General features: G+C 45.1%; 2 protein-coding genes and 2 long non-coding RNA genes across 5 annotated transcripts; 2 read left to right on the top strand and 2 right to left on the bottom strand.

Moving 5' to 3' along the window:
- Positions 1 to 25,977: 25,977 nt before the first annotated feature.
- On the bottom strand, positions 25,978 to 34,914 carry glod5 (glyoxalase domain containing 5). The gene is made up of 4 exons (XM_078546239.1): positions 34,810 to 34,914; positions 31,065 to 31,208; positions 27,752 to 27,907; positions 25,978 to 26,847 (listed from the first exon to the last, which is right to left on the bottom strand). The coding sequence occupies exons 1-4, from the start codon at positions 34,867 to 34,869 to the stop codon at positions 26,719 to 26,721; spliced, it is 489 nt and encodes a 162-aa protein (XP_078402365.1). The 5' UTR covers positions 34,870 to 34,914; the 3' UTR covers positions 25,978 to 26,718.
- Positions 34,915 to 61,406: 26,492 nt separating this feature from the next.
- LOC144683739 (uncharacterized) lies at positions 61,407 to 69,487 on the bottom strand. Of its 2 annotated transcripts, none has more exons than XR_013577328.1 (3): positions 69,185 to 69,487; positions 68,055 to 68,194; positions 61,407 to 64,137 (listed from the first exon to the last, which is right to left on the bottom strand). It is a non-coding gene; the product is annotated as an uncharacterized LOC144683739 (long non-coding RNA). The 2 variants fall into 2 exon arrangements; XR_013577327.1 differs by lacking the exon at positions 69,185 to 69,487 and adding an exon at positions 68,453 to 68,574.
- Positions 66,417 to 69,862, top strand: LOC144683738 (putative alpha-ketoglutarate-dependent hypophosphite dioxygenase). Its single transcript, XM_078547072.1, has 6 exons — positions 66,417 to 66,668; positions 66,870 to 67,086; positions 67,192 to 67,283; positions 68,057 to 68,196; positions 68,300 to 68,404; positions 69,496 to 69,862. Exons 1-6 carry the CDS (start codon positions 66,428 to 66,430, stop codon positions 69,601 to 69,603), a joined length of 903 nt encoding a protein of 300 aa, XP_078403198.1. The 5' UTR covers positions 66,417 to 66,427; the 3' UTR covers positions 69,604 to 69,862.
- Positions 69,863 to 86,653: 16,791 nt separating this feature from the next.
- Positions 86,654 to 134,664, top strand: LOC144683301 (uncharacterized). The gene is made up of 3 exons (XR_013577229.1): positions 86,654 to 86,843; positions 132,371 to 132,548; positions 133,127 to 134,664. It is a non-coding gene; the product is annotated as an uncharacterized LOC144683301 (long non-coding RNA).
- The last annotated feature ends 9,515 nt before the right edge of the window (positions 134,665 to 144,179 follow it).

Genomic DNA, 144,179 nt, shown 5'->3' with positions numbered 1-144,179 from the left:
CCAGGGTTCCTTGACAGTTTGAAATCCAGCCAGGTAAGCCGGTTGCAGTTTTGGGGTATGCTCTTTATATCCTCTGGGGCCTGCCGTCCCCATGTGGTCCTGGTCTGTGGAATCTGCGAAGGTTCTTCAGTTGGGTGGAGGGTGCGGTTGTGGGTGATCGATCTTCGTGGAGGGCTGCAGTTGTGGCCTTGTTGTCTTCGGTTGAGCCTGCCACCCCGTGCCCCTCGCAGTGATGTTGCCTGCGGGCCTGCAAAACCTCCAGATCTCCTCCCTCCGCTTGGCTCAGCTACCTCTCCCTCCTTAAACTCTGCTTCAACCGCTCCAAAACTGCTCACCCTCCAAAAACTGCTCACCCTCGTAACTGGTGGCTTGGTTGTATTGTTTTTTGAATTTCTTATCTGAATACAAATCAAGGTTAGTTCTTTGTCTGATTTTGGTGGGCTTCTTCAGGTGATTGTTGTCTTGTTGTTTTAATGGGCTTGCATGATGTTTATCATTGTCTTCCTGCCCCCGAAACTATTATTGAACTGAAAGCCACTGTATATGTGGAGTATTGATAGGTTCGCATAATTGCATTAATTGCTGCCTTCCTGCCTTAGTGGTTAGTAGCGATTATTTATGCAAGATTTTGATGTGCTTTAGTTTCGTGTAAGATGAAATCTTTCTCTGGGTTGATTGTTTTAAAGGGAAGAATGCGTATTCTGTCTCCTCTCATTGTCTGATTTCAGGCAACAATCTACACTGCACTCAACAAGCCCGGGCATGTCCAGTCCCAGGCCTTCATGGGCCTAGCCTCCTGTCTGCAGGGTTCTACACTTAACTCAGCAGTTGGGTCCTCTGCCATAAAAGTCCAAAAGTCATATCTTTGTTGAGGATATGAAAAATGTGGGAATTTTGAGAACCCTTCACAGGCCTGCCCGATGTGCCCTCAGGATGACCCAAAAATCCTACATAAAAACAAAAAACTACTGCGGATGCTGGAAATCCAAAACAAAAACAGAATTACCTGGAAAAACTCAGCAGGTCTGGCAGCATCGGCGGAGAAGAAAAGAGTTGACGTTTCGAGTCCTCATGACCCTTCAGCAGACCTTCAGTTCTGCTGAAGGGTCATGAGGACCCGAAACGTCAACTCTTTTCTTCTCCGCCGATGCTGCCAGACCTGCTGAGTTTTTCCAGGTAATTCTGTTTTTGTTTTTGACCCAAAAATCCTGCCTATTATGTTAACTGATGTTAATAACAAAGGCTTGAAGAATGAGGAAACACTTGAGTTTTTATTTATTTGTTAAACTCCTGTTATCTGTTATATGTAAAGTAGGGACACAAATCATTAACCCGAAATAATACCTTTAAGACAGGGAAATGCTATGTCAGTTTAGAATGATGTCCTGGAAATTAATCTAATTTTAATATCTGTTATTGTCTGTGACACATGCATTCAAATTTACACCATGATTAGTTATTCCCCCTTTATTTATTTTTATTAAATATAAATTATAAACTACCACAGTATAGTAAACATTGAGTGATGTATCTCTTCTCAATACTCAAATAGGTGGAGATAATGATCTTTGACCCTCCTTTACAAATGACAGGAGTCTAACAGAGAAACCGAAAAACCAGCAGAGAAAAACCCAAGTGTTTCCTCATTCTTCAAGCCTCTGTAATCGGCATCAATTAAACTCAGGGGTTTCCTGAAACTGAAGATGGTTGATGAGAAGGAAACAGCTCCCAAGTCGGGAGCCAAGAAAGCCGGGAAGAAGTGGCGAAGGTCGAGGAAGGAGAGTTATTCCATCTACATCTACAAAGTGATGAAGCAGGTTCAACCCAACACCGGCATCTCCTCCGAGGCCATGAGCATCATGAGCTCCTTCGTGAAAGATGCTGTCGAGTGCATCGCGGGTGAGGCTTCCCACCTGGCCCATTACAACAAGCGCAGCACCATCAGCTCCCGGGAGATCCAGACCGCCGTGCGGCTGCTACTGCCCGGGGAACTGGCCAAGCACGCCGTGTCCGCAAGGACTGAGGCGGCGACCGAGAACACCAACTCCAAGCAAAACTCCAGAACGAACTGAGAGACATCCAAGACTTGTAACTTTCCAATGTGACAACAGCTCCAGACATTGGAACTATTTTCAGAAAGCATTGAAAACAATGGTGAAGTGGGCAGAGGAGACATGCCATCTAACCAAAGCTGATTCACTTTCACTGCTAAACAGTTCGTGCCAAGCAGCTGAACTGGTTTAACTTGCTGCTTGTGGGAGTGTGGAAAATCTCAGTCAAAATCAAGTAAACAATGGAGTTTAACGCACAATTTTAAAGCTAGAGGGAGATGTACTGCCAGCTGAGTTATATCTGACACACGTACAATATCGTTATAGTTTCATGCAGATAAAGTTAAAATGGAGCAATCCAGTCATTCTGATTACCAAGCGACAGTGATGTAATAGCAAATCAAATAATTAAAAGACAATTTATTAAAAAAGCCCCAAATTTGACAGCGGTGAATATTAAGCATGTAGTTGTGATTGTCCTCATCAGTAAAATTCTCCATTCCTGGCAACATCCTCGTAAATCTCTTTTGGATCACCTCTGGTAAGATGCACTGGCATCCATAGCCATGATGGCAGCAGTCTTAGCCTGCATGGTACCAAGATGGGCTACCGTGGCACAGCATAGATCTCGTGACTTCAGTCTGTGCTTCCACTGCAGCATTCAGACATTGGGAGGCTTCAGCCTGTGCTGCAATGGAAGCTGAGTCTCAGCCATCAGACTCTGCAAGGTCAGCTCTGCAAATGCTCACATGGAGTTGGCCAACACACTCACACTGGAAAGCATGGGCTGCTAGCTCTGCATAAAATCTGGTGTCAGGCTGGAGACTACATTTCCATGCTCCCTGACTGTGACAACAGGCTGTCTGGAGATCTGACAATGCTGAAAGCATTGCGGTACACATGGCTTCAGTCTTTTCCTGTTAACCACCTTATTGAAGTCCTCATCTAAATCCTTTGCAGCACAATTCCTGTACAACGTGCCTTCTGGGTGTTGGCACCCACTTTATTCCTTTTCCCTACGCTGGATCCAGCTCATCTGTGCCTGCTGACTCACCAACCAGGACTTTGTCTACAGTGCGCTATTCCTGATGTTGTCACCAGAACTGTGTTCCACTTTCTCTTAACCTCTTTTTGCCATTACCCACGCGATTATGATTACATTTCTAAGTGTCAGCAGCATGCATGCAAACCAGGTTTGATTTAGCAGCAAGGAAAGCTTTTCATTGGAGAAACCTGTCATCAAACAATGCTACATTCACGGATGGCCTATTAAAGAGCCTTCTGGTAAAACAGGAATGCTGTGCCACAATTTTCCTGCCCAACTCTATTTCCATTAACTTAAGACTTGAGAGCAGAAAGGTGATACAGGTTTTTTCCAAAATTAAATTTCATCTGTAAATGTTTCACATTACATTGGTTTCACTTCATTCATATCTACATCATCATTGTTTGTTGAGACTAGCTTAGTCAGAGAGGTCAAAGTATTGACACTGCTACTATAGCAGTGCAGCAGTGTGTACCATCTAAAAGATGCACTGCAGGAATTCAGCAAGGCTCCTTAGACAGCACCTTCCAAACCCACGACCACTACCATCTAGAAGGACAAGGGCAGAAGATAGATGGGAACACTACCACCTGGAAATTCCCCTCCAAGTCACTCACCATCCTTACTTGAAATTATATTGCTGTTCCTTCACTGTTGCTGGGTCAAATTCCTGGAACTCCCTTCTTAACAGCACTGTGGGTGTATCTACACCATACAGACTGCAGCAGTTCAAGAAGGAAGCTCACCACCGCCTTCTCAAGGGCAACTAGTGGTGGGCAATAAATGCTGGCCCAGCCAGCAATGCTCATATCCCGTGAATGTATAAAAAAATACTCATATCTCCTGGTTGGCACACATTGATGATTACAGTGGACTTAGGGAATTTCCTTTATTGTGGAAGAAACAATGTTGTGTTTTTGCATGTTGAATGTTATTATTGAATTTCCAGTGTTGTACTCACCTCTCTGTGGAACGTATAGGCTCAGCTCTTTCAATTGCGAAGGACATCACCTGAGAGAAATTTCAGGTGAATTTTCTGCCGGCCAATACCTGAGATGGACCCACATTTGGACAGTCCTGATACCATCCTTTAGTCTCTCATTTTCTTACCTTGACTGACTATCCCCACCAGCTGCCCCCTCTACCAGCACACCTAGTACACCAGCACCTTCCCACTTCATTCCTCCATGTCCCCGACCCAAGCTCTGTACTCCCCTGGATCCCTCTGCCACTCCTCCATGCCTCCAACCCCACCCTCTATCCTCCCTGGATCCATTTTTCCACTCATCCATGTCCCCATCCCTACTTCACATTCTCCCCTCACCACTGACTCTCCTTTGCTGGTCTCCATGTAAGAGTCCATTCTCCTTCTCCCCTCCCTTTTGCCATAGAGTCAAACAGGGAAAACCATTGGCCTAACACACTGCACAAATATAACAAGTGAACACCAGCTTTGAACGATCATGAACAGAGTGCCTTTGAGATTCTCTTACACTGCTGATTTTAACTTGAATGTGGGATAATTAAAAACAAGTATTACCCTATTCATGGCTTGCAAATGTATTACAAGTAGGAACCCGCCACAGGCTGGCATAATGTTCGCCACGCGCAAACACACACCTGCCTTTATCTCTGTATTTCAACCCACCGTCTGCAAGTCCAAATTCCCTATCACACCGAATTAAGTCGCCCTGCATGTCACATTTCCTGCTGTTATGGGCTTCATAAAATCATGTTGAGATCCCACCTCTATACTTCCCACTAAAACTTGTGCACTGCAAGTATCTGAGCTGCTGGCTCTGAGTGTTGATGTCTCTTCCTCATCAGTCTGTTCATGTGCCCTTCAGCCTCCTGCACCCCTACCTGGCCAGGTTGTAGTTCGTGGGTATCTGAAAGCATAAAGACTGAAGGTCAGGGTTGGGGTGCGGAAAGGGGAGGAAGCGACGGTGCAAGGTGCAGATTGTAAATCGTAGCTGATTGTGGGATGAGGGGTAGTGGGATTTGAAGAGATGAATGAGATAAGAACATATCATCATTCTCGATGGTTTCAGCCCCACCACTGACCATTGCCTCAGTGGCAAAGGCTCTAGTTATTTTGTTATTTCCAGCATCGTCTCCTCCATGGTGGTCAGCACATGCAGCCGTGCCCGGAACACTGCTTCCGATCCCCCCTCTCCCCCAATGCCACATACACATTACACCATGGGCAGAATTTTGCCCATGTTGGGCGGGCATGGTGGGGGTGGGCACAGAGCTGCCTCGGGGAGATGAAGAGTTGTAAAGGTTTGAAATAAAGAGTTTAAAAATGTAATAGGACATTTCCCCTCATGTGAATCTGTCATATGAGCAGGGTCCAGTTACAGATGAAACATGATATATTTTATTTTATTTTTATTTGACGTTGGGAACCTCATTCCGCCTGTGGATGAGGTTTCCAAAAAAATGGAAAGGCCGCTTGGACTTTTCGCCTGACTACCAATGGAAAGGTTGGACAGGGAGCGAAAAATTTAAGTTAGTTAATACTTTAATAGCCTTAATAGGACTTCTAATTGTCGGCAGGTGCGCTGCCAATTCCCCCACGCAGCCACCAACCAAACTATCACGCGACTGAGTGTTGACGCTCGGATGCTCGCCCGACTCCATCGCACGTCATTTCACGCTCGACCGGGTCAGGCGCATGCCCGCCCGCCAAGGTGAAAATTCTACCCCATGTGTGCAGGTGCACAGGTAAAGTATATTGAGTCGACCTTTAATTAATAATCAATACATGGATATGTTTGGATGGTTGTAAATTTAGCTGAGTTTAAATAGCCTCATAAAATACCTCTATTGTCTGCAGTTGTTGTCACATTGGAAAGGTATGAGCTCTTGAGGCAATACAGAAAACCTGGAGGGCAGAATTTTATGTCCCCGCAGGCAGGCACACGCCCGATCCAATCGCGTGTAAAATGGTGAACCCTCCTACGTCGATATTTCAATTAAGAGGCCAATTAACGCCATTAAAATGTTAATTAATTAAGAGAGATTTTTCACTGCCTGTCCAACCTTACAGGGTTGGCGGGCCGGCAAATTTGCCAGACGGCCTTTGCGTTTTTGAGGAAATTTCATCCACTGGTGGGATGAGGTTTCCGACATTAATTTGAAAAAATAATAATGTTTTGACATAATTTTTACTATGTTTATGTGCATGTGAGTGAGTCCTATGTTGCTACATTTTATGCAGAATTTCCAAATTTTTATTTTTGATTTTAAAGTCCTTCAGCTCCCTAAGCTAGCTCTCAGCCTTCAGGGAGTTTCCATTGCGCGCTCCCGCGCACCTGCACAGACTTCAGCGCTCGCCCTCCTCCCGCCGCCACCCAAGTCGTGTTGAGCCTTTCAGAATGCGTTTCACACTGGCTGGCCATCGATTGGCCAACCAGCGTGACTTCGTAGTCAGGGGCCTGCAACCCACCCACCCCAAACCATGCATCTGCTGCTGAATAGCCACTGTTGCCCTCTATTACAGGCCACTTTATTCTGCAAGGGAGAATGAAATATGACTGTCAAAGTGATTCAATGTGTTTGGGTGATGTGGCTGTCATAGTTGAAATGCTGAATATGCAAACTCAGATGTGAATGTGATAATTGCAACAGTGCTATGCATGTGAAGGAGAGGTGAGGTTATGAATGTGAAGGATGAGTTGTGGCTGACAGAGATTGTTAGCAGGTGAATGAAAGGGTTGTGATTGCTAAAGTAATGTTTGAGGTTAGTGGTGCAGTTGATGGGATATGGCATGTGGAAGATACATTCATTGACCTTGACCACTTACATGAGATCATTAAACTTCTTTTTCCATTGCATCCAAATCATCATGCCACCTCCAGCATTTACGTAGGGTAGGCAAACTTTAAGTGGTTCTGATCTCAGCAAGAGGTAGCAGCAGCGATGCTACAGCTGGTCTCAGTGGCTGAGGGGATTCATTGCTAGGCTGCATGCCACAATCATTGCAATTAGCAGGCAGCACAAGGTTTGCACACCATTTGCATCGATTTGAATGGTTGTGGATTAATTGCACATCAAGTTCCCTACACCTGATCTCGGAGGCTATCTAATTTAGCATCCCCAGCCCCAATCCCCTCCCCATCCCAGTATCTTTAGACGAGGAAAGGAGGGCAGAAAAAACAAAACAAATTAATAAATTCAGAACTTTTGCTGTTGATTCCCAATGAATTTATCCGTGGTTTCCTGTTTGCTGGTCATGACCTTTTTTCTGGACTGTATTTTTCTAAAACCCTCATTTCTTTTCATGTGGTTTGCTGTCTTTTCTTATTCCATTTTTAGAATTTAATATTAACACAGATGGCGGAACAAATGATACCCATATAGTTAGAAAAAACAGCTCATGATATATGAAAGCTTTAAATAGTCTTTCCTCGCTACTCTCCTGGTATCATCTCACACTGTGGGTGTGGTTCTAGACATGCCAGTTGCCTTTCAGTATTTTATGCAAATGATTAAGCTTCATACGTAGAATAAGTTTTGGAAGGGTAATAGCTCAGAAGGGTATCACAGTCAAACCTATCCCTTCTTACTAATGTCCACATAATTGCCCTTCACAGAGGTCGTTTTGAGGCATCAGCGAGATAAAGCCAGAGCGATACATAAGGGGAAATTCATGGGTCAATTAATAAAGTATTAACAAAACTGAAATTCCTAAGCGTGGTTCAGGTTAAACGACTTGCAGGGAATACACAGTTGATTAAATTAATATCTAACCATAAGTGATCTTTTGTACTTTGGAGGAAGTATTATTTTACCATTGTTATAAAATACATTGGTGACTTTCCAAGCGGAAAAAGGAAGGCAAAATAGAGGTGTCGATAACCAGTTCTAACATTTGTGCTTTCATGGAGAGATAATTACTTATACAACTCATAGCAGGTTAAAACCTCAGTAGTGTGAGGCACAGACACAGGGTGGAGAAAATGGAAGTTTTTAATTAAAGGTTATTTGGCCCCAGCAAAGCTAACCTTTAATCTTAATTTCAACTTCACTTTTTCATCATATCAATTAATTCTTGCTTTTTATCTAACTTCATTAGATCCAATTAAATGTAATTGTATCTTGAACCTATTTGTAAGATCTAATTGAATGTAATTTTGTAACTTATTTCATCCATACATTTTGCAAGGCCCCACCCGTGGGTTTGGATCAGAAGATCAGGCATCCAACCTTGTCCAAATTTTTTCCTTTAAACCTGCCACCACTTTGATTTATTATTCTTAGCTGCTGTTGCCTTTGACATCGCACCATGCAAAGAACAGAGAATGGGCATTCGTTTGGGAGTCCTGATGACGCTGCAGAACTGAGATGAGCAAAAGCAGTATGAGGTGGCAATAATAAATGCAGAAGCAGAAACCTCTGAGGCCTTTGGGGGACAACCTTTCATTACAAACCAGTTCACATGCACCTAGACATTTCCTATAGGAAATTTATCTGCACACCATTTACAAAGAAGGCAAGCCATCTGCTGCAGGATTCCATCAACATCTGAAAGAGAGGTAACAATAAAGTTTACCATAGAACGAAGCGTTCAATCTGCTGAATTCTTCCAAACCACACCGGTACAACATCTGTCAGTTTGAGTATCTACTGTACACAAATATTTCAAGCAGGTAATAATCACTATGTTTGCAACTGGCCTCCTCTGTGGAAAGGAGACATCAGCTTAACACAAAGCATAGCATTCACTGGGTAGCAGGATTCTCTTAACTGCAAAGCATTGTTCACGGTACTTATGTTATCCTTCACCATGAACAGAAAGGATTTCCACACAATCATTATGCAGATGGCTAAGTGAAAATTATTTCTGCTAATGAGCAGAAATAACCCTGCAAGTCAGTTATGCCCTGGTTAAGCCATTTTTACACTAGAAAGTTATGCTATCGCTGAAAGATGCAACTGCATGCAAGTTTCCTGGAGTAAGTCAATTTAAATATTCTTTGTACAACTTTGTTCTAACTTGACTGGAGAAACTGAATTTCTGCTGCTGCCCCCACACATCTTCCCTCCTCCAACCCCAGGGAAACTCTGCAACAATGGCGTAACTGTTTAGAAGCACTTTACAAACTCTCAGCAACAGTAGGACACAGTTGGCTTGTGTCACAGGGAGGCTGGACATCCCTTTCTGTGGAGATGTCAGTGGTATTGTCAGTACATTCCAGGGTTCTAAAAGAGGTACCTGCAGAGCTATCCCTAGATTCTAGATGCTCCCACTAGATTGGAAGTTAGCAAATGTAACAGTTATTCAAGAAAGGAGGTGGAGAGAAAATAGGGAACTAAGGCCAGTTAGCCTGACATCAGTCATTGGGAAAATGCTGGAATCTATTATTCTTCTTCTCCAGGTAGCATCCTTGATTCTTTGAGCATTGGTGAACCATGCTTATTGCTGTGATTTTGCTGTGAGGCATTGTGAGGAGACAGGCCCCAAGTCTACCACAGCTGGACTGGGGCTGAAGCCTGTGCTGATGGCATTAGTCTGACCCACATTCTAGTCATCTAACCAAATGAGCTAATGTGTACACCACCACCCTCCTCCCCCTCCGCACACCAGCCCCTCACCCCACCCCAAACTGCTCTTAAGGAAATTTTAACAATGCAATTAGAAAATCATAGTATAATCAGACAACGTCAACATTAGGAAAGGGAAATCATGTTTGACAAATCTATCAGGGTCTTTTGAGGATGTAACTAGCAGGGTAGTGTTATGGACCGTGATGTAAGGAGTGCACAGGTAATTCTAGCCCCACTTCTCCGCAGGTTCTAACAATAGCTTAAATGTTTTATTCACCCACAAAACTGGCTGAATGTTACCCTTTGATACTGTTAGTCCCAGCATAAAAAAATCTAACCAGGCTTCTTTCAGTAAAAACAAAAAAATTGATTTATTATCAAACAAACTACTTTTTAATAACAAGTTAGCAAACTGATTATCAAAGAAGTTATAATTTAGAAGTGTAATGATGTTCCCCTTTAAAAAAAAAAACAGACATTCGGACCCCCATACACTCACACACAAACACAAAGCAGGACAAAACAGATACATACTGCAGAGACTGGAGGATGGGAACATTTCTTTCAAAAGGATAAAATTCAAAGAGATCTTGATGCTGTTGATCTAACAGAATTCTGGTCACAATAGATCCGAAAGTTCCTTCAGATGGCGTTTTTGGTGAAACTGTCCTTGATGACTCCATTTTATCACAACTGCAGACTTTCAAAAAATGAGGTGAGTTATCCTGATGAGACATTTCTGAGGAAAGTTTAACTCAAAGGTGGGGCAGAGAGAGGGAAAGAAAGAGTCTTTTCCTTGCAGCCTGCTTCTAAGGCACACATATGGTAAACTGTTCAAATAATACTTCTCTTAGGCCAGGTGTTTTTAAGCAATCAACAAGAGTATTTAGCATGACAACAGCATTTCTTTGTCAACTTAGATTTACAAAGTATCTTTTTCCCCTCCAGGTGTTCCTGCTGGACATCTATCTTGACCTATGGTTTCTTGAAGAATAGCATAATCGCAGCCCCGAATTAATATTTTAACTTTTAAAAATAACTCAGCAAGAAGAATGTCCAAAATTTAATGTCCTTCAAAGTTTTTGAAAATGGGTTTCTCACAGTAAATAAAGAGGAACCAGTAGATGCAGTATACTTGGATTTCCAAAAGGCATTTCCGGGTCACACAAAAATACACAAGATAAAGAGTTGATGTAATATTTTAGCATAGGGAGATGATTGGTTTCTGGACATGAAGCAGAGATTAAGTTTTAATGGAGCATTTTCAAGTTGGTGGGCTGTGACTAGTGGAGCGCCACAGGGATCAGTTCTGGAGCTTCAGCTTTTTACAATCCATACTAATGACTTCGATGAAGGGACAGGAAACAGTGTATCTAAATTTGTTGATGACATAAAGCTACGGGAGAATGTAAGGTGTGAGCTGGACATGAAGAGGCTGTAAAGAGATATATACAGGCTAAGTGAGTGGGCAGTTAGGTGGCAGATAAAGCATAATGTGGAGAAATGTGAGGTTATTCACTTTGTTAGTAAGAATAGATCACAGAATCACAGTGCAGAAAAGCAGAATATTTTTTAAAAGGTCTGGAACTTGAAAGTGTTGATGTTCAGGGGGATTCAGGTATGCTCACACAACGAACACAGAAAGTTAGCATGGAGGTACAGCAAGCAATTTGGAAGGCAAATGGCATGTTGGCTTTTATTGCAAGGGGATTGGAGTACAATAACAAGGAAGCCTTCCTACAATTGTACAGAGCTTTGGTGAGACAACACTTGGAGTATTGTGAGCAATTTTGTCTCCAGATTTAAGGAAGAATATATTTGCTTTGGAGGCAGTACAGTGAAGGTCCACCAGATTAGTTCCTGGGATGAGGGGGTTGTCCTATGAAGAGAGGCTGAGTAAATTGTGTCTATGTTCTCCGGAGTTCAGGAGAATGAGAGGTAATCTCACTGAAACCTACAAGACTCTGAAGGGGGTTGGAAGGTTAGACATTGAGAGGTCGGTACCCCTGGCTGAGGAATCTAGAACATGGGGCACAGTCTCAGGAAAAGGGGCTGATCATTTAGGACTGAGATACAGAGGTATATCTTCACGCAGAGGGTTGTGAATCTTTGAAACTTTCTATCCCAGAGGGTTGTGGATTCTCCATCTTTGAGTATATTTAAGGCTGAGATGGACAGATTTTTGGTTTCTCAGGGAATCGAGGGATATTGGGAGCAGGCGGCAAAGTGGAGCGCAGGTTGAAGATCAGCCATGATCGGATTAAATGGCAGAGCAATTTTGAGGGACCAAATGGTCTACTCTTACTCCTATTGTTTATATTCTTATGTGGCTGTTCACTTGATTTCACTGAGCTTCCTCAGAGCGCACAGCCTCCTCTGAGGATTCCTTGGACTCCTCCTGCTTCAGTGCCTGTGACATGCTTCAATGACCTGTTGGAAATGAAAGTCATGACTTAGATCTGCTAAGGGAAAAGGATGAAAAGTCAATTATTGTGCAGATGATCACATTTCAGTTAGGGGTGACAGAAATTCAACATTCGTGATTGTGTGCGAAGTGAGATTGTGATTTCTAATTTTGAAACTGGGCTCTTCATTTTCACCGTGTTGGGTTGACTAGGGGGCCCTTTAAAAATGGCAGACGGGTCCTGATTTCATGATTCCTGATGCATTTCCTAGGCTGTGTGATTTTCAAGAGTGCCTTTGTAGAATGAGGGCTGGTTCTTGTCAAAAGCTCTCATCTAGCACTCCCGACTTGACCATCTCCATTGCAGAGATAGGCATGAACTACTCCGCCACAATTTTCATGGTGTTAGGCCAGGTTTTAAAGAGTTGTGGTTCATGGCCCCTTAGAAGAGTTGTGAACTCTAGTCTGCATGAGGGCACCTTTTAAAAGGTAAGTTCCAAAGGTCCTCCTCATGCCCCATATGCCAAGTTATGCCCCTACATACACTCCTCATGGGTCCTCATGCCCCATGCCAAGCTCTGCCCTTCCACTCATGCCCATGGCTCCTCATACCCCCTGTGCCAAGCTACGGCACTTCCATCCCCATTGATCCACTCTACACCTTCTAGAACTAATGAACCCTATAAAGTGGAATGTGTAAAAATAACTTGAAAGTAGCTATTCATTAAGAAGTTCCTCCTATTTAAAAAAAATAGTCTGAAGTACAAGCTAACAAAAGTGTTAATCATCCCAGTTCTTTGAAGTTTCAAAAACCACAAAACCTTGAAATTACTCAACCTGTGTAAACAAACATTGTGAAATTGACCACAGAGATCAGAAAACCTGAGTTGTCAATAAAGCAATGTTTCCTCTGGGGGGGCAGCTGTTCTCATATTCTAATAGCTGTCTGGCCAAGCATACATAATGAGACTCTGGGAAGGACACAGAGAGGCTGCAAAGAGATATAGACAGGTTAAGTGAGTGGGCAACAAGGTGGCAGGGAGATTATAATGTAGGGAAGTGTGAAGTTATTCACTTTGGTCAAAGCTGAATATTTTTAAAAATGTGACAAACTTGTGGGTGTTGAAGTTCAAAGAGACTTGGATATACTTGCACAAGGAATGCAGTAAGTTAGCTTGCACATGCAGCAAGAAATTATGAAGGCAAATGTCATGTTGGCCTTCCTGTTAAGAGGATTCGAGTACAGGAATAAAAAAGTTCTTCTACAGTTGTACAAGGTTTAGTGAGACTGCATCTGGAATACTGTGTGCAGTTTTGGTCTCCACATTTAAGAAAAGATATACTTGCGCTGGAGGCGATACAGTGAAAGTTCACCAAAATTGGTCCCTGGGATGAGGGGGTTGTCCTATAATGCGAGGCTGAGCAAATTGGATATATTTTCTCTGGAGTTTAGAAGAAAGAGAGGTGATCTCATTGAAACATACAAGATTCTGAAGGGGCTTGATGGGGTGGACACTGAGATTGTTTCCGTCGGTTGGGGAATCTAAAATGCGTGGGTAAAGTCTCAAGAAAAGGGGTCAATCATTTAGGACTGAGATGAGGAGAAATTATTTCACTCAAAGGGTGGTGAATCTTTGGAATTCTCTAACTCAGGGGGTAGTGGATGCTCCATCGTTAAATACATTTAAGGCTGAGGTAGACAGATTTTTGGTCAGTGAATCAAGGAATTTGGGGATTAGGCAGGAAATTGGAGTTGAAGTCTAAGATCAGCATGATCATTTGGAATGGCGAAGCAGGCTCCATGGGGAATATGATCTAATCCTGCTCCTTCTTCTTGTGTTCTTGTGTTCTTGAAAATTTTTTTCAATAGGAGAAGTTTCTCAATTAATGACTTTTTTCAAGGGTTTTTTTTTACACATGTCATTTTGCACTATAAGGTTAATTGGTTCTAGACAGTGTATAGTGCATTAACGGGGATGGAAATTGGTGCAGATCCTGCACCACACATCCCTCTTTCAATGCAACTATAAGTTCTCTCTCTCCTGCTTTTGACTCTGCTGCCATGCACTAATCATATCAACTTTGGCTCAGAGGGAGCTCTGCCAAGTGATCAATACCCTCAGCCAGCCAGTCCCTCAGCTCCATCCAGGTCCTCACCTCCAGCCAAGAGGATACCTCCTCCATTGAAGAGCTGGAAATAAGCAGCCTGGAAGATCCGTCACAGCGCTTTCCCACACCCTGCACCAAAGCAGGCTTGGGTTCACAATCTGGTGGTCACTGCATGGTCACATGTCCGCAGCAGGAGGACGCAGGTTCAGCTGAGCTCCCCAGCACTGAGAGGACTGCTGGAGAAGAGGCATCTGTGCGGTACAATTCAGATGACGAGCCTCTGGATTCGGCCTTCCCACTCATTGTGGAGAATCAGCAGAAGGTGGGGAAACATCACGCAGAGCTGCTGGAAGGCATCAACAGAGCAACACGCGAGTTGGAGGAGTGCGTCTGCCTGCTCTCTGATGAAGTGGTGCCCACATGTATGCGCACTGAGGTCTCAATGGGAAGGATGGTGGATGCCATGGAGGCCCTGGTCTAGCAGAACATGGAGATCGGGGGAGACCTGCACTCCATTACGGTAGCCATGGGAGAGTTCCTGCAGTGGCAACGCGAGAGGGAAACAGGGCACCTTGATGTACCGCTGAGTGCTCCTTCCCCATCAAGGGACCGGGGCCCTCAGGAACCCTCAAGGATGAGGGATGACAGCTGGACACCCCTAGGTCATCCATTCAGGAATCTCAGAGACTGTCCGCTCCCGTCGAGGCCCCTTTGCCTGTGACCCCCTGAACCTTGTCCTCTGTCACTGCAAAGGGAGCAGCTGGCCCATAGGAGAACAGCCAAAGCAAGCTGGGACCCCAAAGGCCTCAGCTCTCCAGAGGACACACGCCAAAGTCATCAGAGGAAACAGGGCCAACCATTGCACAGACTGTTCCCACCCCTGCTGCGAATGTCAGGGCAGCACCTAGAAGATGTGGTAGGCCTAGAAAAGTTAAGAATTTCTGATCATGTGGTTTCACGGGTATACACATTTTGCCACTTATAATCTTAAAATATATTCACTTTCACTGAATAATGCATTACTGTGTCTTTCAGCTTCATTTACAGGCTTTGCAAGTCCTTCCCCTGCATTCCCCCGTCTCCACCCCCACCCCACTAGCAGCTCAACTGCATGCAGCTAGACCATGAGTGGTTCTAGAGGGAGATGTGTGTGTGGGGCAGGGCCTTTCAGAGCCTCATGCAAGCACTCTCCCACATATGTGGAGCCATCCTCCATCACACTCATCTCGATGTTCCAAGCATTTTTAATGCTACCTCCTGAGAATTGCTCTCAGTTGTCTATCTGAGCTGACCTGTATCTCCGCCCACCCATTGACCGCACTCCCATGCAGCACCTGTTCCCGCCAACACAAAGTCACAGTTAGTAGCAGTGGCTCATTTGGTAGCACTCTTGTCTCTGAATCTAAGGGCGGAATTTTCTGAACCCACTGGCATCAGGCGTGATAGGTGGTGTGCGCAGAAAATATGGCGGGGCTTCACTTCACGACGGTGTGAAGGAGAGAGGAGGTGCTGCAAGACAGGGAGCCCGGGAGACAAGAAATGTTTTCATCACATCTGCGGTGGGTGTCTGGACTTTTGTTTGGTGGGGGTTGTGAAGACTGTTCGCTTTGTAAGGGGAGGAAGAACACTACTGAAGGGACTTGGAGAGAAGGGGTGCGTGCATGTGTCCTTTTAAAATCTTCCACCACCACCACCAACTTCTCGCCCCACCCGTATCCCAGTCCAGGTAGCAGGTGCTGCCTGGTGAACAGGAACGGGCCTGGCAAAGATATCGCCCTCCCTCTATGGGAAGAACAACTAGGCCCCCACCACCGTGCTCCACACCACCAAGTGACACCCACCCACCCTGCACCCATTACCCTTACCCCTTCTGTGCCTCCCTGTCCTTTTACCCTCTCTCTCTCCTCCCCTTCTGTCTTCACACACCATCAGGACGGAGAGGGTAATCCTTCTTTTCCCCCTTTCCCTCCTTTCTAAACGCTGTTGCTACCGCCGACAGAGCTTGGGGTGGGTGTGCCTCATCCCCCAGTGGCTGCCGCGAGGTCACTGGCTAGGCCCTCCGGGGCAGCTGTGGAGGCGGCGCTATCACCAGTGGCGGGGCCGCCAAGAAGGCCTATGTGGGAGTGACTGGTCTGCTTGGCCTCCGCTGCTTCCACGGCCCCGTCACCGTTCAGCCTCCTGACCAAGGCCATGGGAGTAAAGAGCGACATTCACCCCGAGATGACTGGAGAAACATGCGTGAAAGCTTTGGCCAGGGTTGTCGGCCCCTCAGCCTCACACGTGTACGGGAAGGCGGTGTTCTTCCTGAGGTCCGAGCAGGCGGTGCACCAGGCCCTGGTCAAGGGGCTCATCATAGGCGGGTCCTATCTGGCGGTGGATCCTCTTGAGGTCACCGTGAGATGCTTGTCTTATCCAGGTGAGCTCCGCCTCCCCCACCTTCAGCAACTGGGGGAGGTCAGGTCTGGGGTGGTGCTGATCCCGCTCGGCCTCAGGGAGCCCAGTCTCCGCCCGTGTACTCCTTCCGGTGCCAGGTCTTTGTTCGCCTGGCCTGGGAGGAGGGCACAGAGGGGCGATTTGATGTCACCTTTGAGGGGGCTGCCAACCATGTCTTCTGGTTGGCGGATGGCATGTAGTGCCAGGCCTGCAAGGAGGTGGGTCACATCTGAAAGAACTGCCCCACATCCAAGGCCACCAATGTCACTCAGGCGGCCGTGGCTGTCACTGCTGCTCCTCTCCACCATCACTCCATCTTCCTCCATGCATGAGCGAGTAATCACCCTCCAAGACAGGGTCCAGTCAGCCCTGGACCGGTGGTATTCTTTTCCTCTTGTGTTCTGGTCCGCTCGCGAAGCCCTAAAAGCCCCTGGGCTAGACCGGAACGCTAACAGGAGGGTCCACATGTTTCGCGCTGGGCTCCTGAAGGAGAGAACGGATTAAAATAGTCCTCTCCTTGCGCTTGCATTAGGTTATGGTAGTACATACTTCTGACAATGAAGACTACCATAGCCAGCCTCAACATCCACAGCAGCAGGGATGCACAGCGCAGGTTCCAGAACTTCTCAGTCCTCCGGGATGGGAAGTATGTGGTGTGTTTTCTGCAGGAACCCCATACCGCTCCGGGAGACAAAGCTACGTCTCTCCTGGAGTGGCGAGGGGGGGTCTACATGATTCACCCAGCCCCCGATTCTGGCAGGGTGGCTGTCTTGTTGGCCCCACATTTTCAGCCGGAGATCTTGGGGGTCAAGGAGCCGGTGCCAGGCCGGTTGCTGCACCTTACTGTGCACCTGGGGGGCGCGGCGCTTCACTTTGTGAATGTGTACACTCCCCTGGGCTTGCAGCAGCAAGCGAGCTTCTTTCAGGAAGTGTCCACTCGTCTCGGCTCCATCGACACAGGCGAGTGCATCGTCCTCGGAGGATTTCAACTGTACCCTCAGGGCCAGGGACCGTCATGGCGCCTAGCACCGCACGCTAGGTGTGAGTAAGTTGCGGGACCTGGTTGGGTCCTTCGACTTGGTGGACGTCTGGTGACATCTCCATCCTGACTCCAGCGTTTTCACCTTTGTGTCACCTGGAGTCGGAGTGTCCAGACTCGATCGCCTTTACGTTTCTAAGGCGTTCGTGTCCTGCCTTCCGTCAGCTTCTGTGCGGTGGTGCCGTGCGTGGACCACCGTCTGGTGTGGGCAGAGCTCACTCCATTCTGCGCTCGGACGGGGTCCGCGTACTGGCACTTTAACAACCTGTTGCTGGAGGACGAGCGGTTCCTGGATTCGTTTCATCGTTTCTGGGTGGCTGGAGAAGGAAGCGAGGAGGCTTCCCCTCCTTGAGGTTATGGTGGGACGCGTGCAAGGCTCATGTCTGCAGCTTCTGTCAGGAGTGCACGAGAGGGTCGACAAAGAGGCATAAATCCAGGGTTGAGGAGTTGGAGAAGGAGGTGCTCGACCTGGAGGCACGTCTCCGTCAGCCCGACGCAGACCCGGCCCTGCGGTTGGTGTACGATGAGAAGAAGGGCGCGCTGCGGGACCTGCAACTCGTCGGGTCCCGGGGCGCGTACGTGAGGTCACGGATCCGGTTCCTCACGGACCTGGACCGTGGCTTCCCCTTCTTCTACTCGCTGGAAAAAAGGCACGGGGTCCGTCAGCAGCTCCTTACGCTGCTGGCCGACGATGGATCCAAAGGGAATCAGGGCCATCGCCTGAGACTATTACACTGCCCTGTTCTCTCCGGATCCGTCCAGCGAGGATGCTCACAGAGTTTTGTGGGAGGACCTGCCACAGGTCGGCCTGGAGGGCGCCGGAAAGATTGACTCCCCTATAAATCTGGGGGAGCTGACTGGCGCCCTTGACAGCCTCTCCAGGGGCAAATCCCCAGGGCTGGATGGGCTGACCGTGGAGTTCTTCAGGGTGTTCTGGGGGATCCTGGGGAACAAGTACGCGGGGGTCCTGGGGGAGAGTATCGCGTCCGGGGAGATGCCCCTCTCGTGGCGCAGGGCCGTGATTGCCCTGCTGCCTAGGAAGGGGGATCTCCACCACCTTAAAAACTGGCGCCCAGTCTCCCTCCTCAGCATGGATTATAAAATCTTTGCCAGAGCAACGTCTTCCCACCTTGGCACCGAGCTGGACCACATGATCCACCCTGACCAGTCCTACGCCATCCCAGGCCATGCCATCTTCGATAATATCCATCTGGTCCAGGACATTATCCATTTTTCCCAGAGGATTAGTCTGTCGAGTGCCTTCCTGTCTCTGGACCAGGAGAAGGCGTTCGACAGGGTGGATCACAAATATTTATTTGGGTTCGGGACGCATTTCGCCGCCCAGATCCGACTTCTGTACGCTGCCGCAGAGTGTCTAGTTAAGGATAACGGGTCCCTGACGGCGCCCCTTCACTTTGGGAGGGGAGTGCATCAGGACTGCCCCCTGTCTGGCCAGTTGTATTCTATTTGCGTAGAGCCTTTCCTGCACCTCTTGCGGAGGAGGTTGTCGGGATTGGTTCTGCGTGGGCCGGGCATCGGGGTGGTCCTCTCGGCTTACACTGATGACGAGCTCCTCATGTTCACCGACCCGGCTGACCTGCGGAGGATGCGTGAGTGCCAGGAGGTCTACTCTGCTGTGTCCTCTGCCAGCATTAACTGGGACAAGTGTTCTGGACTCCTGGTCGGTCAGTGGCAGATGGATCCCCTTCCTGAGGAGTTCGGGCCTTTCACCTGGAGCAGGACCAGCCTCATCTACCTGGGGATTCACCTCTGCCCTGCTGAGGAATCCTGGCCGGTGAACTGGCAGGAGCTGAAGGCCAAAGTCACCACTCACCTGTGGCGCTGGACAGGACTGCTCCGAATGCTAACTTACCGGGGTCAAGTTCTGGTCATAAACCAGCTGATTGCTGCCATGTTGTGGTACCGGCTGGTCACTTTGACCCCTCTCCGGATTTTGTCACAAAGATCCAGAGGATGCTCGTTGATTTCTTCTGGGACAAAAGGCTGCACTGGGTCGCTGCTGAGGTTCTGAGTCTCCTGCTTAGGGAGGGCGGTCAGGCGCTGGTGTGCCTACGCACCCAGGTGGTGACTTTCCGTCTTCAGGCCCTGCAGCAATACCTTTACATCGAGCCCCCTCCGAGATGGTTGCCCTGGCGACGTATTTCTTCCGCCACGTGCACGGCCTGAATTATGACGTGCAGCTCCTGTTTATAGAGCTCAGGGGCCTCAGTGGCTCCTTGCAGGCATTGCCTGTCTTTTACCAGGACCTGATTAAAGTCTGGAACATGGTTGCCTCACAAAGCAGCTCTCCCCTGTCAGGGGTAGCGGCTATCGTCAGAGAGCTGCTCAGGAATCCGCCCCTCCGCTCCTTTCAGTGGCTGGCGGAGAGGGGGGCTGTGGCTGTTGGGGTGACCAGGATCAGGGACGTGCTGGGTGGCGGAGGATTGGGCTGGATGCTCCCACAGGAGTTGGCGTGTCGCGCGTCGATGGATTTCCGGCTCGTGCCAATGCCATTCAAGACCTTAGGACGGTCATGCTCGGCCCTGACATTATACTGGGCCTCGAGGTGGCGCAGGTACGCGGTGGTCTTCCGTCTGGGCGTTCTCCTGTTCCGATGGAATTCCATATTGGCCCCAAAACCTCCCTCGGGAGCCGGTGCCCAGCAACGTGAGTCGCCTCGTGGAAATGCTCTCCGTGCCCTTTAGCACGGTGCGGAGGGGTTTCCTGTATGGGCTGCCGCTGCACACCCTTCACTTCCTTGCCCTCGCCTACTGCTCGGACATGCCCTGGCGTGCCTTGTTGCCGTCTACCGATGGAGGTCCCTGTTGGGAGGCCCTCTACGGAGGTGTCCTCCCGCTTTCCATCGGGGACCTGGGATGGAGGGTGTTGCACGCAGCAGTCCCCTGCAACACAGAATGTGTCGGTTCACGGACTCCCAAGGCACCTGCATCTTTTGTGGCCTTGTGGAGTCCGTGGACCACGCTTATATAGGGTGTTGTAGGCTGCATTCCCTTTTCAGTTATTTACAAAACCTTTTACTGATGTTTTGTTTGCACTTCAGTCCCACGCTCCTGATCCACGGGCACCCGGTGCAGAGGGGGCCGGGAGGGAGGAGGACCTCCTTGTGAACCTGCTCCTGGGCCTGGCCAAATTGGCCATTAACAGCTCCAGGCAGCGGGCAATCGAGGGAGTTGTCCGACCCGACTGTCTGCCCCTCTTCCGCGGCTACGTTCGTGGCTGGGTGTCCCTGGAGAGGGAGCACGCGGTGTCTGCCGGCACCATTGAGGCCTTCCGTGCTCGGTGGGCACCGCAGGAACTGTAGTGATTTATTAACCCCCTTAATCACATTTTGGTTTAATGTTTGTAAGTTTCCTTTAAATTTTGTATTTGTTTTCGCAGTTTCCCTAATTTAAAGGGTTGCCTTTTCCTTTGTCCATAATTTTGTTAATTTAGTTTGCTTGGTTGACTCAAAAGAGTCACTTTTATCTAACTTTCCTAACCCTGCCTCTATGTCCTGGTGCTCCCCGGACATCCACAGCAGAGGTGGAGGCAGCCTGCTGACTGTGACTCCCTGGCTGTGCTGACTTTGGCGGGCGTCCTCTGGAGGGCCGAGACTTGGAGACAGGGCCTACTTTCAGGGTCCTGTTGTGTGGCAGCGGCATCGTCCTCGGCCTGTGAATCTGGATCTGCGGAGGTCACAGGAAGACAAGATTCGGATGGCCGATCACTTCCAGAGTCATCTGGATGGATGACCCCGGAGTGTGCACCTGCTGATCCTCCTCCCTACGGGTGTCTGAGGGCCCCTAGCTGACTCCATGAGCGGAAGGGATAGCTGGAGTGAGATCGAGCTGCCCAGCATCCCTCTCGCGTACACACTATTGGAGGCCAACTATGGTGTTAGCGATGGAGTTAAGCCCACGCAGTGATGCAGTGCTGGACCAAGGTCTCCATGGCAGCCGCCATCCTACCAATGTTGACCTCAGTGCGATGCAATGTCGGCATTATTGCCTCAGCCTTGCAATCTGAGGAGTGCAACGGACATCCTTTCCTGATGTTCCCGAGCTTACCTTTGCAGCACCAGCAACTGTGACATGACCGAGTCTGGATGCTCATCATCTGACTCAGACTCAGCAACGTTCTGGCCTCCAGCAGTCCTCTGAGTGCCGGGGACCTGGGGAGTCCCTGCCTCCGCCTGCTGTGGATCAGGAAATGCGATGTGCCTACCAGTATGTGATCCCATATCTATTCTAGAGCTAGGTCCCATCAAGGTGTGTGTCTCTGCGTTGGTGGAGGGTGTGGGTGAGCGCTGTGACGGAACTTCAAGGAGCGTGCCTTCAGATTCCTCTTCAGAGGTTTCTTCAGGACTTAATTGGAGGCCCTGGGTCATGGACTCTGTCAGCTGTTTGGCAGATGTGCCTGTGAAAGCAAGGGGAGATAATTAGTGCATGGCAGTGGCCTGTGAAGGAGGACACATCACTCACAGCATGGTTGTCTGATGGTTGTTGCACCGCTGGACTCTCACTTGGTAGAGCAGCGCCGACCTCACTGTCAGCACAGAAATGGTCCAGATCATCACCGGACGGCTGGATGGCTCTGTTTTCAAATTCTGACAGAACTTTGATTTCCAGCGCCCCTCCACCTGTCTGCGACCTTTCCCTCCTGTTGTGAGCTAGTTTGTCCTGCATGGATAGAGATGGAAGAGTGTATCAGGATGTCTGCCGGGCCAGGTGATAAGTATGCCTGGCCTGTGTGGGTGGTGAGTGGTCCATGGATAGGATGAGGACAATGACGGTGAGTGTGAAAGAGTGAATGGTGATGTCCCTTGCACAGGCAGTGAGTGAGGACCCTGTGGGTCTGTGATGGGTTTGTGAGTGTGTGAGTTGGGAGTGATGAAAAGAGTGACTTACCCTGGCAGAACAGAGATCATCATTCATTCTTTTGTGGCGCTGGATGGCTGTCCTCCTCTGCAGGGTGTTCACGCTGACTACCACTGCCACTGCCTCCCAAGCCGGGTTGGTGACATTGCTGCCCATCCTGCAGCCAGGGTGGAGGTAGAGCAAATCCCGCCAGGCCTCCATGTCATCCAGCAGTCACTCGAGGGACCCGTCGTTGAAGCGGGGGGCTGAAGTCTTTTTGCCTTTGCTGGCCATGTCTCCCAGGCAGCAGTGGTGAGCTGGTGGCGATGAGTGCTTTGCTGGTGGCTGCCTTTTAAAGATGGCGGCCGGTGTGATGCAATAGCAGGGTGATGGCGAGCAGGCGAATGAGATTCCACCCGCCATGGAATCGGCATTTTTCCCGAGAATGCATAGATAATGAGGCGGGCTTGGGAAGATATGGCGTGAAAACACACCATTTTCTTTGGTGGGTAGGACTCCATTTTACCTGCCCGCTACCGCACTTTGTGAAATTCTGGGAAAATTCTGCCCTAAAGCTTATGAGTTCAAGCCATGTTTGCCCTTATTCACGCATCAGGCCAAACATGGGCAAGGAAACCACCGCTGATTATCAGCTACTACCTTCCATCAGCTGATGAATAAGTATTCTTCCATGTTGAACACCAGCTACATATGTATTTGCTTTTCTTTCCCTCATCCAAAAAATGTTCAGGCCTAGTGGCTCATAGGTTGCTGTTCTTAAGCAGGTAACCCAGGGACTGAATACCTTTCCACAGTGATCGACTATTCTGTTCCAACAATTTTGTGAACATTTCAAGTTGCCAAACCAATCATCCTTACGGAAGATTCGTATTGTATCCAGTTGAACTGGATTCAAATCTCAGAAGCAAGAAACTGGTGTATTAACTTCTTGTGCCAGGCAAGTGCATTTATTGATTTTATGGCTAGATCATTCTTTTTAAATAGTACTTCATGATCATGTAAATCTTCAGAATATGATATACATTTCAGTTATATATTTATCAACCCTTTCAGTGCCTTGTTGAATAATTGTAAAAATCATTTTTTTATTGAAAGACATTTGCTCAACAAATATCAATTATTCAACTCCCAAAATTATCCAATTATATCATTTTGAAGGCACACACTGTACATTATGGGCAAAATTTTCCTTTCCCACCAGCAGTGGGAATCATGGCAGGCAGAAGCACTAGATTTGGCATGATGGAAAAAGACTTTTTTTCGTGCCGGCAGGAAATTAGTTTGGAATTTTGTTCTCCTGACTTTCATGGTGGGCCTAAAGGGCCTCGGGTTTCTCGCTGATCTATGTCGGGAATCACATTTGCATTAATTTGCATCTCATGAATATTCATTAAAGGCCAACTCACCAGATTTGTTACCCCTGCATATTAAGTGCCTCGCCAGCTGATTATTAGAACAGTCTATTTCCCAATGGTTTATAAATGGTGTGCACCTGGCAAGCTTCACTTCATCAATAGCTTCGAGGACTCTACTTCCGCTTACCTTTAATAGTGGTACTGTGAGATTTTGGTTGTTTGTACCTCAAGCTGCAGCAAGGCTGGGCAGGGGAGGCAGGTGTACAAGGGAAGTGGGGAGAGTGCCTGGGGAAGGGGGGAGTGTCTTGGAGGGTGAGGTCCTGGGGGGCGAATTCAGGATACTGGTGAGAAGAGGAAACAATCACAGTGAAGGGGGAGGAGCCAGGATGCAGTTGGGTGACAGGTCCAGGGTAAGAGTCTGGTAGGTGAAGTTCTCATCAGGTAAGTCATGAAGGGGAAAAAGACAGGTGGCTTGAATAACAGGACGGGGCATGGTCAGGGTAGGCATGGGGATGGTAATGGGGGTCAGCTCATAGCAGACGAAAGGCACGTGAAGATGGATTATTATAGAGTCCAGGGTAACAGGGGTAGGTTCAAGGGTGACAGAAGGGAGTGGAATGGTGATATTCAGTGAGTTTATGGTGATGGGTGGAAGTTGGTGGGTAACAGGGGAAGGGTAGAAGGTGGTGGAGTGTGTCTGAAAAGTTGCATGCACCATTTTCTCAAGGCTGTTCTTGAAAACACAGTTGCTCTGGACGTGTGAATCCTCAAGGTTGGAGGAGGGTCTTTTCGGGTGGATGGAGTTCAAGGTCAGCACAACTGAGTGACTAAAGGGCACCCTAATAATTGAGGCAACAGGATGTCTCGCCGGCGGTGTTTCGCCGGCGGTGCTCTTATCTAGAGATGAGCGAGAGGCAATGCCAGAGACACCTTCATATGTCCAGAGATGTGGTTCCTCACATCTGCAAGTTTCTCCAGTACGAACAGTAAGGACTCTGGAGGAGTAGTGTGGAGCTCCTGTCCTGCAGTGAGTGAATGTCTATTTGGGTGCCCTTTAAATATGGTGTGAGGACCTTCAACCCATGAGGTAATGGCAGGCAGGCAACCTCCTGTCTGCCCTGCCACAAAATTTGCCAAGCTCATTGCTGATGCATAATTAATGAGCTGAAAAGTGGTAGATTGCTTATGTTCACCTGCCCCGCTGTCCAACGGGCTGACCTTCCTGACTGCCACCCCGTGTAGTCCCCAGAATGGAAAACTCTGCCATATGTTTCAATGTGCTCAGCTCCCTTTCCTGTGCTACAGTACTGTAATGTTTATATTATTGTTATGACAGTACTATAAGTCATGAAAGCTGTATTTTAAAGGTTACCTTTTTTTAAAAAAGGGACTGATTCAAAATGGACTCTGAGGGAGTTACCTTCTCTTACAAATTTCAACTATTTTTCTCTAATCTCACAAGGAGACAAAAAAGATGCATTCTCAGACATGAAAGACATTCGGAGTTCAACGAATGCACAGCCAATGCAAATAGATGCCATTGACTTTGATGGTTCTGACGAAAAGCCACCACAGCAGGCGGGAGGAGGATTCAGGCTGTAATCATAATGATCATAATGCCTTATGTAGAAGGTGACATGACATTTGTGACAGGGTCACGGTTCCCCGGTTCCTTTAAAGAGAAATAAAGAACCTCCTCTCTCCCCACTATCTGGTTCTATCTTCAAGGGCAGGATTTTTCAGTCACCATGCGGGTGTGGGCCCAACACGCCAACGTGTAAAATGAGGTGCGATGACATTGGGCATGCGTCCCAACGTCATCGCGCTGTATCGCAATGTTTCGTTCGACGGGCACGCGCCAGAGTCGGCTCCGTGCCCGCCGATATGTAAACAGCCTATTAAGGCCATTAAGGAAGCAATTAAGCTAATTGTTAATGCTGCCCGTCCGACCTTAAGGTTGTCGGCAAAAAGGCCAAGCGGCCTTCACGTTTTTTAGGAAACCTCATCCATGAGCAGGATGAGGTTTCCTAAAGCTTATGTTAATTTAATTTAAAAAATTTCCTACATATAAAAACATGTCCCATCTCATGTGACACAGTCGCATGAGGGGACATGTTTAAGTAAATTTTTACTACATGTATTTAATATTTTCAGTAGATTCAATCTCCCTGAAGTAGCTCTGTGCCTCAGGGAGATTGAAGCGTTCTTTCGCGCACATGTGCATAAAAGCGCTGGCCCCGACTCTCTCTCCTCCTCCCCCACCTGCACAGGTAGCGCTGAGCACTACCGCTCACATCTTACGCCGAGCCCGCCCACCGCCTGAAAAATTCAGGCCCAAGTCTACTTGAGAAAACCAATCTCCTGCAGATCAACTATGGGAGCCATTGCAACTGCTGAGACATCTCTGCAATTTCCTTCACTTCAGACAATATAACAACGTGATTACAAAATAACAGGCCTGCATTGAAACACAGCCTGAGCACTATTACATTTTTATAAGTATTGTTATCTTCATCTATACCAGGTCTTGGTGTGTGTGAGAGAGTGAGTGAGGCATAGTTTACTTTAGTAACCTACAGGGCACAGGTGTAAAAAATAAACTAACCTCTTTTTTAAAAAGGACAAAAGGCTTGCTTGATGGGTTATTCCAAACTGACTTAATCACTCTGAGGGTAAAAAAACACACTTACATATACAAATATAAATGATCACAGACAAAGGTAACACCTTAAAATTGTGCGTGACACTAGTATCATACTCATTTTGTTAAATGTACAATTAACAGTTAGATCAGCTCATCTTTGTGGTTTTCATTCTCATATAGGTTTGGTCTCTGCTTGCTGATGTGTTCATTATTGGTCAGAATTGTAATTGGAAACTTCGATCAGATTATTGTCTGGATCTCTGAAGTAGACTGAAGTGATAGGACCCACTGCACCAGTTCGCTCAATAGGACCTGCTTCAATGTGAATGCCACAGACCTGTATACAAAATATCAAGAACCACTGGGAGTCATTGTCATCTACAAGAAAGCACAATAGAACAATGACAAACAGAAAATCTTCATTATCTAAGTTGCTCATTAAGTAAATTCATATCTCACTGCCTGTAAATTCATATTCAATTTGATACATGATGAGTAGAAGCGAGAATAGCGGAAGCACGGCAGAGTCCATGAAGGGCCGAAGGGCATCTTTCCATGCTGTAAAACTCTATGACTCCTGTACAACTACAACTACTGAAGCATTTCATCTTCATATGCCAGAAAAATCATAAAATTAAATCATGTTTTCCACAGCAAAATTTCATATCAGGAATAATATTAGGTAGGATACCTGCTTGCACTGGGTCTTTGAAACATTTCATTGCTATATGACAGTTATAATGAAAGATCTTGCAACATGTCCACATTGACAGTAAAATGGTGAACTTTTTACTGGTTATTCCTCCGATTAGGGTTTCCAACACACCAAATGAAATCAGCACAATACTTCAAATAGGTTAGGGTTATAGCTTTATTTCTGATGTTTGTTTTCCCACTAATGACAATTTACTGAAAATTTATTACTAACTAATGATGCTAGTTCATACAGGGCATACATAAACAAAAAGAAAAGACTTCTAACTTAAAAACAAAACCTTTGTTGTTTGGCTTACACTTTTAAAATCTCCATAGTGTCCACCAAAACATCACATTCAAGAACTCAAGCTCTTGAGCTGATGCATGGATTTTATGGTAAAGGGAACCTTATCCCAAAAACCTTCTCTGTACTTGTGATTATTTAAAACTTTACTCAAAATGTCTGAGAGATGCTCTAATCAGGCTCTCCTATCTCAAAACTTTTAAGTTTCCTTTGCACACAAATAAAATACTGTTTGACTAACCTTAAGATGTTCAATCACTTTACTGACTGGTGTTTTTGTAATCAAACACAGATCTATGGATCCTGCTGTAGGTTTGTGTGCTTTTGGCTCAAATTCCCTCCCGACTTCATGCAGATTGAATTTCTGATTCCCAAAGGAGAGTGCTTTGCGGTTGCCCTGTTTTAAGAGATTCATTACCATAAAAACATATTGACCAGCATTCTTGAAAAAACATTTTCCTTTTTTTCTCACAGCACAAGGTGTCCGCCTTGGCTCAACGATAGCACTCTTGCCTCTCATGGGTTCAAGTTCTACTCCAGAGGCATAAGCACATAGGAACGTAGGAAATAGGAGCAGGAGTAGGCCATTCAGCCCCTCGAGCCTGCTCCACTATTCAACTAGATCATGATCATCTAACTCAAGACCATTTTCCAGCACTATCCCTATATCCCTTGATATTTTTAATACCTAGAAATGTAGTGATCTCAGTGTTGAACACACTCATTGACTGATCTTCCACAGCCCTCTGGGATAGAGAATGCCAAAGATTCACCATCCTCTGAATGAAGAAATTCCTCCTCATCTCAGTCCTAAATGGCCTTCCCCTTATTGAGACTCTGTTCCCTGGTTCTAGACTTCCCAAACAGGGGAAACATCCTTCCTGCATTCACCCTGTTGAGCCCTGTAAGAATTTTGTATGTTTCAATGAGATCACCTCTCATTCTTCTGAACTCTAGAGAGTACATTCCCAGTCTCCTCAATCTCTCCTCATAGGACAATGCCACCATCCCAGGTTTCAGTCTGGTGAACCTTTGTTGCACTCTCTCTAGGGCAAGTATATACTTCCTTTGGCAAGGAGAGCAAAACTGTACACAATATTCCAAGTGCGGTCTCACCAAGGTTCTGTACAATTGCAGCAAGACTTCTTTACTCCAGTACTCGTATCCTCTTACAACAAAGGCCAACATACCATTTGCCTTCCTAATTGCTTGCTGCACCTGTTTGTTAGCTTTCAGTGACTCATGAACAAGGACACCCAGGTCCTTTTGGTTACCAACACTTCTCAATTTCTCACCGTTTAAGAAATACTCTGCATTTCTGTTTTTCTCACCAAAGTGAGAAACTTCACGTTTTTCCACATTATATTCCATCTGCCCTTTTTTGCCCACTCGCTTAGCCTGTCTAAATCTTCTGGAAGCATCTTTGCACCCTCCTCATAACACACGTTCTCATCTAGTTTTGTGTCATCAGCAAACTTGGAAGTATTACATTTGGTCCCCACATCCAAATGATTGATACAGATTGTGAATAGCTGGGGCCCAAACACTGATCCTTACAGTACCCCACTAGTCACAGCCTGCCAAGCTGAAAATGGCCCATTTATTCCTACTCCATGGGCAGAATGGGCGGGCCCGGCCCAACCTCCAGTGGGCGTGGAGCTGATCCCCGCCGGAGAAGCGGGCCCCGCCGCCATTTTACGCGGGCTGGCCAATTAAGGCCCACCCAGCGTGACTTCTGGTGGGAAGCGCTATGTGATTCCTGTGCAAACGGAGGAGGATTCCCCAAAAGCAAGAGTGCGCTCTTTCACGCATGCGCACGAAATAGCGCACATCTCCCTGAGGCAAAGTGCTGTTCAGGGAGATCGCTGACACTTCTAAAAATATGAAAAATAGAAAAAAAAAAATTCCCTAACATGTCCCCCTCATGTGACAATGTCACATGAGATGGGACATGTTCATAATTTACATAATAAGTCTAGTGGGTAAGGTTTCATGTTTTTCTATTGCCCGCCGGGGCTCCTGGCCTGCCCGCCAACCTTAAGGTTGGACGGGCAGGTCCTTTAATTGTATAATTGATCCTGTCAATGGCCTCAATTGACCATTGACAGGTTGGCGGGGCTGCAGCTGATTTTGCTGTGCCCCCGCCTTCCTGAAAATTTAAATGGGGCAGGATGACATCGGGGGTTCTGCCCGACATCATCCCGCGTCGGCGAGCAGGCCCCGCCCCTTGCTCGCCGACGGCAAAATTCTGCCCGTTTCTGTTCATTAACCAATTTTCAATCCATGCCAGTATATTATCCTCAATCCCATGTGTTCTAATTTTGCTTACAAACCTCGAGTGGAACCTTATTGGAAGCTTTCTGAAAATCCCAATGCACCACATCCTCTGGTTCCCCCTTATCTATTCTACTAGTTACATCCTCAAAAAACTCTAATAGGTTTGTCAAACATGATTTCCTTTTCATAAACCTATGTTGTTTCTGCCCAATCCTACTATTTCCTAAGTGTTGAGTTATCACACCCTTTATAATAGATTCCAGCATTTTTCCCTGCTACTGATGTCAGTCTAACAGCTCTGTCGTTCCCATTTTCTCTCTCTCCCCTTTCTTAAATAGTGGGGCTACATTTGCTACCATCCAACCTGCAGGAACCATTCCAAAATCTATAGAATTTTGGAAGAGGATCACCAATGCATCCGCTATCTCTACATCCACCTGTTTCAATACTCTGGGGTGTAGATCATCAGGTTCAGGGGATTTATCAATTTTCAATCCCATTAATTCTCCAGTACTACTTTTTTACTAATACAAAATACTTTCAGTGCCTTATTCTCAGTTCTTTGGTATTTCTGGGAGTTTTTTTGTGTCTGTGTTTACGGAGGAAAATACTAAGGCCTGGATTTTCATCACTGGGGGCATGGGGGGGGGGGGGAGGGGGGGGGGGGGGCGGTGGGGGTGGAGGTGGGAGGGGAGGGGGGAATGCAGGTGGGTAGCAGAAGTCAGAAAACTTCGCAGTTTGCCCCACCTGCCTTGGGAGAAAGTGCCCTCAAAGGCAGGGTCTTCATTGGCAGGGCACGGGCGCAGGCTGTAGTTGGGCCGGCCGATCCAGGAAAGAGGTCGGAGGCGCTCCGAGGATGCGGGCTGTTTAAAAGGCCACCTGGGTGGTGTGGGACTTCATCCCAGTTAAAATAAAAATAGAAAGGCCCTGCAGCCCTCATCCCTCATGGCCCCTCAACCCCCACACATTCCCCATGCCCCACCTATGCCACCTCATTTCCCCTACTCACCCCCTCTGGCCCATCATACCCCTTAAGCCAAGCTATGCTGTCCATCCACCCACCCTGCATAGCCAAGATTGTAGCAAAGAATCACCTAGCATGCGAAACATTTCCAAGATCGTGAGAGACAACTGGTGGAAGAGCCCCCCTAAATTTGGAAAATGTTTTCAATTCTGGATCTATTGGACCTTATTAAAAAAATCAAGACTTGTTGAGAGTCTAATACTTGCACAGACAGAAAGAAAAGAAACCAAGTGACCATGAAGTGTGATTTTACCTTGAAAGTGACAACTTCCATCCCTAAAGTTTGAGAGTAGAATGCCACAGTATCTTCAATGCTCTTTACTGTCAGAACAAGATGATCCAATCCTTTGATCTGGATTGGAGAGGTAGTGTTCTTCTGTCTGAACTGGATCAAACACTGCATAATATTTGAATATTAGAAAGAAATTAAGAAACTTGCTATGATAAAACTGTGCTCCAGTACACCATTTCTCACCTTAGATGTGGACGATAGATGGCCTGTACAGTAGCTCCAGTCAATTACTCTAAGCACCCTTGTGACAATGTATCTTGAAGAATTATTATATCTTCAGAATTCCTGTGTCCAAACTGTCAGTGAATGAAGTGGTGTACAGCAATAGATTGAATTATGAAGCAGGGAACCAAGGTTTGAATCCTAGCTTTGGATAACAGAAATCCATTTTAAACCTCACTATCCAGCAGTGAAACAAAGCTGCTATCAACTGGTTAAACACTTCAGTAAAAAGCTGCATTAACAGGTGTAGGGGGTGGGGGGTTAGGTTCACATGAAAAAATGTGATTTTATATCAAGGAAATGTGTCAAAGAAAATGTTAAAGAAGGTGAAAGAAACCATGGAATTAAAAATCTATTAGTCTAACATCTGTCGTCAGGAAATTATTGGAATTTATAATTGAAGACAGAATGATTGACCATTTAAAGGAACTTGAGCTGAATAGAGAAATCCAACATGGATTTGTAAAGGGCAGGTAATGCCCAACAAACCTGATTGCAAAAGAAAAAACAAGCAATTAAAGTTTAGAAAGGGGAATATCTATAGATGTTGTTTATATGGACCACCAGAAGACACTCAATAAGGTGCCACATAAGAAACTTAGCTAAAACTAAAGCTCATGGAATTGAAGGTAAACTATTGATCTGGCTAGGTGGTGTGTTGGGCTGCAGCAGACAGAGTTGGGATAATGGGTGTGCACTCGAATTGCATGGAAGTGGTGCCTGGCAAAGATCTGTACTGGGGCCTCACTATTCACTATATTTATGACTGATTTCGATAGCACACAGGGAGCCTTGCATCCATTTGCTGATGACATAAAGATTAATGGTATTGCACGTAGTGCAGATGGAAGCATAAATTACAAAGAGCCATTAATAAGACTAAATGAGTGAATAACATTGTGGCAGATGGATTTCAAGGCAAGTGAGGATAAGGTCACCCATCTTCAATCAAAAAAATATTGAGAATCTAGGAAAAGAGGACATAACTTTAAAATAAGAGCCAGGCCATTTAGGAGAGAAGAGGGAAACATTTTTTTCAGATAAAGCATGTTAGAATTGTGGAACTCCCTCACAAAAAGCAGCGGTTCAGTTATTAATTTTAAATCTGGGAGTAATAGATTTTTATTAGAAAAGGTTATAAAGCGATATGGAGCCAAGCCAGGTGGGATGGGGTTAAGATACAGATCAATCATGGTTTCATCACACGGTAGAAGAGGCTCAAGGGCCTGAATGATGTACTCCTGTATCTATATTGTTATTTCCCCTTGTTGGTGGCAGGGCTTTCAACTACAACAGATCTACTCTTTATCTATTTTGCCAATTACCCCTCTGTAAACCTCTCTACATCTTTAAAAGTCCTTTTCAAAGCCTACCTCTTCAACTAAGATAGTTATCACCTCACTTAATTCTCCAGCAACAGTTCTCCATCTAGTAATTTCTTTAAATGCCTTATTTTTTTATATTAAAGGCTATATATAAATATAGGTTTTTGATCAGCTTAGACCAAGAGCTCAGTAGCTCATGCTAATTAACGGAGCCATCAAATGAAGCCAAACATACTCTAATGGGTAAACTCCCTTGCAATAGAGATAGCTTTTTTTAAAGATGCGATTGAAGGAATATAGAAATTACAACACAACTTGAAGCTATTTGGCCTATGATGTCTGATCTAACTCTCAACTGAAACAATCTGCTCCATTCCAACTTCACAGCTCCTTCCACAAATCCTTTTCAAATAATGATCCAATTCCATTACAAATTGCATTAGTCTTTTCTTCAACAACTATCTAGGAGAAACAATTTCATCCTCAAATAACTAAATGTGTACATTGCAAGCTAATTTCCTGCTTTAGAATCATAGGATACAGCACAGTGTCCTAGGCCCAACCTTCTCCAGCTGCTTCATCAACGACCTTCCTTCCACCATAAGGTCAGAAGTGGGGATATTCACTGACGATTGCACAATGTTCAGCCCTAGTCACGACTCCTCAGGTATTGAAGCAGTCCATGTTCAAATGCAGCAAGACCTAGATAATAGCCAGGCTTGGGCTGATAAGTGACAAGTAACATTCACATCACACCAGTGCCAAGCAATGACCATCTCCAACAAGAGAGAATCTAGCCATTGCCCCTTGACATTCAATGGCATTATCATTGCTGAATCCCCCACTAGCAACATCCTGGGGGTTACCATTGACCAGAAACTGAACTGAACTAGCCATATAAATACTGTGGCTACAACAGGTCACAGGCAAGGAATACTGCAGTAACTCACCTCTTGACTCCACAAAGTCTGTTCATCATCTACAAGGCACAAGTCAGGAGTGTGATGGAATACTCCCCACTTGCCTGGATGAGTGCAGCTCCAACAATACTCAAGAAGCTTGACACCAACCAGACAAAGCAGCCCGCAAACATTCACTCCCTCCACCACCAATGCACAATGGCAGCAGTGTGTAGCATCTACAAGATGCACTGCAGGAATTCACCAAGGCTCCTTAGGCAGCACCTTCCAAACCCACGACCACTACCATCTAGAAAGACAAGGGCAGCAGACCCATGGGAAAACCACCGCCTGGACATTCCCCACCAAGCCACTCACCATCCTGACTTGGGAATATATCACCATTCCTTCACTGGGTCAAAATCCTGGAACTCCCTCCCTAACAGCACTGTGGATGTACCGACACCACAAGGACTGCAGTGGTTCAAGAAGGCAGCTCACCACTGCTTTTTCAAGGGTAATTAGGGATGGGCAATAAATGTTGGCCTAGCCAGCGATGCCCACATCCCATGAATGAATAAAAAAAAGAGCCCATTGACCCATTGTTGCTCTGCCAGCTCAATGAAACAGCTATCCATTTACTCCCACCGCCCTGCTCTCTCCCCATATTTCAAGGGTTTATTCAATTTGCTTTTGAAAGTCACGATCGACTGCTTTCACAACCCTTTCAGGCAGCGCATCCCAGATCATATTCTGCTCCGGTTCTTCTGCCAATTTTCTTAAATCTTAAATGGGTAGCATCCATTGTGCCATTGGAAACAGTTTCTCCTTATCTATCAAAACCCTTCATGATATTGAACACGTCTATTCATTGTCCCTTTAACCATCTCTGCTGGAAGGAAAACAATTCTATTTAACTGAAGAGTCACATTGTGACACAGCCATGCGTGTTTTTCTCTCTCCATGGATGCCCCCAGGCCTGCTGAGTTTTCCCAGCACTTTCTATTTTTATTACCTGGGAACATCGTAACAGGAGCAGACCATTCAGTGGTGCTCAAACCAGAGTTTGTACAGCCAAGGCTACACCTCCACTCCAAACCCGGAATTAGAATCTCACTATCCACAGAGTGGTCCCAAACCCAGGATGTGCATCGGGATCGGAATGTACTGACTGAGGACTGTGTTGTTCCGGCGCCCGGGCAGGAATAGACTTTCTTTATGCTCAATATTTTATTGAATATAAAGGTGGGATAAATTTACCTGACGGTAAACGCCGTGACAACGGTATCCCGTAGAAAGCAAACTCTTTAAAAGCGCCATTTTGCTGAAGGTACTACTGCTCTTCCTGAACTGAAACTGACTGGATTTCCTCTATTCTAAGAGCCGCTTAGTCTCCGCCTCTCGGCCAGGTCATGCCAGGTACTGAGGCGCCCCAAGCTTCACGTTAAGCAAACACGTCAATGAAAACTTTCAAGTTACCAATTTAGATTGCACTTTCATAAATCTCTTTGTTTCGTCAACTATAAGTTGCTTACTCCTTCATAATTCCCCTTTGTTCCATCAGCCGTAAATACTGGGAAGCAGATCAAGATTAAGTAGAATTAAAGGATGTCCAGAAGAAATCTAAATAAAACTAATTCTATGGTTGGACCTTCGGCAATCTGAGACAAATGAAGTGGTCAGTCTTTCATATTTTTGTTGACGCTTGGAAATTATATTATTTCCTAGTCCAGCCCTTGACTTGTGCTAGCACGCTGGCCTCAAAAGTCAAAAGCTCATGGATTCTGGTCCCACTCCAGAGTTTTGGACAGGATTTTAACTGGCAAGGTGGGTTTGGGCATGGGTGTGGGGTTAATTTCCTTGCCACCCCCATATTTTTTTTTCCACCAGTGCTTACTTAATAGATAAACATCACATAACGCCAACCACACATAACACAAAAATACATTTATTAAAGATCTGAGACGTTGGTAGCAGTATTACACAGTTGGATAGCTTGTACACATGTCTGAGTGGGTAGCTTAATCACATGATATATTGCATCATTTCCCCTCTAGTAATGTATACAGAAAATATAACCACACCCACTTAAAGGTGTACCACAAACAATCCTGTTCATGTCCAGTGTTTACCAGAATGCATTCGGAGACAGTGGGAAACCCCAATGGAGATGTTGGGCCTGTAATTTAAATATGTTGAGTGACAATTAATCCTGACTTTAACCCAGTATTGTGGCTTTAATAACCAGCGCACAGATATCCCAAGTTTTACAGGTAATTTCCAAAATTTTGAAAGCCAGTTCTGTTATTTTGGACAAAAACAGAATTACCTGGAAAAACTCAGCAGGTCTGGCAGCATCGGCGGAGAAGAAAAGAGTTGACGTTTCGAGTCCTCATGACCCTTCGGCAGAACTGAGTAAAGTTAGGAGAGGGGTGAAATATAAGCTGGTTTAAGGTTGGGGGGGGGGGGGAGAGAAGTTGGGGGGGGGTGTGGTTGTAGGGACAAGCAAGCAGTGATAGGAGCAGATAATCAAAAGATGTCACAGACAAAAGGAACAAAGGGGTGTTAAAGGTGGTGATGTTATCTAAGAAAATGTGCTAATTAAGAATGGATGGCAGGACACTCAAGGTACAGCTCTAGTGGGGGTGGGGTGGAAAGACTGACGACAGGGTATTACAGTTATAGATTTAAAAATAATGGAAATAGGTGGGAAAAGAAAAATCTATATAATTTATTAGAAAAAACAAAAGGGAGGGGGAAGAAACGGGAAGGGGGTGGGGATGGGGAGGGAGCTTAAGATCTAAAGTTGTTAAATTCAATATTCAGCCTGGAAGGCTGTAAAATGCTGCCAGACCTGCTGAGTTTTTCCAGGTAATTCTGTTTTTGTTTTGGATTTCCAGCATCCGCAGTAGTTTTTTGTTTTTATCTCTGTATTTAATTGACTGCCACTCCTCTTCAAGAAATGCCTACCTTGAAGAAGTATTGCTCTGCTCTCCAACAGGGTTTCCGTCTGTCTCTTCTGCCTTGTTCACCTTCATTGCTTATATTTCACCCCTCTCCTAACTTTACTCAGTTCTGCCGAAGGGTCATGAGGACTCGAAACGTCAACTCTTTTCTTCTCCACCGATGCTGCCAGACCTGCTGAGTTTTTCCAGGTAATTCTGTTTTTGTTTTGGATTTCCAGCATCCGCAGTAGTTTTTTGTTTTTATCTCTGTTATTTTGGACTTTATTCACCTTCATCTGACTTCCTTGGTGTCAGCCTTCACTGCAGCTTGGGAACAGCTTATGGATCGCTGCATTAAGCTTGTATAAGTAACAGGAAGAGCAGCAAAACCAACAGCACCAGGAGCAACAGGAACAACACCAAAAACAGCATGGCTGTCTTCTCCTTAGCCATGTGCTGCTCCAAGGGACAGAGGAGATGAACACAGAGCTCCAGCTTGAAGGAGGTGATACCTTCAACACGTGGAATATAGGCAGAGGATCAGGTTACTCAACATGACATAGCAACAGTGTCTTAGGAGGCTTAGACTTTTGCAGCACATTATTGCTGAAATCTACAACCTCTTGGAACAAGATCTCTTGCCAAGAAGAACAGGTGGACACGCATTGCCAGTACCTAACAAGGTCACCACACCCTTGAGTTTCTTTACCTCTGGCTCTGTCCAGTGATCAGCTGGGGACATGCCCAGAACCTTGCAATCAACTGCCCACAAGTGCACCTCCCAGGAGACTGATGTTTGTTTGCCAAGTCTGCCACTGATGTCCATTTTGCTACTGATGAGGACAGATAGAATCAGAGGCTTTCACATTCGCTGTAATGGCTGGATTCCCACAGGTACAGAGAGTTGCAGACTTTGTCAGTCAAGGTACCTTAGGTCAACCAGTAGTGTCTTAGGCCCAATCATCTTCAGCTACTTCATCAATGATATTCCTTCCATCATGAGGTCAGAAGTGGAGATGTTCGCTGATGATTGCACTATGTTCAGCACCATTCATGACTCCTCAGGTACTGAAGCAGTCCATGCCCAAATGCAGCAAAGCCTGGACAATATCCAGGCTTAGGCTGACAAGTGGCAAGTAACATTCATGCCACACAAGTGCCAGACAATGACCATCTCCAACAAGAGAGAAACTAGCCATTGCCCCTTGGCATTCAATGGCATTACCATCACTGAATCACCCACTATCAACATCCTGGGGGTTACCACTTACCGTAAGCTAAACTGGAATGGTCATATAAATACTGTGGTTACAAGAGCAGGTCAAAGACTAGGAATCTTGTAGCGAGTAATGTACCTCCTGACTCCCCAAAACCTGTCCACCATTTACATGGCACAAGTCAGGAGTATGATAGAATACTGTCCACTTGCCTGGATGAGTGCAGCTCCAACAACACTCAATAAGCTTGACACCATCCAGGACAAAGCAGCCCACTTGATTAGCATTCCATCCACAAACATTCACTCTCTCCACCCACTACGAATGAACATTGGCAACAGTATGTACCATCAACAAGATGTACTGCAGGAACTCACCAAGGCTCCAAACCAACAACTGCTACAGTCTAGAAGGACAAGGGCAGCAGACACATGGGAGCATCACCACCTGGAAGTTCCCCACCAAGCCACTCACCATCCTGATTTGGAAATATATCACCGTTCCTTCTCTGTCTCTGGGCCAAAATCCTGGTACTCCTTTCCTAACAGCACTGTGGGTATACCTACACCACATGGACTGCAGTGGTTCAAGAAGGCAGCTCACCACCACCTTCTCAAGGACAATTAGGGATGGGCAATAAATGCTGGCCCAGCCAGCGAAGCCCACATCCCATGAATTAATAAAAAAAATGTATTTGTTGGTTGGACAGGATTCTACTTAATGTTCCACTTGATGTCTCTGCACTGGAGTGCTGATTTGAATGCTTCAGCTGGAGATTGGTAAGTGAGGGAGTTTTAAGGGCTAATCAAATTTAAGGGTTAATTTCTATCTACATTCTAATCTTTGTTTAATTAAGCAATTAACTAAAAGTTGCTCTTTAGATTGGGAGAAGGTGAGTTTTAACTCTTTTAAAGCCAACCAAATAAACCAAATTAACAAAATGAAGGATAAAGTAAACACAGCTCCTAAGTTAAGTTAGCTGTAAAACCAAAGACAAAGTTTAAAGAAAACTTACAAACATCAAATCAAAATGTGATTAAGGGGGTCGATAAAGCATCCCAGACCCCACGGTGCCCACTGAGCATGGAAGGCCTCGACAGTGCCAGCAGACACCGCGTGCTCCCTCTCCAGGGACACCTGGCCGCAAATGTAGCCGTGGAAGAGGGGCAAACAGTCGGGTGGGACGACCCCCTCGATCACCCGCTGCCTGGACCTGCTAATGGCTAATTTGGCCAAGCCCAGGAGCAGGTTCACAAGGAGGTCCTCCTCCTTCCCGGCCCCACTCTGCACTGGGTGTCTGTAGATCAGGAGCGTGGGACTGAAGTGCAAACAAAACATTAATAAAAGGTTTTTTAAATAACTGAACAGGGAGTGCAGCCTACAACAATTAATATAGACGTGGTTCATGGACTCCACAAGACCGCAAAAAGGGCAGGTGTCCTGGGAGTCCGTGAACCAACACATCCTACGATTATAGGGGACTGCTGCGTGCAACACCCTCCACCCCAGGTCCCCGATGGAAAGCGGGAGGACACCTCCGTAGAGGGCCTCCCAATGGGGACCTCCGCCACCAGACGGCAACAAGGCCTGCTAGGGCGTGTCCGGGCAGCGGGCGAGGGCAAGGAAGTGAAAGATGTGCAGCAGCAGCCCATACAGGAAACTCCTCTGTGCCGTGCTAAAGGACACAGAGGGCATTTCCCCAAGGCGACTCATATTGCGGGGCACCGGCATCCGAGGAAGGGTTCGGGGCTTGGGGCCAATGTGGAATTCCGCCTGAACAGGGGAATGCTCAGACGGAAGACCACCATGTACCTGCGCCACCTCAAGGCCCAGTATAATGTCGGGGGCGAGCACGATCGTCCTAAGGTCTTGAATGACATCTGCCGCGAGACGGATGGCCACGGATGCACGACGCGCCAACTCCTGCGGGAATCATCCAGCCCACTCCTCCACCAACCAGCACGTCCCCGATCCTGGTCACCCCAGCATCCACAGCCCTCCTCTCTGCCAGCCACTGAAAGGGACAGAGGGGCGGATTCCTGACAATAGCCGCTACTCCTGACGGAGGAGAGCTGCGTCGTGAGGCGACCATGTTCCAGACTTTGATCAGGTCCTGGTAAAAGACAGGCAATGCCTGCAAGGAACCAGGAAGGCCCCTCAGCTCTATAAACAGGAGCTGTATGTCATAATTCAGGCCGTGAACGTGGCGGAAGAAATACGTCGCTAGGGCAACCATCTCGGAGGGGGGTTCAACGTAAAGGTATCACTGCAGGGCTTGAAGGCGGAATTTCGCCACCTGGGTGTGAATGCACACCAGCACCTGACCGCCCTCCCTAAGCGGGAGACTCAGAACCTCAGCAGCGACCCAGTGCAGTCTTTTGTCCCAGAAGATTCGACGAGTATTCTCTGGATTTTTGTGACAAAGTCCGGGGGAGGGTTCAAAGTGACCAGCCGGTACCACAGCATGGCAGCAATCAGCTGGTTTATGACCAGAACTCGACCCCGGAAGGTGAGTTTTAGTCCAGCTTTAAAACATGGCTCATCCAGGCTCTGCTTGCAATTGGTTAATTAGTTAGCTGGCTTAAACAGGTTTTCAGAAGCTAGATTCAGGCAGCATAAAAGCAAGCCATCCACAGTGCTACTTTTGTCTTCACTGGAGTGCTGCTTTGGGCTGCGAGTGAGTGAGCAAGCAAGCGGGTTTTTTACCTTTCCTCAAAGAAGAGCAGCGGCCTTGGGATGTAGAGGTTGGTGAGTATTTCTACTGTCCTTGATATTCTCTAAACTAGAGGAAGTAAAAGTAAAGGGAGTAATTTAAGAGTAAGTCATGGCAGGGCAGCTTGGTCACATGGAATGCTCCTCCTGTTTGATGTGGGAAGTCAGGGACACTTCCAGTGCCCATGGTGACCACGTGCACAGCAAGTGTCTCCAGCTTCAGGTACTTAAAATCTGCATTTCGGATGTGGTTGGAGTCACTGCGGAGCATCTGCAGGGCTAAGATCTTTGTGGATAACAAAGATAGTGAGGTGGTCACACCACAGGTAAAGAGTGCACCAGCAGAAAGGAATGGGTGACTGCCAGACAGAGTCCTGCAGGTAGGTAGTGCAGGAGTCTCCTGTGTCCATCTCCCTCTGTAACAGATTTTGCGTTTTGGATACTGCTGGAGGAGATGTTTTCTCAGGGGAATGCAGCGAGAGCCAAGTCTGTGGCACCACGAGTGGCTCAGCTGCAAGGGGGGTGGGATTGGGGAAGAAAAAAGGGTGGGAGAGCAATAGCGATAGGGAATTTTATCATAAGGGGATCAGATAGACATTTCTACAGCTGCAGATGTGACACCAGGATGGTATGTTGCCTCCCCGGCACCAGTGTCAAGGATGTCACTGAGTGGCTGCAGGACATTCTGAAGGGGGAGGGTGAACAGTCAGAGGTCATGGTCCATAGTGGTACCAACAACATAGGTAAAAAGAGGGATGAGGTCCTGCAAGCAGAATATAGGGAGCTAGGAAATAAGTTAAAAAGCAGGATCTCAAAGGTAGTAATCTCAGGGTTATTCCCAGTGCCACGTGCTAGTGAGATCTGGAATAGGAGAATAGACCAGATGAATGCATGGCTGGAGAGATAGTATAGGAGGGAGGAATTTAAATTCCTGAGCCATTGGGATTCATTCTGGGAAAGATGGGACCTGTACAAATTGGACAGATTGCACCCCAGCAGGACCGGGACCAATATCCTCACAGGGATACTCACTAGTACTGTGAGGGAGGGTTTAAACTAGAGTGGCAGGGAGATGGGAACCTGAGTGGCGAAACAGAAGAGAGGGAAACCAAGACAGAAAAGTAAAAAGCAAAAGTGGAAGACAGAGGAAATGGAGGCCAGCAGCAAATAGGACCATAATACAAAAAAAGATGTGTAAAAAGACAAGTCCAAAGACATTGTATCTGAATGCATGGAGCAATAAGGTAGATGAATTAACAGTGCAAATAGATGTAAATGGGTATCATATGATTGTGATTACAGAGACATGGGTGCTGGGTGACCAAGGCTGGGAACTGAATATCCAGGGGTATTCAGTATTTAAGAAGGACAGGCAAAAAGGAAAAGGAGCTGGCATGGCATTGTTAGTTAAGGATGAAATCAGTGCAATAGTGAGAAAGGATATTGGCTCAGAAGATCTAGATGTAGAATCAGTCTGGGTGGAGGTAAGAAGCAACAAGGGGTAGAAACCATTAGTGGGAGTTGTGTATAGTCCTCCAAACAGTAGTGGTAAGGTAGAAGGCAGTATTAAACAGGAAATTAGAGATGCATGTAAAAAGGGTGCTTTAGTAATCATGGGTGACTTTAATCTACATACACACTGGGCAAACCAAATTAGCAATAATACAGTGCCGGATGAATTCCTGGAGTGTGTACGAGATGGTTTTTTAGACCAGTACGTTGAGGAACCAACCAGGGAACAGGCTATCCTAGATTGGTTTTGTGCAATGAGAAGGGGTTAATTAATAATCTTGTTGTGCGGGGTCTTTTAGGGAACAATGACCATAACATGCTAGAATTCTTCCTTAATTTGGAAAGTGAAGTAGTCCAATCCGAAACTAAGGTACTAAATCTAAACAAAGGAAACTACAAAGGTATGGGGCATGAGTCGGCAAAGATAGATTGCAGAACTTCATTAAAAGGCATGACGGTGGATAGGCAATGGCTAATATTTAAGGAACAAATATAAGCATTGCAACAGTTTCCTTTCTGGTGTAAAAAGACAATAGGAAAAGTGGCCCAACCATGGCTAGCAAAAGAAATTAAGGGTAGTATTAAATCCAAAGAGGAGTCATATAAAGTTCTTAGAAAAAGTAGCAAGCCTGAGGATTGGGAGCAGTTTAGAATTCAGCAAAGGAGGACCAAGAGATTGATTAAGAGGGGAAAAATAGAGTATGAGAGTAAACTTGCAAGGAACATAAAAATGGACTGTAAAAGCTTCTATTAGTGTGTAAGAAGAGAAAGATTAGTGAAGACAAATGTAGGTCCCTTACAGTCCGAAACAGGAGATTTATAATAGAGAACAAGGAAATGGCAGAGCAATTAAACAACTACTTTAGTTCTGTCTTCATGGAGGAAGACACAACTAACTTCCCAGAAATACTAGTGAACCAAAAGTCTAGTGAGAAGGAGGAATTGAAGGAAATTAGTATTCATAAAAAACAGTGCTGGGGAAATTAATGGGATTGAAAGCTGATGAATCCCCAGGGCCTAATAATCTATTTCCCTGGGTACTGAAGGATCTGGCCATAGAAATAGTGGAAGCATATATTCTGGAACAGTCCCAGCAGATTAGAGGGTGGCAAATGTAACCCCACTATTTAAAAAATGGAGGGAGCGAAAAGATAGGGAATTACAGACTGGCTGGCCGAACATCAGTGGTAGGGAAAATGCGAGAATCCATTATAAAGTATGTGATAACAGGACACTTAGAAAATATCAACGGGATTAGACAAAGTCAACATAGATTTATGAAAGGGAAATCAAGTTTGACAACCTACTGGTGTTTTTTGAGGACTTAACTAGAGGAATAAATAAGGGAGAACCAGTGGATGTGGTGTATTTGGATTTTCAGAAAGCTTTTGATAAAGTCCCACATAAGAGGCTAATGTGTAAAATTAAAGCACATGGGATTGGGGGTAATATATTGGCATAGATTGAGAATTGGTTAGCAGACAGGAAACAGAGGAGGAATAAATGGGTCTTTTTCGGAATGGTCAGCGGTAACTAGTGGGTTACCACAGGGAGCAGTGCTTGGGCCCCAGCTATTCACAGCATATACCAATGATTTGGATGAGAGAACCAAATGTAATATTTCCAAGTTTGCTGATGACACAAAATTAGGTGGGAATGTGAGTGGTGAGGAGGATGTTAAGAAGCTTCAAGGCGATTTAGACAAGTTGGGTGAGTGGGCAAATACATGGCAGATGCAGTATAACATGGATAAGTGTGAAATTATCCTACGTCGGTAGGGAAAACAGAATGGCAGAGTATTATTTAAATGGTGATAGATTGGGAAATGTTGATGTGCAAAGGTACCTGGGTGTCCTTCTCCACCAATCACTGAAAGCAAGCATGCAGGTGCAGCAAGCAGTTAAAAAGGCAAATGGTATGTTGGTCTTCATTGCAAGAGGAGTTGAGTATAGGAGTAAGGATGTCTTACTGCAGCTATACATGACCTTGGTGAGACCACATCTGGAGTATTGTGTACAGTTTTGGTCTCCTTACCTAAGAAAGGATATTATTGCCATAGAGGGAGTGCAGTGGTTCACCAGACTGATTCCTGGGATGGCAGGATTGTGGTATGGGGAGAGATTAGGTCGACTAGGCCTGTATTCACTGGAGTTTAGAAGGATGAGAGGGGATCTCATTGAAACGAATAAAATTCTGACACAGCTGGACAGACTGGATGCAGGGATGATGTTTCCTCTGGCTGGGGGGGTCTAGAACAAGAGGTCATAATCTCCAGATATGGGATAGGCCATTTAGGACTGAGATGAGGAGAAACCTCTTCACTCAGAGGGTGGCGAACCTGTGGAATTCTCTACCACAGAGAGCTGTGGATGCTGAGTCACTGAATGTATTTAAGAAGATCATAGATTTTTAGACTCTAAAGGTATCAAGGGGCGTGGGGAGAGAGCCCAGTATGGCGTTGAGATAGAGGATCAGCCATGATCATATTGAATGGCGGAGCAGGCTCGAAGGGCCGAATGACATACTCCTGCTTTATTTTCTATGTTTCTATGTTTCTATGTTCAGCTGCAATGTGACCACTGGAATGTTTTCATGTATGTTGTACAAGATATCCTGAAGCTGCCATGATTCCTTCATTCTGTGCCAGTCACATCTCCCGCAGGTCTTCACACCTCTAAATAGAATCAGTGACTGGCTCCTTGGAGACAAGGGCTACCCACGAAGGATGTGGCTGATGACACCCAATGAGGAGCCCTCCCGCTGATGTTGAGTAAAGGTATAACCGGACCCTCACGAGCACAGGGTTGTTCATTGAGCAAGTCACTGGGTTATGGACAAAACAATGAAGGTGTCTGGACAGATCTTGGAGCACCCTTCAGTATGCACCAGCAAGAGTGCCCAATGATAGTGGTCTGCTATGCCTTGGACAACTCTGAACTGTAGAGAGAATTGGAGCTGCCATGAGGAGGAAGGTGAGGACTTCTCTGGATCCTCCATGGAGGAGGAGGAACAGGATGGGGCCGGGTGCCTGCAACTGCCCACCTAGCTATCAGAGATGGACTCATCTAGGTATGGTTCAGATCATCGGAGTGTGTAAAGCCTTTGGCAGAACAATGCTGAATCCACTACTGACCACCTTCCTCCCAGGAACACAATTATTCCCGCAGTCAGAAATTCCTTCATTTCCTTCAAACCTTTCGGGTGGAATTTAATGTGTGGGATGGGAGCCCTGCCCTTCAGCTGGAGAACTGGTGGGAACTTGCATTGCTTCCCTCCAAGAGGCCCGACGCAATTACCAGGCAATCAGGCATTGACCTGTACTTCATTGGGCCTCTCACTTAATCCCCAGTAGGGAGGAAATCCCACCCTCAAGAGCTGCTGGCCAATCAGAGGCTCGCAGCTCTCCAGTACTGGCAGCACTACTGGGAGCAGTAGCCACTCCCATATTACATTTGGGCCTAGTTTGAGGATCACTGCTAGATTCCCAGATGGAGCTAAGTGAGTGGAATGAGGATTGACAGTGAGAAGGTTGCTGGTGAGGGGGTGGAGGAGTGTCAGTAGCAAGGGCAGAGATAGTTTTCAGCAGGCGCCACTCTTCCCAAAGTCGGGTCCCATGATTGGGCACAGAAGTGCCTGTGGATGAAGGATCTTCCCAGTAGCTGCTGGCAAACTTAACAGGTTAAATACCAGTGACGGCAGAATAAGGCTCTTACATGGCCTTTAAGTGGCTAACTAAGAGCCTCAATTGACCTCTGGGCCGGAAGGCTGCCTTCCACCCTTTCCCCCCTGAGCTTGATTGGAGGAGGCAGGAAGGCAGCGGGAATGCACCCCTTCCCCTCTGCCACTCCCCCTGAGCCCGCACCCTCCCGTCCAATCCCTGCCTCCAAACTCGCCTCCAGGGGAACACTAAATTCTGTCCTTTGCTCATCTTCTGCTCTGGTCATACCATTCTCCTCAAGGCTAAAGTCCATTTAAAAGGCTGGAGACAACAAAGGAGATGAATGGACAATGGAGGCTTGAAATAATGGGCTGAAATCCTCCCCCCCCCCCCTGTTGGGGGGGAAGTTGATGTACGGGCGCGCTTCCAATCAGCGGCCCCGATCGGAGGCGTGGCGCCATTTTACGTGGACGGGCCAATTAAGGCCCACCCAGCGTGACGCCCACACAGAAGTGCTATGCGGTCCCTGTGCAGGCGGGGAGGGAATCCCAAAATCGTGTGTGCTCTTTCGCGCATGTGCACAAAAGAGTGTGCCCTTCTCCCTGAGGCTAAGTGCAGCCTCAGGGAGATGGCCTATAAATGTAAAAAAGACAAAAATAGAAAAATAAAATTTCCCTTACACGTCCCCTCATGTGACAATGTCACGTGAGTTGGGACATATCCATAACCTTTACACAATCTTTACTAACATTTTTTAAACCCTACATGAAACTGCATCTCACCCGTGGATGAGGTTTCATGTTTTTTCCAGTTCCCACCGGGGCACCTGGCCAGCCCGCCAACCTTAAGGTTGGACAGGCAGGCCCTTTAATTGCTTAATTGACCCGGTCAATGGCCTCAATTGGCCATTGCCAGGTCAGTGAGCGTACAGCTGATTTTGCTGCGCTCCTGCCTTCCTGAAAATTTAAATCAGGCGTGGTGACATCGGGTGTTCCCTCCGACATCACCGTGCGTCATTTTACACGTCGGCGAGCGGGCCCCGCCCCCCGTCGCCGACTCTAAAATTCTGCCCAATGTGTTTGATTCATTTACATTTTGCAATAACTTAACACACTGACATTTTTATTATCACCCAAGTGAATCCCCTTTGCAATTCAAACATCTTTCTTTTCCTCTGTTCTATTGTACTTTTATGTATTGCTAACCACGTAATCTGAGCAGGGCTAAAGGCAGGCTGATTGTCCCTGTGCTCTGACAGCTCAGTTGCCCTTGGCAGACATTCTCTAGGTTTTGGAGCCTCTGAGGGCCCCAAAGGCTGCCCTATTTCTCCCTGTGCAGGGGAAGACTTGGATATCGGGACAGCAGGCAGCATTTGGCTCAGAATGGGTTAGGGAGAAAGCAAGGGATGAGAAGCAGGAGCACTTCCACCAGAGGGGAGGTGATGGCATAGTGGTCTTGTCGCTGGACTATTAATCCAGAGAGCCAGGGTAATGCTCTGGGACCCAGGTTAGAACCCTGCCACAGCAGATGGTGGAATTTAAATTCAATAAAAATCTGGAATTAAAATCATTGTCGCTTGTTGTAAAAACCCATCTGGTTCACTAATGTCCGTTCACTAATGTAAGGAAATCTGTTGTCCTTACCTGGTCTGGCCTACATGTGACACCAGGCCTAATGTAGTTGACTCTTAAATGCCCTCTGAAATAGCCTAGGTATCAAACTGCTACAAAGCCTCAAACAAGGAATGAAACCGGATGGATCACCCAGCATCGACCTAGGCACCGGAAACGACCTGCAAATTCAGCCCTGTCAATCCTGCAAAGTCCTCCTTACTAACGTCTGGAGGCTTGTGTCAAAATTGGGAGAGCTGTCTCACAGACTAGTCAAGCAATAACCTGACATAGTCATCCTCACGGAATCATATCTTACAGATAATGTCCCAGACACCACCAGCACCAACCCTGGGTATATCCTGTCCCACTGGCAGGACAGACCCAGCAGAGGTGGCGGCACAGTGGTATACAGTCAGGAGGGAGTTGCCCTGGGAGTCCTCAACATCAACTCCAGACCCCATGAAGTCTTATGGCATCAGGCCAAACATGGGCAAGGAAACCTCCTGCTCATTATCACGTACCACCCTCCCTCAACTGATGAATCAGTGCTCCTCCATGTTGAACACCACTTGGAGGAAGCACTGTGGGTGGCAAGGATGCAGAATGTAGTCTGGGTGGGAGACTTAATTGTCCATCACCAAGAGTGACTCGGTAGCACCACTACTGACCAAGCTGGCCAAGTCCTAAATGACATAGCTGCAAGAATGGGTCTGCGGCAGGTGGTGAGGGAGCCAACAAGAGGGGAAAACATACTTGAACTCATCCTCACCAACCTGCCTGCCGCAGATGCACCTGTCCGTGACAGTATCGGTAGGAGTGACCACCGCACAGTCCTTGTGGAGACGAAGTCCCGTCTTCACATTGAGGATACCCTCCTTCGTATTATGTGGCATCACCACTGTGCTAAATGGGATAGATTTCGAACAGTGGTGGCAACTCAGGACTGGGCATCCATGAAGTGCTGTGGGCCATTAGCAGCAGCAGAGTTGTACTTGAACACAATCTGTAACCTCATGGCCAAGCATATCCCCCGCCCTGCCATTACCATCAAGCCAGGGGATCAACCCTGGTTCAACGAAGAGTGCAGGAGGGCATGCCAAGACTAGCACCAGGCATACCTAAAAATGAGGTGTCAATCTGGTGAAGCTATAACACAAGACTACTTGTATGCTAAACAGCATAAGCAGCAAGTGATAGACAGACCTAAGCGACTCCACAACCAAAGAATCAGATCTAAGCTCTGCAGTCCTGCCACATCCAGTTGTGAATGGTGATGGACAATTAAACAACTCACTGGAGGAGGAGGCCCCACAAATACCGCCATTCTCAATGATAGAGGAGCCCAGCACATCAGTGTCAAAGATAAAGATAATTGCTACAATCTTAAGCCAGAAGTGCCAAGTGGATGATCCATCTGGGCCTCCTCCAGAGGTCCCCAGCATCAGAGATACCAGTCTTCAGCCAATTCAGTTCACTCCACGTGATATCAAGAAACAGCTGAAGGCACTGGATATTGCAAAGGCTATGGGCCCTGACAATATTCCAGCAATAGTACTGAAGACTTGTGCTCCAGAACTTGCCGCACCCCTAGCCAAGCTGTTCCAAGTGCAGCTACAATGCTGGCATCTACCCGGCTAGGTGGAAAATTGCCCAGGTATGTCCTGTACAACAAAAGCAGGACAAATCCAACCCAGCCAATTACCGCCCCATCAGTCTACTCTCGATCATCAGTAAAGTAATGGAAGGGGTCATCAACAGTGCTATCAAGTGGCTCTTGCTTTGCAATAACCTGCTCACTGATGTTCAGTTTAGGTTCCACCAGGGCCACTCAGTTCCTGACCTCATTACAACCTTGGTTCAAACATGGGCAAAAGAGCTGAACTCCTGAGGTGAGGTGAGAGTAACATCAAGGCAGCATTTTCCGAGTGTGGCATAAAGAGCTTGAACAAAGCTGGAGTCAATGGGAATCAGGGGGAAAACTCTTCACCTGTTGGAAAGGAAGATGGTTGTGATTGTTGGAGGTCATTCATCTCAGCTCCAGGACATCACTGCAGGAGTTCCTCAGGGCAGTGTCCTCGGCCCAACCATCCTTCAGCTGCTTCATCAATCAACTTCCTTCATCATAAGGTCAGAAGTGGGGATGTTCGCTGATGATTGCACAATGTTCAGCACCATTCACGACTCCTCAGATACTGAAGCAGTCCATGTCCAAATGCAGCAAGACCTGGACAATATCCAGGCTTGGTCTAACAATTGGCAAGTAACATTCGCGCCAAACAAGTGCCAGACAATGGCCATCTCCAATATCAGAGCATCTATCCATTGCCCTTTGATGTTCAATGGCATTACCATCACTGAACCCCCTACTATCAATATCCTGAGGGTTACCATTGACCAGAAACTGAACTGGACTAACCATATAAATACTGTGGCTACAGGAGCAAGTCAAAGGCTAGGAAACCTGCAGCGAGTAACTCACCTCCTGACTCCCCAAAGCCTGTCCACCATCTACAAGGCAGTATCAACAGTACTTCCCACTTGCCTGGATGAGTGCAGCTCCCACAACACTTGACTGGCACCACATCCACAAACATTCACTCCCTCCACCACTGTCACACAGTAGCAGCAGTGTGTACCATCTACAAGATGCAGTGCAGGAATTCACCAAGTCTCCTTAGACAGCACCTTCCAAACCCACAATCACTACCATCTAGAAGGACAAGGGTAGCAAATAGATGCAAACACCACTACCTGGAAGTTCCCTTCCAAGCCACTCACCATCCTGACCTGGAAATATATCGCCGTTCCTTCACTGTCGCTGGGTCAAAATCATGGAGCTCCCTCCCTAACAGCAGTGTGTGTGTGTACCTATACCACATTGACTGCAGCAGTTCAAGAAGGCAGCTCACCGCCACCTTCTCAAGGGCAACTAGGGATGGGCAATAAATGCTGGCCCAGCCTACGAAGCCCACACCCTGTGAATGAATTTAAAAAAAAGTTCTCACTTTCATGTGTCCTTTCTCCAAATTCCCTTTTATGGCCCACCCACATTTCCCTACTAGTCAAGAGCTGGAGAGCACTTTGCTGTAGTTCAATGATGTGCTGAAAGACCAAGGTAAGGCTTTCCTTAATCCAATTTAATGTTGCAAATAGACTGCAGGTCAGGTCATTGGTCAGGGCCAGCATGTACTTGGCTGCTTGTCATCTCTGATGTTTCATCCAAGTGGACATTCTTTCTGTGGACGTAGAAATCAGAGCGAAAGCCTGAGATATCATGGTGGAGACAAACTTTGCCAATCTCATTCCAAGGGTGTGCAGTGCCTCTGGAAAGGCTGACAGAATCTCTCAGTTTTTCTGTTGCCATTCCATAATTTTATTTCCATGAATGATCCCTGAGGCTCAGCAACTGCATCCAGCTGTGCATCGCTTGGTGTGTCCTGTGTCCTCCGATGGCGACCCTCCACTGCTTTCTCTGTCTCTAGCACCTGCTCATGTTCACATGTGATGTGCTCCTCCCCATGTAAGAACCCAACCATCTGTCTTGGAGGCCCCATCCAGGTGTGGGCATATGAACTGGTTGAGGTTGTGTATGAGTTGTGTGACAGAGCTTCCTCAGAGTGAGCAACCTCCTCTGAGGACTTCTTGCACTCCTCTTGCTGTATCTCCTGTGTCACACTTGATGGATCTGTTGGAGATGAAAGTGATAGATCTGTTGTGGACAGGAGGGGGATCAATTTAAACAGCCCTGATTTCTCCTCTCACTCCCCTTTAAAAACAGAAAGCTGTTTTTGATTTTTGATTTTGTCCTTTTTAGTGGCAGTGTGGTTTCCCCAACCTTTCAGTTTGGAGTTATCTAATCCTCTATTAATAACCCCACAGCAAACTTGAGATAAGTTAAAATAAGAGGGTTGGTTTATTTTTACACACATATAAAATACGGGAAGGGGTTTTCACAACATCTGCCCCTTTTGCAATCATACAATAAAAGAGGGATCAGGGAAAGGAAGGGGTACAGGGCAAGACCATGATAAAAATAAGAGTTATGGTTTCATGTGAGTCCAGAGTCAAAAGTCCAGTGGTGTATTCCTTCAGAGGCTAGCAGGGTGATCCGCCTTTCCAGAAGAGAGGACTTCCACGATGGAAGAAGGCACAAAGAGATGAATGAGTCTTATAGGCACCGATACAGGAATTCCAATATTCCAGTAGTGCACAGTGTAGATGACGGCCAGGCAATTTTAAACCGGACAGATCTCTTTCTGCTGCTACCTATTAGATGGTAAGATGGCAGACTACCTGAGTTCAGTTACACATGCCAATATTATAGGTTCTACCAGCTTGGGTTGTCATGTGACATACCTCCCACTTCTCCTGGGTATTGGACAAAGGGTGTATTTTACCAGGTCTGGAATCTTGGTGTTTAATACAGGAGTCAGGGTCCTTTTGTCCTTGCAGATGTACAGTCTCCATTGGCCGGAGGTGTGCCTTAGAAATGTAAAGGAGGTGGGTGCATTTCTTTGGCACTTGTTTGTCGGCCATCACCGAGGGCATTAACATCTCTTTAAAGATAACAAGATCCCTGCCGGTTTCTGGAGGTTAGAAATTCCTCTGTATGAGCCATGACTAGTCAGGGTAAAGCCTTGTCCATTTTTAAAATAAAAATAATATTTTTATAAAGAAGCCAGGTTGATGCAGATATATGTTTATTTTCCTTCCTGTCTTCTGGCTGGGGCAGATCTGACAAGAAAAAAGAGTAAAAAGTCAATGTTGTGGAGGTGATCCCATTTCAGGTAGTGGTGACAGCAATCGACATTACTGATTGCTATGTGCCAAGTGACGGAGTGATTTCTAATTCTGTCACCAAGTATCAAAGAGACCCCCAACTTTCTATCACGAATGGCCGTGCACTCTGCCACCTTGGTCATCTCCAATGCCCTCTCTCCCACAGCAGTCAAGCAAGCTGTCACTGGAGGGCCTCTCCTGGTTCTCTGCATCTCACTCGAGTTCTGTACTCTTTTCTGCAGGGAGAAAAAGCAGAGAGTTATGAGTGCAAGAAATGGATAGTGCTGAGAAGAGGGAATGACAAAATATCTGGAGGTTGAGTCAGCATAGTTGTGAGATGTCATGAAGATGAGAGTGAGTGTCAGTGTTGTATTTGAGGATATGAGGGGTGCCTTGTGAGAGAGGAATGAATGGAACTGCAAGGTTTGCAGGAGATACTCGGGTAGTCAGAATGTTGAGGTTGGCACCTGACAGTGGGATGTCACTCACCTTTCCTGCCCTTATGAGGTCATTGAACTTCCTGCAACACTGAATTCAGGTTCAAGGTGCTCATGCTGCTCAATGCATTCAACATTTCCAGTCACACCTGTTTGGTCTGAGAGGCTGGCCTTTTCCTCCTGGCCTTTGGGGCCTCACAGGAGCTCCAGGGAAAAGTCAGAGAATTGAGGGCAGCCATCCCACCTTGCAATTCCATTCCGTTGCTTGCTGAACCCCGAGAAATCAATCTGGAATGGAGCCATTCAGACGCCTGCCAGCTCCATTTCAATAAAAACCCTCCCTTTGAAAGGTGCGTGTCATCACATACACACTCTGTGGTTTATTGGGAAATCTGGAAGCAAAATGCTAATACTTTGGCTGAGTTTGACAGACAAGGTAAAGCTCGGTCCAGCAACAATTGTGTTCGTTGCTCACTACCAGCCACCGCTGTGAATCAGTTACATAATAATTCTGCCCATTGTGCCTGTGCCAGTTCTTTTAAAGAGTTATCTAATTAGTCCCACTTCCTTGCTCTCCCCCCGCAGTCCAGCAATCTGTCCTCCATCAGATTACTGGGATTGCTGAGGCAGATCCCCGGTGGAATGGCAATGGCTCCATGGAGCCACTGTCAGGAAGACTGGATTCATCCACCCATCCCTGCCTATGTGTCAGTGCCTATGCTGTTACCTGTCAGCCAGCCAACCTAAACTGCTGCAGCCTATGCCAAGATGGTGCAGTTTTCAACCAAGCCTTCGAAAGCCAAGGTTGTTCAAAACCATCCTCTAAGGCCAGTTGCAGTGTCCTTTATTGAAAGTCCACCAGTTGTGCTGCAGCTTCAGGAGTACCACTGTGTAGGAGCAGCAGGACAGGTACATGGATGACAGGCACGAAGCAAAGATGTTTCTCTTTGTTTCTTTATTTCTCTCATTACCATTTCAATTTGCCTTGCACTATCATCACTTTTGTCATTTAATCTCTCTTGCCTTCCACCGCATTTTGTTCCTTTTTGTTCTTTGTCGCCCTCCCCTGCCCCTGTACTGCTAAAAATCTGTGACATTTTTAACTTTTTCCACTTCTGAAGAAAGGTTATTAACCTGAAATGCTAACTCTGTTTTTCTGACCATAGATGCTGCCAGATCTGCTGACTATTTCTAGAATTTTCTGTTTTTATTTTGTATTTCCAGCACCTGCAGTGCTTTGCTTTTGTGTTGTCTATACCAGCTCAGGTCATAGGTGCCTTAAACGTTTTGTTCACAGGATCCTTTGATTGTCTCACATGAGCCTGCTAGCAACTCAATGCTATCACGAGAATTTCATTCACACTCTCTCTGCCAAGGCTACCCATTTCACTTTCTCTCAACTGGAATAGAGAAACAAAGAGAGAGCTATCCAGTTATAAAGGCTGGCTGGCTTCCCACTGGTCTAAAGTGCCATTGATGGAATTCATGTACCACTTAAAACCCTATATGAATAAAAAGGGCATTCAATGTGAAACTAGTGCATAATGCTAATTACTTAAACCAATATGTGAAAGCCAGATACCAATGGAGTTTGACTTAGACATCATGTGAGAATCTACCATTCTAACCCTGATGAGCATCACATGGGGGTCATGGTGTACAGAATCATGGGGTACAGTAAATATAGAACAAGCTTGCTGGTCCAATTGGTCTTTCACTATCATGACGGGAGCACAAAAAGCCCTTGCTCAGCAATGGGAGAATCTAAATGTCAGGACAAATAAGCAACAAGCTCAGAGCTGCCCATGGACAGCCAAGGCCAAATGCGACTTGTACAAGCAGGGCTGTTAAACAAAGTTAGTGGAGAGGTGATATTGAAAAGTGAAGTGATCGCTCACCGTCTCCATTATGGGAGGCCAGGAGGCTCACTAATGCAATAGATACATTGAAACAACCACACCCAAGTAACCAAGCAAACTTAAAAGCTACAGAGCTAAACCTTGGCTACAATCCTCAAACATACTTTGGCAAAGACACAGAAGGAAGTGCAATTGAAATCAAAATTCAAACACTGAAAACTCAGTGAGCACGCAGTACAGAATGCTGCATATTCCGGACTTAAACATCTTCCAAGCAGAACAAGATATCACCTCCCGCACCACACTCTGATGCAAAGTTTGCAGACAAGTCCACCACTGCTGGAGCACATTCTCTCTTGCCATGACCCCCTTCCTCTTCCCTCCTCTTCTTTCCCGTCCCCCCGATATCTCCTCTCTGCTGTTACCTGTGGGGTTCCGCAGGGCTTACCACTGGCTCCCTTGCTGCTGCTAGTATATAGCAATGATTTAGACTTACATGTCAGAGGCATGGTTAAGAAGTTTGTAGATGATACAAAAATTGGTTGTGCGTTTCATAGTGAGGGAGACAGCTGTAGACTGTAGGGAGATATCAATGGACTGGTCAGTTGGTCAGAAAAGTGGTAAATGCAATTCAAACTGAAGAAGTATGAGGTAAAACATTTAGAAATGACAAACAAGGCAAGAAAATACACAATAAATGGTAGGATTCTGTGAAGTGTGGAGGACATGGAGGAATCTGAGGCCAGGATTTCCCATGCCCGCTTGCATTGGGCATGTTCGGTGGTGTGGGCGGACAATATGGTGAAAAGGCCAAAAGTCAGTGTCACAACATCGTGAAACCAGTTTGTGATTGTCCACTCTGCCTACTGATGGGGTGCCACGTTTTCCGCCGTTGGACATTGGAAACCTCATTGTAATACATCAGCATATCATTATAAGGCCAGCCCACCAGAATCATCCCCCTGCACTGGATTGTCTGTCTGCGTCAGCTGGAAAGCACGTCAATGTGTTTCACAACAGCATATAAAAGGTGTGCACTTGACGGGCTGCACTTTGAGGGGAACCCAGAGGTGAGTGCACAGTGATGTTGTGGAGCGCTCGCCTGGGTCGAGGTGCTTTGGGGTGGGGTGGGGGGTGCAAGGGCTGCCCTGCAGTTGAGGCGCCTTGGGGTTGGGCGGGGGGGTCCGGGTGTGGGGGGAGTTGGTGGCGAGGGAAGCGGCCATGGATTAGGGACACCTCGTATAAAGTGACCATTCCTCTGCAGCTGAGACAATTCAAGCGCAGCCACATTGATATGATTGAAGTTGGGCCTCCAGCTTCTCTGCCCACTCAAGCAATGCAGAGGCATCAAAATGCCACCAAGTGCTCCAGAGCTTTTCACCCCTTGGACAAAGCCTGCTAACTAATGGACATTTTAGTGGACTGCAGAACAGTTGGATAACTGGGCACGTTGTACAATTGCCTTGCTAAAGCTGGCCATGGAGCAGTCATCGGTGAAGACACTCAAAGCCCCTTGCAATGTCATCATCCCGGATTGGACCAGTCTCCCCCATGGTTCAAGCTAACACTGCAGCCTTGCAGCATGAGTTAGGAGAATGGCTGCGCCTGAGCTGAGAGCACAGCATGCAGCCCAGTGGGCAAAGCTGCCGCCAATCGGTCAGCTGGAGTGGGGCGGAGGAGGTTGGGGTTTCGGGAAGCCATGCAGTGCAGTAATCTCTGCCTATCCATTTGGTGGCCAGCACTCTTCAAGATGCGTTAAGGGGCCTTCAGACTTAACCAAGAGAAGTCCTTAGTACACCTGTGCTAACCCACACGTCTCTCCCTTACATCCTGCAGGAGGAATACATCAGGAGCATGGAGCCTGGTGTCCTAGCTGTATGCCTCATGGCGTTCTGAGAGCAAAGACAACAAAGAAGAGAGCGACTGAGGTGCCTGGCTGCGCAGACAGAGGAACAGTACTCTCAGGATGAAGGAGTGGCTGAGGCTCCCGCACATACTGCTGAAGAACCACAGCAAGCTGTCGCTGGTCAGCACCTGGGAACATCCAGGATCTATAGATGCTGCCTTTCGTTCTTGAAGATGACTCAGGACCAGTGTTGCAGTAGGCTGTGCATGTCTAGGGAACTGGTCACTCACATCTGCCAGCTGCTGCAGGATTTGGCATTATGGGAACATGGAGGGCATCCATTGCCAGTGGCCATGAAAGTGACAGCGGCGCTCAATTTCTATGCCAGTGGCTCCTTTCAGATCTCCACAGGTGACCCCTGTGAGATATAAAATCCCTCCACCCACAAATGCATCCATGTGGTCACGGATGCCACCTTCGTGAGGGCACACAACTTAGTGCATTTCGCCCGGGACCAGAAAAGCCAGGATGCAAGAGCGATTGGATTTGCCCAGATCTCAGGTTTCCCACAGGTGTAGGGTGCCATCGACTGCACTCACATGGTGCTCAGATCTCTATCACAACACTCGGTCAAATATGTCAACTGCGAGGGCTTCCTTTCGCTGAATGTGCAGCTGGTGTGCCACCATCAGAAACGCATCCTGCAGGTCTGCGCACAGTTTCCAGGGAGTGTCCACCACTCCTACATTCTCAGTCGGTCACAGATCCCTGCAGTCTTCCAGGGTCCACAGAAGCTGCAGGGATGGCTCCTCGGGGAGAAAGGCTACCTGCAGAGAACGTGGACGATGACACCCATGAATCGCCCTCAGACTGCAGCAGAGTGAAGGTACAAAGAGGCTCATGCTACATCTCACTACTTGGTGGAGCAGACCATCGGGATGCTGAATATGAGGTTCCGGTGCCTGGACCGGTCTGGTGGAGCCCTGCAACATTGTCCACAGTGGGTATCACGCATCGTCATCACCTGCTGCACCCTTTACAATCTGGCGCTGCAACGAGGAGAGGAGCTGGCTGAGGAGAAGATGCAGGAGCTGGAGGTCTCCTCTGATGAGGAGGACGCTAACAGGGATCAGGGTGAGGGGGTCCTGGAAGGTGATGATGACGGGGATGAGGCCCTCGCTCTGGCCAGACGAGGCAGATGTGCTCAGGATGCCCTCATAGCTGTTAGATTCGTGGAGGATGATGACGACATGCAGTGAGGAGACACCACATCACATCTGTGAACGTTTGACTCCAGTCTGGCTTATGGCAGCGCACATACACTCTGTGATAACGCTCCTGTCATGGGCTGAGGCCGATTGTGAACTTCACTTAGGATGGGATTGTCAACCCTCCCACAGTCAGCGAGTTAAATCAGGTCACCTGCTTGGCACCAACTGCTTGGCTGCAAAAGTGGTTCATGTCCGGGCAGTGAGACTCTGTCAACATTACCATTGTTTTCAATGCTTTCCAAAAATACCTCTATGATACCTCTTGATGTTAATGACAGAAGAATGAAGAATGAGGAAACACTTAGCAGGATTTTCCCCTCGTCTGGCGGGAGCGGCAGGTGGGCCCGGGAGCGGCCGCAAAACAGTCCGCCACCCGCGATTGACCCCTGACTATGATTTCCCGCCGGATGGCCAATTAACGGCCAGGCAGTGTGAAACACGCACTGAGAGCTTCAGCGCTGCCGGGATGGGGGTGGGGGTGGGGGTGGGAGCATGTGAGGGGGATCACACAACGAAAGCTCCCTGAAGGCACAGAGCTGCATCAGAGAGCTAAAGGATTTTCAAATGAAAAATAAAGATTTGAAAAATAAGGGAAACATATCCCCACATGTGATCATTCACATGAAGAGGGCCATGTTAAAAATGAGTTAAAATTTTTTTAAAAATTCACTGTTGGAAAACTCATCCCACCCGTGGATGAAGTTTCGCAAAAAATGCAAAGGCCGCCTGGCCTATTCACCTGCCCACCAACTGTAAGGTTGAATGGGAAGCAAAAAATTCAACTTAATTGTCTGCTTAAGGGCTTTAATAAGATTCTTATTAATCTCCTGACTCTCGCACGCACCTGCCAACCGTAATGTCATGTGCTATTTCACACTATGCTGTGTCAGCACGTTACCACACGCTGAGCTGTAAATCCTGGCCTTGGACTTTTCATTGTTCGTTTCTCCATTTCATGCTTTACTCCTGTTACATGTTCTTTGTAGAAGTAGAAAAATCATTATGATGAAACACTATTCCAGGTAAGCCTTTGTTTTCATCACATAGGTGATGAAGAAATTGATAAGAGGAAATTTCTTCTGAAGGAACTGTGTTACTTTCATTCCGTTGAGTTCAATGAAATAACATCGAGTGGAGTTTACAACAGATGATCAATCTAAACTGTCAAGTAATGACTGTGACAGCAAAGTTAAAATTAACTCCACTGTCTTCAGGGTAAAGCCAAGAAATACCAATTAAAATTATACTGTACCCTAACAGGTTGTGATTTACATTGTTCATAAAAATAATAAAAGGTGATGTATACCAAACCAGCCATGGTGTAAATCTAACTGCATGTGTTACAGACAATAGCAGATATTGGAGATTAATCTAATTTCTGGGAGATTGCTCAGAGGATGGATTTCAGCATCACAAATCTGTTACCTTTCTTCCTGTGCTTCAGTCTGAGGGAATGAAAGTTCCACAGCTAGAAGTCACAGGTTTTAAAAAATCCATCAATTATGAAGCAAAAAGGTGCTTAAAATGATCAAGATAGCATCCTTTTAATATAAAATAAAAATCAACATTTTCCAGAGGTGCATAGCTCAACAATATTATACCTTCAATAAGTTAAAAATTCTAGCCAGGATTTTTCAGTCCAGTCTGCTGTCGGACCAGAAATTCCTTCCCGAAGTTAACAGGCCTTTCTTTGTTTCATCAAATTTTCTGTCCCGCTTGTGATGATTCCCGCCACAGGTGGAACTAGAAATTCCTGTCCTCTAACTAATTTTTGTGGTATTCATTTATTGGGCCCTGTATCAAAGTTTTGAAGCTGTTGGACAGCTTTTGACATTGTTCTAGGTTGAAATGTTCATAATTGCCTCTTCCAAATATTCATCTAAGAATGTTCAAGTACTTTAAATCGTGAATATGCTGCTGTATAATAATAATATCATCACGTCATCTTATTTTAGATCCTGTCCATTGTGAGAAAATGACCCACAAAAAGTTTCTCGAAAGTCATGCCAAATTCTCACAGTAATTCCAGGCCCATGCATAAATTCCTCAGAATGAGTGCCTGAGGCAGGACCAAATTAAACACTTCTACTCTGAGGTAGATTACCAATTATTTGGTAAGGGAATACCTACCTAACAGTGACCATAACATGATTGCATTAAATATTTGGTTTGAGGGAGAAAAGACTACCAGGTGTTTCTGCATTAATCTTTGAAGATGACTTTAGTGTTAACAAAGCAGCTCATAAAGCGTTTGAGATTCTGGACTCCATAAATAGAGGAATAAACTGCAAAGCAAATAAGTTATATACTTTTCAGGAAGGACGTGAACGTTTTGAAGAGGATACAGAAGAGATTTATTGGAATGGTTTGAGGGATGAGGGATTACATTTATGAAGATGGACTGGCGAAGCTGAGATTGTTCTCCTTAAAGCTTAGAAGGCTAAGGGGAGAAATGATAGAGGCATTTAAGGGTTTAACTTCAGATAGATTGAGTAAATGAGTGATTGAACATCTTAAGATTAGTCGTACTGAATTCTGTATTTAAGAAACTCATTTTAAGATAGGAGAACTTGATTACTCAAAATGCCTGGGAGATGCTCTAAATAATCACAAGTACAGATATTTGGGAGAAGATTCCCTTTACCATGGAATCCATGCATCAACTCAAGAGCTTGTAATATACCATCACTGCAGCTTTGCTGCTCTGTGCAATATGAGCATAGTTCTTTCTGTTGGCGATACATCCTGAGGAGACTTCAGCTTTCTACAGCCATTGTGACTTCTCTGTTTGACATAGTTACCGAGGTTAATCACACCTAACTGTGTGGGTCGGCATTCAATGCCAGTGGAATTGTAAGTGACTTTGAATTTTTTTGCCTCCAACTCATTTCAGGCCATGCGTGGAGACCTGAGTGGCATTACCCAGCCTGCAGCACACCAATGTATTAAGGTGTTTACATATGCCATGTTTAGAAATTCAGAGCAATTCATTGCCTTCGCCACTAACCACAATAATCAGATGGGAAGAGACAGAGACTTTGTGGCCATGGCAGGTTTTCCAAGGGTCCACGGTGTAATTGACTGCACCCATGTCACCTTCAAGGCACCAGTAGGCCAGCTAGGGGCCTTTATTACCAGGAAAGGCTACCATTCAATCAATGTGCAGGTAGTCCTTGACCACCAGCAGTGTATCCTGCAGGTCTGTGCAAGGTACCCAGGAAGCAGCCATGATTCCTATATCCTCAGGAACTCCCAGGTGCCAAGCATGCTGTATTGGACGTGATGTTTTGCAAGAATGGCTGCTGGCTGACAAAGCGTACAGGTTAAAGAAGTGGCTCATAGCACCAGTTTGATGCTATGCCCCCGATATAATTAAAGCCATTGCACAACCAGGGCTATCATCGAGCAGGTGATTGGTCCCCTCAAAATAAGGCCGGATGCCTTGACAGATATGGAGGAGGTTTCTAGTGTGCGCCTTCGAGAGTGTCCTTGATGGTGGTGGTTTGCTGTGCTTTTCACAAACCTAGCACTCCAAAGAGGAGATCCCCTATCAGAGGAGGAGTCAAGGGAGAGTATCCATTCCTCTGATGAAGAGGAAGAGGAGGGAGAACCGACACAGCTAGATGTGCAAGGCCCTGCCAAGGACCGTCTGGATGGGTGTGAAACAAAGGAAGCTCTAATCATCCAGAGATTCCAGTAGCTCAGTCTATCAAAACTTCTTCTCATCTTGTCCACTGTTCCCTCCTTCTCCCTCCAACATCACCAGAAAACCAGGTTCTCTTCTCTTAAAATCACAAAAGCCTAAACTATGTTACTCCCCTGGTTGCAATTTAAGACTTAAGACCATTATTATGATCTTGTGAGGAGGGGTGAAATGTCTCCCTTATTCTACCACCCAGGTCCGACCATAACAGGGTTTTTTTGTGAACGTAGACAGAGTATGCTTTACCAATACTGTAGGAGTGCCACTATTTACACTTTCAAATTATAAAGAATTTGTTAGACAGGTTTTCTCTGGTTAAACAAAGAACAAGGCAAGTTTATTGAAACAATTTCCCCGAATTGAAAAAAAAGGACTAGGCAAATTGCAACCCCCATTCACATTTCACAGGCATTTGCCTGGGCCCACACACACACACAACTACACACAAACACACGAACTAGTAGAGGTGGTAGAATAATACGATGGTCTTAAGGCTTTTTTACAGTTCATGAAGAAGATAAAACAAAGGAGCATACAGTTAGCTGTCCTTTGGCTGGTCTCGATGTGGTGATTCCATGTTGCAGCATTTGTCCAGTTGTCTTCCTGGGTGTGGCTGTATGGAATGTATACCCATGTTTTATTCCCAAATGATCTCAGTTTGCAGTAGATTTCTCTTCTCAGGGTGGTTACTTTGCAAATCGGGTCAATACTTCCAAGAGAGAAAGAGAAAGCAAAAAGCTTTTACAGCCTGTTTCAGTACAGCATTCTGATGTCTCTGTTCAGTAACACAGTCCCTTAAAGTCCCCTGCTGGCTGTATATTCCAGGGAAATTCTACTAGTCCATGTCTGCTGCAGTCATTGTTTTTAGAACAGGTAATTACATTTTGATGTCGCAACTCAGAAACTTTTGAAAAGTTTCAGGATAGTGCCCAACAGGGGATGGGGTCTTTCATGCTCCCGAGGGGGTTGAGTGTCTATCTTTTCCATCCCACTTGATGGAATGCAAGCTTGTATATTGTAGCCATCAGGCAGTCTACATTGTCTTTAAAGGTTTTCAGCTTAATTTCAAAATTCAGCCAGAAAAAAAAATTCAGCCAGAAAAAGAAAAATTAAAAATTATATCTTTAAAATAAAAGCACATCCTCATAAAACCATCCATCTCCATCCATTATTATGCACAGTAAATTAACCAGTGCGCTTCTCTAGGATGTTCAGCTAACTCATCAGTTATGTATATTGAACCTTATTGTCCTTTGTAAGTAATACAGATGATAAACCATGTGAAGCGAAGCCTGACTGGTGTGGGGTTTTTAAAAATTATTTGTGGCATGGTGCACCCCACTCCCTTCCATCCCAACCCTTGCTTGCAGCTGCAGTGGAGACAGGCTGCTGTCCCTTATGCCCCCTTGTCTGTGGTAACTTTGGTTGCCTCCCTCTGGTTGCCCATGGCCATGAGGGCCCCAGCGTGGTGGGTGCCTCCTGTACAGTGGCATAAGGCCCTTCTGTTGCTGCAGGACTTGAAGGCATCTGTGCCACTGGCAGAGGACCAGAGTGCTGGAATATGCTTTTCAGGGATAGCAGCATGCTATCACTATAAGGGAAGTGTGTCGACAGGTAAAACAACTTTTTTCCTGCCTGCTACCACACTTTGTGCAAATCTAAGATGATTCCACCCAAAGTGATGGAGTGCAGGTCAGAATACATACCCACAGTTCCTTCTGTAATCTGCTGGGTTTGGCTGTCCAAGACAGTCATCCGTCTGTCGGTGGAGGAAGTCGTATGTTCTGCTGAGTAGCTGATCACCGTGCTCATGGCTAGGGTGGGCTCCTGCTAAGTCAGTGCCAGAACATACAACACCTCTGGTATCTCCACCCATATCCACACCCCATACACTGGATGTCCAGCACCAGCCGCCTTATGGACGACTTCAGAAGCTCATCACCTAACTGTGACTCAGCATCTGGCTGTCCTCCAGCACTCCCCCAACTGCCAGAGGCCTGCACAATCTCAGTCTCCATCAGCAGCATGTGGTTCATCAGTTTGTGGTTCCCTTAGTTCTGAGGCATGAATTCCCACCAAGGTGTTAGTGTCTGTGCCAGTACTGTGTACGGAACAGGAGTGTGACATTGCACTCTCTAAGGCTTCCTCTTCCTCCTCAGAGTTGGACCTTTGGGACTTTTGGCAGCAGCAGTCAGTGGCACACCTGTACAGGAGACAAAACTAGGCCATCTTCTACCTTCGCGGCGAGTGCACAGAGACATATTTCCACATTGGCAACACTTCAAACATTATGAGATGTTACTCTTTGCTTGGATTTCACTTCCAACATGACACTCATTCCTTCACGAGGCACGAAAGCATTCTCAATCAGATACCACCAATGCCTCCTTCATAACAACACACCAGGCATCATACACTCTCCCCTTATTCTGGTTAACACCTATCTCTCTCAATTGTGCATAGCCCCCTCCTGCAGTTTCATCATTCCAGGGCCTTTCTCATATCTCACCTCTTCCAATCTACCAGTCCCACTTCCTGTCAGCAAGCTGCAACACCTCTTCTTTTATTGGCATGAGGTTTGGCACACTGCCTCCTGTCTTGCATCTTTCTCAGGCATTGTGACATTATAAAGATTTTGAATCTCCTGCATAATCATTCCTTCAGACATCTGGCCTACTGGGAAATCCACAGGCTGAACAATCTGCAGCACCAAATGACCAATTACATCAAATGACCAGTTACACTTCTTTCAATCCCTCCCCATCCCCCATTCCAAAACCCATTCATAAACCTTGGGATCATGTACAGTGGCATTTGTGCATCATTCTACCTTGCACTCCTGTTCAGTGCACAAGACAATATCCTCATGGAGCCTTCCCACATCCCTCCATGAATGTACATTTCTATAATGGAGTCTCAGTCACTGGCAGATCTTAAAAGTCATTGATGCATTTTCTGCACTGTATCCAGGTTCTCTCGGTGACCCTAAGACAGTTGACCTCCACTGCTGTGGTCAGGCTGGGAAGTCTGCTCTTTCTGTCAGTGTGGAGGAATAAAGGTCAAATGGCATGGAATCAATATAGGAATTTTAGGTTAAAAATTATTCTTCTGTAAAACATACAGCAAGCTGCATTTTTTACCAAAGGACAAAGCTAGTTTGCAAACATAATGTGGTCAACTAAGATAAAAGCAAAAAACTGCGGATGCTGGAAATCCAAAACAAAAATAAAAATACCTGGAAAAACTCAGCAGATCTGACTTGAAACGTTAACTGTATTCCTCTCCGCAGATGCTGTCAGACCTGCTGAGTTTTTCCAGGTATTTTTATTTTTGTTTCTGTGATGTGATCAACTCCCTTTACAACATGAAGTTATTGATAAGAAATACACACACCTAATAAATGGTATTCTATGGTTCTTGCCATGAGACTAGCACATAAGCTGCAATACCAGCTCTGACAAGTGAAACCACAAAACAGATAAATAAAATGCTAAGCCCCACGTATTATTATTTCACTTGACACTGTTCCTTGACTAAACAACGTTGGCCAACGTGACTGTCATGTAGTGTCCAGTTTTCAGGGGCAGAATTTTGCCCTTGGCGGGTGGGCTCGGCAGGGACAGGTGGGAGCGGTCGGGATGCCGGTTGCTGCTCGCGATCGGGTCTGGTAGGTGATCCCACACTGGTGGGCCAATTAAGGCCGCCCAGGGTGAAAGGCAGCTGGGGAAGCTCCGAGAAGGGGCGGGCGGAGGCATGATGTCCGTCGAGTCCAATGGCAACCCAGCGGCCAATTCAAAAGCGGCCCAGGCAGCCCCTAGAAGGCTGCCGTGGAAGGACGTCTCCTGTACTCTCGCTATGAATTTGAATGCGACTGAATACTGCAGGCAGGAGGGCAGGTTGGTGGGGCAGTCGGCGCTGCATTTCTCTGATGAGTGCTTCGCAGTGCTCCGGGAGGTGGTGGCTGCCAGGAGGGACACCCTTGTCCCCAGAGATGGGAGGAGGAGGCCACCGCACCTTACCAAGAGGGCAAGGGAGGGGGAGGTGGCATCCCTGGTAAGCAGCCACAACGTGGTGAGGCGGACATGGGCGCAGTGTCAGAAGCGCTTCAATGATCTGTTGGGATCGGGAAGGGTGAGTACCGGGTTAGCATGGGTCAGTGTGGAGAGCAGTTAAGGGCAGGCCATCCCTCCATTGGACCTCAGGGGTGTTAGAGTGTGAGTGGCAACTGTCAATGACGCCGAAGCTGGCCAAGGGGGTGAGTCCTGGCTGATTGGACTGACTGCCTTGTGCCTCGAGGGGCACACCCAGGATGTGCCCTGGAATGTGCTCCTCAGGTGGGTTTGGCCAGGCTGCAATGGCACTGCAGGTACAGAGTGGACTAATCAATGAAGCTATTAATGTATTTAATATTTTGGAACATATTTTTCTTTTAAAACAGAGGTTTGGCCTGTGGGTATGTCTTAATTGGATTAAAGCCAGCCTGTCTGGGTGCTTTGATGTACAAATTTTGATATGTAAGAGAGATAGCGTGCATTTGCATTTTTTTTGAATAGAGCATTCAAGAAGTGGGGTAAAAACTTGATGCCTATCTAGCAGATACCAAGCCATATGTTTATATTACTAATAAAATTGGTACTATGAAAGGGGTTTCATTGTTAAAAGGTGAAGTTCAAAGAGGTTGTTGATACAATGAGAATTAACATTCAATGAGGCTGGTAGGCATAACTTCAGTAGTTTTCGTGTGTGCAGGCAGATGCAATGTAAGATCAAAAGGCAGCTGTAAGCCTCCAACTGGCTCCACAGTGAAAGTCACCTCATTTTGAATTCGTAAGGTGAAAATACTTTGCCTGGTGTATGGTTAAGTCTGTGGGTTGTTGTTGCCTTGATGGAGATCAGGTTGGGAATTTGTTAAAAGTTATGATAGTAGTAATTTGTAGCCATGTGTACATATATTTTGACCGGTGTAAATTAATAAAATGTTTCATTTAGTTTAATGTAATACCTCAAACTAGTGGTCTGATTCCTGAGTTTAGAGTCGCATCTCAAACCTAACACTTAATGTTTTTGATTATGACAGTTGTTTAAAGTTTCCCTCTGGGATTTTTTTTAATAACTCCACTTTACCAACTGTATTAGTCATAACAATGACTGATACTGGTCTGAACTAAAATTCGATTTTAACGTATACAAGAACTGGCAGTTTCTCAAGTTATACTGCAGTTTCCTTCTGGGAGGAGAGGTTGTTCAAATAACATCACTCAGCTGGCAGAAGGAGCTCCTAAATAGGTGTTTTGGCTGCTATTTAAGGAACTAGTGGGGTGTGAATATGCAAATTAAGATCCCTGGGCTACCTATTTATGTCAGAACCTTGAAGGAGCCAGTATCAGCACAAGCACAATTTCTACAAGCAGTGGACAAGCAAAACAAGTTACTGAAAATGCAGAGCAAGGCAAGCGAACTGAAAAATTTCTATGAAAATAATGGTTACCTTACAGGACTCCACATCCTAGACAAAAAAGAGCTTGCACTGGCCACTCAGAATTTTTCAGCTTTAGAAGATAAATTTGGTAAGTAAGAATTTGTATGCCAGTTATTAAATGGTCCTTATAATGGTCAACAGCATGTAGAAATTGGAAGATCTGGAAATGTGGCTCCAAATTTAATTCAGTATCTTTGATAAACATCTGCCATCACTTTCAATAATAAAATGCTTCTTTAAAACTTAATTTAACTTAGATATTTGATTATTTTTATTGTGTGTGTTTTAGGTAAAGTATACACCCAGTACAGCCTTCACAATGTGCATTTACAGTACAAGTGGGTGATGGATTTAGCTGCCAATCCTTTGGTCCTCCAAGCCATTATTGCAGTTTTGGGGCCCAATGTCATTCTGCTTGATTCTCGGTTTATCTGTAAGTATCCAGCCTCTGATGTCCCTCACAAAAATGATGTCGTCCCCTATGTTGCCTGGCATCAGGACATCAGGTGAGTCAGGTATTACAGTACAGCAAAACTATTAAGTTATGCTTCTGAATGTGACTGTTGTTTAACACTTGGGCATTATAATTTTACACTGTTCTTCTCCAATAGATATTGGGGCTTTGACGGAGGACCTGTAGCCTCCATGTGGTTGGCCTTGGATGACGTTGATGAAGAAAATGGGGTTCTGCAGGTTATTCCAGGTTGGGCAATGATCATTTTGATTATATTTTCCATTTTCTGAGCTCACATATAGTCACATTGGAACAGGAGAGGGCCATTTAGCCCCTCTAGCCTGTTCTACCATTCAGTTAGATCATTACTGATCTGGACGTCAACCCCATTTACCTGCATTTGTTCCATATCCCATGATATGCTTAACAAACAATCTCAGTTTTGAAAATTTCGACTGACCCAGTATCCACAGGATTTTGGATAGGAATTTTGAGATTACCACGCATTTTTTTTATCCACTCTTGGGTTTGAGCGTCATTGGCAAGGCTACCATTTATTGGCATCCCAACTTGTCCTTGAGAAGGTGTTAGTGTGCCACCTCCAACTGAGTGACTTGCTAGGCCATTTCAGAAGGCTCTTAAGAGTCAACCACATTGTTGTGGGTCTGGAATTCCATGTAGGCCAGACCAGGTAAGGACGGCAAAGTCCACCCTGATTTCACTTTGAAATGACCCAGTTCAAGCTTTAAGGTTACTCCCCTTGCTCTGGATTACAACCCCAGAGGGAATCATTTTTTCTGTAGCAACCACCTTGAATCCCTTCATTATTTTAAAGAGCCCAATAGATCTTCCCTCAACTTTCTAATGTCAAGGAAAACAAGTTTATAGAGCTTGTCATCATAACTTAATCCATTTAATGACATTTGCAATTTTCCAATCAAATGGCACATTTTATAATTTTATAACAAAATAATTATAGGTATTTCTTAGAGGGATAATGCTGTGCTAAATGATACTTACAGGAAGCCACAAACTAGGCCTACAGGAACATGGAACAAGTACTATTCCTGGAAACATGTTGACATCAAATCAGGAGATTCCCAAGCATTTGGTTGAAGCTGAGAAGGCTGTTTTATGCCCTCTCAAAGCAGGGCAAATGTCTGTAAGTAGGAGTCAGAAATTTAAAATAAATTAGACTGAAAATATATCAAATTCCTGTTGTGTGTTTAACCTGATTGCCTATATTTAAAGTAAAATTCTTTCAGATCCATGATGGTTTGACAGTCCATTTCAGTGAACCCAACATGTCAAACAGGCGTAGATGTGGCTTTGTGATCCGTTATATCCCCACTACTGCATATCCTATTGAAGTGAGTATTTAACTCCACTCTATGTATAAATATGAAAAACACACAAACCTCAATGGCCTGAATCTTAAGTTTGTTGGGCGTGTGCGATCAGCAGGCCCGGAAGCAAACGCGAAATGCGCTTCTGCCCGCGATCAGCCTCTGAACGCAATTTCACGCTGGTTGGCCAATTACGGCCAGCCAGCATGAAACCCGTGCTGAGAAAGGCTCAGCGCTGCCGTTGAGGGGGTGCAGGAAGAGGGCAGGCGCCGAGAGAAGGGAGGGTGTGGGCTTGTGCTCCGTGAAGGCTGACGGCTGCGTTGGAGCTGCTTCAGGGAGCTGCAGTAATTTAAAAATGAAATGAGCTCAGTAAACTGCTGCAAACTGTGACAATACTGTAAATGCAAGACTACATAGCAGATCATCCCTCAAACATCTTTTATTTTATTTAACTCTGGACATTTCATCCCACCTGAATGTAGTTAGTGGTGAAAACATGAAGGCCGCCTGGCCACTTGGCCTGGCCATTTAGCCCATCCACCAACTGTAAAAATGGACGGTCCACGTAAAATTGCTGACAAGTGGCTCCTTGATGGGCCTAATGACCCATTTAATTGTCAGTGGGCAGGCTTCTGACTCCTGCATGTGCCCGCCGACCGTAATGCTGCTTGTGAGTGCGATGACGTTAGGATGTGTGCCCGACGTCTTCTCGTACAATTTCATGTGATTCCAGGTTGGGCACGCGCCCGCACAAACAGTATAAAATTCTGGCCAATGTCTTTTATGTTTGTTATAGCAGCCAACCTGAAATTATTATCAGAAATAGGATTGCCAATCCTCCTGGATTGCTGAGAGCCTTCCACAACTAACAGCTGATGTCCCAGGTGTGAGTGTGGCAACCCAAGGGTAATATACTTTGAATATGTGATTCACATCTACATGACTTCATGGTCCATCATCTCAACTCCCGATTAACACCATCCTGCCTGCTCTGGGTTGTGAAGCCAATCTGGTGGCAGAGCTGGGCTTTTCTGATGCAGTTAGATTTAGACAGGCTGCAAGAAGGATTAAAATACAGATGATTATTAATGCTGATTGTTACTATTTTTTTTCAGGATGCGGACAGACCCCGTTCTTTCCCGGCGACGGTGCTAGTAGCTGGAGATGACAGGTTCAACCACTTTCGAAACAATGCGCCAGATACCTTCACCAAAATATTCTGAAAAAGTTAGAGCAACCTCGAGTGATTGTTATAGAAATCTTGTAACTGAAGACATAAACAGTTGTAATATATAATTGCTGTAAAAGTGTTATTTCTTACTGGACTAAGGAATCATAAATGTTCATATATTAGAGTAAAATAATAATACTTTGTTATTCGTTTACAAAGTTGTGGATTCTACAAATTATAGATTTAGATGCCATTACATATCAAATAACTGTATCTGAAAAGTTTTAAATAAAGACCTTTCTGTAAGTGTGAACATGATTGTCACTAGTCTCCTCTCAGATCCTACAATAAGAGGGCTGGCACAGCTAACACAGCCCACTTTATTTGGGCCTGCAACAGGCAGAGAAGCAGCAAAATTAGACAGAGGGTTTATATATGTATATCGCTCCAAGCTCATTCCACTTCCAGTTCTTGGCTCCACCACTGGTCATCATTAGTCTTATGAAGCAGACAGAGCTTTTGTTCTTTATAAGGCAAACAGAAAACTATCAAATAGTGGAGACCTGGCCCATCGCACATGCAGCATTTTGCAAAGAGTTCCCCCAGTCTCTTGTCAGAGAAGCAGAATGAAATGGCAGTTGGAAAAAGTGAGTACAACCTTAGGGCCATGAAATTCAGTAAGGCCCCAGAATGGGCAGTGCATAGTTTCTGATGCAGGAGACAACACACAAACTTTTTACTGTCTACTCAGTTACATGTTTGCACTTTGCAGTCAGAAAGCACTGTTGAGTTGCTGCGTGCCTGAGCAGGGATGCAAAATTGTGAGAGGTTAGCACGACTTCAAGTTAGCCTGCACTACTGAAAACCAGCCTCTTAAAGGAGAGGTGCATTTTGACTGAAGCAGGTGCTGGAAGTCATTCTAGAACAGAGTTTGACCTGGGAAAGAGACAAGAATGGCACAACATGGCAGAGAGTGGGCTCCAATGTTCTTTGATACAGCGCTTGAGGGCTTGGTGCAGGAGATGAACAAAAGAGAAACCCTCCACTCACGGAACTAGGATGCACTTCAAAGGCAGAGTGCGAATTAAGGCAATGGGATAAGATAACCATTGCAGTCAATTCCACCAGTGTAGATGCGAGCATTTTCATGCAATACCAAAAGAAGTTCAATGACTTCACACATGTGGTCAAGGTCAGTGAATACATTTTCAAATGCCATATCCCATCAATTACAGCAATAGCCTCAGATGTTCCACACCTCATCAATTCCCTACCAACAATCTTTAATAATGACAATCATACTTAACATTCAGTGTCAAAGACAGGATATATGTGTTCCTTTTTTACTGCCTGTGATCAGTATATTGATATGTAAAAGGCGTGTGTTTCTTACCCTCAGAGTGAATGTCCCAATTAATAATGCCAGCAGAAAGCTTTTTGCGACATTTTAAATTAAAGATGGTTATTTGCCCCAGATTTTAAAACACAACGTCTCACTCACTTGACTCACACACACTCTCATATACACAATGATTAGATACTGATGAAGCAACTTATAATTATCTCATTCTCTTTCATGACAGGCCTGTAGTTTCTGTGACAGCCAGTGTTTTTGTATTTGAATGACTCATTCAATTTGAAATTAACCTTCTGAATTAGTTTCAACAGACAGCAGGCATTGTTACAAAATCAGCCTGCAAGGATTCTTTTGTTCCCACCTGAGACCGGGTGGTTTCGCTCCATAGAAGTAAGGTGATCCTTGCGCAGCCATCTTTTGCAGCCATTTGTGGTCAGTTTTAAAATATATAAATTAGTTAGAAGTTCAGAATGTACTGGGGTATGACAATAGCTTCAACTCACCCTCATACACTTACCACTGCTGCAAGCATTACACCCACATCTCACAGCTTGCACACATTGCCAGCTATTCAATCATGACAGACACATCACTCAAACACATTCCACACATTGACACAATTCCATCTCTCTTGCAGGACAAGGTGATGTATCATCACAAGCTGGAAGCAGCATCTTACTGGCAGGGGTCAGGCACAAAAGCAAGTCCTCACCCTGAGAGAGAAGTTGTTGCTCACAGCCACAATTGAGGCCATAGCCATTGGCGAGTTGAAAACATTGAAGGTGTTTGTATGTTTGTACCTAATCCTCCTTCTCATGTTCCCTATTCCCCCTCATCCACATTCTTTTTTGGTTTACAAGCTGTAGATGATCTAAGCATGTATTTTCTGTTCCCTTCCTCAACCCCTTCACATCACTGCAACTTTACCCTTGTGCCTTTACTTTTTCCAGGTATCCTGTGTGGTCAGTGATGCAGGAACAAGAAGTGGAAGTGGAAGAAGAGACTGACTATGTAGCAACATTATCACTCAATATCACACTCGCAGTCACCAGTTCAGATACTGATGCGATGCATACATTAAAAGGCTAGTCTAGGGCAGGATCTACATGGTGAGGTACCAGGCACCAGTGGCTGCAGCCATGGTAGGGGGGAATGGTAGCACAGGTGCCAGCTTGTCAGTGGTGAGGTTGCACACTAGTTCTCCTAAGAGAACTCAAATGAAGACTTCACTGGAGCAGTGCACAGATAAAGGTTGATGGGTAAGCACACAGAAATACTTGGCAGATTGGCAGGCCTTCCAGAAAGACTGTGGTCTCTGTCAATGAGCATGGAAGAGTTTGGCATCAAGCTTCCACAGGGCTTTGTGTAGAGCTGGGTGTCCAGCCTTTCCGGTGTGAACACAGTGGCTAACTCCATGAGAAAACTTATGCACCCGACTATGATACAGCATCTGATGACAGAAGTTTCAGCTTGCATTGCACCACAAGCAGAAGCCACCCAATGTCTGAGTGCTGTAACGGCAGTTCAGACTGAAATCAAGCAGTTTCAGATTACTGTCATCGAGGCTGTTGATAACAGCACGTAAAGGGGCTTGCATCCCTTGTTGTCATGGAGCCACCCTCTGGTTTCTCATGCTGTCTGAAATGTTGATGGTACAGCAGACTGGCGCAGCTTAGAGGCATGTCACTCCAGAGCACAAAAATCAGGCCTGCCTTGCCAGTGCAGTACTGAAAGGGTGCTGCTCTGTCAGAGGTACATCTTTTAGATGAGTCGTCAACGCGAGGCCATTTTTGCCCTCGCAGGTTGGCTTAGTAGTTCCCATTTTGCTATTTTGCAAGAGAGGAGCGGACTTACCTCAGTGTCCTGACCAATATTTATCCCTTTAGTGCATCTAAAGAATGGATTATCTGGTCAATATCACTTTGCTGTTTGTGGGAGCTTGCAGTGTGCAGAGTGATTGCAGTGTTTCTTACATTATAACAGTGGCTAAACTTCAAAATAAGGCCTTCACTGGCTGCAGAACACTTTGAGATGTCAGATGGCTGTGAGAAGCGAGATATAAATACAAGTCTTCCTTCCTTTTTCTTTTATCTTCCTTGTAAATGAAATTTGGGCTGAGCGCAGTCAGAGACAAGGAAATGCAGCTAGAGAGGGAACACCCACATTTTGAAATTTGAGGAATAAATGTTGGCATGGACACCTGGGGAAATCCCTTACCCTTCTTCGAAATTGAGCTATTGGATTTTTGAACTGAGTTAGAGGACAGATTAGGTCTTTGTTTAACATCTCACCCAAAAACAGCACCTCTAAAGGTGCAGAAAGCAGTAAAAAAAATTACATGGAAACATTGTGTAGCATTGTAAGATTCTGGCCCAGGAGTCACAGATTTCCCAAAATGGGAGCCAAGTTAATGAGTGATTTTAAGGGAGTTTATTAAGTATTTTATTAAGAAGCAACAGTTTTAATGTTGTTGCATCAGTTAAATAGACAGGAAAGCATATGACCTTTGACAGATGAGAATGGTCCCAAAGGACAAAAAGACAGATGACACAGAATGTTGATCTCAGTAGCTGGTGGCAGCAGCTTTCTGTTCTCTGGTCAAAGTGTTAGGACGTTCTTCCCCAGTTTTCTTCCGTCTGAGGAAGGCTGAAGCCAGCATGGATCACCTCAAAAAACTCTTTCCTCTCCAAAATTGTTTTACATTTTTTCTCAGACAGTTGGTTTACATATGGGTTATGGGATCCAACCTTTTCAGGAAGGTCTGTGATAGAGACATATCCTTGGCAAAGATAATAGGCTTGTCTTGTGTTTTTCAACCAGCAAGTTACTATGGAAGCTTTCTTCATAAGATTTCTATAATGTTTATTGCAATTCTTAACATCTTATAATGTTTTTGGACAGTGATTTCTTTCAACATGTAACAAACTATTATGAACTCTGAACAGTCTTGCTGGCTTTACAGCAGGGCTCACAAGTTCAGATACATCTGTTCAGGTACAACTAAAATGGTTTCAGAATACCTATGGTCTGCTCTATATCATATCTTGTATGGACTACATTATATTTGTTCAGGAGGAGCCATTCTGGAGACCATAGCCACGATTGCAGGGTTTTTCTCTAATCTCCAATCAATGGTAGAGAAACAGAAAATGCTGGAAATACTCAGCAATTCTGGCAACATCTATGGAGAGAGAAATAGAGTTAACATTTCAGGTTCATCAAAGCTGGAAAATAGTAGAGATGTAATAGGTTTAAAGCAAGCGAGGAAAGAATGGGAGAGGATGAAAGAACTAAATGGAAGATCTGTGTGGAAGCCAGGAGAGATTAAATGACAAATGGGGTGATGATATATGGCAAAAGAGGATGATAATGGGACAAGTAAAGAAACAAGATGGTCAAGGAGAGCTGTAAATGACAGCAGCAGAATCATTACCAGAAGCTGCTGGCTGAAAAATATGTGCAGGGTTTATGATCTTAAATTATTGGGGCTGTAAAACATCTAATCAATAGTTGAGGTGCTGCTCCTTGGGCCTCATTAGAACAGTGTAGGAGGTTGAGCACAGAGAAGACAGAGTGGGAGTGGTGCAGCAAGTTCAAAGTACAGGAAACTCAGGGTCACACTTGTGGAGTGAACAGAGGTGTTCCACAAAGTGATCACCCAACCTGCATACCATCCAGGGCCTTGTTAACCACAATGGAGGAGAATCCTCACTTGAGGAGAAAGGAAAACATATTGGAATGGCATAAAAGGAATGTCACATATTTACAACAGAAGTGACAGGGACAGAGAAACTGGGAGAATGCAATAAAGTCCTTCTAGGAAGCAAAGTGGAAGGAAGTGTAATCAAAGTACCGATGGAATCAATGGGATTACAATGAATATTGGTCATCAGCCTATCCCCAGAAATGGAGATAGAAAAGTCAAGGAAGGGAAGGCAATTGTAAGAAATGGACCATGTGAAGGTGAGAGAAGGGTGGAAATTGAAGCAAAATAAATGAAATTTTGCACTTCAAGTGAAGAGCAGGAAGCAGCACCAATAGTCATTGATTTTTTTAAATTCAATCACGTGTTGTGGGCTTTGCTAGCTGGGCCAGCATTTATTGCCCATCTCTAGTTGCCCTTGAGAAGGTGGTGGTGAGCTGCCTTCTTGAACCATTGCAGTCTATGTGGTGTAGGTACACCAACAGTGCTGTTAGAAAGGGAATTCCAGGATTTTGACTCAGCAACAGTGAAGGAATGGCGATATATTTCCAAGTCAGGATGGTGAGTGACTTGGAGGGGAACTTCCAGGTGGTGGTGTTCCCTAGAAGGTTTTCCTTCTAGATGGTTGCAGTCGTGGGTTTGGAAGGTGCTGTCTAAGGAGCCTTGGTAGACTCCTGCAGTGCATCTTGTAAATGGTACACACTGCTGCAGCTGTGTGTTAGTGGTGGAGGGAGTGAATGTTTGTGGTTGTGGTACCAATCAAGTGGGCTGCTTTGTCCTGGATGTTGTCAAGCTTCTTAAGTGTTGTGGGAGCTGCACTCATCCAGGCAAGTGGAAAGTATTCCATCACAATCCTGACTTATGGCTTTTAGATGGTGGACAGGCTTTGGGGAGTCAGGAAGTGGGTTATTTATCGCACGATTTCTAGCCTCTGACCTGCTCTTGCAGTCTCAGTATTTATATGGCTAGTCCAGTTCAGTTTCTGGCCAATGGTAGTCCCCAGGATGTTGATAGTGGGGGATTCAGTGATGGTAATGCCATTGAACATCAGTGGGCAATGGTTAGATTCTGTCTTATTGGAGACAGTCATTGCCTGGCACTTGTGTGGCATGAATGTTACTTGCCATTTGTCAGCCCAAACCTGGATGTTGTCCAGCTCTTGCTGCATTTGGACATGGACTGCTTCGGTATCTGAGGAGTCACGAATGGTGCTGAACATTATGCAATCATCAGTGAACATCCCCACTTCTGACCATATGATGGAAGGAATGTCATTGATGAAGCAGCTGAAGATGGTTGGGCCAAGGACACTACCCTGAGGAACTCCTGCAGTGATGTCCTGGAGCTGAGATGATAGACCTCCAACAACCACAACCACCTTCTTTGTGCTAGGTATGACTCCAGCCAACAGCATTCTCCCCCTGATTCCCATTGACACCAGTTTTGCTAGGGCTCCTTGATGACACACTGTGTCAAATGTGGCCTTGATGTCAAGGGCATTCACCCCCACCTCACCTCGGGAGCTCTTTTGTCCGTGTTTGAAGCAAGGCTGTAATGAGGTCAGGTGTTGAGTGACCCTGGCGGAACCCAATCTGGGCGTCAATGACTGGGCTATTGCTAGGCCAGTGCCGCTTGATAGCACTGTGATGACCCCTTCCATTACTTTACTGATGATCAAGAGTAGACTGATGCGGCATAATTGGCCGAGTTGGATTTGTCCTGCTTTTGTGCACAGGACATAACTGGGAACTTTCCACATATCCAGGTAGTGCTTTAGCTGTACTGAAGCAGCTTGGCTAGGGACACGGCAAGTTCTGGAGCACAAGCCTTCAGTACTATTGCCAGAATATTGTCAGGGCCCATAGACTTTGCACTATCCAGTGCCTTCAGCTGTTTCTTGATATCACGTGCAGTGAATCGAATTGACTGAAGACTGGTATCTGTGATGCTGGGGACCACTGGAGATGGCTGAGATGGATCATCCACTCTACACTTCTGGCTCATGATTGTAGTAAATGCTTCAGCCTTATCTTTTGCACTGATGTGCTGGGCTCCCCCATCATTGAGGATGGGGATATTTGTGGAGTCTCCTCCTCCAGTGAGTTGTTTAAGTGTCCACCAGATTCACGACTGGATGTGGCAGGACTGCAGAGCTTAGATCTGGTTGGTTGTGGGATCACTTAGCTCTTTATGCCGTTTGGCACACAAGTAGTCCTGTGTTATAGCTTCACCAGGTTGGCATCTCATTTTTTTTTGGTGTGCCTTGTGCTGTTCCTGGCATGCCATCTTGCACTCATATTGAACTAGGGTTGATCCCCTGGCTTGATGGTAATGGTAGAGTGGGGGATATGCTGGGGCACGAGGTTACAGATTGTGTTTGAGTACAGTTCTGTTGCTGCTGTTGGCCCACAGCACCTCATTGATGCCCAGTCTTGAGTTGCTAGCTCTATTCGAAATCTATCCCATTTAGCACAGTGGTAGTGCCACACAACACAATGGAGTGTATCCTCAATGTGAAGACAGGACTTCACCTCCACAACAACTGTGTGGTGCTCACTCCTGGAAGCAGGCAGTTGGTGAGGATGAGGTCAAGTACATTTTTCCCTCTTCTTGGTTCCTTCACTACTTGCCACAGGCCCAATCTAGCAGCCATGTAATTTAGGACTTGGCCATTAGTAGTGCCACCGAGCCACTCTTGGTGATGGACATTGAAGTCCCCCACCGAAAGTACATTCTGCACCCTTTCCACCCTCAGTGCTTCCTCCAAGTTGGTGTTCAACATGGAGGAGCACTAATTCATCAGCTGAGGGAGGGCGATATGTGGTAATCAGCAGGAGGTTTCCTTACCCATGTTTGGCCTGACTCATGGAGTCCAGAGTCGATGTTGAGGGCTACCAGGGCAACTCCCTCCCAACTGTAAACCAGTGTGCCGCCGCCTCTGCCGGTGGGATAGGATAAATCCAGGGATGGTGATGGTGTCTGTAAGGTATGATTCCATGAGGATGACTATGTCAGGCTGTTGCTTGACTAGTCTGGGAGGTTGTGAGAGGCTGAGGGGGGCTAGCCCCCAGATGTTAGTAAGGAGGATTTTGCAGGGTTGACATTAAAATGGCATTGTCATTTCCAGTGCCTAGGTTGATGCCAGGTGGTCCATTCAGTTTCATTCCTATTTTGAGGCTTTGATGCAACTGAGTGGCTTGCTCAGCCATTTCAGAGTGGCTCTAGAGTCACATGTCCTTCCTTAAATGACATTAGTAAATTTTTACAGCAACCAACAACAATTTCATTCCAGATTTTTATTGGATTCAAATTCCACCACCTGCCAGATTTGAACCCAGGTCCCCAGCCCATTACCCTGGCTCTCTGGATTATTAGTCCAGTGACAATACCACTAGGCCATCACCTCCCTATGCATACAAAAGTGGTGAAAGGATTCGTTTTTGCCTTACACCATTATCCCTTTTGTCATTTGGTCATTACTAACTCCCACACTATATCAGATTCCTGGTTTATCTTAAATTACGGGTATCACAAAAGGTTCCTGAGAACTAGGTGTTAATTTGCAGGACAAGGTGACTAACGCTGCATACAAGTTTGTCTTTGACGGCATATCTTTCCTGCTATAAAATTGAGAAAATTGTTTTTTGGGGCTTTCAAGGTAATGTATCAATTCTATCAATTGCTCCCTGCACCTGAGGCAATCCTGCCACTTATGCAATTATCCTGCTCACTCTCCTTTGCATAAAGTAACAAACCATGAGACCAATCTGCAGAGAGGACCTATGATATTCTTCACACAGTAGTGAGCTGCTGCCTGGCCAATGTGTCAAAGACCACTTGAAGATGTCTGGAAAGATCCAGTGGGAATGAAATTCAAGGCAGTAGTCATTTTCACTGCTTCAAACAATCTTGGGATCCTCATTGAAGTGAACTGTAGATATTTGTCCACCAGCTATCATAACACTCCAATAGCCTTCTAAATCTCCAAATGTCTCCAAATGCATTGCCTAGTTAAGAAAATCAAGGTAGAATTTAACTGAAAACATAATTACAGCACTCAAAGCTGGTTTTGTTTCATGTAAAGACATGAAGCTGGCTCTCCTCTGCTTCAAGCCTGAGGAATGCTCAGTCCCAGGTGCAAAGCAAGGGAAAAAGGGAAGATTTATGACACCAAGCATGGGGGAAGAGTGTCTGCCAGTTCTCCCGATCTCTCACCATAACCTAGCTGGAAGATCGATGGGAACCCCTGGTGAAACAACGTAAATGGCACCAATTTTCTTAAGCATTCTGTCAATCTCCTATTGGAGAAATCACATAGAAATTCCAGGCAAAGATTTCCATGGATTTTCTTTCCCCCAGGATTTCTAAAGTTTCGCATGAGGTGTGGAGGGTGCCCTTGTAAATAAATCAAGAGTGACAGCAACTACTATCATATTTCCTCTCTCAATACTGGGCTGGCACCCATTAGGAAGGGCAGCCAGTAATGTTGGATCCAGCCTCCTCCAATTAGAGAAGCTGAGAGAGACAGGCAGAGGACACAAAAGGATGTGTGCCATCTTTTCCCCATCTTCATTTGGCCTTTGAGGTTGGAGACCCCCCTGGCTCCTGTACAGCTGTTAGAAGGCCCTACAGCTGGCAGTCATTGCTGGTGTGAGGGTTGTTGCTATTTGTTATTTTTCTTAATGAGGTTGATGTAAGAGTTGGTGAAATGATCTGCAGGTTTGTAACTGATACTAAGATATGTGCAATGGTCAGGATTTTGGAGGATGTTCGACTACTACGTAAGGATCTAGATGTACTGAGAGATTAGACCTGTGGTGGCAGATGTTGTTTAAATTAGAAAAATGCAGTGTTATGCATGTGGCCAGGATGAATGCTGGATTTACAAACACCCTTCAGGAAAAATAATTAAAATTTGTGTTGAAGAAAGAAAGATCTAGCTGTAATAGCAAGTAGATCTCTAAAGGTCATAACTGCCAAGAAGCAATAGCTAGAGTGAACATACTGGTAAAGTGTACTACAAGATAATTCACTTTAAACAAGGCATGTTATTTTTTCCATGTACAAGACATTGTAACAACCTCTTTTAGAATAATGTGTTCAGGTTTAGTCCACTCACATGGAGGGTAATATTGAAGCTTTGGAAATTGCAATGCAGAAGAGGGCCACTAGATTAATTCCAGTCTAAGAATTTTAGTTACCGGGATAGGTTCAAAGAGCTGTGTCTCTACGCTCTAGAGGCGTGCAGGTTTAGGGGTGCATTGACTGAGGTTTAGAGGGTGGTGATGGGTTTAGGTTGTGTTTTTGTAGACGATTTATTTTCATTAAATACATTATGGAGGGCCAGGCATTGCATATCTTTATCTTTATGTCAGGCCAGAACTAGGTTAGAAGTTATGAAGTGATTATTTTTCCAAAGAATGTTGGATCTGTGGAACAATTAATACGGTGAACACGGATTCAAATTCCTTCATGCGAGAGCTAGATCTGTTTCCATCTCCAGCAGAGATCCCCTCAAAATAACATTAATCAGGGCTAGAGTGGTCTCTTGAATTAGTTTTAATCATCTAAAAGGCTGAGAGGAGAGAGGAATTTTTCAGACTTCTGTCCCTAATTCGTCTAGGTTTTTATATGTTGCATCGCCTCTCCCAGTCGATTCCATGTCTTCCGACTGGAAAGCACATATCATGTGATGCACAAGAAATTTCATTAATATAAAGCAAACTGGATGGAACAGTAGGTCTTCTCCTGTTTGACATTTTTCATTTATTCAAATCTCTTTATTGCATGCCACTTAAATCAGCAGCAACGCTTGCAATTTCCAAATCTTTTCCATGCCCAAGGTCCTGACAAAGGATAGATTTTTACCTCAGATGCATAGCACCAAGAGGAAGGTCTTATGGATCAGCAGGAAGTGCCCTACCTCTGAGCCAGAAGCTGGGTTCAAGTCCTGCTGCCGGACTTGTTGGTAGGGAAGAAGTGTTCAGATATGGCCAAACAGATTGACAATGAGCCTGTTAACATAAGAAATAGGAGCAGGAGAAGACCATATAGTCCATCAAGCCTGCCCTGCCCTTCAATACCATCATGGCTGAACTTGACCTTCACCTCCACTTTCCTTTCTGCTCCCTGTATCCCTTGATTCCCTGACAGACCAAAAATCAGTCTATCTTAGCCTTAAATATATTCAATGATGGCATATCTACAACCCTCTGGGGTAGAGAATTCCAAAGATTCACCACCCTTTGAGTGAAGAGATTTCTTCTCATCTCAGTCCTAAATGATCGACCCCTTAATTTAGATCTCCCAGCCAGGGTACACAATGCCTCATTGTCTGCCCTGTCAAGTCCCTTCAAAATCTTAAATGTTTAAATGAGATCACTTCTCATTCTTCTAAACTCCAGACGCCCAATTTACTCAGCCTTTGATCATAGGACAACCCTCTCATCTCAAGGACCATTTTAGTGAACCTTCGCTGTATTGCCTCCAATGCAGTATATCCTTCCTTAAATATGGAGACCCAACTTGCACAGTATTCCAGGTGTGGTCTCACCAAAGCCCTGCACAATTGTAGTAAGACTTCTTTATTCTTGTACTCCAATCCCTTTGCAGTAAAGGCCAGCATGCCATTTGCTTTCCTAATAGCTTGCTGCACCTGCATGCCAACTTTTTGTGTTCCTTGAGTATGCCCAGGTCTGTCTGAACATCAACATTTACAAATTTCACACCTTCTAAAAAATATTCTGCTTTTCCATTCTTACAACTGAAATGAATAACCTCAACCATCTTCAGATGCTTCATCAATGACCCTCCTTCCACTAGAAGCTCAGAAGTGGGAATGTTCGCTGATGCTTGCACAATGTTCAGCACCATTCACAACTCGTCAGATACTGAAGCAGTCCATGTCCAAATGCAGAGAGACCTGGAAAATATCCAGGCTTGAGCTGATAAGTGACAAGTAACATTTGCGCCAGACAAGAGCCAGGCAATGACCATCTCCAGCAAGAGAGAATCCAACTGTCACCCCTTGAAATTCAATGGGATTACCATCACTGAATCCTCCAATATCAACATCCTGGGGGGTTACCATTCACCAGAACCTGAACTGGACTAGCCATATAAATACTGTAGCTAGAAGACCAAGTCAGAGGCTAAGAATCCTGTGGCAAGGAACTCATACATTGACTCCCCAAAGCCTGTCCACCATCTACAAGGCACAAGTCAGGAGTGTGATGGAATGCTTTCCACTTGTCTGGATGAGTGCAGCTCACACAACACTCAAGCAGCTTAACACAATCCAGGATAAAGCAGCTCGCTTGCTTGGCACCCCATCCACAAACATTCGCTCCCTCCACCACGATGTACAGTGGCAGCAGTGTGTACCATCTACAAGATGCATTGCAGGATCTCACCAAAGCTTCTTAGACAGCACCTTCCAAACCCCACGACCACTACCATCTAGAAGGACAAGGGCAACAGGCACATGGAAACACCATGGTTCCCCTCCAAGCCACTCACCATCCTGATTTGGAAATATATCACCGTTCCTTCACTGTTGCTGGGTCAAAATCCTGGAAGTCCCTCCCTAACAGCACTGTGGGTGTACTTACACCACATGGACTGTAGCAGTTCAAGAAGACAGCTCACCACCACCTTCTCAAGGGAAATTAGGGATGGGCAATGAATGCTAGCCTAGCCAGCAACGCCCACATCCCATGAATGAATAAAAAAAACTTCTCCACATTATACCCCATCTTCCATATTGTTGCCCACTTACCTAACCTGTCCATATCTTTTTCCAGCCTCTTTGTATCCTCCACATAGCTTGAATTCCCACCTAGCTTTGTATCGTCAGCAAACTTAGACACATTACTCCCTGTTCTTAAAAGGCAAAATTGACATTGCCTTTTCTGCTGGTGTTGCTTTTTGCAGTGGTCTTCTGCAGTATGCCCAGTCTTTCCTGGGTCTTTGAAACAAAACTTGTTTTCTCCAGCTGGTTTCTGTCACATGACTAATACTGGTATTACCTAACCAGAATGGTTTGGAAGTCCAAAGACATCACTACACAATAGATAGATGATGGTCTTTCACACTTAACTTATGGTAACTGGTCTTTTCAGCTCTATTTTGTTAAATTGCAAACTTGGAGACACAGATGCTGTTAGACCTGCTGAGTTTTTCCAGCAATTTTTGTTTTTATTTCAGATTTCCAGCATCCGCAGTATTTTGCTTTTATCTTTGCATTGTAAAGATCAGTTTAATGTTTTAAACTCAATGTAAAGTACAATTATAATCAATAAAAATCTCAGTTTATTTTATCATGTACCTTGACCCTTTGGTAGCCATTCTAGTCAACTTGTGTGTCCATTTTAAAAAATAAGACAGTTCTGAAAAGTTATATATTATGAATAGGACATGTTTTTACTGGGCATGACATGAGGATATTTGTGAAATAGCCTGCTAACACTCACAGTTAAGACACATGAATATTGGATACTTGGAAGAGATACAATACAAAGGCCATGTAAAGTAAGTTGTCAAGTAGCTGTTACTAAATGCACTTCCTGAAAATTGATTGCAATTATTAGCATCTGAACTGCAGCATGATCTAGATACAGAAAACTGTAATGTATATCTGGTGTGACAACATTGTGACTCATTTCGTCAGAAGTTTTACATGGTGAAATAAACTGAGACTTGTATCGATTATAATTGTACTTTATATTGAGTTTAAAGCATTGATCTTAACATTACAATGCAAACATTGGCTTTCATAGGAATTATAAGACCATGAGACCATATGACATAGGAGCAGAAATTAGGCCATTTGGCCCATCAAGTCTGCTCCGCCATTCAATCATGGCTGATAAGTTTCTCAACCCCATTCTCCCGCCTTCTCCCCTTAACCTTTGATCCCCTTACCAATCAAGAACCTATTTATCTCCATCTTAAATACACTCAATGACCTGGCTTCCACAGCCTTCTGTGGCAATGAATTCCATAGATTCACCACTCTCTGGCTAAAGAAGTTTCTCCTCATCTCTGTTCTAAAAGGTCTTCCCTTTACTCTGAGGTTGTGCCCTCGGGTCCTAGTCTCTCCTACTAATGGAAACATCTTCCCCACGTCCACTCTATACAGGCCTTTCAGTATTCTGTAAGTTTCAATCAGATCCTCCCTCACCCTTCTAAACTCCATCGAGTATAGACCCAGAGTCCTCAAATGTTCCTCATGTGTCAAGCCTTTCATTCCTGGGATCGTTCTCGTGAATCTCCTCTGGACCCTCTCCAGGGCCAGCACATCCTTCCTGAGATACGGGGCCCAAAATTGCTCACAATATTCTAAATGTGGTCTGACCAGAGCCTTATAAAGCCTCAGCAGCACATCCCTGCTTTTATATTCTAGTCCTGATAACATATCAAGGTCCAAGTAAATATCAAATGTGCTACATGCTCTGTAATGCATACTCAAGGAATAAATATTTATAATATAACTATCTCAGATGAGATAGATGGGAATTAGATGGTGAGTACATAATATCGATAATTAATACACTGTTTTGCCCTGCTGCACTACCACAAGAAGTAATTGAGGTGACGAGCACAGGTGCATTTTGGGGGAAGCTAGATAAACACATGAAGAGGAAACAAATGGAAGGATGTGTTGGGTTGGATTTTACACCCAGCCCAAACACCACCCCCCGCCCCCACTGGGTGTGTTTTCAGGGTGGGGGGGCAAGTAAAATACAAGGGTTGATAAGCCCACTGCCTTCCTGCCCACCCACACCCCAGTAATAATATGGTGGGCAGCCCGTCCGCTATTTTTTAAAGGATAATCAACAACAATTCAGCTTGTTACCAAGCCAATTGACCTATGGCTGCCCATGCCATAAAACGGTTGGTGTAGGCAGGCAGTGGGACTGGGGAAAAATTCCTGGAAAGGTGGGAAGGAAGGGGGAGGGAAGTCTTCGGGGGGTGCCCTTTGTGCATCAGGGCCACCTCCCCAAAATGTTATCCCCCACTTTGTTCCAACCTGCCTGACCTCCAAAACGCGCCCTGCCTCCCTCTACCCCCCTCCCGGCTCACACCCCTCACGCTGCCTGATCCCTCCCTGCCCTAAAAGCCCAGGACTAACCTGGCTCCAGGATCCATTGAAGTTTTTTACGGGACAGCTTGCAATCCCAGCTGTGCCCACCACTCAGTTCTGGCGTTGCCTAGACTGCTAGAGCTGCCCAATAATCTGACTAACCAGTAGCTCTCGAGGCGGTACTTCCTCCCACTGAGGGGTGGAAGGCCCATTCTCACCTTGTTTGGCCTGCCAGCTGCGTGTAATCACTGAGGGGTGAGCTTCTTTCTGGTGTGTCGACTACTGGCCAACTTTCTTTCTGGTGGTGGGTGGGGAGCGGAAAGCAGTCCTACCTCCTATAAAATCCAGCCCAAAGCTCTGTAATTATTCCATCATCCTAATCTCTGTTTCCATCATGGGATCTCATGCAAACAACAAGTGCCACTAGTGAGCAGATGGTATGATCATTGAACTAAACTGAACGCAGTCTCAGTTTGGATGTAGATTTAAATAGATTATGAGCACATTCAGGTAAGGTATTCCCACAATATATTTTTATTCCAGAGACCTGATCTGTGAGGAGAGGGCAGGCGAAAAATGTTCCATAAAAATGTCAGGAACAGAATCTCCCCTGTAGTTTTTTTAAATGGTAACATTATGCGCAGTGCTTAATTTTATTTTTCTACCACAAAACTTTAGTGCATCTTTGTTCAAACAGATGGCATCTCTGGACATCCCGATCAACTGTTAATTACCTGGAGTGGGCTGGATCACCAGTCCCAGGTCATTCTCCCAGACAACATTTAGTTAGCCTGGAAAATATCTTAATTTGTATGTTTGGGAAAGGAGGTTTAGCGCTCAAACAAACATGTCGGAGGCAAATCTATTCTATTCTTCAAGCTCAAAACTGACTAGAATAGTCCAGCACAGAAGGAAGGCATCAGCCCCATCCCCCACTGATCTTTCAATATTTGTTTAAATATATAGCGGAAAGGCTGGCAATTTTGGCACCGCTCACCTGGCAACAGCTTGGGCTGGGCAGTGTCATGGTAATATTTAATTGTGGTAGTGGACTCCAGTATTAGATACAATACGGTACTCTGCACTATAGATGGGGTCACCTGACCTGGGAGTTGATAACAAATGTTGGAGCCTGTCTTGATAGAATTTAGTTACTACAGAAATATGTGTTTACATTAGGAAAATTTGTTATCAATGAAGTTAGCTCAGCTACAATGTTGACGGCCTGTGTGCATCAGTGAAACAAAGAACAAGACATTGGACAGAATTTTCCCCCCTTTGAGGGGGTTGTGCGGGGGGCGGGCGGAAGCGGGCGCGAACCTGATCGGCGCCTCCGATCGGGGATATGCCTCCATTTTACGTGGGCGGGCCAATTAAGGCCCGCCCAGCGTGACAAGCGCCCGGAAGTGCTGAGCGCTCCCTGTGCAGGCGGGGTGGGGGGGGGGGGGGGGGGTGGGGGGGCGGGGTGGAATCCCTGATTTGGGGCCTGCGCTCTTTCACTCATGCGTGTGAAAGAGCACAGAAATCTCCCTGAGGCACAGAGCTGCCTCAGGGATATATTAGTTTCATTATGACACATTGAAGAAAGGTAAAAAAAACATTTAAGGACATGTCCTCTCATGTGAAGCTGCCACATGAGCTGGAACATGTCCAATAATTTTTAAAAAATTTTTAATTTAATTAATAAACCCTTCATGAAACCTCATCCCGCCCGTGGATGAGGTTTCATGAAAAATGCGAAGGCCGCCAGGGCTCTTCGCCTGCCCGTCAACCTTAAGGTTGGACGGGCAGCATTCTTAACAACTTTAATTACTTTCTTAATGGCCTTAAAGGCCTTTGACAGTTCAGCAGCCGAGTTGGCTGCGCGTCCGCTGAACTGGCAATCTAAATGACGCGCAGTGATGTTGGGACGCCTGCCCGACATCACCGCGCGTCATTTTACGTGTTGGCGAGCAGGCCCCGCCCCCGCTCACCGACCGGAAAATTCTTCCCATGGTGTTAGAAGTAAACTCAATGCAACAATGGATGTTTTGAAACCACTGACAGAGCTCAGTTTGGAGGGAAATCTCACCGAAAACTGGAAGAGGTTCTGGCAGTGATTCGAGCTGTACCTTACAGCGACAGGCAGTGAAAAAAAAAGACCCTCAAGTACAATTTTCCATCTTTATTCATGTAGCAGGGGAAGCGGCCCTAGAAGTCTATAATACTTTCACATTTGAAAACGATGAGAAATGAAATGACTTGAAAGAAATAATAGAAAAATTTGAAGCCTACTGCAGCCCTAAGAAAAACATCACGTATGAAAGATACTGATTTTTTAAGTGCATGCAAGGCTGTGACAACATTAGTCAATAAAGTAACAAAGCTGAGAAAATGAGCTAAATCGTGTGAATTTGGAGAGCTTGAGGAATCACTCATCTGAGATAGAATAATTCACGGAATCGCAAATGACACACTGAGAGAACGACTTTTGAAAGAAGTTTATCTCATGCTGGAGAAAGCAATAACTATCTGCAAAGACAACAAAATGCCAGATTAAACCAATGACAAAAGATGATAAACTGCACACGGTCAATCAGTTAGATGCAGTTAAACAGCCCTGGGAAAGAATAAATAGACAGTTTGAACGTAAAAAGAACAAAACTGCTATTAAAGCATTTAAATGCAGCTGATGAGGAACAGAGCATTTATCACATAGTTGTCCAGCCTATGGTAAGCAGTGTAAGAACTGTAATAAACTAAATCACTTCGCTAAGATGTGTAAATCGAAGAAAGTGTACACGATTGAGACAGACACTGAAGCGGAACTTTTCGTTAGTGCAGTAGAAGGTTGATTTTAAAATTGACAACATGATGATGAATTTCAAGCTTGACACAGGTGCACAAGCAAATGTCATTCCCATAAACCTGTATCATAAGATAAGCAAAGAAAAACAGCTAACTAAAACAAAAGTGAAGCTGTCCACTTATACAGGTGAAATAATTGCAGTAGGAGGCAAGTGCATACTTAAAGTGAACCACAAAAAACAGTCTCAAGCACTTCTATTCATAGTGGTGAAAACTGACGCAACCTGCATTCTTAAAATCAAAGCTTGTGAAAATCTAAAGCTAATCAACAGAATAATGACTGCCACCTCTGATATTCTGAGCGAATATAAAGATGTGTTCCAGGGGATTGGTTGCCTAAAAGGGGAACACACCATCAAGATTGACAAAACTGTGACACCAAAATACACCCGCCCAGGAAAATACCAGTAATGCTGAGAGACCGACTGAAAGCAGAGTCGGATAGAATGGAGAAACTTCACATCTTCAAGAAAATTGAAGGAAAGACAAAGTGGGTTAATCCAATTGTAACTGTAGAAAAATCAGATGGGTATCTGTGAGTCTGTCTGGGTCCCAGAGACCTAAACTAGGCACTACAAAGAGAGCATTACCAGCTGCCCACAGTAGAAGAGATCACGTGTAAACTAGCTGATGCTAAGTACTATTCAGTCTTGGATGCGAGTTCAGGCTTCTGGCAGCTCAAGCTGGATGAATGCAGTTCCTATGTCTGTACCTTCAACATACCGTACCGGCGATATAGGTTTTTACGCTTACATTTGGTATTAATTCAGCTCCAGAGGTGTTCCACAGAACAGTAAAGAAGCTGTTTGAAGGGTTAGAGGGTGTGGAAACCTAGATCAACGATGTGCTGGTCTGGGTAGCTTCACGAGAAGAACACGACTACAGGCTAAGGCAGGTGCTGGCCAGAGCTAAAGAAAGGAATCTCAAGTTGGAGAAGGCAAAGTGCAAAATAGGTATTCATGAAATCAAGTATTTGGGACATGTGCTAATAAGTGAGGGACTGAAGCCGGACCTGAGTAAAATCGAAGCAGTAATGAACATGCCACCCCAGAATGTAAGAAAGACTTGGAGAGGTTTTTGGGAATGGTGACTTATCTTGGGAAATTCATTCTGAAAATGTCAGACCTGACAGTATCTCTCAGAGAACTTCTACAAAATTATGTGGAATGGTACTGGGAACAAAGTCACTAGGAAGCTTTGACCAGTCTGAAGAGAACAGTCTGACTCAGGCATCAGTGTTAAAGTAAGACTGACAATGTCAGTCAGCTGGTCAAGATCTCAATGAACACTTCAAAGACTGGCTTGGGAGCTGTCCTCTTGCAAAATGAGGCACCAGTGGCATACGCTTCGAAGGCAATGACTGAAGCAGGGGTATGCCCAAATAGAGAAAGAAATGCTAACAATTGTTTTTGGCCTAGAACGCTTCCATCAGTTTGTTTGTGCCAAAGACGTAGAGGTAGAGTCTGATTGTAAGCCTTTGGAAGCTGCACTTAAAAAGCCCCTGAGCTGTGCACCACCAAGTATCCAAAGATTACTAATGCATCTGCAGAGTACCAGGTCAGAGTTAAATACAAACCGGGCAAGGAAATGTACATGGCAGACAGTCTGTCACGTGCATACCTACCCATCATGGAGGAAAAGGATAAAGAAACGGAAGCACAGATTCACATGCTGACAAAGAACTTACCTGTGGCTGTAACCAAACTGGATGAGATCAGGGAAGCGACCAAGAACGACGCCACCCTAAGAAAACTGCAGCAGATTGTGCAAACTGGTTGGCCCACACATTGCTGTACAAGAGTACTGGAACTTTTGTGAGGAACTCCATGAGCAGAAGGAATACTTTTCAAGAGAGAAAAGATCATAATTCCTGCAACACTGAGGAAAGAAGAGCTGCAGCGCATACATGAATGTCACCTTGGCGTAGAAACATGCAGGAGAAGAGCTCGAGATGTAAGGTATTGGCCTGGGATGGGACCACAAATTGGTGAAAAGGTGAATGCGTGCGCAGTGTGCCAAAGGTACAATGAATCACAACAAAAATAACCACTTCAACCACACAGTGTTCCAGAGAGGCCCTGGCAGAAAATTGGACTTGTCTTGTTCACATTTGACAGCAGTGAGTACCTACCAGCAGTAGATTATTACTCAAAGTATTTTTGAATCTGTGCTGCTGAGGAATGATAGCAAGAGCATCACTGTGACAAGTCATTTAAAATCAATTTTTGCTCGTCACGACATACCTGAAGTGCTCATCTCAGATAAGAGCCCACAATTCTCGGGCACTAAGTTTCACAAATTTGTACAAGACTGGGAGTTTTGCCACATTACGTCAAGTCCCAAATATCCGCAATCCAATGGAATGGTGAAATGTACCGTGCAAACCTTAAAACACCTGTTGAAGAAGGCAAAGGCGGACGGAATAGACCCCTACCTGGCTCTGCTGGATTTCAGGAATACTCCATTAGAGGGCATTGGATCATCTCAAGCACAGCTCCTGATGGGGAGAAGACTGGAATCTAATCTTCCAATTGTGCCCCAACTGTTATTTCCACAGCCAGTGAGTTACACCACGCAGGACCTTCTCAAACTGAGTCAGCAGAAACAGAAACAGTACTTTGATCAAGGCGCCTGACCTCTACCTGACCTGAACATGGGAGAGACAGTGAGGATTCAGACTGAAGGGATCTGGAATCCTGCTGGTATCACAGGAATCACAGGAGAACCAAGGTCTTACATAATGCAGACTCCAAACGTACAACAGTACAGGAGAAACTGGAAATTCTTACAGAAAACAAATGAAATGCACTCCTGCACTGAACCAGAAAGTGCAGCTGAAGGTCAAAATCCAGAATACACCGGTGAAGCAACAGATAACCAGACAAAGCCTGAGAGTCCTGAATGCTATCCAAGGTGTGCTAGTGACACAGAGCTGGAGAAGGCCCTTGTCCTTCAAAATCACCTCTGTCACCATTCAGAATATTCAGTGGAAGAATTGTGAAAAAAACCCCACAGAAATACAGAGATGAGTAAAAGTCAAAACAGACTGATGAAAACAGAGTGATGAAGAATAAATAAAAGACTTTGTGTACATGAGTTGTATAAAAGTTTGTTTTTAAAAAAAGGGAAATGTCATGATAAATGTTAACTGTGGTAGTGGACTCCAGTGTTAGATACTATACAGTACTTTATACTCGAGATGGGGGTCACCTGACCTTGGAGCTGAAGTCGGATTTAATCAGGAGCACAATATCTTGCAATGACTGCCAAACATGGAACATCATTTATACCCATGCTCTCATCGAGTGCAACACTAACCATCGTTGTGTCTTTTCATGCAGTTGTCTGCTTTTCGTTAATGCTTCCTGCCATTTCACTTACGCATCTCAATGATTCTGGTAAAGATAGGCATTTCTTTCATTTTAGATATGATCGCACCCTTTATTTGGCAGATCATTGAACACAACCTCCGAACTGCTGAGAAAAGCTCCCTTTATATATTGCCCATCTGAAAACGGCTTTCCGTTTTTTGCAATGCACTGTGCAATTTTGTAACTTCCTTCTGTGGCTTGATTTTTACTTACATTTAAGGATTTAAAAATGTTGCTTTGTTTCTCATATTCTGCTACTGCCTGTTTCCTCATGCTTCATTTGAAAATGTCGTTGGGCACTTGATGTGCAACAAACACTTTCATAACAGAAAGCACAGACAGCGCGTTCCTTCTCTTGAATAAATCGAATTTCATCAAGAAGGCTAAACTGAATGGACATCTAACTTTGCTTTCTTAGGGACTGATATTTTGTCAAATGTACCCCACAATTTACAGTGAAAAAAATCACAACAAAAATCATGACAAATCACAACGTCAAACATTGATCTGCATTACTTGATACTGGTGTAAGCAGGAAATCGGGACTTTAAAATATCGCAGTAATGAATAAAACACAAGCATTTACTATTTAAATTCTATACATATTTTATCAATGTAACTACCTTCCCAGGGTGAGTAACAAAATGTTTTTTCCTTTAGAACCTTTTGTGCCATTAATTGGACTAGCAGTGCAAGTGCCACTCAAAATCACCTCACGTGCCACCTTTGACATGCGTGTCATAGGTTGCTGACCCTTTTTTTTATTAGTTCATGGGATATGGGAGTATCGCAGGCCAGGCCAGCATTTCTCACCCATCCCCAGTTCAGACAGCATGTCAGAGTCAACCACATTGTTGTGGGTCTGGAGTCACATGTAGGCCAGGCCAGGTAAGGACAGCAGTTTTCTTTCCCCAAAGGACGTTAGTGAATCAGATGGGCTTTTACAACAATCAGCAATGATTTCATGGTCATCATCAGACTTTTAATTCCAGATTTTTATTGAATTTAAATTCCACCATCTGCCATAGCAGGATCCAAACCCAGATCCCCAGAGTGTTACCCTGAGTCTCTGGATTACTAGTCTAGCGACAAAACCACTGCGCCATCGCTTCCCGCTGTGATATAGTATAAGACCTGCACATAACCCTAAAGAGCAAGAGCTCACTTGTATAATGAAACAACCCTGGTAACAAGAGATATGATAGAATAGAAGTCAAAGAAAGGGCTATAGGGATTTAATCCCTTTACTTACAATAGAATCTGACGCGATGGTGAAGTTAATTTATGGAGCAGCTTTATTAAGAGAAACGTAGGACACACTTATGCACTAAAGGTAAAGTTCAGGCACTGAGTTACAAAGCAGCACAAGCTATATGCTTCCCATGTCATATCTGTGTTATGGTATAAAGATGAGACCACTTGAGCTTGTGAGTTTTTTAGTAAGCAAAGGTTTTATTCCAGCATATGCTGGGTGGATACAGCCTAAGGTTATACAGTGTGTCTTTCTGACACCAAGGCTGAGTAGCATATTTATATCTTTTAGTTATCATATTTCACTATACTGTATACATAGTCTCCAGTTACACACCTAATCGAGTGGCTCGGTAGCACCACAACTGACCAAGCTGGCCGAGTCCTAAATGACATAGCCTCCAAACTGGGTCTGCAGCAGTTGGTGAGGAAACTAACAAGAGGGAAAAACATACTTAACCTCATCCTCACCAACCTGCCTACCACAGATGCATCTGTCCATGACAGTATCGGTAGGAGTGACCACCGCAGTCATTGTGGAGGCGAAGTCCTGCCTTCACATTGAGGATACCCTCCATCGTGTTGTGTTTTACTACTAGAATGCTAAATGGGATAGATTTCGAACAGATCTAGCAACTCAAGACTGGGCATCCATGAGGTGCTGTGAGCCAACAGCAGCAGCAGAATTGTACTTGAACACAATCTGTAACCTCATGGCCCAGCATATCCCTCACTCTACCATTACCATCAAGCCAGGGAATCAACCCTTGTTCACTGAAGAGTGCAGGAGAACATGCCAGGAGCAGCACCAGACACATCTAAAAATGAGGTGTTAACCTGGTGAAGCTATCACACAGGACTTCTTGCATGCCAAAACCATAAGCAGCAAGTGATAGACAGGGCTAAGTGATCCCACAACCAACGGATCAGGTCTAAGCACTGCAGTCCTGCAACATCCATTGTGTATGGCGGTGGACAATTTAAAAACTCACTGGAGAAAGAGGGTCCACAACTATCCCCATCCTCAATGATGGAGGATCCCAGCATATCAGTGCAAAACATTTGCTACAATCTTCAGCCAGAAGTGCTGAGTGGATGATCCATCTTGGCCTCCTCTGGAGGTTTCCAGCATCATAGATGCCTGTATTCAACCAATTCGATTCACTCCATGTGATATCAAGAAACAGCTAAAGGCACTGGATAGTGCAAAGACTATGGGCCCTGACAATATTCCGGCAACAGTACTGAAGACTTGTGCTCCAGAACTTGCCACGCCCCTAGCTAAGCCGTTCCAGTACAGCTACAACACAAGCACCTATCTGACTATGTGAAAAATTGCCCAGGTATGTCCTGTACACCAAAAGCAGGACAAATCCAAGCCGGCCAATTACCGCACCATCAGTCTACTCTCAATCATCAGTAAAGTAATGGAAGGGGTCATCAACAGTGCTATCAAGCGGCACTTGCTTAGCAATAGGCTGCTCGCTGACACTCAGTTTGGGTTCCGCCAGGGCCACTCAGCTCCCGTCCTCATTACAGCCTTGGTTCAAACTTGGACAAAAGAGCTGAACTCCAGAGGTGAGGTGAGAGTGACTGCCCTTGACACCAAAGCCGCATTTGACAGCGTGTGGCATCAAGGAGTCCTAGCAAAACTGGAGTCAATGGGAATCAGGGGGAAAACTCTCCACTGGTTGGAGTAATATCTAATGCAAAGGAAGATGGTTGTGGTTGTTGGAGGTCAGTCATCTCGGCTTCAGGACATCACTGCAGGAGTTCCTCAGGTAGTGTCCTCAGCCCAACCATCTTCAGCTGCTTCATCAATGACCTTCCTTCCATCATAAGGTTAGAAGTGGGGATGATTGCTGATGATTGCATAATGTTCAGCACCATTTGCGACTCCATAGATACTGAAGCAGTTCATGTCCAAATGCAGCAATACCCAGGCTTGGGCTGACAAGCGGCAAGTAACATTTGCACCACATAAGTGTCAGGCAATGACCCCCATCTCCAACAAGAGAGAATCCAACCATTGCCCCTTGATGTTCAAATGCATTACCATCACTGAATCCCCCACTATCAACATCCTTAGGGCTACCAATCTCCAGAAACTGAACTGGACTAACCATATAAATACAGTGGCTACATGAGCAGGTCAGAGGCTAGGAATCCTGCAACAAGTAACCCACCTCCTGACTCTCCAAAGCCTGACCACAATTTACAAGGCACAAGTCAGGAGTGTGATGGAATACTTCCTACTTGCCTGGATGAGTGCAGCTCCCACAACACTCAAGAAGCTTGACACCATCCAGGGCAAAGCAGCCCGCTTGACTGGCACCACATCTACAAACATTCACTCCCTCCACCACCGATGCACAGTAGCAGCAATGTGTACCATCTACAAGATGCACTGCAGGAATTCGCCAAGGCTCCTTAGTCAGCACCTTCCAAACCCACGACCACTACCATCTAGACGGACAAGGGCAGCAGATAGATGGGAACACTACCACCTGGAAGTTCCATTCCAAGTCACTCACCACCCTGACTTGGAAATATATCGCCGTTCCTTTACTGTCGCTGGGTCAAAATCCTGGAACTCCCTTCTTAACAGCACTGTGGGTGTACCTACACCACATGAACTGCAGCAGTTCAAGAAGGCAACTCACCACCACCTTCTCAAGGGCAGCTAGGGATGGGCAATAAATGCTGGCCCAGCCAGCGAAGCCCACATCCCATGAATGAATTTTTTTAAAAAGCAGAATTATTCAGGCTGTAGATGTCTCATTATCTCATTGGGAGGCTGGGAAGTGCCTCCCAATCTGTGCATCATATCGTTCTAACATTTGTCTACCTATCCTGTGAAGCTCATTAAGTTTCATGACTTGTGATTGCTAGTTACATACTCATTATACCTATGTGCTGGCTATATTTCTCATCATGCTTAGAATGCACACTCACCATTATACTTAAAGCTATTAATGCTCATAACTACATTTGACTACATTTAAAGCTGTTACTGCTCACATTAATATCAGTTTTAATATCGAATTATTCCAATTACCCTACTTCAACTGTTTGGCAGAGTGCACATCTATTCTCATTATTTTTGACTTTCTTTCATATTTTCCAACTTGGTTTGTCTTATTTCTTGCTCCTGAGTCTTTCTTTCTTTGTTCTTTGTTCTTTTTTCTAACTATAGCAAATGCCCTGGGAGGGTCTCTGTCATGTTGGCAACCCCCTTGCTGGCTCACCTGAGGCTACCAATTAAAACTCTCAATGTACATTTCACTACACAATCATGCAGCTCTTGTCCAGTCATAGCCGCGTTCATGTGAACAGCAGTGACCTCCCATGAACACACATAAATTCCTCAGTGGCTACAACTCCTGCATCTCTACTCATAAACTCATACAAGCCTGTTTTTAAAGCATGACCTTATTTCTACAGAACACAACACAGGCAAAGAAAGAATATATATTCTTATGGGGATAATACAAAGGCAAAGAACAGTAGAGCTCTTGCAGGTTGGTAGAGACATAAGGAAGAGAAAAGAGATACAAAACAGTGCTAAGAGCTGCAAGGAATACCAGAAAAAACTTGAGGAATAGCAAAGGTTTTTACAAATATATTAAGAGAGAGTCATATGGACCTCTTAGAGACAGGTGATACTGTAATTGAAAATGAGGAAATGATAAACTTGCTAAATATGTACCTTGTCTTGGTCTTCATAGGCGAGAATGAGGAAAAAGTACCAGAGATACTGAGAAAATTAAAAATAAATCAAGTGGACTTAGTAGATTTAATATGTTAAAAACTGCAAATGGAGAAAATAACAGGATTAAAGATAGACAAATCTCTTGAACCTGATGGTTTCCATCCCAGGGTATTAAAAGAAGTAGATAGGTAAATTATAGATGCTGTAATCATGCCCTTTAAATTTGAAAATTGCCATTGTCATTATTTAACCATGGTAGGAGAGATAAACCAAGAAATTATAGGCTTATTAGTCCAGTATCTGTTGTTAGAAAGTTTTTAAAATCTATTTCTAGAGACAGAGGGATGATTTTTTTCAGGCCAGCAGTGGCCCTTACAGTGGGCCAGAAAGTGAGCGGCGGGGGGGCAGCCCCACCTCAGCTGTTTGCAAGAGCCTCAACCCACTACCTGTGCCCTACAGGCAATTAATTGCCTATACTATCAGGGTTCCCTTACTTTTAAGGACTGATTTTCCACCTCCAAGAACTGCAGACCAATCATAGGGCTGGCAGGTCTTCAATCCCAGCAACACAGCCGGAACACTGGCCACTGCTGGGACTGCATGTATGTCAACCTGGAACCAAGGTAAGTGGGGTTAGGGTTGCAGGGAAAAAGCTGGGGGGTGGGGTGAGATGATGATGATGATATCAAGGATGTTTCAGCGGGGTGGCCCTCCATGAGCTCACAGGGTGCCCGACCAGGAGAGCCTCACCCCCGAGCCAGCAGAGAGGCTGTCAGTGTTCAATGGGTACTCTCTCCGTGTGGTGGAGGGCCATTCCTGCTGCTGGTGAAATGCCAGTGACAGTAGGAAGAGCCCTTTAAGTGATTCTTAATCGACCACTTAAGAGACTCAATTGACCTCTGGGCGGGAAAGCGACGGGCTGAGTGAATTGCATGGCATCAGGAAGGTGAGACACCCCCACCCTTGCTGCCTTCCCTCCTGATTCTATGCACCCCCTGCCTTCCAACCTGCCCCTGGGGGGCATATTAAATTCTGTCCAGAGTGACTGAGCATGTGGACAAATATGAACTGATCAGAGGTAGGCAGTATGAATTTGTAAAGGGTAAAGCCTATGGCCATGTCCAACAAGCCTACTTGAATTTTTTGAGGAGGTAAACGCTGTCAGGAGTGTCTATCGGTGTTATTTATATGGATTTTTGGGAAATATTTGATAAGGTTCCACATAGGAAGCTGTTAACCAAAAGGTTACCCCATGGAATGGGAGGTTACATATCATCATGGGTAAACAATTAGTTATGAGTTAGGAGAGGTAGGAGTACAGATCAAGGGCTAAATCTTCCTCCTTCTGGATTGTCGGAGATTGGACATGTGACCGAAGACGTGCACTGGAGCCTGTGGAAGTCCTGACATGTGCACCTTTATGGGAATTGCCCAGGAAGTTTAAACTTCCAATAAGCAATACCCCCTACTCTCTAGGACACTGCGTGAATGTCTCCAACTCTGAGCTAGAGTCAGAGACTTTGGACAGTTCCATGGTACTTGCCTGAATAGTTACCCAGGAAAGGTTAGACAGATTAAAACATAGTCTAACTCCTGGATAACATCACAACTGACCCCCAAAATGCAGCAGCATTGAGTTGGGGGAATTTTGAAGTGCAACAGCAATTCACTCATCATTGCCACTGCTCAGAAGATTCGGGGTCGATGTGTACATACTCAGATTGGCAGTATGTGATTAATGGTGTCTTCCAGAGATCTAGACTGCAGCCTCAGCTTTGCACGGTGTTTCTAAATGACTTAGATGAAGGAATAGTAAGCCATGTAACCAAGTTTGCTGATACCACCAAGTTAGGTGGCACAGTAAATAGTGTCGATGGGAGCCATGAATTGTGGGAGGACAGAGTTTAGTGCTCCAAGTATAGAAATCACTAAAGGCCAGTGGATAGGTGTAAAAAACAATGAAACAATGAAATGTTGGCCTTTATCTCAGGGTTGCTGGAATACAAAGGGATGGAAGTTACGTTACAGTTATATAAAGCTCTGGTTAGATCCCATTTAGAATACTGTGTTCAGTTCTGGACATGATGTCCTATAGATTAAAAAAAACCGTCCACCCTTCTGACAACTGAGTGGCATAATAGACCATCTCAAAGGGCGGGTAAAAGCCAACCACATTGGTGTGGGCCTGGAACCACATATAGACCAGACACGATAAGAATGGCAACTTTCCTTTCCTAAAGGACATTTGTGAACCAGGTAGGTTTTAATAACAATCCAGTAGTTACATATTGTTGGCTTTTTATCCCAGATTTATTTGATTAACAGAATTTAAATTCCTCAGCTGCTATGGTGAGATTCAAACTCACCAGACCATTAGTATATGCCTTTGGATTACTAATCCAGTAACATAACCACTATACCACTAACATGGAATAGGCTTGTAGCCCCTTGAGTATAGAAGATTAAGTGCTGACCCAACTCATAAATACTGAAGCACTCTATGCTAGCATGCGGCAAAACCTCAACAACATTCGGGTTTAGGCTGATAAGTGGCAAGTAACATTCATGTCACGCAAGAGCCAGATAATGACCATCTCCAACAAAAATGAATCTAACCATCTCCCTTGAGTTTCAACAGCATTACCATTGCTGAATCCCCACCATGAACATCCCAGGGGCACCATTGATCAGAAACTTAATTGGACCAACCGTATAAATACTGTGGCTATAAGAGCAGGTCAGAGGTTAGTTTTTCTGCATTGAATGACTCATGTCCAGACTGCCCAAAGCCTTGCCACCATCTGCAAGGCACAAGTAAGCAGTGTGATGGAATGTTCTCCACTTGCCTGATGAATACTCCTCCAACAACACTGAAGAAGCTCAACACCATTCAGGAAAAGGCAGCCCACTTGATCAGCACCCCATTCAACACCTTAAACATCCACTCCCTCCACCACTGGCACACCATATCTGCAGTGTGTACAATCTACAAGATGCACTGCAGCAACTCGCCAAGGTTTCTTCAATAGCACCTCCCAACCCTGCAGCCTTTACCCCCTAGAAGAACAAGGACAGGAGGTAAATGGGAACACCACCAGCTGGATGTTCCCTTCCAAGTGTCACACCATCCTGATTTGTAACTATATCAGCATTCGTATATAGTCACTTGTTCAAATCCTTGGAAACCCCTACCTAAAGGCACTGTGGGTGTACTTTCTTGAATACAATGAGTCAAGAATGTGGCTTACCACCACCTTCTCAAGGGCAATTAGGGATGGCCAATAAATGCTGGCCTTGCCAGTAATGATGACATCCCATGAATGAATAAGAAAAAATGAAATATTTGAAAGTCTCTTCTCTCCTTGTGCAGGTAAAGGTCAGGAGTTGAGTAAGCTGTCCTCCACTGACACCAACTTTCAGTTGGCAGAATTAGCAACAATACGTTTCTCTGTTTTTGACTAATCTATTTCATGGGCAGAATTTTGCGCTTGATGGGCAGGCGGGCCCCACTGGCTCAGTGGTGGGCGGGCAGCCGATCGCCACCGCCAAAATGGGCCCCACCGCCATTTTGAGCGGGCGGGCCGGCCAACGGAAAGCGCTATGCACTTCCTGTGCAGGGGGGGAGGGATTCCCCAACTGTCAAAGGGTGCTCATTCGCACATGTGCGCAAAAGAGTGCACTGCTCCCTGAGACTAAGTGCTGTCTCAGGGAGATCACTGACAGTGTTTTTAACATCAAAAATAGAATAATAAAAAAATTATTAACATATCTCCCTCATGTGACAATGTCACACGAGATGGGACATGTAAATCAATATAACTGAAACTTTATTAAACTTTTTAAAAACAGACATGAAACCTCATCCTGCCAGTGGATGAGGTTTCATGTTTTTTCAGAAGCCCGCTGGGGCTCCTGGCCTGCCCGCCAACCTTAAGGTTGGACGGGCAGGTCCTTTAATTACCTTAATTATCCTGTCAATGGCCTCAATTGGCCATTGACAGGTCGGCAGGCAGACAGCTGATCGTGCTGTCCGCCCGCCTTCCTGAATATTTAAATGGGGCGGGATGACATTGGGAGTTCCCCCTGACTTCATCCCGCGTCATTTTCGCATCGGCAAGCGGGACCTGCCCCCCAACTCGCCAACAGAAAAATTCTGGCCCATGTGTGGGATTAAAACACAGCAGGAAACAAGAGTGGCACAATGTTATATTTTAATGAGTGTTGTCTTGGAGAAAATTTGCTTCAGTTTGTACATTAAATGCTTCAAATATTCTTATTTTACTGAGGAGACTGCACCCCATAGTTCAAGATGTACTCCTTCAGACACTGTAAAAATAGAATAAATAATTGTCTTGTCCTTTGATCGTATTTGCTGAGCATGTTGGCATTTGCAGAATGGTATTTCTGATCTTTGCCTGAGTAGTTGTTTTTAGTGGCTGTGTAAATGGTCTGGGATTGGTGAACCAACCACCACACTCCAGAAAGCAGAACAGAGATGCCATCTGTCTAAATATTTATGAAAATAAAACTGCACATTGCGACACAGACTTTCCCTTAAAAATACTAAACTGATTCACTTCACAGAAAGCTTTTTCAGAACATTCTCATCTCACCTCATTTCATCTATCAGGTGTTTGGATAAAAATATATTATGGGAATTACTATAAAATACCATGCTTAGTGTAAACACATGCACAGACTAAACAGTGATTGCAAGTTAATTCCACAGAGCTTGCCAGTTTACAAATCTCATTGAGCATTCCAGTGTTCCTCATGTTTAGCTTTGTGGAAAAATCAAGATCAGTGCCTTGATCATCTTTGATCTTCAAAATGATCTTAAAATTTTGAAGAGATTCAATAGAGCAGGCGAAGAGATGTTTCTACTTCTGAGGCCAAAAATAGGGGCCTTAACTATATGATAGTGACAAATATGTCCAATAAGGAAATAAGGAGAAACATCTTTATTCAGAGTGATGAGGGTGTGAAACGCAGTAGCACATGGAGTGGTTGAGGTGAATAGCAGAGATGTATTTAAGGGTAGGCTAAATAAATATGTAAGGCAGAAAGAAAGAGAAGGTAATGTTGATAGGTAGTTTGAAATGAAGTAACTAGAGCAGCAAGAGACTAGGGTGCAGCATAAACACCAGCACAGTGTTGGGCCAAATGACTGTTTTTGTACTGTAAAATATAATAGCTTATTTTGAAGTCCTAATTGAAGTTTGTCAAAGTTTCATTGCATTAGATAGTTTTGCAGCTGCAGTTGAAATCTTGGTTCTATGGGAGTAGAACTACAAGACTTTTTTTTCTTGTATTGGAAATGCACTCTCAGTAATGTAGCACTTTGATTTACATGTTTTCAGTAAGTCTGGGTGCACAATTAATGATTAGACGTAGAAGCAATCAAAATGAATCTACATGAGAATTACTTACGTTGCTAACTTAATTAACACAAACTTAGAGCTGGATTCTACAGGGGGGAGCAGACTGCTTTCCCCCTCAGAAAGAAAGTTGGCCAGCAGCCGATGCACTCAAAAGAAGCCTGCCTCACAGACATAATACACTGCTGGTGGGCTAAACTAGGTGAGAGTGGGACTTCCACCCCTCAGTGGAAAGAAGTCCTGTCTTCGAGAGCTGCAAGCCAATCTGATTGACTGGCAGCTCCGTCAGTGCCAGAGCTCAGTAGTGGGCACCGCCGGGAACAGGCCCTGGAAAGAAGATAAGATGGATGCCAGAGCCAGGAAAGTCAGACATTTTTGGGCAGGGAGGGATCAGGCAGCCTAGGGAAGGGGTCAAGGGGGGATGGTTGGTGGGGGACTGGTTTTAGGGGGCAGGCAGGAGGGAACGAAGTGGTGGGGTAACACAGATGCGCACAGGGCAGTCCCCAAAGGACATACCCCCAATCCTTCCTGCCTTTTGAACCTTTGTCTTTAAAAACCGGCCTGCCCACTTCCAACCCCCTGCCCACACTAACCATATTGTGGCACGGGCAGTGCATTATCTGGGTCAATTGGCTTGTTAACAAGCTCAATTGACCCTTTATTTATTTAAAAATGATGGGCGGGCTGCCGATTTCAGCGCTCAGCCACCTACTGTGTATTGGGGGATAGCTTGGGGGTGGGCGGGATGATGGTAGGCTTGGAACCTGTCTTACTTTCCATGTCACCCTTGCCAAAAACACACCCGATAGGGGAACCATAAAATCCAGCCCTCAACATTGCTGCGCTTTATTGACCAGCACCAGTATTGCCTCTTCAGCTTCTTGTAACTGTTAATGAGACCCATGAAAAGGAGCTTTCCCATGAATAATCATTTTATTCACTTTAGTATAAAAGTAGTGCTGGAGAAAGTAATGGGACTGAGAGTTGATAAATCCCTGTGACCTGATGATTGACATTCCAGAGTGTTGAAAGAGTTGGCTGTAGAGACAATGGATTCAATGGTCGTTATCTTTCAAAATTCTATAGATTCTGGAATGGTTCCTGCAGATTGGAAAGATACAAATGTCACCCCACTATTTAAGAAAGGAGGGACAGAGAAAGCAGGGAACTACAGACCGGTTAGCCTGATGTCAGTAGTAGGGAAAATACTAGAATCGATTATAAAAGATGTGATGACTAGACACTTGGAAAATTATTATCTGTTTGGTCAGAGTCGACATGGATTTATGAAATGGAAATCATGTTTGACAAAGCTGTTCGAGTTTTTGGGGATCTAACTAACAGAACAGGTAAAGGGGGACCAGTGGATCTGGTATATTTGGATTTTCAGGAGGATTTTGATAAGGTGCCACCTAGGAGGTTAGTAAACAAAATTAGAGCACCTGGAGTATGGGCTGAGGACTGGTTAACGGACAGAAAACAGAGAAAAAACAAATGGGTCATTCTCAGGATGGCAGGCTCTTGCTATTGGGGTACCACAAGGATCAGTGCTTGGGCTCCAATTTTTCCAAATCTATATCAATGATTTGGATGCGGGGACTAAATTTAATGGGCAGAATTTTCTGTCTGTTGGGTGGGCGGGCCTGACCCAATCTCCGGTGGGCGGGGAGCCGATCTCCGCCAGAGAAGCGGGCCCCGCCGCCATTTTATGTGGGCGGGCCAATTAAGGCGGGAAGCACTATGCGCTTCCTGTGCGGGTGGGGGAGGGGGGGATTCCTCAAAAGCGAGAGTGCGCTCTTTCACGCATGCACACGAAAGAGCGCACATCTCCCTGAGGCTAAGTGCTGCCTCAGGGAGATCACTGACAGTTTTAAAAACGTTAAAAATAGAAAAAAAATCCTTAACATGTCCCCCTCAATGTCACATGAGATCGGACATGTTCATAAATTACACTAAAACTTTATTAAACTTTTTAAATCCATACATGAAACCTCATCCCGCCGGTGGATGAGGTTTCATCTTTCTTTTCTAATTCCCACAGGGGCTCCTGGCCTGCCCACCAACCTTAAAGTTGGACGGGCAGGTCCTTTAATTGTTTCAATAATCCTGTCAATGGCCTCAATTGATTTTGCTGCAGGTCCGCCTTCCTGAAAATTTAAATGGGGCAGGATGACGTCGGGGGTTCCCACCTCCTGCTTGCCAACGGCAAAATTCAGCCCAATATTTCCAAGTTTGCTGATAACACAAAAACTAAGTGGGAATGTGAGTTGTGAGGATGATGCAAAGAGGCTTCAAAGGGATTTGGACAGGCTTAGTGAGTGGGCAAGAAGATGGCAGATGGAATATAATATGGATAAGTGTGAGATTATCCACTTTGGTAGGAGGAACTGAGGTGCAGATTATTTCTTAAATGGTGAGAGATTGGGAAGTGTTGATGTCCAAAGAGCCTGGGTATCCTTGTTCATAAGTCACTGAAAGCTAACATGCAGGAGCAGCAATCAATTAGGAATGCAAATGGTAAATTGGCCTTTATTGCAAGTGGATTTGAGTACAGGAGTAAGATGTATTGTTTCAATTGTATTGAAACTTGGTTAGACCGCACCTGGAATATTGTGTACAGTTTTGGTTCCCTTAAGGAAGCTTGTTCTTACCATAGAGGGAGTGCAGTGGATGTTCGCCAGACTAATTTGTCAGATGACAGGACTATCTTCCAAGGAGAGATTGAGGACTCTTGGTCAGTATTCTCTAGAGTTTAGAAGAATGAGAGGTGATCCCACTGAAACCTAAAAATTTTTAAGGGGCTAGACAGGGTAGATATGGATAGGGTGTTTCTGCTGGCTGGGGTGGGGGAGGGTTCTAGAAACTGATCTATGCTGTCCCTGATTATCTGTAACTTTCTGCCTGCTCGTACTGTATTATGGCCGCCTGAGGGGAAATCTGCCCTGCAATTGTGCCCAAAAATCAGGTGATGAAGGATAACAGAAAACAAAAGCGCTGTGACCTAAAATTGCCTCATTAGCCAACATGGATTTCCCACACCAGCCTCAGCAAATGCTGTTCCTTCTCCTTCCTGACCCACCGCATGTAAGCAGTGACAAAAGGCTGGTGGATTTTCCTTCCACTTGTGCCACAGTCGTTTCCTGGTGCTGCCACGGGGAAGGGAGGTTGTGTATTTACCTCTGCTCCCTTCTTCCACCCCACCATTTATACCTACATCTCTAGTTTCAGCTGCAGCCTTCAATGGGACATCTGGTTGGATCTTCAGGCTCCTGTCTCTCCTTATGCAGCAGCATTACTTGGATTCTCTGTGCTCACCTTGATGGCCTGCCTCTTCATGGTGGAAGATCTGCTGTAATATGACACACATGCAAGATGAAAACCAACCCAGGAAAATGTGTTATGGTGAAGAGAGACAGGTGAGGGTCCTGCCCTATTGGAACTCTGCCCCAAACTGGAGCATTTCTTCCCTCCTGGGGTCCAGTGTACATCCTCAGCTGATGCATGGCAGGGTTCATGAGGTCTGAGCTCATTAGGCAATGTACACCTTACTGATTAGTAGGGCAATAATGTAATCCCAGAATAGAGATACCAGGACTGCAATTCCTTACCTGCTGTATGCGACTATTGAGCAGACTTTATGCCATAAAATGAGGATAGGTCATTTAAATATGTCATTGGATTTTTCTACCTCTGAATATTGTGTGCTTGTGGCACACAGCAAAAGCATTGGCAGTACAAAATCTGACGCCAGCAACTTTTCATTGAATAATGCTCCAAAGAACTTTTGGCAGCAAAGGAATGGCTTTGTTTTACTTTGAAGGAAACAGGGTGTCTAGTGTGTATCTACCATAAGTTTGCAAAACAATTTCCCAGTCAATTTAGACAATTGCAACTGTGCGGGTAATAAGCCCAGCTTTGCTTTCACACAACACAAAGTGTAATGTCATACCTGGTTCTTCAAGTATTCAGGGATTTTCTGGATTTGTTCTATTAATATCATAAAATGCACTGAAAAACATTTTTTATAAACTGCAATGGATTTTCAACAAAACTGGCAAACTACAAATGATAGCTAATGATATTAAATGCTGCGTTTTTAAAAAAATGACCAATATTTTAAAGCAATTGCATATTTAACTTCTGCTAATATCATAACCTTGCCTTAAAGAGTCCTGGACAGTACAGTTTAAAGTCCATCTAGTTTCAGGTGTAAAGGTCTTCAATTGCAGATTTCTTTTACAGTGACCACAAACTTCCTCCTAAAGTTCAACGGCGTTATTTAGTTAATAAAATACTTAAAGTATGTACTTTAATGACCATTAACTCTATTCATTCTCCCTTTGCCTTACCTGATTGTTCATTTTCACTTGCAGCTAGAAAGTTTAAAGCATTTGAGGTGAAATTAGTGTAAGAGATTCTGAAGGTGGCTGAATCAATATGGTGTTTTGCAGATATATTTTCTTAATAGATTTAAAATATATGCGCAATTCATACACCCAAGAACAGCCCAGTAATTTTAACAAGTTAAACAGAAATTATTTGCCCGATTCTGTTGGGAGGAGCATCGACCTCAGAGTTCTTTCTTGTCTGCCACAACATTTAGAACTTCTTTATATTTTATATCTTGCATTATCTTGTTATTCATATTTGTTATAGTCTAGCAATTCTAGGAGAGTGAGAAGCTTGCTAGTTAAAGACTGACCACTTTTGTTATTCACAGCCCATTAGTTTGGCTATTGTGAGAGGCCAATAACTTGCTAAATCTAACCAGAACCACTTGGCCTGTTAGAAATGGATGCAAAGGGAAGTAAGGATAGAAACTGTGGAGGCACTGGCCTTAATTTTCCAATTCTCCTTAGATACAGACCTTGCCCCTCCCTATATCTGTAATCTCCTTCAGCCCCATAACTTTTCAGATGTTTATTTTCAGACATGATTTCAAATTATCTGGAAAATATGATTTTATATATTAAATGAATATTTTCTCACTTTAAACATAAGCAGTTTAAGATATAATTAATTCCCTTTGTTCAGTATAGAGGTATTTCTGTACAACTATTTCAAACAAGTGTTTCATGAGGTGAGAGTAGATCCAAATGAATGTTAAATGGATATCAAATGAGTGCAACTTGCAGAAAACCTAAGAGTTAACATGTTCGATTATAGGACTAAATTTCAATGTTTGTCACCTTCCTGTTTGACAATAAACTATAACAATTTTCTTATAAATAAAACTCAAAGACACACAAATTGGTCATCACTAGGCATTCTCACAATACTCAGCAGATCTAGCAGAACCTGTGAGAGAGAAACAGAGTTAACATTCAGGTCGATGGCCTTTCATCAGAACTTTCATGAATGTAGGTGGGAAGAGACTGGACAGGGGAGAAAAAACAAAGTTGGTGATAAGAAGAAGACAGTTCAGCCAGGCACAAGCAAGCTGAAAGGATGGGCCTACCAGGGCAGTCCTGTTTGTGGATCTTGGGAAGAGTAAGGGGGCTTTTCAGCATTGGAGAATTATGAGGGTGAAGGCCATGGAGGGAAGATCTCCATAGGAAATGAGGTCAGTGATAATGTTGGAAATGATGGCTTGATGCTCAGTGGTTGGGTCATGGTCAGGGGGAGGCAGGAGGGTGTGGCAGAGGCTTGACATTCATCCTCCATCTGTAGAAGTAGGTTTGCTAAACAATAGTTGCAGCACCATTGTCAGCAGATTTGATGACAATGTGAGGATTGGGCCTAAGAGAACAGAGTGGTATGACTTCAGAGGGAGATAGGTTAGAGTGAATGAGAAATTAAGGTGACCAATGTCATGATAAAAGTTTTCAATGAAAGGATCTAGATCTGGAGAGGGTAAGAGGCCAGGTGGAGGGTTCCAGGTGGTGGGAGAATTCTGAAGACAAGTGAAATGGTTGACTGTGCAGGGAATGGGTGCTGGCCAAAGAAGTGGGCACAGAAGCAATGGTGAAGAAAGAGTTCAGTGATCACTAGAGTAAAGTTATCAGTCTGACAGATCCTCACTACCCAGGATCCCTGATGTGTTTGGGATTGTACTGCTGAGCAGCATTGCTCCAGTCTATTGGCACTTTAAGCAGTCTTGCAGCACTCCAGCCAAAGTACAGCTTTTGGGTTTAAAGCAATGCTGGGTGCACACAAGCAGGAACAATCTTTTCAAAAGACTTAGAGCAGGCTTTGGCATGATTCTGGAGACAGACTCATTTCTGGGTCACAAACCCACCCCCAGGCAGGATCTCTGGGCTGAATTTTCATGGGGTTTTGGAGACTCCATGGAGGGTTGAAAATGGCAGGTGGGGTCTGGAATCCCACCCCCATTCTTGACAATTCTGATATTTGCAGCAGTGTGAAAGGGGGCAGGTCATATAGCACACACGTGGCATTTGTGAATCAGCTGGATCATTAAAGGGATAGGAGAGATCAGGAAGTCATGATTTTCACTATCAAAGGATGCATAAATTGCTGTTTGTGTACCACAACTTGCTACTGGAAATGTGAACAATTCTGAAGGCCTGAGATAAATCATTTAAAGCCATAGGGCTGTGCAGAGTGTTCTCCACAAAGGAAGGAAGATTGAAGAAATGGTCATAGCATCCTCACACATGCATCATGTAGAGTAAAGCTGGAGGCAGCAGCATGAGGCTACAGCCATGGCAACTGGGCGTGAGGTGACAGAGCCCCCAGTCAGGGCAGCAAGAAGGAGGAGGGTGAGATATTACCCTGAGTGGGCAGTATACCTAAACAGGTATAGCTTCCTCAAAATGACCAAAATCCAGAGTAGGTGGAGGCTTAGAATGTCTCGGGAAATGGTCAGGGAGGTCTGTGCCATGTTGGAGACAGACTTGCGCCTCGAACAACAGGTGCCAAACCCTGCCAATAAATGAAAGTTACCATGGCCCTGGTCTTTTCTGCAGCCAGGTTCTTTGAGGGCTCTGCCCCAAAAACCTGTGACATCCCGCAATCAGCCATCCACAGATACACAATATCAGTGACCGATGCCCTCTTTGCTGGGATAGGGGAGCACATTAATTTCCCAACAGATGTGGGGTCTCAGAGCCAATGAACAATGGGGTTCATGTCAATAGCTGGGTTTTCACAAGTGCAAGGTGTGATAGATTGCATCCATGTCACTATCAAAGCACCATCACAGGAAGCACACAGATATATGAATGGAAAGTCTTTTCATACCATCAAGGTACAGCTTGCGTGTGACCACAATAAGTTTTCCTCCATGTCTTTTCATAATTTCCTGGAAGCTGCCATGACTCTTTTATCCTGAGGGAGTCAAACATGCTGCTTCGTTTCAAGCCTATACCCATGGCTAGCTACTGGGTGACAACGGTTACCCATTGAGGAGGTGGCTGCTTACTCCATTTCTCCAAGTGGAGACAGTGCCAGAACAGCGTTGTAACAGCAGTCACCTTCAAACCGGGGCATGCATCAAGCAGGCCATTGGCATTTTAAAAATGCCCTTTGGATGCCTTGACTGCTTGGGAGGAGCACTGCAATACTCTCCTGAGAGAGTGTCAAGGATAGTGGTAGCCTGTTGCATGCTGCATAAGGAAGGTAATAAGGAAGGCAAATGGAAATTTGGCATTTATTGCTAAAGGAATAGAGTATAAAAATAGGGAAGTGTTGTTGCAACTGTACAAGGCATTGGTGAGACTGCACCTGGAGTACTGTGCATAGTTTTGGTCCCCTTACTTGAGGAAGGATGTAGATGCATTGGAGACAGTTCAGAGGAGGTTCGCTAGATTGATTCCAGAGAGGTGGGGCTTGTCTTATGAGGAGAAATTGAGCAGTTTAGACCTATACTCACTAGAGTTTAGAAGGATGAAAGGAGGTCTAATTGAGATATATAAGATGCGAAAGGGGATAGAGAAAGTAGATGTGGAGCAGATGTTTCCCATTGTGGGGCATTCAAGAATGAGAGGCCATAGTTTTAGGCTAAGGGATCGTAGGTTTAAATCAGAGATGAGGAGGAATTACTTTTCTCAAAGGGTGGAGAATCTGTGGAATTCCCTACCTCAGAGTGCAGTGGATGCCGGGACGCTGAATAAATTAAAGGAGGAGATAGACAGATTTTTAATTGGTAACGGATTGAAAGGTTATGGGGAGAGGGCGGGAAATTGTCGTTAAGGCCGAAATGAGATCAGCCATGATCGTATTGAATGGCAGGGCAGGCTCAAGGGGCTGAATTGCCTACTCCTACTTCTTGTTCTTATGGCACAGCGCATAAGCAAGATCCAAATCCTGATGAAGTACACCGCTCACCAGAGGAAGAGGTGGAGGAGGAGATGGAGCCATCTGCCTCAGATGAAGATGTAAGCAAGGAGGTCAAGTATGAGAATAAGGGAGACAATGGGGGAAATGATGAGAGACGTGCCTGGGTACCTAGAGCCAGCTTAGCACATGACACCATAGTAAACAGGGAGGACCTTATACCGAGGCGCTTCTCCTAGGCAACATTGAGGATATAGAGGCACCATTGGAAGCAAATGGCTGACCAACCTTCGCTAGATGAGTGCCTTTGATATATCATTAGCACCTCTCAACCTCCAGGACATGCACATTCCACCACAAGGGAAAGATCTGCAAGTGTCCTTAGACTCTTTGTCAGCAGAACGGCTAAAGTTTTCACCTTCATAAGCCAGCATCCAGCCATTTTGAGGGACTGACCATGAGATGCCCTGTGACAGAGGGGCCTGCAAGTGCTTTTTGCTGGCTGTCACATAGCTGATGAAGAAATCATCTAATGACTAACTGAGGCCTGGCCCCTATCTCAAGAGTGCTCCTGTGAAGTGTCATTGAGACTCAGAAGGTGCAGATATCATGGATGCATCAACAGAAATGCTGCAACTTGAGAGTGGGCAGCTTAAAATAACCCTATCGGCACACAAGTGCCAGGCAATGACTCTCTCCAACAAGAGAGAATCTAAATATTTCCCCTTGACATTCAATGGCATTACCATCTCTGAATCCCCCACTATTAACATCCTGGGGGTTACAATTGACCAGAAACTGAACTGGACCAGCCATATTAATGTTGTGGCTATAGGAGCAGGTCAGAGGCTGGGAATTCTGCCATTAGTAATTCATCTTCTGACTCTCCAAAGTCTGTCCACCTACAAGGCACGAGTCAGGAGTGTGATGGAATGCTCTCCATTTGCCTGGATGAATTCAGCTCTAACAACAAGAAGATCAACACCACCCAGGACAACGCACCCCATTTGATTGGCACCCTACCCACCACATTAAACATTCTCTCCCTCCAACGCCGATGCAATGTGGCAGCATTGTGTCCCATCCTCTAGATACACAGCAGCAACTCGCCAAAGCTCCTTTAACAGCACTTTCCAAACCTTCAACATCAACCACCTATAAGGACAAGGGCAGCAGATGCATGGGAACACCACTCTCTACTGGATCCCCTCCAAGTAACCCACCAGCCTGGCTTGGAACTATACCCCCATTCCTTCAATGTTGCTAGCTCAAAATCCCGGAACTCGCTTACTAGGAGCACTGTGGGTGTTCCTATAACACATGGACTACACTGGTTCAAGACAGCACCTCACCACCACATTTTCAAGGGCAATTAGGAATGAGCATTAAATGTTACCTGTCCATTGACACCCAAACCCCATGGTTGACTGCTATTAGCAGTGGACACCTCACTGGGCACCCAAATTGACCATGATTGATATGCATGACTTCACCCTTCACAACTGTCCTTCATGACTGAGGGATGGACTTCTGGCTGCAACCTTCAATGACACTCGTAAAATCATTCATTTGTATGTTTACCCGGTTACTGCATGCACCATTAAGCAAGAATAGACCAAAACATTTATCCTTTGATTTATATGGTATACTTACAGAAAATGGAAAAGGTATACTTAACAATGTGAGATATAACACCACATGTGAACCCACCTGTGACCGAGATGCCTCAGTGCCTTTTGAGTTCAAACACTCCCACATGGTGTCCCCTCCCCCTCTCCCCCCATTCGGGTTGCCTCGGAAGAGGTGGAGGCAATCTGCTCACCTCTCTGCCTATAAGGCAATGAGTAGCTTCGTGGCAGGCCTCTTAGTGTAGGTACCCAATGGGAAACTGCAAGATCTGCAATTCTGCAGGGGCAGCCATGGTCACAGCAGCACATACCACAGTTGAGGGCTCAGCCAGTGGGGCCGGGGAAGCTGCGGAAGATGAGTGTGTAGAACTGCTCACAGCAGACTCATCCTCCTCTGCAACCACCTCAGCCCTGGGCTGGCTTTCTGGAGGTTTGGAAGGGGTGGGCTGCTGCAGTGCAACAGTGGTCCGTTCCGGCATCCGTTGTGCCACCAGCGTGAATGTCCTGCTATGGGTCCACAGCTCCTCATGTATTCCATTCAGGACTGCGCTCATACTCTGAACGGACCTCTCCAGGCCTCTGAATGAGCCATATTCCCTTTCCAGGCATTCACACTGCTTTTGCATCCACTCAGGGTGATGCTGCATGTGATTCTACATGTGATTGGCCAGTCTCTCCTGGTTGGAGTTTATGCAGTCGTGCCCCGGGACAAAGTTGAGCTCTTCACCGCTATGCAATCCTCCCCTTGCAGTACATGAGCTCGCATTGCTTCAGGGAGCTCCACCAGATGTCTGCACATCTGCTGCTGCTGATACAAGAACTGTGCCCCACAAGGTGACTCCAGAGGCCTCACCTCCATGCCAGCTGGAGATTCATCGTCACTGCCCTCCCTCTTCTGAGGGGGGCTATGAATAGATGTTTCTGACCTCCTCCTGCACTCTGGTGCAGCAACCTTCACCACTTGCCTGGATGAGTGCAGCTCCAACAACACTCAAGAAGCTTGTCACCATCCAGGGCAAAGCAGCCCATTTGCTTGGCACCCCGTCCACAAACATTCACTCACTCCACCACCAATGCACAGTGGCAGCAGTGTGTACTATCTACAAGATGCACTGCAGGAACTCACCAAGGTTCCTTAGACAGTACCTCCCAAACCCGCAACAACTACCATCCAGAAAGACAAGGGCAGCAAATGCATAGGAACACCACTATCTGGATGTTCCCCTCCAAGCCACTCACCATCCTGACTTGGAAATATATCGCCGTTCCTTCATCATCGCTGAGTCAAAATCCTGGAACTCCCCTCCTAACAGCGCTGTGGGAGTACCTACACCACATGGACTGCAACGGTTCAAGAAGGCAGCTCACCACCACCCTCTCAAGGGCAATTAGGGATGGGCAATAAATGCTGGGCCTAGCCAGCGATGCCCACATCCCATGAATGAAAAAACAAATAAAACCTACTCTAAATGCGTGCTACTTCCCTCCACAGTGCTAGTAACTGCGTTGGTAGACTGTGGGCTAGTCAGATGGGACAGATCTTCCTCAAACATCTCTGCATCCTCCTTCTTCTAATGCCTAAAGGAAGTTCCGGCTCTGGCGGGGTGGGCCTGTGGCGATGGGCTCTGTGTGAGACACAACAGGGGAGGATTAGTGTAATCCTTTTCAGTGCAAGCACATATGCAGTTACAAGTCATTATCAAAAACCATATAAGCAGAATCCTTGGCCTGAAACCCTCCCTTTTTGCTCTACCATACACCAAATACCCATTATTCCAGATCCACTACCCCATGCTGAACAACCATCACCACCGCCAGTGAAGCTATGATTGAAGGTACCTTTAACATTGTGTTTGGCGCCTGCTATGGGTGATTCACCATATCCCTCACTGGCCTGGGAAGACACACATGCTATCTGCATGGCCCTCTCCTCCACTGGACAAATCACCCTGAGGTTCGCAAGTCCACCCCTTGCCCAGCCATTACCTTAGCATTTTGAGCTGTCTTCTACTGCAAGTGAGCAATAAACTGAAGGATACCGAATCCTGGACCCAAGTAGGAGCATGATCCAAGTGGTCAGGTGTCAAAGTGGGCATTCAGATGCCACCGCATTTATGCTTGGACATAAAAGAGTTTCATGTCAATGTGGTCAGCCTTGTTGATGGTGATGTAGGCTGCAATTGTGTTCCATCTGATGTCTCAGTCATCTGAGACCCAAACCAGAGGCAAATGTATGCTTCAGGCGAACAGTTCACCTTGCCTGAGCACAGCAGGTCATGGAACGCCTGCAGCACTGAATCCATGTTCGGCCATATGCTCACCACTGCAGCAATTTACTGCCATGCTCCATTCGTGACTGCCGCAGGGTTTCTTCCACTTGCTGGACACAGGGTATCCCACCAGCCTTCAAACTCCTGCCCCAGGATCTCCAGGTTCTAGTCCCAAAACCTGGGTGCATTTAATTCATGAGACACAGTCACGCTGCTCCTCTGGGACATTCTGCCAAGACAACGAATAAAGCACATGGATGAGTCACTTTATGCTGTGCTACTTAATACTGACATGCAAATACCTGCTAGAACCTCCTTCTTGAGTGGTGCATATATTTATATTGTTGAGGTGTCTGTTTGTAGGTTGTGTGCACTGTTCCTATGTGGCAGCTCATGGTATGACCTGGGGATAATAGGGCCCTGCTGGAATACTCACTTGGAGTCACACATTTAAAAAAACTATTCATGGGATGTGGGCTTTGTTGGCTTGGCCAGCATTTATTGCTGGCCATTGCTAATTGCCCTTGAGAGGGTGGTCATGAGCTGCCTTCTTGAACCATTGAAGTCCATGTGGTTTAGGTACACCCACAGTGCTGTTAGGGAGGGAGTTCCAGGATTTTGACCCAGCAACAGTGAAGCAACGGCGATATATTTCCAAGTCAGGATGATGTGTGGCTTGGAAGGGAACTTCCAGGTGGTGGTGTTTCCATGTATCGGTTGCCTTTGTCCTTCTAGATGGCAGGGTCTTGGGTTTGGAAGGTGCTGTCTAAATTCCTGCAGTACATCTTGTAGGTGGTACACACTGCTGCCACTGTGCGTCAGTGGTGGAGGGAGTGAATATTTGTGGATGGGATGCCCATCAAGCAACTGCTTTGTCCTTGATGGTGTTGAGCTTCTTGAATGTTATGGGAGCGACATTCATCCAGGCAAGTGGGGAGTATTCCGTCACACTCCTGACTTGTGCCTTGTAGATAGTGGACAGGCTTTGGGGAGTCAGGAGGTGAGTTACTCATCACAGGATTCCTAGCCTCTGACCTGCTCTTGTAGCCACAGTATTTATATGGCTAATCCAGTTCAGTTTCTGGTCAATGGTAGCCCCCAGGATGTTGATAGTGGGGGAATTCAGCGATGGTAATGCCATTGCATGTCGAGGGGTGATGGTTAGATTATCTCTTGTTGGAGATGATCATTACCTACTTGTGTGACGCGAATGTTACTTGCCACTTGTCAGCCCAAACCTGGATACTGTAGGAGTCTTGGACATGGACTGCTTCAGTATCTGAGGAGCCGCGAATGGTGCTGAACATTGTGCAATCATCAGCTTTTGAGGACAGTGCGCTGATGTCACAGTTATGGGTGAGGCACTTTTGCGTGCCTACATTTGAAAATGTGAGATGACATGGCATGTGGTTGGACATTAAGGATCTGCATGTGGAGTCCTGGTACCAGCCCCTGAGGTGCCATGCTCATTTCACTTGCTGTACAGTGTTGTGAGCTGCTGTAGCTGTAAGGTGTTGACACTTTGGCTGGGGATGGTGGATCTTTACAAACAGTGAATGTCAGCTGTGTGGACACTCCTTACACATTTGCAAAAGGCAGACTTCAGCATTGAAAGTTTCCCATGGAAGGCTCTTAATGAGCCAGCTCTTACAGCAAATATAATCAGTTGACCAACATTGAAAAATTATACTTTCATGAGAATGCAATGAAGTCTCCTCCCACACAAACTTACGATGCCTTTACAACTTCCTTCCTGTCACTGAGTGAATTCCAGGGTGGCCCTTTATATAGGGCCTGAGTTGTGAAAAGCCCACCTCCTAAATCAGTCCTGCCTCTGCCTCCGGTCCAGGGTCAGCTGACCTTCTGTCTTTTTTACCTATAGTAAATGAAAACAGAAAATGCTTGAAAAACTCAGCAGGTCTGGCAGCATCTGTGGGGAGAGAAACAGAGTTAACGTTTTGAGCCCAATATGACCCTTCTTCGGAACTGGAGAGGGGTAGAAATGTGATGGGTTTGATGCTGTTGAGAAATGGGGGAGGGTTAGGTGGGGCATGTGACCCAAAAGTAGCTGGATGTAGCAGTCCAGTGGTAGCCTCCCTCATGCTATCTGGAGTGCCTAGCAAGGGCTGAGGATGTAATCAAAGAGGATGAGGGTGTCACCCCTCCAACATCTACATCATCATCATCCTCGTCATCCTGGGCCCCTTTGATAGAGGGAGCGTGTGTGCAACAGGGCCCTGTGGCAAGGGTTGCTTCTGCAATGATGCAGGTATAGCACTCCTAGGAGAGGCCCCAACAATGAGGAAGACTGTCATATGCATTGCAGCAACAGGCAAAGACTAGTGAGCAGGCTGCCTCCACCCACTCAAGGCTACAAGGGGAGCATTGTGTCAGAAAATTGGGAGGAATCCAGCTCAGAAATTGTTTCCAATAAACCAACGAAGTTAGAACATATTTTATACAAATAAGTTTTGGCAATCACAATTTGAACATTAAATCTATCTAATCACTATAAACAGTAATCATTAAAGCCAACCAACGACAGACAACTCTACTTGGAAAAACAAAGCAGCAAAACTTTTTAAAATGGGCACTGCCTTAGAAGTCAATATTTTTACAGCTGAGTTGCCTCAGATTATGCCCCTTTTATTCGTGCCCAAGATTGATGGTCAGCAGACCTTTCCAGAGATGCTATCAGCCAAGTATTTGTAGAGGCCAAAAGAACTGCGATTATCATTCTCTGAAGCTCCCAAATACCATCAAATTTTTTGAGGAGTGTTAGTTATGGTCTATAAGAAACTACACACCATAGTACACTTTATAGTTTGACAGAGATTTTGGCATTGTCCTAATGTAATTGTGACATAATTAGGAAAAGCAGCAACAGTGTGTATGTCTCTTGAACTGAAAATAAACAATTGATTTTGTGATATTTTGCCCTGAGGTATAAACCAAATTCCACCTTCTCAAAGTGCAGATTATGAGGCAAAGATCTGATATTCTTTTATTTTATTACTCAAGACTGTTCTACCATTCAATGATCTGCATCTGAACTCTATTTACCCACCTTGGTTCCATCACGCTTAGTAACATTGGCTGTAAAATCTACCACTTTCAGAATTCATATCATTATTTGAGCTAGCATCAGCTACTTCTTATGGGAGAGAATTCCATTCTTACACCACTCTGCATGAAAAAGAATTTCCTACCATCTCTCCTAAGTGTCTTGGCTCTGTACTTAACATTAAGTCCACTTTTCATAGACTCCCCCACCAGCAGAAAACATTTCTCACTATCAGTTTCTTTCAAAACCCTAAAATCCTGCATCCAATCGCCCTTTAAACTTTAATATTGCAGGGAATACAAAAAGCCAGGTTTATGTAGTTGCTCCTTATAATTTCATCCTTGGAGCCCTGGTAGGCCATTACATTTTAGTTATCTGTTCACATGGTTATCTGTTCACAATCTCTGAATCTACAACTACAGGCCAAGCTGAGTATGTCTCCACATCAGCTATGTTGCACTACACTCAAGAAATTATACAGGAGAGACTCTGATCTGAGGGTGAACCTCCAACACAAGCTCTGCTACTTTCAACTGCTAAACAATGGGTCATTTCTTCAATATCCAACCAATCAACTGCGTACAGATAAATAAAACAAGTAATTGATGGTTTGTTTACTATGTGGGTGGAATTCCTCAAAGTGTTGAGTATCAGTTGTCATATGTTTATATCTGCCCTTTCCTCAACATAATCAATTTTCTTAACAGGAAAGGGTTCTACTCAATAAATGTGCAGCTAGTTTCTGAACACAAACACCAAAATAAAAGGTAATGCTCATTACCCAAAAGCAGCCATGATTCATTCATCATGGTTCAGAGTACAATTCCATCACTATTTATAATATAAAAGCAGGTATTTGGTTGGCTTCTTGGATATTAGGGCTCTCCTCTAATCACTGGTTGATAACCCAGGTTCAGTTCCCTGGGATTTCAGATGAGCACCAAGGTACTGATGTGAATGATTCTATCAGAATAACAATAGGGATCTAACTGGAATTCTAAAGGCACAATTCAGGTGCTTCACTTAATTTCGTGAAGCTCTACAATTCAATCCAACCAAATGTCAAGGATTGTAAGGGTGTACTGAATGATACCCTATTATGATGTTCAAGGAAACCTATTTAAGCATGCCCCAAAGGATGAAAAGGAAGGAGCACAAGGTCAGTAGATATCCCAATTCCTGCTAAAAGAGTATTAGCAAGAACCCTTTGGCATCTCAATGCAGAACCAAAAGCTCATCCTCAATATTAAACCAGCCTGACCCCAGATCAGAGCTTGGCTATGCCAGCAGGGAGAATTCCCACCCAGACGCACTTCTGGGAGGAATTCTAGCATGGACAGATGTTGCAGAAAGAATATATTTGGTCTCTTACTGCCCTTAATCAGTACATTTTCTATGGAAAGAGGAGTATCTTTTCTCCCCCCTTGAAGCATGTATTCCAAATAAATAATTCAGCAGCAAACTTTCGTGAGTTTAAACTAAAGGTTATTTACCCTCACACACTTAGTCCGAGTTAACGCAATGTCATACATTCAGTCTCATGCATACATGCACATGCACACAAAGATTGGATACAGATAAATATAGTGCACTTTTATAGATTACAGTTAATCCAGTCTCTGATTTACAACTTAATTTACGATTAAAAAGTTTGGGGAATCTAATTATTTTTTTAAATGTTTGAAAAGGACGTTTAAGAGAATTTGTCAAGTGTAAAGGGATCAGTTATATTTTTTGAATAATAAGAAATACTGGTCCATATGACCTGTGGACCATTGACCTTGAAGCTGTACCAACAGAAAGGAAGTTAATATATAGAGGCCATATGGCATAAAAAGTGAAAGCAGAGGAGCTGGAGAGGAGAGGTGGTCCACAAGTTGAGTTAGAGAGCTGGATCCCTGAGCAGTCAGAAATCAAGTCTAGGACTGCTGCCGCTGTTTCATTCAGTTCTGAGTGATAGGATGTACAGAATCAGCCATACCATGCAAAGTTAAAAGATAAAAACAAAAATAGCTGGAAAAACTCAGCAGGTCTGACAGCATCTGCGGAGAGGAAGACAGAGTTAATGTTTCGAGTCCATATGACTCTTCATCAGAACTAAAGAAAAATAGAAATGAGGTGAAATATAAGCTGTTTAAGGGGGGTTGGGCAGGTGGAGCTGGATAGAGGGTCAGTGATAAGTGGAGGCAAAGAAGAGATTGCCAAAGATGTCATAAACAAAAGGACAAAGGGTGTTGACGATGGTGATATTCGCTAAAGGATGTGCTAATGGTGACATTAAGGGTAGAAGCAGGACGAGCAAGTGACAGATGGCCCTAGTGGGGGTGGGGTGGGGGAAAGGGATTGAAATAGGCTGAAAGGTGGAGATAAAACAATGGATGGAAATAAATTTAAAAATAATAGAAATAGGTGGGGAAAGAAAAATACATTTTAAAAATATATAAATTATTAGAAAAAAGGGGGATCGGAAAGGGGGGTGGGGATGGAGGAGAGAGTTCATGATCTGAAGTTGTTGAACTCAGTGTTAAGTCCGGAAGGCTGTAAAGTGCCTAATCGGAAGATGAGGTGCTGTTCCTCCAGTTTGCATTGAGCTTTACTGGAACATTGAAGCAGGCCAAGGACAGACATGTGGGCATGAGAGCAGGGTGGAGTGTTGAAATGGCAAGCTACAGGGAGGTCTGGGTAATGCTTGCGGACAGACCGAAGGTGTTCTGCAAAGCGGTCACCCAGTCTGCGTTTGGTCTCTCCAATGTAGAGGAGACCACATTGGGAGCAGCGAATGCAGTGGACTAAATTGAGGGAAGTGCAAATGAAGTGCTGCTTCACTTGAAAGGAATGTTTGGGCCCTTGGACGGTGAGGAAGGGGGAAGTAAAGGGGCAGGTGTTGCACCTTCTGCGGTTGCATGGGAAGGAGCCATGGGAGGGGGTTGAGGTGTAGGGGGTGATGGAGGAGTGGACCAGGATGTCCCGGAGGAATGGTCCCTACAGAATGCCGACAGGGGAGAGTGAAGGGGAGATGTGTTTGGTGGTGGCATCATGCTGGAGTTGGCAAAAATGGTGGAGGATGATCCTTTGAATGCGGAGGCTGGTTGGGTGATAAGTGAGGAGAAGGGGGACCCTATAACGGTTCTGGGAGGGAGAAGAAGGTGTGAGGGTGGATGCGCGTGAGATGGGCCAGACACGTTAAAAGATGCTCTGGTAGAACCACACTACAATGATCAATGAGAAGGTTCTAGAAAGAAGTCAATCATTAAGGGAAGATTGAGCCAGCTAAATCTTGTTTATGTGGAAGCTGCTGCCTGTGGAGAATTGGATAAGTCCTTGAAGGAAAGGGACTGGAAATCTGCTTAGAGGAACTATGCAGCTGAAACTGGGATACTGCAGGCAGAGTGGACTGCCTACTAACTCTATGAAATGGTCTTTGCAGTATCTGCTATTATATGTGCAATTTATAGTTAGTACCAAGTACCAATAGTGATTTATCTGTTAATATATGTTTAATACATGTTGATTCTGATTTGTGTAAAAGTTAAAAAAGTAAAATCTTGCCTGGTAATTTCTTCTTTTGTGGATCATTTTGTAAATTTGGTTATTTTGGTTGGTGGGTCCCCACAGGGATTGTAACACATGCTTCCTAAAGTTGGCATCAAAAACAGACACGTTAGGAAATATTTGATGTTTCAGTGTTTTGTGCACAGGGTGGACGCATGCATTATGAATTTGTGCACCTTCCCACTCATTGAGAAGAATTTTCTCCCCACCAAGGGGGGTTGTGTGGGGGTCAGGCGCGGGCGGGCACACAGCCGATCGTTGCCCCGATCAGCTGGGTGCCGCCATGTTACATGAGCGGGCCAATTAAGGCCTGCCCAGCGTGACACACACCCAGAAGCGCTGAGCGCTCTCAATGCAGGCGGGGGGAGGAGGCTGAGTCGGGGCCTGCGCTCTTTCACGCATGCTCGCAAAACAGCACAGAAATCTCCCTGAGGCACAGAGGTGCCTCTAGGAGATTAGTTTCAAGTATAAAACATTGAATAAAGGGAGAAAAAATTTTAAGGACATGTACCTTCATGTGAAACAGTCACATGAGCTGGGACATGTCCATTAATGTTAATAAAAGTTTTCCCAACACTTTAAAAACATTATTGAAACTCATCCCGCCCATGGATGAGGTTCCATGAAAAATGCAAAGGCCGCCTGGGCTCTCCGCCTGCCCGCCAACCTTAAGATGGACAAGCAGCTCAGGTCAACAATTTAATTGATTGTTAAATGGCCTTAATAGGCCTTTGACAGTTCGACAGAGCTGACTAGACTGCGCGCTCGCCAAACTGAAAATCTGAATGACGCGCGTTGACATCTGGACGCATGTCTGACATCACACCGCGTCTTTTTATGCCTCGGCAAGCGGGCCACCCCCCGAAAGATTATTTCTAAACATTAAAGTTAATGGGCCAACAACAAGAACTGTGGTGTACAATTTCCTGATATGGACTCTCAGATTATATTGAGACTGCCAGAGCAGAAATTCTCTATCATATCATAACTGTGGCCTAACCAATGATTTGTATAAATTCAGCTTGACCAAGGATGCTTTTATGCATTAATGTTATTATTATTTCCCTTTCTATTAGTTTCCACTCTTTCTTCGTACCAGCCTTCAGTGCCAGATTTTCCCATCCCAAAGCAGAAAGGAAAGGAGGTGGAACACAGCAGTACATAAAGAGGAAAGGTAGAAAATCTGTTGAAGATGGCAGGAAGGGGCAAACTGGTGGTTGACCATGTGGGGGTAAATACATAGGAAGAGATAATAGTGGTGTCCTACACACAAGGATTGCCTTAAATCTCCAACATAGCAGATGCACAGCAATGCTCTCTAAAATACTGGGTTTGGGAAAGGCAGGAGGGAGCTGTACATTTAAATGATTCACTGGTATGATGGCTTGAAAGCAGCAATTCTACTGTCTTAGATATAGGAACACTTACAGAACCCTTTTACAGGCATACTTTTGTCCTACCCATACCAGAGGCAGCCCACCTCTGTTCTGCATCCCTGGCAGCCTGATTGAGAGTGTTATGACACAGTAGTTGGTAAAGGCTGAGTTGTTTAAATCCCAAAGGGAAACTTGAACAACTGTCATAAACTATATTTTTATTTGGTATGTTTGAGATGTAGCTCTGAATTCAGGAATAAGACCACCGAGCCTCAAAGGGTTTTTTAATATAAAACTAAATTAAACATTTATTAATTTAACAACAAATTAAACACATACATGAGTCTACAAATTACTAACATCATAACTTTTAAACAAACCCCCAAAGTAATCACTCCCAGGAAATCTTCACCAAAGGCAACAATAACCCATAGAGTTTAAACAGACACCAGGAAAAGCACATTTAACCTTACGAATTCAAAATGAGGTTCCTTGCAATGTGGTTCCTTTGCAGGCACAGTTGTAGGCTTACAGGCTGGTTAGATCTTAAATGCCTCTGACTTACACACACAAACTCCTTTCTGTTTATACCTAGTTTTTCCTTTGAATGTAAATTTTCCATGGTATCCTAGGCTTTTAACATCACATCTTCTAACAAAAACATTTTCATCCCACTCATTTTATTAGTAATATAAACACATTGCTTGGTGTCTCCCAGATAGGTGCAAGATTTTACTCCTACCCTTCAATGTTTTATTCAACAAAATGCAAATTTACACTTCGGACTAAAAAATTAAATTTCCTCCTTACTGCTTACCCAATTAACATCTCAAACTCCTTTACATCAAAGCACCTAGACTAGGTGGCTTTAATCCAATTAAGACACACACAGACACACACATAGACACAGACCCCAAGACAATTCCAATTTAAAAATAATTTCCAATAACATTATAGACATTAATATCTCTTCATGACTGGGTGATACACCTTCCCCTTACCAAATCCAGGCTCCAACCCAGGGAAAATCCTGCCAGTTCCAGTTTCACGACAGAGGCAGATTCGCAACCCAGAATCAAACATGCCTCCCATTTTTCGTCTCCCACCAGCAAATCCAGCCCTTAGTCTCTCTTGCTTCTCCTCCATATTTCCATGCTCAATTTAAGTTTCTTTTGGATAATTACCTATATATTTACCAAACATATATTTTACCACTTTAAGTTTTCTACTTGTAGTGTTATGATGTGGCAGATGATGTGTGCCAGGTGGATCAAATCCATGAGGGAAATTTGATCACACTATCACAACGGTTTTGCAATTTGTATTTATTTCAAGATGCGTGCCCTGAATTCAGAAGTAATAAGTCCACCAAGACTAAAAAACTAAATTAACCATTTATTAACAAAAGAAAAGATTTCAAGCACATACATAGGTTTACAGATTATTACTACATTAGCTCCTAAAACCCCTAATCAATCTGGCTTCCAGTTACATCCCCGTTAAGGCAATGGTAAAAAAAACAGATTTTAAACACATCCAGTAAAGTTAACAAGTACCCCAGACAGTAGAATTCAAAGTGGCTTTTCACAGTTTTGGTTTCTGTAGACAGGATGCATAATGCACAAATACTGGAGGCTTCTCATACTCCTCTGGTAGTTCTTACAATTCCTTCCCTGACACATAGCCTCATTCTCCTTTATACATGTTTCTCCCTTTTAATGTATAAATTCTATTGTCCCTATGACTTTGGAACATTACCTTTCTCATAATAAAAATCTTTTCATATTGCCACTATATATTGTCAATAACCCTTGAGAAAAATAAACCCATTCCTTAACTTGCTTGTCTGGCTGTTTGCTAACAGACTGAGATCGCTTTGAAAACCAAATCCCCCTTATCTATCTACAAATGCAAATTCCCCTTACACCCTCCATGCTAAGACTTCAGCCATGTTAATGTATTTACCATTTCAGGCCTGGGGCAGAATTTTCCGTGCCCGCTGGCAACAGGCATGATAGGTGGTGGGTGCGGAAAATATGTCACGATCTGGTTAACGGCAATGGGAAGGCAGGTCGCGATCGCCCACTCAGCCTGCCAATGGCGGGCTGCAGTTTCCTGCCAACGGTCAGCAGGGAACTCATTGTAATACATCAGCATCTCATTAAAGCTCTGGACCCCTGCTGGATCGTCCTCCCACTTCAGCAGGAAAGCACGTCGACGTGCTTCAAAACAGCGCACAGGTGACATGCACTTGGCGGCCTTCACTTTGGGGGAACTGAGGTGAGTGAGCAGCATCATTTTCCACAGCTCCCCTGGGCCCAACAGGGTCGCCTGTTGCTTTGCAGGTTTCAGGGGTGCTGGGGGCCTGGGTGAAGTGCTGCCCTGCCATGGAGGCGACTGCTTTCAGGGGGATGATGTCCAGGGGCAACTGCTGCCTGGCCCCGGAGGTGACTGTACTTGGGGTGAGGGGGCGGTGTGGTGTCCAGGGGCAACTGCTGGATCCCACGCACAAGCAATTGAGGTGGGGGGCAGGGTAGGTGAGGGAAGTGGCTACACAGTAGGAACACCTGTATAAACTGACCATCCCTCTGCAACTGAGACAGTTCAGGCGCAGCCACAATGATGTGATTGGGGTGAGGCTCCTAGCCTGCCCACCCACGCAAGCAATACAGAGGCACCAATGTGCCACCAAGCCCTCCAGAACTTACCCCCCACCACCCCGGCACAGACTGCGAGTTTGCGACCACTTTACTGGACCCCGCAGCAGCTGGACTGCACACATTGTACAATCTCCTTGTCGACGCTGGCCGTGTAGCAGTCACTGCTGGAAGTGCTCACAGCCCCTTGCAATCTCAGCATCCCAGCTTGGACCAGTATCCCCCTTGTCGCAAGTTGACAGGGCAGCCATGCAGCGCACTCATCTGTAGCCGTCCTAGGGGTGGCCAGCACTCTCCGGGAAGCAATAAGGGGCAGTCACACAGGACCAGGAAAGGTGCTAAGTACACTCATGCTAACCACATCTCTCTTTCTCTCTCTCTCTCTCTTTCATGCTGCAGGAAGACAATGACAGGATCATGGATCCTGCTAACGTAGCTGGATACCTGATGGCCTACAGAGAATAAAGAAGACTGAGGAGAGAGCGACTGAGGCTCCTGGCATGCAAAGGCGGGAGCGGCAGCTTCATGAAGAAGGGGCAGCAGGGGCTCCTGCACACGTTGCCCAGGAGTGACAGTGAGCCATAGTTGATCAGCACCTAGCGATGCCCTGGTTCCATAGATGCCACCTGTCATACCTGCAGATGACCAAGAACTAGTGTTGCCAAAGAATGCACATGCCTAGAGACCTGGTCCCTCATATCTGCCACTTACTGCAGGACTTGGCGCCAAGGGGACATGGAGGGCATCCACTGCCAGTGGCTGTGAAAGCAACTGTGTCACTCAATTTCTATGCTAGTGGCTCCTTTCAGGGCTCCACAGGTGATCTCTGTGGGATCTCACAATCCGCCACCCACAAATGGATCCATGAGGTCACAGATGCCATCTTCTCAGCGACCCACAACTTTGTGCAAGGGCAATTGGATTCGCCAAGATCTCGGGATTCCTACAGGTGTAGGATGCGATTGACTGTACCCATATGGCGCTCAGGTCTCTGTCACTACACATGATGGGCTACATTAACTGCAAGGGCTTCCACTCACTGAACATGCATCCTGAGTTGCTCACAGGTCCCTGCGGTCTTCCAGGGTCCACGGAGGCTGCAGGTTTGGCTCCTCAGGGACAAGGGCTACCTGCAGAGGCCATGGCTGATGACACCTGTGCGGCGGCCTCAGACTGCAGCAGAGCGACGCTATAATGAGGCTCATGCAGCAGCTCACAACTTGGTGGAGCAGACCATCAGGAAACTGAAGATGCGGTTCCGGTGCCTGGACTGGTCTGGTGGAGCCTGGCAATACAGTCTGCAGAGGGTATCATGCATCGCTGTCATCTGCTGCACCCTTTACAACCTGGCGCTGCAACAGGGAGAGTAGCTGGCTAAGGAGGAGATGGAGGGTCTGCATGTCTCCTCCGATGAGGAGGACACTGACGGGAATGAGGGTGAGGAGGCCCTCGGTGGTGACAACGACGGGGATGAGGCTCTTGCACTTGCGAGACGAGGCAGGCACACTTGGGAGGCCCTCATAGCTGCTAGATTTGTGGAGGATGATGACGACACGCAGTGAGGTGACCCCAAAAAATCCTCACATCATAGTTGTGAACATTTGACTCCAGTCTGGCTTATGGCAGTGCCAAAAGCCTCTGTGAGAATGCTCCTGTTATAGAGATGCAATGGAGGCCCTAATAGTCGCTCAATCACAGGAGGATGATGATGACATGCAGTGAGTACACTCCACAGATCTTCACAATACCTCTGAGGATGTCTGACTCCTGTCTGGCTGAGGGCAGTTCGCTTGCGTTCCATAATCAGGGCCATCTCATAGAGACACAACCATGAAACTTTAGACGCAACCAGTGCTGTGTCCACCTTCAGCAGCTGAACCCTTCAGGAGCTGGTGCACAGCATCATTGGTCACAGATGCTGGTGTGATGGGGGCCAACCTTAAATATCCTGAGAGCACACAGAGAGTATGAGAGAACTCTGTGGCACCTGGCCATTACGTTCTGGCAGCAATGACCAGCACTGTCGAGGTGCAGGTATCAGTAATGTGTCCAGGGAGTGTGAGGCTGGACCATCACTGTGGTCTGAAGGCTGCACAAAGCACAGGGAAGAGGCCCTGGACTGAGACACCTGCCTTTTATCTTGTGTGGAAAGGTTTCACATCTGATTGACAAGAACACTGCTCATCAGAACAAGGAGCCACAGCAGGGAGACATTCTTAGGAGTTTATTGACAACAGTGAACAGTATGTACAAGTGACCAACACCCATGCCCAGCCTGTGCAACTACTTTTCTTTAACTGCCCTAAACACGCTGCTGCATCTTGGTGCTCCCTGGACATTCACAGCAGAGGTGGACGCAGCCTGCTGACTGCTACGCCCTGTCTGTGATGACTTTGGGGGGCATCCTCTGCAGGGCCAAGATCGGGAGGGCCCCGGCCTCCTTTCGGGATCATGCTGTGTGGCAGTGGCACCCTCCTCGGCCTGTGAAGCTGGGGCTGCGGAGATCACAGGAAGAGGGGATTTGGTTGAGTTAGTCACTCCCAGAGTAACCTGGGTGAATGACCTGGGGTGTGCAAATGCTGATCCTCCTCCCTATGGGTGCCCGAGGGCCCCAGGCTGACCCCGTAAGTAGCTGGAGTGAGATCAAGTTACTGGACATCCCTCTCGCGTACACACTGTTGGAGGCCAACTATGGTATCAGTGATGGAGTTAAGCCCGTGCAGCAATGCAGGAGTGATGTCCTGGACCGAGGTCTCCATGGCAGCCGCCATCCTGCCAGTGTTGACCTCGGTGCGTTGCAATGCCATGCTATCACCTCAGCCTGAAGACGGACGGACTCCTCCATTGTACCTTGCAATCTGAGGAGTGCAGCGGACATCCCTTCCTGATATTCCCTAGCTTGCCTTTGCAGCTCCAGCAACTGTGACATGACCAAGTCCAGAGGCTCGTCATCTGACTCGGGCTCAACAGGTTCCTGGCCTCCAGCAGCCCTCCGAATGTCAGGGACCCGGGAAGTCCCCGCCACCACCTGCTTGGATCAGACTGCGCACTGTACTCACCAGTATGTGATTCCGTGTCTATTCTAGAGCTAGGTCTCACCAAGGTGTGTGTCTCTGCGCTGGTGGAGGGTGTGGGTGAGCGCTGTGAGGTAACTTCAAGTAGGATGCCTTCTGATTCCCCTTCAGAGGTTTCTTCAGGGCTTGATTGGAGGCCCTGGGTCATGGACTCTGTCAGCTGTTTGGCAGATGTGCCTGCGAAAGCAAGGGGAGAGGACACATCACTCACAGCATGGTTGTCTGATGGATGTTGCACTGCTGGATCCTCACTTGATAGAGCAGTGCTGACCTCACCCTCAGCACAGGACTGGTCCAGATCATGGCCGGCCAGCTGGTTGGCTGTTTTCAAAGTCCATGAGGACCTTGATTTCGGACATTCCACCACTCGTCTACAACCTTTCTCTCTTGTTGTGAGCCAGCTTGTCCTGCATGGATAGAGATGGAGAAAGTGTAAGCAGGATGCCTGCCAGGCCAGATGATAGATGTGCCTGGCCTGTGCAGGTGGTGAGTAGTCCCATGGATGGTCTGAGGACAATGAAGGTATCTGTGAGAGAGTAAATGGTGATGTCCCTTGAACTGGCAGTGAGTGAGGGCCCTGTGGATGTGTGATGGGTTTGTGAGTGTGAGAGTTGAGAGTGATGAGAAGAGTGACTTAGCCTGGTGGAACGGAGGAGATCATTCATCCTCTTTCGGCACTGTGTGGCTGTCCTCTTCTGAATGGCGTTGGCACTGACCACCACCTCCCAAGCTAGATTGGTCACGTTGCTGCCCATCCTGTGGCCAGAGAGTAGTACAGGTCATCCCGGCAGGCCTCCAGCTGTCGCTCCAGGAGACTGCGGTCTTTTTTCCTTTGCTGGCCATGTCTTCCAGACAGTGGTGGTGAGCTGGTAGTGATGAGCGTTGTGCTGGCGGCTGCCTTTTAAACATGGCAGCTGGTGTGATGCAACTATGGGGTGATGGCGGGAGGGCGAATGAGAGTCTGCCCGCCATGGCAATGGCATGTTTCCCGGGAATGCATAAATAATGAGGTGGGCTTGGGACAACACAGCGTGAAAACCCACCATTGCAACCAGCGGGTAAAACATCATTTTATCCGCCCGCTCCTGCACTTAGTGCAAATCTGGGAAAATTCCGTCCCTAGTTTCTTTTGACGAGTCAAAGCCTCTAGACCAGCTGTCTCCAATTCAATTAAATCTCCCGCACACACACACACACAAACACAGAAACTATCCAAACCCCACTATTGACATACTTTTTCAATAAATCACAATAATATTAAAAGAATTATTATATTTTTGTGACAGTAATATATTGCAATATTTAATCATCTTGTTAAATTACCCTCTCTGTTGCAATTTTTATTGGGGAGGTATAAATAAAGTTAGTTCAATAATGGCAGCCTGCTGTGGATCCACATGGTGAGATTTTCTCAGTGCAATATACAACAATACTCACCCATGGAATTCCACATCTGGGGGCATTCCTTTTATTTCTTGTTGGAACATGTATAGTTTGAACCCTAATCACCTCCTGTTTGAGAGTTTTTTACAATGTGCTCCCTCTTTTATTTGTTGTTTTCCTTTTCAGTGTTAATTAGTTAATTTTCTCATTAATGATTAAAATTTGCTTTATTCAGACAAGAACTTTGATTGTTTCGTCACCCTTTCAGTTTTTATAGTGAAGCTAATTATTTAATAGAACAAAGAACAAAGAAAAGTACAGCACAGGAATAGGCCCTTCGGCCCTCAAGCCTGCGCCGATCATATTGCCCGTCAACTAAAACATTTTGCACTTCTGGGGTCCGTTTCCCTCTATTCCCATCCTATTCATGTATTTGTCAAGCTGCATCTTAAACAACACTATCGTACCTGCTTCCACCACCTCTTCTGGCAGCGAATTCCAGACACTCACTACCCTCTGCGTAAAAAACTTGCCCCGCACATCTCCTCTATAGTTTTCTCCCCTCACCTTGAATCTATGTCCCCTAGTAATTGACTCTTCCACCCTGGGAAAAAGCTTCTGACTATCCACTCTGTCTATGCCACTCATAATTTTGTAAACTTCTATCAAGTCGCCCCTCAATCTCTGTTGCTCTAGTGAGAACAATCTGAGTTTCTCCAACCTCTCCTCATAGCTAATAACCTCCAGACCAGGCAGCATCCTGGTAAACCTCCTCTGAACCCTCTCCAATGCCTCCGTATCCTTCCTGTAACGTGGCGACCAGAATTGCACACAATACTCCAAGTGTGGCCTAACCAAGGTTCTATACAGCTGCAGCATGACTTCCCAGCTTTTATACTCAATACCCCTGCCAATGATGGTAACAAATTTCCTAGTGTTTGCCCACCTTTACATTATCTAACTCTTTCATTTCCTGCAACAAGATCAATCAATACCTCCTTCCTGTTGGACTAATAACATAAGCCCTTTGAAGAAACATTCCCCCTCTTTACATTGCTCTTAGCATTTGCTTGAGTCATTGAGATGCCTCTCAAATTTATCTACTTTTCTTTTCCTCTATTGCAGCTCCACTGTTAAGTGCTCTATAATATGCTCACACCATGCAGGCCTAGATTTTCGTGGAGTCATAGAAAGTCCACAGCTTCTCCAAAATGGTGCTGGGAACTGGAGGTCCTGCCTTATCTCTCACAGATCCTATTTTTGCCAGTAGGGCGATGGGGGCAGGATATGACTCACACATGGGGGAAACCCGAGCCCAGCAGGGACACCTGAACTCATTGCTGAGTTCAAACAGACCCATTTTCACTGGAGCCTTATCCCACAACGTGTAACAATTTATAGAGCAGATAAAAATGCTCATTAAAAGAGGATAAGGTCCATAGAACTTTCAAGTTGTCAATTTATTTAAATGGCCAGCCCTTTAAATTTTGAAAAATACCGGCTTGCCTGTGTCTGTGAGTTTAAAAAAAAATCTGTGCTTGCATTTTCAATAATTTTTTGTTGACAGAACCCCAGGTGCTATCATTATAGCTTTATTACTACTTGACTACTTTCACAACCTGTTATTACCACAGATGATGGGGGGAGGGGGTGGTGTTGTAAATTCACAGTTTAACTGACAGCTCAACAAGGTTATTAAAGGATTAGCTGTCCTCAATCTGGCATTATGAATTGAAATATTTGTATTTTTTATAGGGGAATAAGTATTTGAAGGGAATTTAATGAATGAGGGTGTTTTTTTATACAGTTAAGCCTGTCATAAATATTTAGAACTTCATTTCATCTCAGCATGGCTCCTGAGGTCTGTCCATGGTGGATACTGGGTGAGTTGCATGGAGGGTAGAAGGGCAAAGAGTGGTGGTTGGGGTGCATAGATTGACATGAGTTGGCACTTAGTTGTCTCACACACTATAAGGGGTTGTGGGGATGAGTGGGGGGGAATCATGAGTTGGCACTATGTAGCATAGGGGTTATAAGAGGCCATGGGGACAAATGGAGGGGCATTGGTGATATTGATTGCTGGAGTTCAAATTTACGTCATATCCATTTAAATAGCCAGTGTAGAGTGGTTCCTCATTGAAGAGGAAGTGGATAAAGCTTTTATATAGTTACATAAGCCTTGTAAATAAACAGTAGAACAGAATGTTCCCAAGTTATGCATTATTTTTAGCTCCTGAAGCAACAGAAACTGAGGATAAGTAGGACACAAATTGTGCTGGGTGAAGGACAGATTTTGTAACTTAGAAACCATTACGTTATAAGTCTCTGAAATAATTACAACATTCATCCATTAACCAGATGTTCTAAATGTTTATGCTTTCTGTGGTTATAGGCAAATGCAGGAAACACACAGAGGAATAAAGCCCCCAGCTTCCCCTCGATTTTGGGGATTGTCATTAAAATTGTTGGTGGATGCTGAGTCCATCCACCTGCATATCCTAATTAAATTTTAATGATGGAAATTTGGCATTAATAAATTTTCTGTAATTAATGCCTTAGCAACACCAGGTACCAAGACTGGCATTGTATCTCTGGCTGAGGAGAGGTGGGGAAAGGGTTAAGTTTATGGCCCACAGACTGAGTCCAGTCAATCGTAGAGTGACCAATTATACTTTGCAAGCACAAGTTAAAATTTCAGAACATTTTACAAGGTTTTCTTTAGCTGCCCCAGAACTTTCTTCCCATTTACTTCAATGGAAAGAAAAATTGAGTGAAGTGTATAACAATAAGCTACTGCCAGTTTTCATCCTCACTGTGCTTCATATAATCATCCCCACAGGAACAGAATCATCTTCACCCCTACAATAGGTATGAATATTTATTGGCTATCTACAGTGCAAGACTCGTTAAGCTCCCCTCACTTTGAGCGATGTAGCCTGTGGCTTTTGAAACGCTTGAGAATTCATTTTTAAAAAAGAACACAATTAATTTTAATTAAATCCCAAATCCTTTCCATGAAGAAAAGAAAATGATTTAAAATCCCAAAATATGAGAGGTATGGAGAGAGATTTCAGCAGATCAAATGTAAACTAATTTCAGCTAAAAGCAAGTGCGCATTTTTGACATTCAAACGCTTTAGTGCTAAGTTTTGTCTTTGTGCAGCATGTTTTGCTTTTTTAAATTGAATCACTGAATGGGAATCGCTGATCTTCCCTTCATAATACATGTGTTCTAAACGCACTAGGGTACGATACTCAACTATAGAGACCCATGTCCCGGGTTTAATTGCCTGCTCTGTGCCATGTTAGCTGATACCAGCTGGGGCAGCAGTTAATTTTAGAAAACCTAGGTGAAGGAGGAGAAAATATTCAGCCAGGCTTCCTGCTTCTGATTACCATCAACAATCTTCACTGGCACATGTGCACAGATCGGATGTGGACAGGACAGGACTTGGCCGTAATGCCCTCCACAATCAAAGGGCTTGCCAACACTCACAGTCTAGGAGAAAAAGCTGAAACCTAGATCAAATATTTTCAACCTGGTTTATTTGGAACTTCTGGATGTCCTTAGGCAAGCAAAACATTTTTTGCTAAAGTATTTACAACTTTACTTGGATTGTACTGAGTAAGAAGGCTATGAAGGAGCATATGAAACAACACTTTGTTTTGACTGGAAATAAAGTTGGCAGGATTCATAACTGAAAATTTATAGAGGGAAGAATGTACAATTTTTTTTCTGCTAATATGTTGATCACTGAAGGGATCTTGATCCAGTAAATTAAATGAGAGAGTTAGGTCATGTTAACTCTGTTTCTCCCTCCACAGATGCTGTCAGACTTGCTGAACTTTTTCAGCATTTTCTGTTTTTATTTCAGATTTCCAGCATCCGCAGTATTTTGCTTTTATCTCCCAGTCCGCTAGCCTCCTAAGCTGCAGGCCCTCTGATTGGAACTCCCGTCTCAAGAACCCACCCGCCATCCTTAATAAGATAACGAATGCAGAGACCGTATAGGAGACCATCTCCCAGGAGGGCACCCTGATGACAGGCGACAGGTCAGTGAATATTTCTTAAAATGCCAGACCCCACCAACTGCACGACTAGCCTCACAAACTGCTCAATTCACTACACCCCATCACTCAACTACCAACAAGCTGTATCCACAAGGGCTCATACCTAACATTCACATGTTTCATTTCATATTTGTGCATTTAACACTACTGCAAACCTTACACCCACATCTCACAGTTTGAACACACTGCCAGTGATTCAACCGTGACAAGCACATCACCCAAACAGAATGCAGCATGCTCACTGACATACTTTCCTCTCCTGGAGGACAAGGTGACTCACAACCGGAGGCAGTGGGAAATAACTGAAGGAGGCAGGTGCAACTGCATGTCCTAACCCAATGGGGGAACACAGTGCTGGCTATGGCAGAGCCCGTGACCAGCAGCAGGGCTGAATCAGTTGAACAGTATGGTACCCTCATACCTAACCTCCTTTTCAGATCCCATCTCCCTCTTATCCCACAATCTCTTCTAGTACAATCTTGGGATGATGTGAGGATGTATCTCTTGTTTCAACCCTTCTCCCCTCAGCACAACCTTACCCTGTGCCTTTCTCCTTTCAGATACCAGAGAAGTCCAACCTAGCCAGCAATGGCGGGATGGGAAGAAGGCAGTGAAAATGAAGACACACATAGGAACAGCAATTTTGTCCCTTGAGCATATTCTGTCATTCACTGAGATTATGGCTGATCTGTGACCTAAATCCATGCACCCACCTTTCACACACATCCCTTTATATCTTTGACAAATCTCAGATTTAAAATTAACAGTTGACCTAGTATCAATTGCCTTTTGCACAAGAGAGTTCCAAACATCTACCACCCTTTGTGTATGAAAGTGTTTCCAAATTTCACTCCTGAAAAGTTGGGCTCTAACTTAACTTGATTTAACACTCATGTCCACCAGCTCAGGTACTGACACTGCATGTATCTCAGAGGATAGATGAGCACATGGTAAGATATCAGGCATGATTGGGCTGCAGCCAGAGAAGGGGGGGCAAGGATAGCACAGATGCCAGTGCACTGGAGGTTGATGTCTACAGAGGGAATCCAGTGAGGACTTCAATAGGGCAGGCTCCCCTGCAATCTGGGCCACCCAGCATCAGCCGGATCCCCACGCCCTCGTGATGGGTGCACCCCAATGATCCCTCTCATTCCCCCCAATACACCTACCTGCTCTGCGATACTTAAGCCCTGCGAAGCAGCCTTCCTATCAACCAGACTGCCATTGGAACCCCGCTTAAAGGTGCCCCACAGTTAACTTCTGCAGGATTTTACAACAGCCACCCCTTCCCCGCACAGAACTTGTCTCCGGGTTAAAATCCAGGCCAATGATTCTACACGTCTATGGGAGTCATTTTCAACCCGTGCAGACAAACTGCTCTATCCCTTTCCCAGATTTCAACCAGGTGATGATGCTGAAAATTACACCCATTGCCCTTTTTGCATGTGTACATGAGTGTGTATCTGTTGGGAAATACCAAAATCAGGTTTAGCTATGATGCCTTTCTTGGTCAAAACACTTGCAGGCTTATCTTGGCTGACACACGGGAAAGGTCCACTTGGGTGATAGATCAGAGAGCTTTAAAGTCAAACTTGAAAATGTACCTTTGCAACAACTTTTGCAATAGAGAATGAAAGTTCTTGTTTTTCATGTTGCTATATAATTTCACTTTGCCGAATATATTAAGGTGTAACTTGGTAGACACAAAAAATATTGACATCAAGAAAAAAGGATGTGTGATCTCATTTTGTCAACTAACGAGCAAAATAACTGGGGGTTCTCCATAAGTTGTGTGGGATGATTTTGTGCTCTGTCTTGTTCAACAGACTCAAATTAATGAGTGGATTTTTATTGCCTGAAAAAGGAAGTATCTTAAAATTCCTTAAAACCTCCCATTTTGGGAGTTTCACATTTAGAGTATGTATAACTTGGCAGCACTGCTTCTGTTTCCTTTAGTAGGAAGTGGTGTTCTCTGTTATTTTTCTCTTCTGCAGCAGAAAATTCCAAAGAGTATTGGACATTGCTTTCCAAATTTCTGCTCACTTACATTTTGGCCTCACTAAATTCTGAACCAAAATTCTTGCTTTCAGAAGCAAATTAATAAACATGAAATAAAACTGTCCCAAGGGATAATTTGGTGGGCAAGAAAATGGTAAAATATAGCGTTGCCTTACTTTTCCATGTGCAAATTTTTGAGTCTCAATTAGGACTCAGACTGTTTGTGATACCTGCTGTTATGACCAGGTGAGGAAGGGTGCAATGGATCCTCCTTTTGTCCCTACTCCTCGGTTGATTGTAACAAGGTATTTAAAAAATACGTAGGGATGAATGTGCAAATTCAGTGTATGTACTTAACTGTCTATGTGCTGATTGCAAATAACTCAGTCCAATAGGCTTACTTGAGTTTAAAACAAGTAAGGGATTAATTTTTATTGTGCTAAAACCCACCCAGGTAAAGATATTAAAAATATTAAAACAGAAAACACATGCCCCAACTGTCACAAGCATGCACGCACACACAAGTGCGCCCACACACATAAAAATACAAGTTACGAAATAGAGGAGGTTAACTTTTGACCAAATTAAGATTCAATGAGTTCACTGATTGTAAGTCCTTTGTACTGTTCCTGAGGCAGTTCTTAAAGGAGTAGTCCTTTTTTCTCTCTCTTGGAAATGCTGCTTTGGTATTTGAAGTCTTCTTTAGAATTGTTGCCTGCTGTCCACAGTATGATACAAGCAAGCAGGGTTCAAGTTAGTTGAGAGACAGAGGAGAGGCAGACTGCCTTCAGCTGCTGGTGTCATCTGCTTTCAGATGTTACTTTTTCCAGACTGCTCCGAAGCAAGCACGGTTTTGTAATAAAAGACATTTCAAAATGGTGATCTTCATCACATGACCTTTCTTCATAATGATTACGTACTGCACTGAAGGTAATTGATTAGCTCATGCCTGGATAGACCTTAGCTATTGTTTTAGGTGATTAGTTTTTAATGTCAAAGCCATCACTTCTGATTGACTCATTCTCCCATGTAAGTAGCTAGGAAGAGCATATCAACACTTCCAAAGTGTAACCATTGTCTCTGTGGACTCTGTCTCCAGCCTGATGGAATGGGATGTGGTTATTGTAGTGATGCAGATGGTGGCAGCTATTTTAAGTTTTGGTCCATCTTTAAAATAATCCTTGACATCAGCAGGTGTAGAATTCCACAGGAGAGCTGCTTGGGCATGAACTAATTCTAATCCACATTGGAAACTTCCAGAAACTTGCCCAACTCGCAGCTGCATACATGTCAGGTGACCTCTGTCAGCCATCTTAAGTCAGTGTCTTTATTTTAACAGTTGAAACTGCCTTTTTTTAAAAGAAATTCCATACGTGAGTCCAGCAGATGAAATTGAAATTGAATATTTGACATCAACACAACTCTGTAACACTACAATGCAATCTAAAAACCCTCTTGCAGTCCCTTTCATTTGTGATCCTTGGGATATTTGTTGTTTCATGTTTCTTGTTGATGTAATGTACTTTATTGCTTTGATAGAAACAAAAAGTAGCTGTTTTAAGGATACACATAGTGGGAGCAAATCTTAGCACACTTTTATTACATTTGTTTAATTTCACCTATGTACAAAATCATGAATGAATTATGATGTAAGAGCTTATGAGGGTATTTTGAGGGACCAGGCATTGCTATTCCAATAACTAAGGGGAGGATTTTCCCCCAGGCAGGCAGGCACGGACGATGGGCCCGGGAGCAGCCACCCAATGGTCCACTGCCTGCGATCGGGTGCCGACCATAATTTCATGCTGGCTGGCAAATTAACACCACCCTCACCCTGAAAGGTGCCATGAAATGGAAATTGCAGATGGAGTTACTGTGGAGCTTTTCTTTTCCTCCGCAGCCTTCTCCTTCCCCCACTATGTTTCTGCGGTTTTAAATAGTCAAGGATTGCCACCTGTTCACCTATTGCAGCCTCATGAGGAAGAGCAAGAACAGCAACAGACCCCTGAGGATGAAGTGCTGTTCCTTGAGCTAACACACACAGCCACCTTAGTGTAGAGTTGGGATTTACACATGGAGAGTTATCGGGCACAACTGGGCTGCAGTCAGGGCAGGGCCATAGGTCATCTCATGTGTGAATTCCCCATAATAGCAGACTACAGGAAAGCACTGAAGATGATGTACACCAAGGTGGTTAGTGCACTGGCAGACCTGCAGGCAGCCTCCTGCCTCTGTTTGGAACACGGAACAAGGCAAAGTGTAGAGCTTGGAAGGCACCCTGTCCACTATGGAATTGGTGGGCACTTCTATGGCAGCATTGCATCTTCTGGCTGCCGTCTCAGCTTCCACTGCAGCACTGCTGGAGAGCTCCCAACATATCAATGCTGCAATGGAAGCTAAGACAGAAGTCATGAGATTCCAGGCTGCTGGCATCCAAGCACAGACAGCTAAATGCAGATCCCAGTGCTCAACAGGACATGCAGGCTCTCATAGCAGTCCATCAATTCTGTGCTCCAGCAAATTGCTAGGATTGCTGAGGCACTGTCCCAGGGAAATGGCAGAGACGCCATGGATCACAAACCTGCTGTCCATTCTCAGGATGACAGCATTCCTGTTCCTAACACTTAATCCACCAGTGTCCTTGCTGTTGCCTCTCAACCAGCCAGCTTAGACTACTACCACCCACTCACCAAGGCTCCTTAGACAGCACCTTCCACACCCATGACAGCTGCCATCTAGAAGGACAAGGGCAGTAGACACATGGGAGTACCACCACCTGGAAGTTCCCCTCCAAGCCACTGACCATCCTGTGTGTACCATCTACAAGATGCACTACATCAACTCACCAAGGCTCCTTCGACAGCACCTTCCAAACCCGTGACATCCATCACCTAGAAGGACAAGGGCAGCAGATGCATGGGAACAGCATGCAGCTGCAAGTACCCCTCCAAGCCAACCACCATCCTGACATGGAACTATATCACCCTTCCTTCACCGTCGCTGGGTCAAAATCCTGGAACACCCTCCCTAACAGCACTGTGGGTGTACCTACACCACATGGACTGTAACGGTTCAAGAAGGCAGCTCACCACCACCTTCTCAAGAGCAATTAGGGATGGGCAATAAATGCTGGCTTAGCCAGTGACACCCACATCCCTTCAATTAATAAAAAAAATGTTGAGGCAGGGATGCAGTCCAAAGCTGAGCCCTCAAGGCCCAGAGCTGCTTGAGGACATCTTGCAAGGCCATCGGCGGTCTTCCCCAGTTAAAGTCAGCAGCCTTCCGCTAGCAGTCAATGGGTAGTATACATAGAGAAACTAGAACAGACAAAGACATCCACAAGACAGGCACTAAGGGTAATTATTCTGGGTTTTTTTCTGCTGAATAAAGTAATTGAGTGAAGGTATTTGATATTGATCTTTATTGCTTGATGTTGGCCAATGCAAGTCTGATATGGATGCACTGTTAAGGAATGCTGAGTTCATGTTGAGGTGTAGAAGTTCCTTTCAACTGAAGTGAAGCCTCATAATACGATACCATTGGCAGCATTGAGTTTGACATGGTGGATATGGTCTCCTCCCTTGTCCTCTTCCTCCCGAGTGTGACCGCCAGATCCCACAAGGTAGTGCCTAGGCCCTTATAATTGCAAGGTTATGGAAGAAGCAGAACACCACCAAAAATATGGATACCATAATGGGTGTGTACTGTCAAGATCATCGTGCGATCTGAGCAGCAAAATCTCTGCTTTAGGAGACCGATGGTTTGCTCTACAGTGTCATGGTTTTGAAAGCCTTCTGACCTTGCAGGTTGGGATCGCAGAAAGGGGTTATCAGCCACATGTGGTAGGGTTAACCATTGGCACTGAGCAGCCATCCTGTATTGCATCTTGGAGATTGGAAAGTGGTAGGTATTGCAGAGTGACATGAGATGAAAACATTGTGGGTGCTGACAGGATAGTGGCCATTTACTGAGATGAACTTCTTGGTGTGGTCGCACACCACCTGCACATTCAGAGAGCTGTAGTTTTGTGGTTGCTGCATCAATCCCCCTTATCTACTCTATCAAAGCCTGTTAACATTTTACCTTGATCAGATCATCCTTCAATCTTCTAAACCCAAGTGAATATAAACCATGGTTATGCAACTTGTCTTTATAATTTGACTCTCTAAGCCCTGGTAATATTCTGGTGAATCTGCTCTGCACCCACTCCAAGGCCAATATATCCTCCCTGAGTTACAGTGACCAGAGCTGAATGCAGTATTCCAGGTGGAGTACCACCCACGGCCAAAGAGGAAAATCTACAGCAGAAATTTAAAATCAACCAGTCCAAGGAGGATGTCTTTTCTCCACACCTAGTGAAAGTTTTACCTGGAGTAAAAAGCACAGGCAATTGGATACTATTTTAGGTTAGCACATTGTATATAAAACAATATCCCTCTTGGAACATTTGACATATATGTAAAATTTTTATCAGCCATCTAACCATCTTGATTTCTTTACAACTCATTCCAATAATACTCAGTTTATTCCTCAGTGTTCTTTACATAAACTTCTAAAGTATTTTTTATTGGTCTATTTCCTTTAAGATTTAGAATGAAGAAAGAATTTAACTTAAGCATAATGAATGCATTGTGACCTTACTGAAAAAACTGTTAGCAGCATTAAGTTACCAAAATGTTTAACTGTGAAATTGGGATTAAATTGTTGATGCTATAATTCCAGTCCATCTCCAGAGCAACTGATCAAATAAAACATTTCAGTTCTCTTGTTCGGTTTCAGTAACACCCTCAACTCTGAAGTTCTTGAGAAGAAACAGTAAGATTCAGCAAGACCCAGTAGGAAGCAGGACTTCTGCATGTGTTGCTAAAATATGGACTCCTTTACTCTCCTTCCAGACTACCTCTGCTAATCTATGCTCATGGTAATCTTAAGTGGACAATATACACAATATAATTTTTAATATACCACATTCCTCCCCTTCTTAGTAAATGAGAGGCGTACTGGGTTTCAATACAAAGGCACACATAAATCTCTGGAATTCCCCATTGCCTCTTGGCCAACGGAGTGCTTTTGATGAGTGAAGCCCAGGTAGTTCACAAATTTACTGAACTCATCTCTGTTGAATGGGGGCCCATTGTCACTTCTCACCATTTGAGGGACTCCAAACAAAGCGAAAATCTGGTCAAGCTTTCATTGAAGTAGACATAACTCTTTCTATAACTGGGAATCTGCTGTAGTCATCAATGACAACAAGCAGGTGTTCACCAGTGGACAAATCTGCAAAATCAATGTTAACTTCTCTCCATGTTCCTGCAGGTAATTCAGACATCTTTAGAAAGTCACGAATAATTGACATTGTGGCTGCTTGACATGGCAAAATACTGATAGATTTTGTGCTCTACCATGCAGTCAATTACTGGCAACCGTACCTTTTCCCTAAGGAGGAGTTTGATTTTGACAATTTCCTGTTGATGTTCATGTGCTATATCAACAACACATTCCCTCAATGAGTCTGGAATGAATACAGTTCCTGCGTGACACAAGATTAGATGTAGTTGAATAGTGATCTCATTTCAAACATTATGAAGACCTTGTGTGTGAGCAATTTTTTGTAGATGCTCTCTCAGTCACATCTTTCCAGTTTTGTGATTCCATAGTCATTACGCATAACTGGCTTTGTTTTATTGCCACTTTGATGTCAGATAGTTTTAGCGACTTTGGCTTATGCAGTTAAGAGGTTGTGTGGCAACCTTTTCTTCATATCTAGTAGGACTGTCAGCCCAGATATTGCGAAAGGTAGTCCACTGGGTTGAGTTTGCCTGGCTGATACTCAACATGGAACTCGTACTCTTGTAGTTTGAATATCAAACACTATTCAAGTAAATGGTTTGTTATGTGGAATGTTGAACAAGCTTACTAGTTGTCTATGATTGTTCATTACTTCAAATTCACTTCCATACATGTAGGGATGAAAGTATAAGATACCCCATGTGATTGAGGGCACTTCGCTCTCTGTTTTCAAATAATATTGCTCTATCATTAGCAATCTACTTACCATCGCAACAATTGATGGGTTGCCTGCCTTGTCTTTCTGCACAAAAACTGCACCTAAGGACTTGCATCCATGACGAGCTGAGTAGTTTTCTCAGCGTTGAAATAGGCATTTGTGCAACTTGTTGACAACTTTGATTGACCTGGTGTACTGACTGTTTGTGTGATTTAGTCCATTCCAACTTGGTGGTCTCTTTTGTCAGATCACATAGGGGCCAGACAACCTAGTAAGGTCAGAAATGAAGTGACTACAGTAGGTGATGAATCCTAGCAGACTCCAGACTTGCTGCAAATTTGTAGGGTCCGCATCATTTGCAATAGCTTCAACTTTCTGTGATTCAGGTGAAACTCCTTCAACACTGAACACATGACTGGGGAATTCATTTCTGCTTTCATTGAACAAGCTTTTGTCTTTGTTCAAGGGGAGGTTACATTCTCTTCAGACAGTGTAGACATTCATGTAGGTGCATCTCAAGTTTACTTTCATGTGACCATAGATGAGAATGTCATCACTGACGTTCAGCATGCTTTCAAATCCTCATGGTGCAGATTGAATCATCTGTTGAAATACATCAGCTGCTGAACTGAGTCCAAAGTTGAGCCTTTTGAACTGAAAAGTTTGATGTGAGTGGAGAGTACTGTAAGATACCATGATCCTTCTGCAAGCTTGATTTGATGGTAGTCTGCATTGAGATCAAGTTTAGTAAAGTGTTTGGCACCATTCACTTTCACAGTGCTTTCATCAATTGTTGGTGTCAAGTGTCTTTCTCGTTGTATGGCTAGGTTTGGTGACCACATATCAACGCAGATTCTAACCTGGTTCTCACTCTTGGGTTTCTGGACAACTTCTGTAGGTGAGACCCAAGGGGTAGGCTTATATCCAACTTTCTCAATAATTTCCAGGTTAAGTAATCACTTAATTTCCTTCTCTGTCTGCTTTCTGACATAAAATTGTATTCATCACCATTGATGTGGGACTGTGAGCATTAAGGTGCACATGCAGCTTGCATTTAATACATTTCAGTTCACCAAATCCAATGAAGCAGTCAGCATACAATTCAAGAATGTTATTGATATCCATAGGAACCGTGTATGTGGCTGCAATCACCTGCAGATCTTTTACTGAGTGGAAACTGATAACCTTGTCACATTCTCCAGATATGGCATAGAATACAGCATTTGTTCTGGTGTCTTTGAATGAGATTAGTGTTTCAAAGGTCCCATGAATTTTCAGGGGTTTATCACAGTTGTGAGGGAAAATTTTCATATTCCTTGGTTTGCAGAGAATGGGGCAATCCTGAAGTTTGTTGAATTTTTTTATTCCCCATGACATTGACAGATGTTCCTGTATCTATGAGAGCTTGTACATCCGAGCAGCCCACAGACACTTTCTTTGCTTGTTGCTGTGTCCAAAAGAGAGCATAAAATATATTGAGGGTCATCCACCTCTACACTGGCAACATTCTCTTGCCCCTTTTCTGTGGTATGCACAGGCGGCACCCTTCTGGTGATATTGATCTTAGGAGTTGATTTTGCTGATGAGTGACAAACATGCGGAAGTAGTTGAGTTTTCCGTAAACTTTGCACTGTTTACCAGTAGCAGGACATGCTGTCTGCTGTGAGTAAGCACTGCCAAAGTGGAAACATTCATTGGATAAGTCACAACTCTGTGAGACTGCTGTTGTTGCTTTGCAGGTAGTTTCCTGGCATGTGAGTGATGAACAGAGTTCACAGGAGTTGAACTTAGGAGTGTGGTAGTTACTGTTGACAGCTTCAATTTCAGTTGCTCTGGACTCTGAAAGTGATAGTGACCTTGCTAACTCTAGCAGCTCTGACAGCTTTCCATCCTTCTCAAGTGCTTTTCGGCATAGTTGACAAGAGAGACAACCTTCGATTATTTGTAATGTAAACAGAAACTGCTGGAAATTATCCACAGGTCTGGCAGCATCTGTCGAATATGACTCTTCTTCAGAACTGCTTTCAATTTTCACCCTTCCCTCACTTGTTCTGAAGAAGAACCATATTCGACTCAAAAAATAGATAGTCATGCTTCCTGATTACAATTGTGTGTTAACCAGTACTTGCAACTTGTTAAAAAGAAGTTTTTTTTGTAATAAACAATCATTCTGAGATTATTGGAGGAAGCCTGGTTGAAGACTGGTTTATCCTGGGTGCCATTAGGAGAAATAGATGATTGGCTATTTTGGTGAGAAAGTTAAACTTTTAAATTAATGGTACAGCCTGCAGAGTAGTGGGGTTGCATCATATGTGCACTTTTCCCATCCCATTCATAACAAATGGAATTGATTATCATTTTGTTTAGATTCCTCCTGAAAGTAAACTGTGTTTATTGAGGAAAGATGTTACCATGATAACAAGAAATGCTCTGCCACATCATTGCAAATCTTCAGTGTTTGCTGCAGTCTTTTCTAATAATAGGTTTCTGTAAGTCATTGAGCCATCAATTTACATGAGTAATGTATGATAACATTAATACAATCAAGGGCTTAAATGTTCATGAATGTGCAATGTGTAGGTGTTTTCTGTATTCCACAATGTATTACATACAATTCAGGGGATTGCCAAATTGAGGAATGTGTTATGGATGGGCAATACCAATATTTCCGCACTGGGAGGAAGACTTCAGAATGTAATTTATTTATTGTCCATTAATTGCATTTATTGCCCATCCCTAGTTTCCCTTGAGAAGGTGGTGGTGAGCTGCCTTCTTGAACCGCTGCAGTCTGGTGATGGCACACAGATGGCAGTCAGATGGTACACACTGCTGCTATTGTGTGTCGGTGGTGGAGGGAGTGAATGTTGTGGATGTGGTGTCAATCAAGAGGGCTGCTTTGTTCTGGATGGTGTCAAGCTTCTTGAGTGTTGTGGGAGCTGCGCTCATCCAAGTAAGTGGGGAATATTCCATCACACTCCTGACTTGTGCTTTGTAGATGGTGGACAAGCTTTGGGGAGTCAGGAGGTGAGTTACTCGTCGCATGATTCCTAGCTTCTGGCCTGTTCTTGTAGCCATAGTATTTATATAGTTCAGCTTCTGGTCAATGGTAATCCCCAGGATATTGATAGTGGGGGGTTCAGTGATGGTACATCAAGGGGCGAGGGTTGAATTCTCTCTTGTCGGAGATGGTCATCGCCTGGCACTTGTGTGGTGTAAATGTTGCTTGCCACTTGTCAGCCCAAGCCTGGATATTGTCCATATCTTGCTGCATTTGGACATGAACTGCTTCAGTATCCGAGGAGTCGCGAATGGTACTGAGCATTATGCAATCATCAGCGAACACCCCGATTTCTGACCTTATGATGGAAGGAAGGTCATTGATGAAGCAGCTGAAGATGGTTGGGCCAAGGACACTACCCTGAGGAACTCCTGCGGTGACGTCCTGGAGCCGAGGTAACTGACCTCCAACAACCGCAACCATCTTCCTTTGTGCTAGGTATGACTCCAACCAGTGGAGAATTTTCCCCCGATTCCCATTGACTCCAGTTTTGCTAGGGCTACTTGATGCCACACTCAGTCAAATGCTGCCTTGATGTCAAGGGCAGTCG

This window comes from Cetorhinus maximus, chromosome 8, assembly GCF_964194155.1.
Source record: "Cetorhinus maximus chromosome 8, sCetMax3.hap1.1, whole genome shotgun sequence".
Classification (NCBI taxonomy): domain Eukaryota; kingdom Metazoa; phylum Chordata; class Chondrichthyes; order Lamniformes; family Cetorhinidae; genus Cetorhinus; species Cetorhinus maximus.
The sequence above is the reverse complement of the archived record's forward strand: the minus strand, read 5'-3'. Positions and strand labels throughout refer to the sequence as shown.

What these genes read in the sequence shown, in the direction of transcription:
- LOC144683738 (XM_078547072.1), top strand. Translation starts at nt 66,428, where the DNA reads ATGCAAATTAAGATCCCTGGGCTACCTATTTATGTCAGAACCTTGAAG. An exon ending in GCCTGGCATCAGGACATCAG is followed by an intron (nt 67,087 to 67,191) that starts GTGAGTCAGGTA and finishes CTTCTCCAATAG; the next exon opens with ATATTGGGGCTTTGACGGAG. An exon ending in GGTTCTGCAGGTTATTCCAG is followed by an intron (nt 67,284 to 68,056) that starts GTTGGGCAATGA and finishes TGATACTTACAG; the next exon opens with GAAGCCACAAACTAGGCCTA.
- glod5 (XM_078546239.1), bottom strand. Translation starts at nt 34,869, where the DNA reads ATGGCGCTTTTAAAGAGTTTGCTTTCTACGGGATACCGTTGTCACGGC. An exon ending in GTCACGGCGTTTACCGTCAG is followed by an intron (nt 31,209 to 34,809) that starts GTAAATTTATCC and finishes AATATTATGCAG; the next exon opens with TGTTTGATCCAGTTCAGACA. An exon ending in TGGAAGTTGTCACTTTCAAG is followed by an intron (nt 27,908 to 31,064) that starts GTAAAATCACAC and finishes CTCTTAAAACAG; the next exon opens with GGCAACCGCAAAGCACTCTC.